Here is a 144,179-nt window from a genome sequence, read left to right on the forward strand (position 1 = left end):
TATCGCAAGGACAAAAGACCAAACACCACGTGTTGTCTCTCATAGGTGGGAATTGAACAATGAGAACACATGGACACAGGAAGGGGAACATCACACTCTGGGGACTGTTGTGGGGTGGGGGGAGGGGGGAGGGATAGCATTAGGAGATATACCTAATGCTAAATGACGAGTTAATGGGTGCAGCACACCAGCATGGCACATGTATACATATGTAACTAACCTGCACATTGTGCACACGTACCCTAAAACTTAAAGTATAATAATAATAAAATAATTAAAAAAAAAGAAAATACTAGTTATCGGCTGGGTGCGGTGGCTCATGCCTGTACTCCCAGCACTTTGGGAGTATGAGGCGGGCAGATCACCAGGTTAGGAGATAGAGACCATTCTGGCTAACATGGTGAAACCCCGTCTCTATTAAAAATACAAAAAAAAAAAAAAAAAAAAATTAGCCAGGCGTGGTGGCAGGCGCCTGTGGTCCCAGCTACTCAGGAGACTGAGACAGGAGAATGTCGTTAACCCGGGAGGCAGAGCTTACAGTGAGCCGAGATCGCACCACTGCACTCCAGCTTGGGTGACAGAGGGAGACGCCATGTCAAAAAAAAAAAAAAAAAAAGGAAAAGCAAAAACTAATTAGTGAGAGGGAAATTGTTTGTCAAATGGTTTGAGAATAGTAAATACAAATGTAACAATGAAACATTGTTATTGGTTATGATTATATTGTTCTAGAAGAAGTGGGGCTGTAGGTGCTTTCTACAGACAAAATGAATCCCAAATACATTTACCTAAGGCTTCTAGAAATAATACAAATGTGTCTTTAAAAGCTCAGATATGTAGAGTAGTAGAATCCAATTTGAAATTTGTCTTGACCAAAGCAGTCTGCTTTCTCTTCACTATAAATGAAACAAAATAATGGAGCTGTTAATAGAGATGAATACATAGAAACTAATTTTTTCTTTTGTACTCATAAAACTCCAGGAGGGAAATGATGAAAGCCAAAAGCAGAAAAAAAAAAAAAAAAGAAAGAAAATCCAAGGAAAGAAAGTGCATTTTTAGTTTTCTAAATCAGAGGCCACAGAACATTTTCTATAAAAGGCCAGATATTTTAGGTTTAGTGAGCATGCGGTTGGTCTCTGGCAACTGCTGGTGTAGTGAGAAAGCAGCCATACACAAGTACGTAAATGAATGGGTGTGACTATGTTCCAAGGAGACTTTGTTTACAGATGTTGAAATTTGCATTTCATGTAAGTTTCACACCATAAAATATTATTCTTTTAATTTTTCCCAACCATTTAAAAACATAAAAACCAATTTTACCCACCTTGTACTAGATCTGAGACAATTATCTCCTGACAAGTTAGTTCTGTTAGAAAGTCCTTGGTTGAAAAGTAACATGCTTTCGTTGTAAAGTTTTTTCGTTTTTGTTTTTGCGACAAAGTTTCACTCTTGTTGCCTAGGCTGCAGTTCCACCATCTCAGCTCACTGCAACATTTGCCTCCCAGATTCAAAAAAGTCTCCTGCCTCAGCTTCCTGAGTAGCTGGGATTACAGGCACCCACCAGCATGCCTGGCTAATTTTTGTATTTTTAGTAGAGATGGGGTTTCTCCATGTTGGCCAGGCTGGTCTCAAACTCCTGACCTCAGGTAATCTGCCTGCCTTGGCCTCCCAAAGTTCTGGGATTACAGGTGTGAGCCACCATGCCCAGGCCATTGTAAAGTTTTTATAAATTTATTATATGATGATGTTTTCCCCCATGGGTATTTCCTAGGCTTTTCTAGAATGTTCTGTGCTCTTGTAACGCTTTCTAACATCAATTGTTGTCATGCATTTATTAAGTGTTGACCATAAAGTGAAACGTTGGGGACAGACTGGAGAAAAAGAAATTATTTAACAAGAGAAAGAGAAAGAGGGACAGATGTTCCTGTATTTATGGAATTTCAACTTGCACACTTTCAGAGACACAAACGAGAGATACATATTCTGGAACAAAGCACCCTGGCGCTCTCTCCTCAGCAACCAAATGTGCATCAAAAGGTTCTGGGAGCTCTTTTGGTTTCTGCCCTTTTAAAAAAGAATTCCTCATTTTTCAATATATAGAATATTTGCTGTCTTCTGCAAGGTGTTGAGGAATTTTGACAGGAACCCCATCTCATGTGATAACCTCAGAGTACCTGAAAGAAGAAAGTGTTACCAAGAAGTAGCAGAAGTGAAGGAAATACAGAAACAATTTTTAAAAATTGAAATAGGTCAGAAAAACAGTTGTAAGCCCTTTGGCAGGAAGAATGATTTTGAGGACAAAGACACCATCATACGACCTGAAAGAAGTTCTGTACCTATGTAATAATAGCAAACATCGATGTAGAGCTTCTAAGTGTCCAACTGTGTTTTAAGTGGTTACTTAAAACACCGATGTTTTAAGTGGTTACTTAAAACATCGGTGTTTTAAGTGGTTACTTAAAACACCGGTGTTTTAAGTGGTTACTTAAAACACAGATGTTTGTGCATATGCACTAACTTAATCACTACCAAAAAAGTGTTAAAAAACTAATGAGCTCATGAGATGATTGATGAATCAGAGAAACTTGAAGTGTGTGTCTCCGGAATTAGCATCATAGGCCTATTTGTGTTAATTTAAGAGAAGGAAACAAATGTGGTAAGTGTACCCAGTCAGGGATAATAGTTTTGCAGCCTTTGGCATCTGCCCAAACTTAAAGTAAGAGGCAGAACTGCAATTCCATTTTGGGGTGCTATTATGAATACTAAACCTTCTAAGGAAGTCCCTGTGGTGCTTGCAGGCAGATTACCAATTTCAGAAGATTTTTAGTGTATGAAATAAAACAAGCTGAATGTAGGCAAAGATGCCAGCCAAAGCATGTATCAGTAAGGAGGACAATGAAAAGATTGACTCATAGCTCACCCCAGTGGAAATCTGGGGGTTGCAAGCTTGTTCGGGACTTCTGGACATAGGAATAAAATCATAAATAGCTTTTAGAGCTTAACATATATTCAACCAAAAAGTGTAGTGGACTCTGTTGGTGCTCTGTCTGGAATATCTCAGCTCTTTTACCAGTTCTGTGTGCCTGTCGTATTCACCAGCATCTGTGTAGTTTGCTTCTAATGACCAACATCTGTGAATGTCCTGTGGGGTTCTGGAGCAGTTGCCCTATACTCACAAACAGCAGGAAGTACCTGGGAGTTCACATCACCCTGGGGGCATCCCACAGTCCATGACTGGCACTTGCAAAAATATTAAAGCCCAAACTTTTTGGCAAACGTGAGACAAACTTTAGATGTAATTGATACCCCAGAGCTCCCCTTATGACCAGAGTGAGACTGGGACTTTGCTAGTAATCACACTGTTACTTGGATTTATTCCCTATCCTACCCTTATGCTTACTCCTTACCAGTTTTCCTGGGAACCTGTTCTTAATAAATCACTTGCACATCAGTCCTCCTTATCTTATTATCTGCTTCTGGGGAACTGTAAAGCAACAAACACATATATGATTAAGAGAGAGAAATAGTGCAAGGCTTTGCCTTAAGTTAGCAATTTAAGATTGAATGAAAGAATCGACTGAATGAATAGATAGAAGCCACTCTTTTTTTTTTCTTGAGATGGAGTCTTGCTCTGTTGCCCAGGCTGGAATGCAATGGTGCAATCTTGGCTCACTGCAACCTCTGCCTCCTGGGTTCAAGCGATTCTCCTGCCTCAGCCTCCCCAAGTAGCTGGGACTACGGGTTCCCACCACCACACTTGGCTAATTTTTCATATTTTTAGTAGAGACAGGTTTTCACTATGTTGGCCAGGATGGTCTCAAACTCCTGACCTGGTGATCTGCCTTGGTCTCCCATAGTGCTGAGATTACAGGCGTGAGCCACTGCGCTGGCCAGAAGCCACTCTTTAGCCTTGCAGTACTCATGTTGTAATTAGGGAAACAGGAAAAGGATAAAACATTGAAACAGTGACTATTACATTTTAGAGTTTGAAGGTTGTATAGTGAGACTGCCCACATAGTGCAGCGTCTCTGGCTGATGGTAATCTGGGCTCAGCTTGTATATGGCCATGGAAGGAGATATCACCACCTCCAGGGAAAGTTGCCTTCCTTCTAGATTTGTTATAAGTCTATTCCTTCCCTCCTTCCTTCCTTCCTTTTCTTTCCTTCCTTCCTTCTTCCTTTCTCCCTCCCTCACCCCCCCTTTCTTCCTTTTTTCTCTCCTTCCTTCTGTTTTGTAGAGGCAGAATTCACAGGCCATACAATTCATTCACTTAAAGTGAAAAATTCCACGATCTTTAATGTATTCAAAGTTGGGCAACTGCTATTACAATAAATTTTAGAACATTTTCCTTAGCCTGTAAAGAAACACTGTACTTTTTAGCTGTCATGTTCTCAACTCCTCAGTCCCCAGTCTCTGCAGTCCTAGGCAACCCTACATCTACTCTGTGGATTTGTTTACTCTTGACATTTCATATAAATGAAATAATATAATATATGGTCTTTTGTGACTTACTTCCTCCAATTAGCATACAGTTTTCAAGGTTCACTCATGTGAATCACATCTTGGTATTTCATTCCTTTTAATGGCCAAATAATGTTTTATTGTATGGATAGATCACATTTTGTTTACCCATCTATCAGTTGATGGAAATTTGGTTTGTTTCTACCTTTTGACCATTATGACTAATTCTATCAGAAACATTTGTCTACAAGTTTTTGTGGACATATGTTTTCATTTATGTTGGTTATTGCTTAGGAGTAGAATTGCTAGAATGGCTGCTAGAATTTCCTATATTACTATATTTACTAGGTGTACAAAACAAGTAGGCTTAGCTCTACTCTTCTGCTGTGCAGAACTTTTTCTTTGTTTGCTTGGGTGGTGCAAGACCTACTTTACTGAAGGAAAATATGTTGTTGGTGTGAGAGGCACTGCTAAGTGGAAATTATTAAAGGATGAATTCCTTATGTCTGTGAAAGATTTCTCCACCTTGGCACTCTAGACATTTGGGACCAGAACATTCTTTGTTGTGAAGGCTGTCCTGTGCAGCGCAGGATGTTTAGCAGCATCTCTGGTCTCCACCCACTGGATGCAAGTGACACCCTTCCCCTGCAGTTGTGGCAGCCAAAGATAGCTTCAGATATTGCCAAGTTTCTCCTCAGTGGCAAAATTTCTCCTGTTGAGAATCACTGGCCTAGGAGGTATGGATAGGACACCAGCAATCTAATGATCTAATGAAAGGGTCTGACTTGTCAAAAAGAGTCTCCACTTTCAAACATACTGAAATTGTGCGCAAAGAGATTGGGGTCTGACTACCATTCACATCTCAAATCTACTATTTACTAGGTGTACAAAACAAGTAAATTACTCTCATAAATAAAATGAAGATAATTGTACTTTCCCTGCCTGATTGTTCTGAGGATCCAGATGTTTGCAGAGCATCTAGTTGAGCCTGTGACATTGGTGCTTAATGAATAGTGGATTGTTATCATTTCAAACAGTAATTGTAGCACCTGCAGTGTTGGTGTTGCCATGGGAATTCTGCAGGCTTTAGACAACTGAGAAACACTGTTCAGAAGAAAGGAGATTATGATCAGAGGGATGAAGGCAATAGACTAACATTAGATCACTGTTCAGAAGAAAGGAGATTATGATCAGAGGGATGAAGGCAATAGACTAACATTAGATAACGGATATAAATGAAAAATCATTTATTGATTCCCAAGCCATTATTTGGAAAGTCATAGCTGGAGGGATTGTGGCCTCTTCTTTTTGCCTAATGATCAATCCTTGAATAGAATATTTATTTTAGAAATGTCTCTCTTTGGGTACCTTTAAAGGATATTCTCCTTGGTTCCCTGGCACTGAGTAATAATTCTTCAGTGAAAATATCTAAATGACAAGAACAAGGTAAACTAATGATACCAAATAGAACCTACTTTAATGGTCATTTTTTCCTCACCGTTCATCACTGGTTTTCCTTCCCTGAATTCTAAGATCATCATATTCTCGACTCCAGATTTTGCATAACTTTATGATATTTTCTTGTACTAGGATTTTAGGGTAAGGACAATGGTACTAGGCTGTGCCAGGGTGTTCTCCTCTCTCTTCTCCATCTCTCCTATGTGACCGCAACTCCAGGCACCATTTTTGGAACCACCAGGAATTCCTCCTTCACTGGTCTTCAGCCCAGCTGTCTTCAGACTGGGGGTCATCTCCCTAAACTTATCGGGGAAAAAGGAATGACACCCTTCATTCTTTGTTAGATTTCCCGTATCTCAATATCACTGGAAAGGTTAAGAGGGTGGGAAAAAATTATGACTGTAGAGCAAGATGACAGTTGTCATGCTGAGATTTTACCCCCAGTATGCTGAACTTCTGCCTAATTAGATGTCCTCCCTCAAAAGCATATTTGGTGTATCCATTGCTCCTGTCTGTACGTGTGGGTGAAGTCAGCCTTGGCACTGCCAATGCCAGGGACTCAGCAGAGCTAGGAGGTTCTTCAATTACAGGGGACACATGATTTCAGACAAGGAAATCCTTAAGCTACTACTCCCATTCTCCTTTCTGATCCTGGAGTTTGATTTCCTTAATTTTATTTTTGTAGTCCCATTAAAAAAACCTAAAACAAGAGAAAACTCTAAACTATGTATATAGTTTGAGAAAACTGTTGGGAATTGTTCAGCAAGCTTGAAGATATGCATGCCTATGAGCAATTATATTCCTGGGTATCCCATAAGTACACATGCACATATGCACAGATGATATATATAATGATGTTCAAGCAGTGTGGTTTTCAGTAGTCCAAAATTGATAAGGACATAAATGTCCATCAACAGTTAAAAAAATAAAGAGTAGTAAACACATGCAATGGAATACTACACAGCAATGGGAATGAACAAACAACATCTACATACGGCAATATAGATGAATCTTAGAAACAGAATGTTGAGGGGGGATCTGGCAAGACAGCCAATTAAGAACAGCTCTGGTCTGCTCCTAGTGAGACCAACAGAGAAGGCGGGTGATTTCTGCATTTCCAACTGAGGCATGCTGTTTACCCATTGGGATTGTTTAGGCAGTGGGTGCAGCCCACAGAGAGTGAGCAGAAGCAGAGTGGGGTGCTGCCTCACCTAGGAAGTGCAAGGAGTGGGGGGCCTCCCTTTCCCAGCCAGGGAAGCCATAAGCAACTGTGCTGTCCAGCATAGATACTATGCTTTTCTCATCGTTTTTGCAATCTGCAGACCAGGAGATTGCCTTGGGTACCTACATCACCAGGGCCCCAGGTTTTAAGCACAAAGCTGGGTGGCTGTTTGGGCAGACACTGATCTACCTGCAGGAGGTTTTTTTTTCATATCCCTGTGGCATCTGGAACCCCAGAGAGACAGAACCATTCACTCCCCTGGGCAGGGGGCTGAAGCCAGGGTGCCGAGTGGTCTTGCTCAGCAGGTCCCACTCCCATAGAGACCAGCAAGCTAAGAACCACTAGCTTGAAATTTTCACTGCCAGAGCAGCAGTCTGAAGTTGACCTGGAGCAATCAAGCTTGGGTGGGGGGAGGGGCATCTCCCATTGTGAGGCTTAAGTAGGTAGTTTTCCCAACTGTGTTAAGGAGGCCTGGAGGTTCAGACTGGGCAGAGTTCACCTGTGGCAAAGCAGCTGTGGCTAGCTTGCCTCTCTAGATTCCTCTTCACTGGGCAGGGCATCTCTGAAAGAAAGGAAGCAGCCCCAGTCAGGGGCTTATAGATAAAACTCCCTTCTCCCTGGGACAGAGCACCTAGGTGAAGGGGCAGCTGTGGGAACAGTTTCAGTGGACTTAAATATTCCTGCCTGCTGGCTCTGAAGAGAGCACTGGATCCTGACAAGCAGGGTTCTCCCAACACAGTGCTTGAGCTCTGCTAAGGGATAGACTGCCTTCTAAAGTGGGTCCCTGATCCCTATGTCTTCTGACTGGGAAAGACCTCCCAACAGGGGTTGACAGACACCTCATATAAGAGAGCTCCAGCTGGCATCAGGCTGATGTCCCTCTGGGACAGGCTGATCTCCCTCTGCTTCCAGAGGGAGGAGCAGGCTAAGCTTCCAAAGGGAGGAGCAGGCAGCCAGCTTTGCTGTTCCGCAGCCTCCACTTGTGATACCCAGGGAAATAGGATCAGAGTGGAACTCTGGCAAACTGTGGCAGAGCTGCAGAAGAGGCACCTGATTGTTAGAAGAAAAACTAACAAATAGAATGCAAGAACATCAACATTAACAAAAAGGACCCCCACACAAAACCCCATCCAAAGGTCAACAGCCTCAAAGATCAAAGGTAGATAAATACATGAAGATGAGAAAAAAACAGTGCAAAAATGCTGAAAATTCCAAAAACCAGAACGTCTCTTCTGCTCCAAATGATTGCAACTCCTCTCCAGCAAGGGCACGAAACTGGATGGAGAATGAGTTTGATAAACTAGACAGAAGTAGGCTTCAGAAGGTGGGTAATAACACACTCCTCTGTGCTAAAGGAGCATGTTCTAACCCAGTATAATGAAGCTAAGAACCTTGACAAAAGGTTACAGAAACTGCTAACTAGAATAACCACTTTAGAGAAGAACGTAAATTACCTGATGGAGCTGAAAAACACAGCACAAGAACTTCGTGAAGCATATACAACTATCAATAGCTGAATTGATCAGAAGAAAGGATATCAGGGATTGAAGATCAACTTACTGAAATAAGGCATGAAGACAAGATTAGAGAAAAAAGAGTGAAAAGGAACAAACAAAGCCTCTAAGAAATAAGGGACTAAGTGAAAAGACCAAACCTATGGTTGATTAGGGTCCTTGAAAGTGACAGGGAGAATGGAACCAAGTTGGAAAACACACTTCAGAATATTATCCAGGAGAAATCCCACAACCTAGCAAAACAGGCCAACATTCAAATTAAGGAAATAGAACACCACTAATATTCCTTGAGATGAGCAACACAAGACAAATAACCATCAGATTTTCCAAGGGTGAAACAAAGAAAAAAATGTTAAGTTCAGTAAGAGAGAAAGGTTAGGTGACCTACAAAGTGAAGCCCATCAGACTAACAGTGGATCTCTCTGCAGAAACCCTATAAGCCAAAAGACAGTGGGGACCAATATGCAACATTCTTAAAGAAAACAATTTTCAACCCAGAATTTCATATCTAGCGAAACTAAGCTTCATAGATGAAGGAGAAATAAAATCCTTTCCAGACAAGAAAATCCTGAGGGATTTTGTCATCACCAGGCCAGCCTGACAAGAACTCTTGAAGGAAGCAATAAATATGGAAAGGAATAACTGGTACCAGCTACTGTAAAAACACACTATAATATAAAAACCAACAACATTATGAATAAACCTTATCAGCTAATGTGCAAAATAACCAGCTAGCCTCATGATGACAGGATCAAATTCGCACATGAGAACATTAACCTTAAATATAAATGAGCGACATTTCCCAGTTAAAACACACAGACTGGCAAATTGGATAAAGAATTAAGACCCACTGGTGTGCTGTATTCAGGAGACTCACCTCACATGCAAAAACACACATCGGCTAAAAATAAAGTCATCGAGGAATATTTGTCAAGCAAATGGAAAGCAAAACAAAACAAAACAAACAAACAAACAAAAAAAACAGCAGGGACTGGAACTCTAGTCTCTGATAAAACAGACTTTAAACCAACAGATATTAAAAAAAAGACAAGAAGGGCATTACGTAATGGTAAAGGGATCAATTCAACAAGAAGAGCTAACTATACTAAATATATATGCACCCAATACAGGAGCACCCAGATTCATAAAGCAAGTTCTTAGAGACCTAAAAAGAGACTTAGACTCCCACACAATAATAGTGGGAGACTTTAACACCACACTGTCAATATTAGACAGATCAACGAGACAGAAAATTAACAAGGATATTAGGGACATAAACTCAGCTCTAGATGAAGTGGACCTAATAGACATCTACAGAACTCTCCACTCAAATCAACAGAATATACATTCTTCTCAGCACAACATAGCATTTTTTTCTAAAATCGACCACTTAATTGGAAGTAAAACACTCCTCAGCAAATGAAAAAATGAAAATCATAACAAACAATCTGTCAGACCACGGTGCAATCACATTGGAACTCAGGATTAAGAAACTCACTCAAAACCACACAAGTACATGGAAACTGAACAACCTGCTCCTGAATGACTATGGGGTGAATATCGAAATTAAGGCAGAAATCAAGAAGTTCTTTGAAACCAATGAGAACAAAGAGACAATGTGTCACAACCTCTGGGACATATTTAAAGCAGTGTTAAGGGGGAAATTTATAGCACTAAATGTCCACATCAGAAAGTGGGAAAGATCTAAAATTGACACCCTAACATCACAAAAGAACTAGAGAAGCAAGAAAAAACATATGCAAAAGCTAGCAGAGGACAAGCAATAAGTAAGATTAGAACTGAAGAAGACAGAGACATGAAAAACCCTACCAAAAAAAAAAAAAAATCAGTGAATCCAGGAGATGGATTTTGAAAAGATTAACAAAATAGATAGACCGCTAGCCATACTAATAAAGAAGGAAATAGAGAAGAATCAAATAGATGCAATAAAAAATGATACAAGGGATATCACCACTGATCCCACAGAAATAAAAACTACCATCAGAGAACACTATAAACACCTGTATGCAAATAAACTAGAAAATCTAGAAAAAAATGGATAAATTCCTAGACACATACACTGTCCCAAGACTAAACCAGGAAGAAGTTGAATCTCTGAATAGACCAAAAATATGTTGTGAAATTGAGGCATTAGTTAACAGCCTACCCACCAGAAAAAGCCCAGGACCACACGGATTCACAGCTGAATTCTACCAGAGGTACAAAGAGGAGCTAGTACCATTCCTTCTGAAACTATTTAAAACAATAGAAAAAGAGGGTCTCCTCTCTAACTCATTTTATGAGGCCAGCATTATCTTGATACCAAAACCTGGTAGAGACACAACAAAAAAAGAAAATTTCAGGCCAGTATCCCTGATGAACATTGATGGGAAAATCCTCAATAAAATAGTGGCAAACTGAATGCAGTGGCACATAAAACAGCTCATCCACCACGTTCAAGCTGGCCTCATCCCTGGGATTCAATGCTGGTTCAACATACACAAATGAGAAAATGTAATTCATCACATAAACAGAACCAATGACACAAAAAACGACATTATTATCTCAATAGATGCAGAAAAAGCCTTCAATAAAATTCAACACCATTCACACTAAAAACTCTCAATAAATGGTATTGATGGACCAAATCTCAAAAAAATAAGAGCTATTTATGACAAACCCATAACCAATATCATAACCAATATCATAACCAATATCATACTGAATGGTCAAAAGCTGGAAGCATTCCCTTTGAAAACTGGCAAAAGACAAGGATGCACTCTCTCACCACTCCTATTCAACATATTATTGGGAGGTCTGGCCAGAGCAACCAGGCAAGAAAAAGATATAAAAGATTTTCAAATAGGAAGAGAGGAAGTCAAGTTGTCTCTGTTTGCTGATAACATGATTTTATATTTAGAAAACACCATCATCTCAGCCCCAAAACTCCTTAAGCTGATAAGCAACTTCATCAAAGTCTCAGCATACAAAATCAGTGTGTAAAAATCACAAGCATTCCTATACACCAGTAATAGACAAGCAGAGAGCCAAATCATGAGTGAACAATTGCTACAAAGAGAGTAAAATACTTAGGAATCCAACTTACAAGGGATGGGAAGGACCTCTCCAAGGAAAACTACAAACCACTGCTCAAGGAAGTGAGAGAGGACACAAACAAATGGAAAAAAATTCCATGTTCATGGTTGGGAATAATCAATATCGTAAAAATGGCCATATTGCCCAAAGTAATTTATAGACTTAATGCTATTCCCATCAAGCTGTCATTGACTTTCTTCACAGAATTAGAAAAAAGACATTTTAATTTCATGTGTCAGGCCTCTGAGCCCAAGCTAAGCCATCATGTCCCCTGTGACCGACACGTATACATCCAAATGGCCTGAAGTAACTAAAGAATTACAAAAGAAGTGAAAATAGCCTGTTCCTGCCTTAACTGCTGACATTATCTTATGAAATTCCTTTTCCTGGCTCCCCCACTGAGTACCTTGTGACCCCACCCCTGCCTGCCAGAGAACAACCCCCTTTGACTGTAATTTTCCTTTACCTTCTCAAATCTTATAAAAGGGCCCCACCCCTATCTCCCTTTGCTGATTCTCTTTTCAGACTCAGCTCGATTGCACCCAGGCTTTTTTTTGAGCAAAAGAAAACGGCCTTTTTGCTCACACAAAGTCTGTTTGGTGGTCTCTTCACACAGATGGGAGTGAAAATATGGAACCAAAAAAGAGTCTGTGTAGCCAAGGCAATTCTAAGCAAAAAGAACAAAGCTAGGGTCATCATGCTACCTGATTTCAAACTATACTATGAGGCTACAGTAACAAAAACAGCATGGTACTGGTACCAAAACAGAGAGATAGACCAACAGAACAGAATAGAGGTCGTATAAATAACACCACAATCTACAACCCTCTGATCTTTGACAAACCTGACAAAAACAAGCAATGGGGAAGGGATTCACTGTTTAATAAATGGTGCTGGGAAAACTGGGTAGCCATATACAGAAAGCTGAAACTGGACCCCTTCCTTACACTTTATAGAAAAATTAACTCAAGATGGATTAAAGTTATTTCTCCTAATGCTATCCGTCCCCTTGCCTCCTACCCCCTGATAGGCCCTGGTGCATGGTGTTCCCCTCTCAGTATCCATGTATTCTCATTGTTCAATTCCACTTACAATTGAGAACATGCGGTGTTTGGTTTTCTGTTCCTGTGTTAGTTTCCTGAAAATGATGGTTTCCAGCTTTATCCAACTCCCTCTAAGGACATGAATTCCTTTTTATGTCTGCATAGTATTCCACGGTGTATTGTATATGTGCCACATTTCCTTTATCCAGTCTATTTGATGGGCATTTGGGTTGGTTCCAAGTCTTTGCTATTGTCAGTAGTGCTGCAATAAACATACGTGTGCATGTGTCTTTATGGTAGAAGAATTTATACTTCTTTGGGTATATAGTCAGTAGATGACAGTTTTAAGAGGTGATTTACTCAAGGGCAATGATCAAAAGGCTATGGTTGAGGTTTTAAAGACCCAGAGACCCATCTGGTATCGTTTAAATATATTAATAATTAAATGGTACTTTTAGGGAAGGGGATTTTTAGCTTCAGGGGCTTAACGGCAAACATGACGGTAAAAAAGTTCTAAGTCTGGGGTGCTTATCTTTGGGAACAGACCACAGTGAAGTAAAAGTCCCTAAACTGGACCTTGTCCAGGCCACTGATTTGTATCTGTATACACATGCCACCCCCCACCTCCCACAAGCTGCCCTGGCTGCAGTTCTTTGAAAGATGCCAGATGGTGATGCTTAAGTTGCTCCTCTGTCTTATTTCAAGGGTCTTTGATGACTTTGCAATAACAGTTGCTTTTAGCAGCAGAACGGAGTGAAAATAAAGAGGGAACTTTAGTGTGTCATTTTTCCAGCTCTGCCTGGACATGTCACAGAGCATGGAAGGCCTCCAAAGTGAAAGGGCATGCTCTTTTCTCCCACATTGCAGAAGAAAGGAGATTTGGGTAGGTCAGGCTGCAGGGAGAATGAGAAACTTGGGCAAATTGTTCAGTTGACTTTCTTGTAAGACAAGCAACACTCTGGAAGTTCTTGCTTTGGGCAGGGGTTTGATTTTAAATTCATTTTTATTTTTTATTGCAGTATAAAATACACATAGTGAAGGGTATAAAATAGACCAGTCTGAACTGCACTGCTCAGTGAATATTTATATATGAGTGTACTTCAGTAGCTGCCATTCAGATCAAGATACAGGCTATTTCCAATACCCTAGAAGATTCCCTTGTATCACCTGCCTAGTCAATACCACCTTCCCACTTTGGTAACCACTTTATGGCATCTATCACCATGAGTTCCACTTGCTTATTGCACTTAAGCATTTCAATTTCAGTTACAGAATAAGTGAAATCTTAATTTGTACTCTTGTGTCTGATTTCTCTCTCTCAACATGTTTGTGAGATTAATTCGTTCGTTCTGTGCATCAGTAGCATTTTCCTGTTTATTGCTGAGTAATATTCCATCATGTGTACGGACTACAGTTGGTTTGTCATGCAGCAGTCGATGTATATTTCCACTGCTTTTATTTGGGGCAATTATGCCTTAAGACAGTATGAACATTCTTGAATATGAGACTATTGTGCTCTGTATATCTAACAGTGGAATTTGCTGGATCAGAGGGTAGGTCTATGATTGACTTCAGCAAATATAACCATACAGTTTTCCCGGTGGATAAACCGTCATGGATCTATCTAATGGTAGATTGCTCAGGACACTTGCACCGCGGCTTCACATTCCCACTGCTAATTACAATTATGCTGCAAATTGTTTTAAAATATTACGTGCCAGTGGACAGTTCATTTAACTAATTGTAAGGGTTGTAACTCAGATAACACACCCCATTTTTCTGCTCCTTCCGCTTACACAGACTAGTTGGAGAGTTATTCAGCCAGTTCAGTAGAGTGGGACCCTAAGAAATTGGCATAAGCTACCCGCAAACACATCTTCCACTTTGTAGCCACTCTTCTGTGGCTTGCATAGTTCATGGGTATGGAGTCTCCACTCTATCCCTAGGCCCTGCCTTTGGGAAGTTGGACATAAATTACAACTGTGGAGGGAACTCGGTGATATTCTGCAAGGTGTTTTAAAATGCAGGTTTCCATGAGGGGATTTCGGAGTAGAGTCCAGTTTAAGAGTTATTCCGAACCTAGAGGGAACAGCATCCCGCCCAGCCTTGTCCCCTCAGTATTTCCCCTGGGCAGCATGACTTGATTCCTCTAGTCTTAACCTCTCCAAGAGCATGCCGGTGTTCCAATAAAACTTCTGTGAGACTCTCACAGAAGGCGGCTTTCTAGAAAGGGAAACTCTGCCCTCCCGGGAGAAGGCTCTGAATCTCTTCCAGTGTCGGGCCCACACCTCCCTCAAAGGTAGTGAAAGTCTCTTTCTTGGAAACCCAAGTTCGCCTTCTCGCCGGCATTGAAGGCTTTGGCAGTCGCCGCCTCAGCAGCCGGGGTCCCACGGGCCCGGGTAGTGTGACAGGAGGCAGGAGGGCCGGCTGGCGGAGCACCTGTAGTGGGCGCACGTCCAGCCTCGGCAGCCCTCAACAGCTGTCAGCTGCGGCGACCGCATGGACCAGCCAGGAGCGGAAGGAATTAAACGTCCGCCCATAGCATCAGAAAGGGCCGATTCCTCCCCCTCCCTCACTCCCCCTCCGCTTTCCCCTCCCTGGCCTCATTCCCCTCCTCCCCCTCCCCCTTCTCTTTCTCTACCCTCTTCTTCCTCCCCTTCCACCTTCGCGCTGCCGCCTTCTCCATGTCCCCAGCAGCTCCGCGGCCGAACAGACTCGGCTGCTCCTCCTCCCTATCCTGTCCCCCTCCCCCTCTTGCGAGCCTCCTCCCCCTCCTCCCCCTCCTTCCCTTCCCCTCTTCACGCTGCTGCCTTTTCCAGGTTCCCACCGGATCTGCGGTGGAACTCAGCCGACTAGGCAGGTCCTCTTCCTCCCCCTACCCCCTCTCCCCTTGCCCCTCTCCCTCTCTTGCCACCTCCTCCCCCTCTTGCCACCCCTCCCCCTCCTCCCCTTCCCACTTCACTCTGCCGCCTTCTCCAGGTCCCCACCACCTCTGCGGCTCGACGCAGCCGACTTGGCTGTTCCTCCTCCCCCTCCTCCTCTTGCCTTCCTTTCCTCTTCCCTTTCCTGCCTCCCCTGCCGACTCCTGCCCTCTCCCCCCTCCTCCCCCTCCTCCTCCTCCTTCCCTTCCTCTTTCACGCTGCGGCAGCCTTCAGGTCCCCACTGGCTTCGCGGCGGAACCGCAGCAGCCTTGGCCGCGCCAGGCGATCCCTTCCTCCTCCTCCCCCACCGCCTTCTCCACACTCAGTCGCTTCCGCGCCCTCCTCCTCCCACACCTCCAGCTTAGCGCTGCGGCCTTCTCCAGGTCCCCACGGGCTCCGCGGCGGGAAGCTGTACCAGGGTCGCTTTGCACAGCACTTGGCACGCACGGAGCAGGGCTCGCCCCCGGAGGTCTGCCCCGCTATGGCAGTGAAGTAGGGGGGACTCAGGTACACACTGTGTCCCCAGATTGCGCCCAAAGCGCGACACTCCTCCCGGCGGCGACGTGGGGCACCCACTGTACTGCGTGGAGAAGCCCCAGCTACACCACGCGGTGAGTATCCCGACGCGCAGAGGCCACACGGGGCGCCACTGGACCACTCCAGGAGGGGACGGCGGGGGACGATGGGAGTCGAGGTTCCCTACGGGTCCGCGGTAGAGGGGCTGGCATGTGGCCGGGTCCGTTACCCCGAAGTGCTACCTGCTTAGTAACTCAGCGGCGTCTCGAAATCCTTTAGAAGGTACAGGGGAGCCCCAACCCTGGAGTCGTGTTTCTTTGCCCCGGCGCCGTGGTCACTGTATCCGGGACCCGGGCTGGACTCCTCGCTGCCACCTCACTAAAAGGGCTGACAGATGGGGTTCCTGGGGTTGGGCTTAGGTTGCTCATCAAGTCTTCAGTGAGGTGTGTTGAAAGGGCGGGAATAAGACTGGTCATGATCCCACGACCAGTCTCATGTGTGGTGCTGAGATTGCTAGAGAAACGCTGCAGGGAGCATTAGGGTGCAGCCGCTTCCCTCCTTGGAAAGGGAGTGCATTTCCCTCCTACTTTGAGGTAGGACAGAATGTTGCACATTATCATTAATACTGCACATTAATGCAAGAGAATATCAGGGCTCTTCCATCACACCTTCCCCTTCCCTTATGGTGGCTTCTGTTCATCCCTGTTGACACACAGATTTACTAGGAACCTACTATGTGCCAGGGACAGTGCTAGGTGCTGCAGATACTGCAGGAAACACAGAAGACCCAAAGCTCATGGCATTTGCCCTCTTTGAAGAAGGAGTCAAGATTTCAAGGTTAACGACCAGCCAAATCCAGATACCAGATTGAGTATATTTTTTGAGAGATAGAAGAGAAACGAAAAAAGGAAAGTTGCTTCTGAGGAATGAGTACTACTTCTGAAGATTTTGAATGCCGCCTCCCAGAAAGGGGGACACAGAGAAGGTTTACCTTACTCGTCTTCAGACATTGATTCCACTTGTAAGATGTGTCGTTTTGAGAGGGGACATTGCAGTTGTTCTGTCATCTGCTAATTTACTGAGTCTTCCTTGAATTGATTTGAACTGTTGAAATTGGACATTCTGACTGCCAACTTTAAAAACTGGAGAAAAGCAGACAGAAAATTCACAAGAATCATCATTTGCAAGTTATTTTAAGTCTTTAATTATTACAAAATGAAAAGCTTTAAAAAGTATTGTCTCAAAGGTATCATCTCAAGCCAATGGCATTTCAACTGTTGGCCATTGCACAGTGGTTCAAGCATTCAGACATGGCAGTCAAATTAAGAGACAAGGATTTGAGTCCCAGCCTTGCTACATACTAGCTGTGTGGCCCTGAAACAGACATAAAGTCAGTGCTTTGGTTTCCTCATCTTTTAAACGGGTATGATAATAAGATCTCTCACAGGGTTGTTTTAAGGATTAGGTAAGATAATATATGTGGAATAAGCAGGGCTCATAGAAAATATTCAATAAATATTGGCTATTACTATTAATCTAAGTCAGACTAAATATTTCTGAGAACTTTAAATCAGTGATTAAACACTGAAGTGCATAATGAGCATCAGGCAAATGCTTTAAGTGACCAAGCATTTAGAGTCACACACAATATATTCCCTGATTCTGACCTTTACCCTTTTGGATTTTCTGATTCTGTTGTGAATAAGGTCTCCAAACAAGCAGAATGAATATTATGAAAGTAGGTGCACAGGAGCCTCAAGGAAGAACTAACTTAAGAATGAGGGCCTGGGGGGGCGGCACATTTTAATTTAAGGTACCTTTGGAAAGGAATGAAATATAGAACTCCTAGCATGCATACACATAAGCACACAGACACACAAAATAGTACTATAACTTTATAGCTGTGTTGTCTAAAATGTAGAAGTGTGTTTGTATCAGTTAGCTATTGCCATGCTAATGCTGTGTAACAAACTACTCTTGAAATTCAATGGATCTGTCACCGATCCTAGTGGATCTGTGGGTCAGCTAGGGTTGGCTTACCTAGATAGAGCTCAGCTGCTTGACCAGAGGTCAAAGTGTCATGGCTCTTCTATTAGTTCTGTCACATGTGTATCTATTCTAGGGCCCAGGCTGGCTGCATCTAACCAGGAAAGTTAAGCAATGGCAAAGGCACAAGATGGCAAGTGGAATTAACTGAAGACTCTTGAGACATAGGCAGGAATTTACACACTGTTGTCTCCACCCACCTGGCACTGGCCATGGCAAGTCACATGTCAAAAGCCTAACTTCAGTGTGTGGGGAAATGCACTCCTTCCATGATTGGGCTGTGGTAAGGATGTGAAGCAATATGGGATGAAGAGATGGGGAATTGATTCACTTTACCTTGGTATTGAATCAGATTCTCCTGAGAATACCGATATTTTTAAGAAGGTACAAATCTATCCTGATTTTCTTTTTCTATTTCTATTTCTGTTATGGATGTTGATATCTATTTCATCATGATCCAGTTAAATGACAAAGGCAGGGTTTCGAGGTTCTCTCACTGATATCAATTCCCATGAATCCACAGTGATTGGATGTAGGGCTGAGTAGACATAAAGCGAACATAGAAATAGACTGAATGATATTAGCATTTAAACAGAATTGCCACAGTCGTGTCCCCTGTTTCATTCTGTTTAGCAGCCCTCAAAAGGAAACCATCATCCAGAATCACCTCTCTTTAGAGTTTTTAAATTTACTTTTAAATTGACAATTAAATATTAAATATATTTATGATGTACAGTGTGATGTTTTGAAATATGTTTGCATTGTGGAATGGCTGAATTGAGCTAATCAATATATGCATTACTTCACATACTTATTTTTTGTGGTGAGAACACTTAAAATCTATTGTCTTAGCAGTTTTCAAGTATACAATACATTGTTATTATCTATAGTCACCATGTTGAACAAGGCATATGAATTTATTCCTGCTGTCTAACTAAAATTTTGTATCCTTGACCAGCATCTTCCTGGAGATTTTTTTATGTGCTTCTGTTTACTAGTGTCACTTTAAAAAGATTTCTGAATTTAGCTACTGTTTGAAAACCTAGAAGAAATTAAAGGCGATGTGATTTACGAAGGGAAGAGTAATATGTTAATCCACCAGAGGCAACATTTGGCAATTAGATTGTTAATTTGATCAATTTGACGTGTAAGTGAATAAGCTACATTAAAAGCAATGTACTTAATATGCAGACACAGAATCTCCTTTTTAAAGTTTGAACAGCTTCACTTGGTTGGACAGTTACCAAGTCCTGTTTTCTTTTTTCTTTTTTTTTCAGTTTGCTGTGTATGTGATCATATCTGGTAGACTGTCTGCTATATTACAGTAGCTCAGTTCTTAAACTAGGGGTCAGAAAACTATGGCCTACAGGCCTAATCCAGACCACTGCCTGTGTTTCCTGTGAACTAAGAATCAGTTTTACATTTTTAGATGGTTGAAAAAATACCAAAAGAATATTTCACAACCATGTGACTATTATATGAAATGCAGATTTTAGTGTTCATAAAATAAAGTTTTATTGGAACACAGGCATGCGCATTGACTGACATATTGTCTTTGGCTTCTTTCATGCTACAATAGCAGAGTTAAATGGTTGGTTGCAATGGACTGCATGACTTGCAAGCCTAAAATGTTTACTATGGCCCTTGACAGAAAAAGTTTTCCTATCTCCAGTCTAAAGCTATATCTCAAATTACCACAGACAATGTGGATAGGTCTATTGTTAAATCAGTATGAAGGCAAAAAAAAAAGGACACGTATTTTTGGTATGGAGGGGAATGCTGGGTATACTTTAGATAAGGACAAAATATCAGTGAGAGTATTCATGGATTCACCAGTATATGTGGAGAGCTGGGTATGTGTGTAGCACTAGGAAAAAATTTTAAAAAGGATAGCATCCAATTTTTACTGTAAGGCTTGCTCTTGAATAACAAGATGCATCTGCAAGTATAGTGTCTGAAACCTATTTAACTTGTCCACTCTCTACATCACTGGAAAATGCTTTAAAAATGTTAAGTTAAAAATAGCATCAGTTTCATGGTTTATTTGGCAATTATTCTAGGCAGAATAATTTTCATAAACATTGCTGTTGTTACTAGTACAAAGGGGAGTCTTAAACTCAGAAAAGTATCATTTAGTCATTGGTTTAAAATACCAGTTCTTCTTGTGGATGTATTTGAGATTTTTACATTACTGTGTCCAGAACTCCCTCAGAGGCAAGAATTTAAAGGGTCTCCAGGAATGACTCTAAATACACCTTTCTCCTATTCTTTAAATTCTGTGTAGCTCACTGAGCACTTAGCCATAAGAGCCAGGGGTTAGTGAGCTCTGGGTCCTGCCAATGCCGCCAGTGTTGTGCCCAAGAATGTAGCCCTATCTTACACTTTATGATGTTTCTTTTGACTGACTCTTCCACATTCTTGTGACCCTTTGAATGAAGACGTCTTAACAGCTTTAGCTCTACACCATGGTCTCCTGCTATCATTTCTTGCAGATCTTGCCTTAGATTTCAACAGCTTCCTGAGTAAATGTCACCTTGGTATCTTCTAAGAGGGTCTCACAGAGGCTTACAAAACCATGGCTCCCACTGGATTGAAAACATAATGTCCATGAGTCTTTGTTTCACTGAACTGTGCAGGAGGATGAATCTGAAATTTTCTTTGGTTTTGAAGCAAGGGTCTAGGTCCGGGCACTGAACAGAGAACCAGGAAAATGTTTCTGAGGGTGGGGATGGAATGATCCCAGAGGAAGAAATTCCAGTTGAAAATAGAAACTGGGTCACCATGCTTGTGAGAGCCACAGCATCCTAGACTTGGAAACTGGCAATCTGTAGCCTGTGAAGGCTGCTATCAGAAGTCGATGGACTGGCCTGAAAAAGGCTGTTGTGTTTTGTGGCAAACCCAAATTGAAACAGGGTTTATCTAGTTTCACAGATGTGCTCTGCTGGAGAATTATGTGGAAATGACTCAACATCATGTATTTGTCATGTTGACCAATGGTTATTTCTTTAGTAGAAAAAGACAATTTGGGAATAATATTTTCTTGAGAACTATAATATATGTATACAAGATGGAAGCAGTTTCCAAATTAGCATGATAAGAATTCTCTCCATTGGTGGTTAAGGGGAAAGCGTTATTTTGTTGCAGCTGTATATATCCCCTCATTAATTAAACAAAAATCTCTTAATTAATGATTATTCCTTAAATGACAAATCTATAATTAACTTGGAAATGGCCACAATATTATCATGTTGCTAAGAAAACTGGTGTTTTTTTAACTAGTCTAATGTAATTCCAGATTATATGTAAAGAGAACTTAATGTCTAGAAATGTTTCTGTTGCTCCAAAAAGCTGTGGAGTAGGATGTCATTTTGGGAAGTTGCCTTTGCTTGATTCAGCTTATGATCCAAATTTGAAGGAGACCAGGAGTTTTGTCTGCAAATAAAATAAACAATATGTGCTCTGAAGTGTTTTGTTTTGGTGGGAGGGTGGTTATTGGTGGAGCAAGGTAGGATTGATAGCTTTTGGCTTTAATCAGGAAAATGTTACATGATGTCTATGGGTTGGTTATTGCAAACTTTAAAATAGTATATTATGGTGGAGAAAGTTGTCATTTTGGGGACTGTTTTTCAGAGGTTTTGTGGTAACTTTTATTTATTACTTAAAAATTGTAAACATTACAGATACTGAAATTCTGGTATAGAGATAGGATTTTGTTAAAAGAGATATATATTTTTGATACATCTTTTGTATCTGTTTGTGAAAGTACAATGCCTTCCAGAAATCCGTAGAAACAAAATAGATTAGTGGTTTATTGGGGCTGTGGTTGGGAAAGGGGAGTGACTGTCATTGCACCCCATAGATGTTATTGAAGTGACAAAAATATTCTCAAACTGGATTATGATGATCGTTACCCAACTCAGTAAATTTACAGGTGAAATTTATAGAATGTAAATTACATCTCAATGAAGTTGTTTTACAGTATGCATTAATAAAAGGATCAAAACTTATTCGCAAATGAAGAATTAAAATTAATCTTATTCACTCAAACTTGAAAATATTAGTAATTATATATTTTTTTCTAGGCCACCTCTTAGAAAATTCAAAATGTAATAAATGAGGGGAAACACCGTTTTTTAAAAATGAGTAATTCAGGATTCAGCTATCTGACCACGCACCCATTTGTAGTTAACACAGAAACATCCCACTGAACTAGAATCCAGACTTCTAAGAAACTCAGATTTCTAAAATCAAAAGCAAAAACACATCTGAGCAGCCACCAGGATTGTTTACAGAATTTGGTAAAAATATTGCAAAACTGAATTAATGATGGCTACACAATTTGGTACATTTACTAAAATATCATTGAATTATACACATACAATTGGTAAATTTTGTGCTGTATAGATTATACTACAATAAAGTTATCTTTCTATAAATATATCATTACATATTTATGTTTATTATATATGCATATATACACATATATAATTATAATATATAAACATATATAAACATACATACATATATAAACATGTTTATAATATATACTTATATATAAGTATATATAGTTATATGTTTATATATTACTTATAATAATATATAAATTTTATATATAAGATACATAATATGTTTATATAATGAATGACCCAGGTCCAATAACTGTGTCCCACATAGGGAAGTCACAGCAACAGGGCTATGACCTTATCCTCCTCCTCTTATTTTAGAATTTTTGTGATATTTTGGCCTTAACTATGTGACACTGAAATTTGCTTGGGACTGTTGAAAGCATTCCCTTTGTTTAAAGAGGCTCTACTAAAAACAACTTTTCACCCATTTTTTTGCTTTGTTTTTCTTTGCCTTTTTTCTGTCACAGTGCTAACACCTTATTCCCATTTTAACTTCATTTCCTTTTTTTTTTTTAAATTTTCTAATTTCTGTTTATCATTTTCTTGTTCATCATGGTCATTCAGACACTGTGGTTCTGTTCATGTGAATTTTTAGTCTCATGGCAATCAGTAAGGCTGTCTCGTGAGAGCGAGAAATGTGTTCATTAACTTGAGAGGCCTTTCTACTACTAAATTGTCAACCATAGACACACAAAGCTATGTAGGAACATCTTGCTCTGTAAACCCAAAGTATAACATGATTTGTTGAAAGACCCTTTTGAAATATATAATTCACATATGTTACAATTCACCCATTTAAAGTATACAACTCAGTGGCTTTTAGTATATCCACAGAGTTGTACAACCTTCACAACTAGCTAATTTTAGAATATTTTTGGTGCCCCAAAACAAACTCCATGCCACTAGCAGTCACTCTTTTTTTAAAATCTCTTCCCCCAATGCTACTCTGATCTTCTGATAACCATTAATTTACTTTTTGTCTCTGAATTTGCCTGTTCTTGACATTTTACATAAATGGAATCACACAATACATGGTCCTTTGTGACTGTCTCCTTTCACTTAGTATGTTGTTAAGGTGTTAAGTTTCATCCATGTTATAGCATATATTAGTATTTCATTCCTTTTTATTGCCATATAATATTTTATTGTATGGAAACATCATACTTTGTTTATCTATACATCAGGTGATGGACATCTATGGTGTTTTCAATTTTTCTGCTTTTATGAATAATGCTGGCATGGACTTTTGTGTATGTTTTGTGTGGATGTATGCTTTCACTTCTCATGAGTATATATCTAGGAGTGGAATTGCTGGGTCATTATGGGAATTCTATGTTTAACTATTTGAGGAGCTGTGAGAGTGTTTTCCAAAGCTACTGCATCATTTTACATTCCCACAGTGGTGTCTGAGGGTTCCAGTTTCTCCACATCCTCACCAGTACTTGTTGTTGGTATTCTTGTTGGTAGTAGTATTTAGAGGCAGGGTCTTATTATGTTGCCCAGGCTGGTCTTGAACTCCTGGGTTTGAGGAATCCTCTCACCTCAACCTTTTGAGCAGCTGGGACTAGGGGTATGTGCCACCGCATCTAGCTTTCTCTATTTGATAATAGCCATCCTAGTCAGTGTGAAGTGTTTCATTTTAGTTCTAAGTTTTATTTGTATAATAAACAAAAGGGACATTAGATGGTGATCATTTGCTTCACAACACTATTTTTTATAGTCCTCATTTTAAAATTACAAAACCACTTATGAATTTAAAACCAGACCATTTTCTTTAAAAATTGTCCACTACATTCTGCCCATATTCCAGCAGTATCCATTATACAAAGTAAAGTGTGAACAAAAGTCTTCCTCCACCTCTCCTCCTTGAGAATCTGTGTCCCCCAAGTATGGATGCCTTGCTGTACCTTCACAGTATAATCTTGGAGGAAAACTCAGAGAGGCCAGAGAATGTGTGACCACAGACCCCTGCTTGTGCTCCTGAGTGAACACTTGACATAAATACCCAGTGAATCATGCAGTACAAGCCAGAGAACCGCCCACCCCCTTCCCTGCAGGCTGTAGATCGACCTGGCTGTAGCTCTAGTAATTATGTCTATTATGCTTGAGAAATGAAGCCTAGGTCAAGGTACATGCTGAAGACCATTCCATGGATGAACACAGGGAAAACACTACAGAAAAAAAGGAATAGTTTCTGCAAAGATGCTGAGGAACAAAGGGGCATGGCAGGTCCAAGCAAATGAGTGAAGAAAGTAGCAGAGAGAGTGAAGGAGTGAGGGGCAGAATAGCAGAACAGAACTTTGGAGAGATGGGTGGGTGGTCAAGAAAATTGTCGGGGACTTACAGGCATGGAGTAAGGATATTGGAGCAAGGGGAAGCTATAGAAATAGTTAAGCAGTGTGAGGGTTGGAGGGTGTGTGGGTGTGTGTGTGTGATGATCAGTTTCCTCAGTTATAAAAGACATGATGAAATTGTGTTACAGACTTTGGGACACTCAGATTAGGAGGTCCTTTACTGCCAGGACACCCATAGCATCAACAGCCTCAGAGACCTTGAACACTCTGGTAGGAAGAATTCATAGATGACTACCTTGTGGTCCTGCTACCTTTAAATCTGCTTCTGTCTGTTCCTGGCACCCACTGAACAGCAATTTCTACAACTCTGAATTTGGGCAGCAGCATTCATGCTGGGAAAATTCTACCATTATTCCTCCTCATAGACCCTATTGATTGGGTGACTGCTGCATCAGTCACCTCCTCTCCCCGGGCCTATTATAGGTATGGCTAAGGGTGCTTCTGTTGTATCGGGATAGAGTTTTATGCGTATGAGCTGCTCGTGGCTACTAACCAGAGCAAGAGACAACTGTGGGCATGGAAGGAACTTTGTTGCCCTTCTCTGGCAACAAAGTTGCCAGATCAGCAAACCACCACTGACAGCAATAATTTTAAAAACTTGGGCAAAGTTGTGGCAAGGATAACTGATATTATAGTTCACCCATGAGGCTTATACAGCACTTGCCATACTGTATTCATTGAGAAACTGGTTGTGATTTTTGTAATTATTTCATTCTGCTTCCCTTAATCTCTACACACATATACATACGTCACTTCAGTAAACTCTGCTAGACAGACCAGCCAGGCTAAGGTCTTAATCTGTGACCTAGGAGCCAATGATAACACCTTTGACCAATAGACAGAAGACGTATAGTTCTATCTTATTGTTTTTTTTTTTTAATTTATGGTGTTAAAATCATTTGTTGTGTTTAGTTATTAATCTTACTGCTTCCTTCAGCATTTTATGCTTTAATTTATGGTGTTAAAATCATTTGTTGTGTTTAGTTATTAATCTTACTGCTTCCTTCAGCATTTTGTTTTCATCATGCTTTGGTTAAGTGATTTATAGTTAACTCACAAATTCCAGGCTCAAGAGTCAAGCCACTCATAATTCCTTAGAACAGTCATTGTACCAGCAGAAAGAAAAAAGTACTGCACTCTAGCATATCATTCCTGTCCGATTACTGCATAATTCTGTTCAATTCTATTCCACACCTCCTCCCCATTCACCTCCAAATGGCCAATAATTACATGAAACATACATACAATTAGCCAATAAGTACATGAGATCATGTACTTAAAAATCTTTAGCAATCGGGGATACGCAAATATCAAAACCACAACGAAATACCACTCTACACCCACCAGGATAGTAATGATAAAGAATTCAGAGAATAACTTGTTGGTGAGGATGTGGAGAAATTAGGATGTGTGAATGTAAAATGCTGCAGCCACTTTGAGAAACAGCCTGTCAGTTCCTCAAAAAGTTAACCATAGAGTTACCATATGACTCAGCAATTCCACTCCTAGGTAACTACACAAGATAAATGAAACATGTGTACACAAAAACTTATACATGATGTATGTGCATTATTCATAAGAGCAAAAAAATGGAAACACCCCAAGCATCCATCAACTGATTAACAGATAAAATATCGTCAATCATACAAGAGTATATCATTCAGTAAGAAAAAGAATGAAGTACTGACATACGCTGCAACAGGGATGAAGCTTGAAAATATGGTGATAAGTCTCTCTTGAGCCAGATACAAGAGATCACATATTCTATGATTCCACTTATATGAAATATCCAGAATAGGAAAATCCATGGAGAGAAAATGTAGACTGGTGGATCCCTAGGGCTGGGGATGGGATATGCAGAGCAACTGCTAATAGGTATAGGGTTTCTTTTTGCGGTGATAAAAATTCTAAAATTGGTTGTGATAATGGTTCCACAACTCTGTGAATATACTAAAAACCATTGAATCAAACATCTTAAATGCATGAGTTGTAAAGTGTGTGAATTATATCTCACTAATGTAATTATAAAAAATGAAGCAAGAAAGCCAACCAATATTAGACTTGAATGTTCTATTCCACTGTAAGGTAGTAGTCTAGGCACATTTACTTATAAATCAGAAATCCCCCAGTTATCTATTTAGCTGTTGTTTTGTTACATATGTACTTAATCTTCTCAGTCTACTTGTAATTTGTAGGTGACAGTTTATTTTATGTTGTGGGAAACTGAAACAATGTCCCAGGACTATTTACGTGAACAGGGTCTGACCTTTAGCTGGAGACTAAGATATGGTATATTTCAAAACCCCCAATTCACATATCCCACATACATTAATCAGGGCCAGAATGCTGGGATCAACCACAACAGCCAGCCACAGGAAACTAGGATGCATTTTATATGGACATTTGTGAGCAATTGTATCACAATCTATTTAACTGGTTGACAGTTGTGGTGGCAGTGGCTTACATGTGTATGTTTACATTGTGTGTATGTGTGGGGGGTGTGTGTGTGTATCTGTGTAGTTTACAGCAAGATCTGTCAGAATGCTGTAAGCCAAACAGTACTGTGAAACTAAAAACAAAAAAAGATCATTATCTTTGAATATGTATTCTTACATGCTGTCAGTTATTTGAGGATTGCTTTTCCCAGCTGAAGGTCAGTTTAGCTGACTTTAGTCTGTTCCCAGAAGATCAGCAATAGGTAAGATCCCCACCCCTACCCCAGTACGCAGTCTGTCTCAACATTTTCCTCGATGATTTACATGAGTACATTGTAATTCTTACAACTCTCAGCTGGGCATGGTCGCTCATACCCATAATCCCAGCACTTTGGGAGGCAAATGCAGGAGGATCACTTGAGCCCAGGAGTTACAGACTAGCCTGGGCAACATGACAAGACCCTGTCTCTACAAAAAAATAAAATATTAGCTGGGCACACCAATACTTTCAGTTACTCAGGAGGCTGAGGTGGGAGGATTGCTTGAGCCAGTGAAGCTGTGGCTGCAATGAGCCGTGATCACATCACTGCACTCCAGCCTGGGCAACAGAGTGAGATCTTGTCTGAAAACAAAAATCCTGTCTGAAGAAAAAAAAAAGTCCTTACAACTCTCTAATGGGGGTTTCTTTATAATTATAGATGAGGAAACTGGGGCTTGCAGAGGCAAACTTTTCCAGAGTCACAATGATAAGCGGTAAAGTTGTGTTGTAAACTCAAGTCTGCTGATTGCAAAGACCACATTCAGGCTCCCTAAAGTTAAGATGTTTTACATCTTCCCAAGCAGAAATGACACGTTTTACTCTTTTGCTACTGACTTAATTATAATCATTATAAAACTGAAGCAGAAATTGATTATTTGACTAGAAATTTATTACACAGAAATTCAGTGTTTACACTAAGAACCGAGGATTTCCAATTTCTATCCTACATCTTGACATTAACATTTTTAAGTTGTCATTTATTTTCTTACGGATACGGTAAATCCTTGATTTTTAGGACGCCAACCTGCAGGAATGACCAGTACTTTTTTAAAAATGAAAGAAAAAAATTCTCCTTAAAATATAGAGTTGGGATCCAGAGGTGTTTTTACCTAGCAGTGACTTCCTTCATGGATTTGTCTTATAGAAGGAAAAAGACATTTCACTCCAATGGTGATAGGTGCATGAGAAGCTCATTTTGAGAACTAAGTGTGAAGAAGCAAAGAGGAGCAGAGTGGTAGAGATCACAGTGGCAGCAGCATTGGGGTCACATGGAACTTCAGGGCAGGCACCCATGGCCACGTATTGGTAGAAGTGAGAATCAACAGAGGGATAGCAGTTTGCTCTTCTTGTTGACGCTGGAAAAAGATAGCAGCAATGAAGAGGTAGAGTAAGGAGCTGCTCTAACCTTTGCTGGAGGGGCTGCCAACAGCCCCTCATAGGAGACTTATTGGGACACTGGGTGCCATATTGAAAGATAGAACAGTCATAATAGATTGTTGTAATGGATTGTTAGTGTGGATGCCTGGAGACATTTAGTTCATGTGGTAATATTGTTGCAGTAAAGCTCCAGCCAAGGAAGACAAAGAGACCTTTGGAGACCAAAGAGAACTTTAATTTGGGCACACTGGCGGACAGCGGCTGATGCCCAAAACGGCTGCCGACCCCGACAAAGAATGCAGGCTGCTTATATGCCGTTTGAGGCGGGAAAAACAAGGCAGGATACAGGTTTTAGACAAAGCCAGTAAGTTATGTAACCCGTGATAATTCTGATAAAACTTACAATTTAGCTATCTCCAGCAGTCAACCTTGAAGCTGGACAGAGCTGGAATAAGGGAAAACAGAAATATGCGGGGGTCTGGAGGCAGGCGATACCTTGGAAGATTGAGATAAGCTCGCAGCTGCAACTTGTTAGCAATGCTGGGATGGGCTGCTTAAATTTTATTTAGCCTATGTGTAATTTTTAAATAACCTATACTTAATGTTAACTATTATCTATGCTATGTTCATTATTTTAAACTTTAATATTACTTATTTTCCTTTCACAATATCATGACAGATTCATTCAGCTCTTTATTTGATTTGTATTTTCATCTATAATTATGCTTAAAAGAAAGACTTTTCAATGGCTTTAAAATGCATGGAATTATCTCCATTAGAGAAATAAAATCCTTTACAATAAGATGGTTATAATATTAACTCTGGACTATCCAGGATGTCTGCTTATCTAGAATGACTCATTCCCACATGATCCAGGGTCGCTGAGGATTTATCTTACTAGGCCTTAAGAGCTATGATCTATTCTTTGATTTTTAAGATATTTTTCTTTCTCGAGGTTACCCAGGAAGGGTATCTTTTGACCACATTTTTTTTTTGAGCTCTAGATTAGAAAAACTTCTACGACCATGTGTTAGATTGGAACGGAAATTAAAAGAAATTAAAGAATGTGTAATCAGAAACTCAGTTGTATGTAAGAAAACCAAATTTCCCCTGAGGAAGAGAAAGAGCTGGAGTCCTTTAAAAAATAACTGCCTGTTTTTCTGTGGCTAGTGAACCTTATCTCTTCTCCTTTCCGAGGCATTGTGGAGACCCTGGTTCTCTAGCTGTGCAGTTGCAAGGTCACTAGACAGATAAATTCATGTCGCAAAACAAGTTTTTCCTTGAAAAGTAAGAAATGATGTAAGGCATCTCTCAATTAATTGAATAACTACCATTGTTTCTCACTTCTGTAGTATGCTTGCCTGTGCACAGATCTCCCCCCACCCAACAAAATGCTTAAAAAATTAACTCTTTGTTCAGGGCTCAGTTCTTTGGATGTTAATCCAACTAGGCCGGTGCACTAAATAATAAATAGCCTCCTGAACCCCACTGGTCTCCTTAATTCCTTATCAGTCCTGCTACAAGATAAGCTTCCCTTTTTTAAACTGACAAGCTTTTGCTGAAGAGCTCTCCTCAGGCAACTGGTTGAGCTCTGCCATCTTGAAGGAGCCATGCCATATGTATTTGGAATTTTCTTTGTTTTAATATGGAATATTATAAAGTCAAAATATAAAAAATTGTTTTCAGATTTGGAATTTAAGACATAGCTGTAGAGGTGGTTTTAATTCCTTTAGATGACTCCTAAAATGAGACTTTTTATATGTTAATGTATAATAAAACTGAAACAAGATTATTTTCCATTTGAAATTTTTGTATAGTTTAAAAATACTTCTGTATCCTTTGTCGGTATTGTGTCACTGCAAAACTTTAGTGCAGAGTTTATATTTAGCTAAACTGTTGTGTTAATTAACGTGTAAATCTTCTATTAATATTTGTAATTATAAATAAATTGATCTATGAAAAATCTATAAATCTATGATTTATAGATCTATGATCTATAAAAAAAGAAAAGCATCTATAACCACTCACAAACACAAAACTTCTTAAGATGAGGATTTTGGAGCTAAAAAACTTACGAACTGAAAAAAAAAACTGGTTTCTGTTGGCAGACAGTGATACTTTCTTTGAGTTCTAAATTACATGAAAAAATTTTTAGATGAATTAAACAAATACTAACCAAAGGGATTATTTTAATGTTTTAATTGAAATGTTTCATTACAAAGACTGAGGATGGATTTGAATAGATTGGAAGACTACTTCATTATTAATGATTCTCATGCTTGTTTTTGGAATCTCTTGCTTGGCTGTTATGTAGAATCGGATTTTAAGGCTTTGATGCAAGGATGACCTGGCTTTTGGGCTGCTTGTTACCCTGGTAGGTTCTTGAGCCAAAAGTTGAAATGATTTGCAGTGGGACAAGACAGATTAGTAATAGAAGATGCAAACAGTGGCAAGGCTCATTAGAGATATGAGGAAGATTGCTTTGCCTCTGACCCATGTGTGAATCAGTTAGGTGGTGAAAGTGAAAATGAAGAGGAGATGCCAAAAAGCAAGAAGTATCAGGAAGGCATAGATGGTGAAACTTGGATATCTGTAACATACTTGCATTTAGAAATGCAATGTATTCTCTCCTGGCTTTTAAAGGCCTGCCCTTTCTCCATCTGTGCATCTTTTGGAAACGTTAGAGGATATTCAACATTAACACTTAATATTGAGCCCGTTTCAATGTTAGAGGCTGTTTTTATCTCTGCTTTAACATGGTTTAAGTATGTATGCAAAGGAATAAATTTTTTTAATCAATTAATTTTTTGAGACAGAGTTTCGCTTTTGTCACCCAGGCTGGAGTGCAATGGTGCCATCTTGGCTCACTGCAATCTGTGCCTCCTGGGTTCAAGCAGTTCTCCTGCCTTAGCCTCCCAAGTGCTGAGATTACAAGCATGCATCACCATGCCCAGCTAATTTTTGTATTTTTAGTAGTGACGGGTTTTCACCATGTTAGCTAGGCTGATCTTGAACTCCTGACCTTGTGATCCACCTGCCTCGGCCTCCCAAAGTGCTGGGATTACAGGCATGTGCCATCGTGCCTTTCCTTTTTTTTTTTTTTTTTTTTTTTTTGAGACAGAGTTTTGCTCTTCTTGCCCAGGCTGGAGTACAGTGGCACCATCTCGGCTCACTGCAGTCTCCACCTCTCAGGTTCAAGTGATTCTCCTGCCTCAGCCTCCCTAGTAGCTGGGATTACAGTCGTGCTCCACCACACCTGGCTAATTTTGTGTTTTTACTAGAGATGGGGTTTCTCCATGTTGGTCAGGCTGGTAAAGGAAGAAAATTTAGTGATGTTGTTAACCATCCTTTTTCATGCCTCAAAGAGTAGATTTGTTTATCTAACAAATTTTGCCAAGAAGGCAGTGAATGAAATTTCAGTTTTTAAGTATGTTTGAAGTTAACATTTTGAGATAGGGAGTCAACCTCATTCTAACAACACTTTCCTGTGGACATGCCTTGCTTTGAGCTCAGCGTAAATCATGTCTTAAAGTAACTTTCAGCCTGATTAGTGTTGTCTAATAGAAATGAAATCTAAGCCACATATGTAATTTTAAATTTTCTAATAGCCACATTATGATGTTTTAAAAATATGAAGAAACAATAATACATTTTATTTACCTGCTATAACTGAAATATTATCATTTTATATGGAAACAATAGAAACGTTACTAACAAGTTATATAAATTTTTTCATGCTGTCTTTGAAATATGATGTGTATTTTGCACTTACAGCACATTTTAATTTTGACTGGCCACATTTCCAGTACTCTATTCATTTGCAGCCAGTGGCTATCGTATTTGACACTAAAGCTTTAGAGAACTGAATTAGGAGCCAAAAGATGACAGATTTGATTCAGTTCCCTACTGGGAAGGTTTTTACATCAACTATCTCTAACTCTCCTTCATACCTACACTCACCCTTTAGCATCCCAATGTAGTAAAATTCAGCTGCTGTTCTTTGCCTGTATTCTCCTCGGCTTTGGATTTCAACCCCTTGGCTTTCTCATACTGAGCAGCCAGTGCAAACTGTTGTTTTCAATACCTGTTCCTTTCTAAAAAGATGAAGGCAGTATTCAGATTTGTGCTTAGTATAAGGAGTTCAAGTGAAATTACCTATTTGTTTTGATGATTCACCCTTCCAAATTGCTGGGGCATATTTTCATCTTGGATTTTATAAATAGGAATTGCCCACCTCATAAATAGAATGTGTGATAATGGAGATAACCTAGGCATCCTCCTACACCCTGCCACAATTGACACTCAGTTACTCCTCAGAACATCTAATGCTTTATGTAACAGGGCTTTGGGAAGAAAGAGCAGGCAAAATTAAATAGATATGTCAGACGTCACTCCTGTATGAAAATTTTAGATTTGGTATTTAGGTGGAAGTCTTCCTTTTCTTTCCTCTTACAGATTTGTTAAATGGCAAGCATGGCTTGGTGTTGCCAGGGCAGCGTTTTGGAGCTGATGCTCACAGAGAGACAGAGAGTGATTTGTAGGCTTCTCTATACAGGAATAGTTGTGGACAAAGCCATCCTAGAAGGGAGGTGACCCCTGTATGGTAAAGCCCAGGTTGTTGCAATGTATTTTACCTTGTGAAATGGAGTGAGCAATCTTCTACTTTGTTAATTAATCTGCTATATAAAGTCTTTGTTAAATTTCAGTAAAAGTCTGACTGATAGTCTTTTATGTCTTGAAAATGTTCAAAGAAGGTGGAAGCAAAATGGCTGGAAAGACAATGCATATTTGAGTTGTTTTCATTTGTTCATATTTTTAATTCTTTAAAATGGGACAAACTTAAGATGACCAAGAGTTTGAGAGTCAAATCCTAAATTTCAGTGCAATGTTATACTTTGGGTTTGTGTTTGGAATTGGGCATCGTTGCAGATCCCAATTCTGGTACCTACTAACTGGATGACTTTCAGCAAGTTTTTTGTGAGCCTTAGTATTATCATACGTAACTGAGTCAGCAAACCTATCTCTCAGGGCTGGAGTCAGAATTAAATAGAATGATGTATATGAAATTATTAGACAGTGATGGGACAAAGTAAAGATGGACTAAATAATAACACTACTCAGATTTAAAATTTAACATGTTATCAGATGTCTTTCAATTATTTATGTATATATAATGAAAACATATAATGTACTAGCCTTTTTACTGAATTATTTTTATTCTGAAACAATATGTACAATCATATGGTTTTATTTAAGTCAACAAACATTTGCTGCATTTGGGTAATGTCAAATAACTTACTGTTGGGTGATGAAGGTTATATTGTTGTCAAGTGTAAGTATCCTAATATCCTGTATCACAGCTTCCTTCTCATAACTGTTAATTTGTATTGCCTCTAGCCCTGTGGCTCTCAGCTGGGGATTAATTTTGCCTTTCCCCACCCCTGTTCCCCCCCAGGAGACATTTGGCAATGTCTGGAGATGTTTTTTATATTTTTGGCTGCCACATCTTGGGGAGGTGTGCTACTGGCGTCTAAGTGAGTAGAGGTCAGATATGCTGTTGAACATCCTAAAGGGTAAAGAACAGCCCCTACAACAAGGAATTAGCTAGTCCCAAATAGTGCCTAGGTTAAGAAACATGCGCTTGATATTGTGTATTTTTCCAGAGTTAATCATGTCTTCCATCATTTGTGACTTTGGCTGGGCTATGAGGACTGTCTAGATAAAAATTATCTAATCATGCTCTGGTTGGACATAAAGCTGTGACTGTTTGAAGTCAAGGCAATACTTACCTAATACCGTTGTCAGAGGGAATTTGTTCATTGGGTGGAGCTGGATTAGCTGCTTTTGGATGTTCTTCCAATCCCAAGATATTTTAAAGTGCTCCTGAGCTTGGAAGATGTCTTTTGAATTAGGGATTCTCAACATACCCTATGGTGATTTGAAATGTTTACGTTTTAACATCCCACTTACTCTCCTTTCTATTGGTAGCAACAAAACTTACAGTGAAGACTTACGCTTTTGCTGTAAAGAGTAAGAGTTGCACATCTCTGGTATGATAGTACTCCTAGAGGGTGATTCATAGGTTAAACAACTGGAACAGAAAAGAGGAAATATTTTGCTTGGCCATGTTCTCCTTTTTAAAAGCTAATATTACTATTTTTTTAACAGCTGTATCACTGGCATAGTTTTCCGTTGTTTTTATAATTGGTTGCTCTTTAGGCATACAATCTTTAACTGTGAAATTATTCACAGATAATTATTTTTGAAAGGAAAATGATGAGGGAAATAGTTATGTAGTCAATTTTTGATTATCCAAAATTATTTTGCCATTGGAATTGGTACCCTATTTTAGCAAATCGTAACAGTCACCTTCTCTCTTTGATAACCCTTGGAACAACATGTTTTATAAAGGAACAGAACTGAATTTTGTTTCTCCTCCTGTGCCCCAGGCCTGTCTTATATTTTCACTGCTAGTAGCACCTAATGTCTTCCCCATTTCAGCAGTATGCTGGAGATGGCTTGCACTGGCTAGAGAACTGATTGTGTGCATCTCTTCCTAACCACATGTCCTGTGTCCTCACCTTGGTACCTCACAATCTGCCACAGTGAGTATTTATACCATGGAAATTGACAAATGCTGCAAATCAGAGCTTTCTTCCAGAGAGCCAGTTGTTAAATATTTTATCAGCACCCGCCTGCCTCATTGAGTCTTTCCTTTTTCTGATGAATATTTTCTAAAATGTATCAGATGTTACTGTCTTTGGAAGCAGGTTGTAGTAGAAAAAGTTGTTCTTTCTTGGCCTCATTATTATAATTCACATAGTTGGGTTGGCTACTTAGTGTTTCTTCACTTTTCCCATTAGAAGAGGGCTTCTCCCTTTTGAAGTCTTCCACTTAATTCTTATCCATTGACTTTGATTGCCCGTAATCTATTAAATGAGATAACCAAGTCCATAAATGTGCATACAGAAGAAAATGATAGGGACTTCTGTTACAGAATAAAGCTGTTGAATAAAATGCATGGCCTTAGTCTAGAGCTTTTGTGGCAACTAGTTCGATTGCAGGGCCAGCTTTATGAGCAACCTACCTGTGTGGTCACACAGGGCCCCACGCTTAGAAGGATGGCATTGCTAATGCTCTGCTGTTACCATTTTAAAATTATTAATCTTCTGAGCAAGACGTCCTGCATTTCCATTTTGATCAGGGCCTCATAAATTAAATCATAAACCAGTCATGCAGACTATAAATTGTGTAGCCAATCCTGATAGTTGTTCAGATGGCTTTTTTGCTTCTGATTTTAGAAAGTTGAATTTCTGAGAAGTCTGGTGTGTAAATCAGTGGGCTGTTTCTCTATAAACCACAGATGGATGTTTGATGAGATCACTGTGAATCCTGAATAACTAGTAACAAAAAATGATGTTTATTCTCATTTGTTGTATTGTGATTTTTCTAAATGGGTGACCTAGGAAGGAAAATTATACATTGTAATGTTACTCATGTGTTTTGAGTGTGTAAGATTGATTTTAATCCTTCGCATGCAAGTAAGTACTTTCTGATTGTCTTATTGATGTATACTTTCAAAATAAGTTTATTGAAGTTGTGGTTTTACACCATAAAATTTACCCAGTTTAAGTGTAAAATTCAGCGGTTTTTAATAAATTTACACAGTTGTGAAACATTCCCACAGTCTATTTTAGAATATTGCCCTCATCCCAATGAAATTGCTCATGCCCATTTGCAGTCATTCCCTGTTCCCACCGCCACCCAAGTTACCCACTAATCTACTTTCCATTTGAAAAGATTTGCCTTCTATGAACATTTTGTATGAATGGGACCATACAATATGACATGTAGTCTTTTGTGATGTACTTCTTTCAGTATCATGTTTTTGAGGTTTGTCCATGTTGTGGCATGTAAATGCATACTTTTATGCAACAATTTATAGGATATATGAAGTTGGTATAGGATAAATAGTGATCATCTTACCCATTAGTGGACATTTGTTTTTGCTCAAATTTTCATTGAGAATTTTTTTTTTGAGATGGAGTCTCGCTCCATCGCCCAGGCTGGAGTGCAGTGGTGCAATCATGGCTCACTGCAAGCTCCGCCTCCCGGGTTCACACCGTTCTCCTGCCTCAGCCTCCCGAGTAGCTGGGACTACAGGCAACCGCCACCATGCCTGGCTAATTTTTTGTCCTTTTAGTAGAGACGGGGTTTCACCTTGTTAGCCAGGATGTTCTCGATCTCCTGACTTTGTGATCTGCCCACCTCAGCCTCCCAAAGTGCTGGGATTACAGGTGTGAGCCACCGCGCCTGGCCGACGGCCTATTACATTTTAGAAGAAGTCCATTTTCAGCATCTAATGCTTATCATTTTGGCACCTTCCAGACTAACTACTCACTCTACCTTCTGAGAAACTTTAAGCTATTTCTGAAGTTTTAAATAAACTTGATATTTGAGTTCAGTTACTACCAAGCACATTTCCTGGAATTACTACTAAATTGGAAATATATTCTGCCTGTTATAAAGAAGGCTTTTTTGAGTTAATGTTCAGTAATATTTAAAAAGTATTTTTCTCAGCATTAAAAGAAGTTATAAACACCATTGATAAAAATTCCAGCTCTGGACTTATGATATAGCCCTCAGTTGAAATCTTAGGTCTACCTCTCAAAGCCATGACCTAAAATAAGCTGTTAAATCTCTCAAAGACTTGATTTCCTAACTAGATTATTAAAATAATACTGGACCTTACCTCAGAGAATTGCTGACGGAATTAAATAAGTCAGGTAATGCATTGAACACAGTACCTAGTGCAACAAATGTTACTAAATGTAAATATTGCTGTGATTATGAGTGATGATTCTGTTACTTACAGATGTATACCACCATTTGCTAGGGTTCACAACAGAATAGAAGAGATCGTATAATATGATCAGAGTTATAGTAATAACAATGCATATATTTTGTTATACACATAGAAAACTTAAAAAAAATTAAAGCACAGTATGTGGCCTGTACTACACTTAGTAAATATTAGTTATATGATTATTATCATTATTATTTACAATGGCGTTCTTTAGGGGGGTGGAACTATAAGGAATTTCTTCTTTTTGCAGCATATTTCTGGTGTTTTTAGTTTTTGCTTTTGTTTGTTTTCTTAAAACAAGGATTACTTTTTTAAATAGGAAAAATTTAAGACTAAAATCCTTAAATTGTTCTTTTTAAATAGATTGGCAATCATTATCATATACTCTCTTATTCACCTTTTATGATCTTTGGAATAAATAATAATTAAAACTTCCATTTCCTTTAAATAAGAAAATAATACTGCTTTATAAATACTGAGCAATACAAACTAACTGACTACTTCCTGAATTTGACAGTCTCTTTTAGGATATCCTTAGCGCTTTTAATTCAGTAAATGGAAAGGGCACCCATTGAAAATCTCACGGAGAAAGAAGGGTGTAGTGTTGAGACAAACATACCAATGTGATTAGGCTTGTAGCTGTTATTTCCCATTTTAGATGCTGGAGGGTAAAATTTACTTAATGTCAAGTTCAAATGCATACATAGTCTTAGGACTTGGTCCTTGGTTCTTAAGAGTGTGTTGAAAACATGGAGAAGGCAGGTAGGAAAAGTTGAGGAATCTTAGACTTTAAATTCAGAAGCCTGCCTTCGATTCACCCTTCTATTACTTTTATGCTCTGTGGCGTCTCGAAAACTCAGTTTTCCTACATTGAGAATGGGGATAATCTCCACTTTATGAGTTTTTTTTCTGGGCATCAAATGAGACAGTCAATATGAAATTAAGCTATAAATGTAAAGACCCCTCCAAATGCCAGCAAGTGTAATTTTTAAATAAGATAATTTATTATTTTCCTTCATTTTAGGATTTTTTCCCCCAAGACCCTGTACACTGACCAATAGTCAGGCTTCATTCATGTCTCACCAGGGCATGGGAATGGTTGTGGGTTTCTTTGCACTCACTGGTTATTTGTTGTTATTGATTAACTAGTGAAAAACAGTTGAAAATCCCAGGATAAAGAAATGACAGTGATGGGGAAGGCTTGGGAGTGGTACCTAGGAGGAGGCCTGAATGATGAGTAGGAAACAGTCATGCAGAACTCTGCTGAAAGAGCCTTCCAGAAAAGGCAAAAGATAAAGCTGGGGCAAGTTACCTGTATTGATGTAAGATAACATCAAATAGGCTGCCCTTCCAGAGGAGTAATTGAGCTTGTTTTAGTCTACATTGGAATTTCTCCCCATTAGAATATCTGACCCTGTTTTTCTTGCAAAAGGGAAGCCAAAAATATGTGGATTGCATGACAGTGATTTAGGATGGATAAATTCCTTATTTGAGGAATGCTTCTTTTTCCATTTTACTTCTGTGCCCACATAGCACCCAACTTAAAACTAGGAGCTTAGTCACAGATGGTTCTCAAACTCAGTATTCCAAATGTGGTTCTTAGAACAGCACTAGTGATATGGCAAAATGGAGACTGTCAGGCACACTCCATATTCACTCATCAGAATCTGCATTTTACAAAGATTCCTAGGCAATCTACATGAACGGTAAAGTTTGAGATGTGCTGTGCAATAATGTTCCAAAGATCAAGTATCACACCTAGAGCTTCTAATTTATTTGGTCTGGAAAAAGCCTAGGCATCATTTAAAAAAAAAAAAACCTTTTTTAAGCTTTTTTTCAATTGTTTAAATTGCTTGTTTGAGAGTGCCAGTCATGTTTTAATGTTTTCTGGTTTAAAACGAATAACCTTAATTTGTCTTTCTCCAGAGTAGTCTTCTGGAGAAAGTTCCCATTTAACATTAGTGCACTTTGGGAGGCTGAGGCGGGTGGATCACAGTTCAAGAGCAGCCTGGCTAATATGGTAAAACCCCATCTCTACTAAAAATACAAAAAAATTAGACAGGCATGGTGGCGCATGCCTGTAATCCCAGCTACTCTGGAGGCTGAGGCAGGAGAATTGCTTGAACCCAGGAAGTAGAGGTTGCAGTGAGCCAAGATCACACCACTGCACTCCAGCCTGGGCCATAGAGCGAAACTCCATCTCAAAAACAAACAAACAAACAAACAAACAAACAAAAAACATTAGTGTTATCACAAATCAGAGGCTGGGATGAATGATTAGTTTTCCTTGTCTTTGTAAGCCAGGTAAGATTCTTCTTTCAGCTGTAACCACACTGACTTTCTTACGTTTGGGGGTAGTATTATTTCTCACTGTCTATTTGCATTGCAATTCTGAAAAGCATCTTCATATCCTACCTGTGTTTTGATTTCCATGAAGTAAGTAAATTTACCATGTGGTTTAGAAGAAATGAATATAACTGTGGCTTAAAAAACCTTTTTTTCCCTATAAATATATTATTTGGTGCAGATAAGTGTAATAGTCAACACAGATATTTTATTTTAAGCTTCATTTATTAAATGTTGGTGATATGCATGATCAGTCTTCATTTAGAGGACTCTGAATTTGTCTGAGTAAACTCAACTCCAGCAATCAAAATAACTTGAAATCAGGTTTTTGCCTTAGCAACTTCACTTGGCTGGCCAAGGTTCTAATTCTCTAGTCCTTGATGTCTCATTGTGGTAAACCCACTAGATAACTTTATTAGTGTTTTGATTTTTCTGCAAGAGGCCTTTTTTTTTTTTTTTTTTTTTTTTTTTAACTCAGCACGTTATTTGTGTATGTTGAAACTTATTCGTGTTTGGTTGAAAGGCAGTTATTAGAGTGTATCAATAGTGAGTTATTATAGAGAGTATTAGTTATTATTTGCAGAAATGTTTTGCTTACTATATAGAGCAGGATCTTTCTGCCTTGGCACATTGATATTTTGGAATGGATAATTCTGTATTTTAAAGGACTTCTTGTGCATCGTAGGGTGTTTAGCAATGTCCCTGATGGCTCTCCAGTGGATACCAATAACAAGCTGCTAATTGTGACAATCAAAAATGTCTGAGACATTGCCAAATGTCCCCTGAGGGGGCAAAACTGCCCCTAATTAAGAACCACTGATCAGTAGAGATGAAAATAGAAAAAGAATCTGTAGATACTTTGTGATCTAAATAAGACATTCTTATTTCAGTGTTGCTAGTTTTTTTATTTTGTGGCTAGGTGAATTGTTACTAGTGTGAAGACCAATGGTACGTTGGATTTCTATTTCAAGATGGTTCCAAATATGTAAAATAATTGGGATTTTACAAGCCATCCAAACATATTTCCCCACTTCCTTTTCTGAGTTTAGTTGAGAAAATTTTCTTCCTTCTGAATTTTAAAGCTCCTTAAGTCAAGTGAAAAATCTAGTCATTTACCTCTGAAATTCATATAAGGAAGTGACTTTGGCCTCAATTATTGGAATGCTTCAGGTGCAAGTGGCTGTTTAAGTCTGATAATTCAGAAATATGAGACCTAACATTTTCTCTCTGTGTATGCAAAGCAGTGGGTCTTAGCTCTGGTTGTACATTGGGATCACCTGAGAACTTTAGAAACTTCATACCCAATCCCCAAGCCCCAGAGATTACAGCTCAGTTGCTGAGCATGGGGGATAGGTGTTTTGTAGAGCTGTCCAGGTGATTCTGGACAGTGTAATCAGGGCGTAATCAGGGTTGACACCCACTGGTGTAGGTAGATAGGGCTTTGCTGCCTTTCTCCTTCATTGATCACTTTCCCACATTTCCCTGTAGCCTGCTTTCTTCCTGTCTGTAACATCCTGGTCGAACTCTTCTGTCTATCACGTGTTATTATTTTTAACCAAATGTTTTTTTCCAAGTGTTTTTCCTTTGTTCAGACCTAGACTTGCACAGAAACTGCTGGCTCAATCTAGTCTATTTAATCCATGACCTTCTTTCAACTGCTGCTTTCCTTTCAACTGTTTACCTCATTCCACCCTAAAAAAACCCAAATAACGAAAAACCTTTATTTTTAGCAAACCCTTTGCCAGCAAATCATTATCCGCAATTCCTATGTTTCCCACCACCGCTTGCCTCTATTTCTTTTTCCTTACTGCTATTTGTAGTTTAACTTCCTTTCTTTTGTTTGTGCTTTCTTACTCTTATTTCCATCCTTAGATGACATGCTCAGATTTTGTGAATTCTTAAGTGTGTTTTAAGATGCTGGGAGAGTAAGTTTTCTGTACTTTATAACTTCAGACCTGTGTATTTCGTTTGTGTCTTATTTAAAAATGTATGCCCTTATGGCCCTGTTTGCCCCACCTAAGTGTTTAAATGTGACACCTCATGTCTGCTGGGCTCCCAGGTTCCTATTATGGCCAGTGGATCTGGGCTAGGCAAACCATCCCAGGCATCAGGCATCTCATCATGTCTAGATTCATCTCACCCCTTCCCATAAGACAGGCTCAGCTGCCTTCCAGCCCTGTAGCCGCTGGCCTCTCCCTGAACTCCGTGGTCTCTAGCAATCTTTGGACTTCTAAGTAATATTGCAAAGATCTTTATTCTTGGCTTGCTTGAGAGTATTTCTGCTCAGCCCCACCAGCGACTTCCATTTTGTTTCTTCAGATACTTTTTTTCGTTTTTTTTTTTTTTTTTTTTTTAGATGGAGTTTTGCTCTTGTTGCCCAGGCTGGAGTGCAATGGCGATCTTGGTTTACTGCAACCTCTGCCCCCCAGGTTCAAGCGAGTCTCCTGACTCAGCCTCACAAGTAGCTGGGATTACAGGTATACGCCACCACAGCCGGCAAATTTTGTATTTTTAGTAGAGATGGGGTTTCGCCACATTGGTCAGGCTGGTGTCAAACTCCCAACCTCAGGTGATTCACCCACCTTGGCCTCCCAAAGTGCTGGGATTACAGGTGTGAGCCACTGCGCCTGGCTTCAGATAGTTTTTCCAAAATAAATCATAAATTGCCTGATTGCTAAAACTTATGTCACATTCTTTCCATTGTGTATCTGAGTCACTGCAAAAAGGCATCTCAGTTTCCTTCCAGAGATTTGGCAGGGGAGCTTCTCACAACACAGCAATGTGTTTGGCCCCTTTGGGCCTTTTCATTGAGACTTGAGGCTAGATTCGCTCTGGCTGCTGTATCTTTTCACTTCTTCTAATTTTCCTGGAATTGTCTTTGCTGTCTTCCTGTGTTCTCTTGAGATGACACTTCCACACCTGTTCCACAAACATCACAACACTTCTATTTTTTAAAGCCTTAGCTTTTGTTCATGGGTCCACTTGTACAAGAATATTAACATTGACTCTTGCTTTGTGTAATACTCAGTATATCAAGTTAGTCTTTTAAATGAAACACCTTTTTTTAAGCCTTTAAGCTCAATTGATACATCTAATTTGTGAGTTTATTATTTTTGCATTAATGTTTAAGACAAAACAACATCTTTCTTTTGATTTTTTAAATACTGGCAGTGACAATTTCAAATCTAATGCTTAAATTTTTAGTGAGCATCTAAATATTCCTTACAATATTTAAACTTTAGATTTAACTCATCAGATTTCCTCAAATATTTAAACAGATTACATATAACCTTAAATAATTAAATCCCAAGTATTTTAGTTTAAATCAGAAGTTCAGTATGTCAGATTCTCCAAAACAATCAAACACCTCAAAGAACAAATAAAACTTGCATATCCTAACATGTTGACTGCAGAAATTATTATTACAGCCAGGTCAATAGTATTAGTACCAAAGTTTCAATAATTTATTTGCTCCAAGTATTTTATCAGTATTACTACTAGTAACTGATTAGTATTAATACTGGTAGCAGCATTACATTAGTATTCATAATAGTGTTGATGCTAGAGCTACCATTATTATTAGTGCCAGCACCAGCACCAGTAATATTAGCAATATAATTAGCCTTAGTCTTATAATTATATTAGTATTAGTATACTTCTCAGAGTTGCAAGGTTACTGACTCCTCAAAAAGAAAACAGATTATGGATACAGAGTTATTGGTTGAGAATGTCACTTGAAATTTATAAATTTGGGGTTTTCAGTCAGACATTTTTGGACCAAGACACCAAGAATTAGGTTTTGCCATTCTGATCCCTTAACCTCACTGGGCCTTTATTGTGTTATAGTCATTTATACAGCAGTAAGAATTTCTAAGCTTTGACCTTTTCTGGCAGTCTGGTGAGTCATCATCATTTATGCTTGATCTTCTTACAGTGTTTTCTTATATAATTTCTTTGAAAACTTCTGTGACTACTTTTTTTTTTTTTTTTTGAGATGGAGTCTTGCTCTTTTGCTCAGGCCGGAGTGCAGTGGCGCTATCTCGGCTCACTGCAAGCTCTGCCTCCTGGGTTCAGGCCATTCTCCTGCCTCAACCTCCTGAGTAGCTGGGACTACAGGCGCCCGCCACCGCGCCCGGCTCATTTTTTGTATTTTTAGTAGAGACGGGGTTTCACTGTGTTAGCCAGGATGGTCTTGATCTCCTGACCTTGTGATCTGCTCGCCTCAGCCTCCCAAAATGCTGGGATTACAGGCGTGAGCGAGCCACCACGCCTGGCCTGTGACAACTTTTTATTGCCTGATTAGAAAGGGTGACCAATCACCTTTGTTTGTCCAGGAGGGTTTGCTGGGACATGGGACTTTTCAGCACTAAAACCAGGGAAGTCTCCAGGATGGCTGGTTATCCTAGATTCTAGGCCAGTGGTTCTCCACCTTCACTAGAATGGTCTAGGGAACTTTTAAAATATAGCAGCACCCAAACACCACCTCCAGAGATTCTGATTTAATTAGTCTATGGATATTGCCTAGTCATGGATATTTTTGAAATGTTCCCAAGTGATTTTCATGTGTAACCAATGTTGAGAACCATCATTCTGCATCCTCTACCCAATTTGACACACCCTATGCAACATTTTATTGCCCAATTTGACCTACTGGAATTTAGCAAAACTTTAATTTGACAAGGATGTGTTTGGGTTCATCAGTGTGAATCATTTCCAGTAAATATTCCAGGGTGAAGTCATGCACATCTTTCTTGAGCAAATCATGTTATTTGTTATTTTTGAGTATATTGTGTTCTCATGAGTTTTCACGGAGTTTTTTGTTGTTGCTTAAATTGTCATACTTTCACCAATGAGAAGTGTATTATGCTGACCTATTTGTCCAGTTAGCGCCATCCTTGAAGGTATTCAAGCTTCTTGGTGACAACAAAGTATTCCAGATTCATCCCAGCTCTTCCTGCCACAAGACATGGAATCAACTACTTTCCAAGGATCCCTGTGTCTTCATAGTGGTGAAAGTTTCAGAAACCAAAATCTTGGTTACCTGGGGCACATCAGGTTGTTTTACAAGAGTATTAGTAGTATGTAGACCTTGGACCCATTATCTTGCATAAAACTGAAATTCTTAATTCTCTCACATGGTTTTTATGCATCCCCATTGTCCATCCTATAGATACTTGTTTATCCTTATTCTTTTTTCTACAAACCAATATGATGTTCTTTTTGCTTTTCAAAGCATCAAAATTCCATCACCCCTTTATTTACTCTCCTTTCAAATTTCAACTGTGAATCAGGAAAATGGTATGAATAGACTTTACTTGTTTTCTAGTTTATGCTCAGAGGCAAGGCATACCTGTTGTCTTTTCCAAGTTCAAACTCTATTTCCATTTTTTTTTTTTTTTTTTGAGATGGAGTCTCACTCTGTTGCCCAGGCTGGAGTACAGTGGCACAATCTCAGCTCATTGCAAGCTCCACCTCCTGGGTTCATGCCATTCTGCCTCAGCCTCCCAAGTAGCTGGGACTACAGGTGTCTGCCACCATGCTCGGCTAATTTTTTTTTTCTTTTTTTTTTTGTATTTTTAGTAGAGATGGGGTTTTGCTGTGTTAGCCAGGATGGTCTTGATCTCCTGAACTTTTGATCCGCCCACCTTGGCCTCCCAAACTGCTGGATTACAGGAGTGAGCCACTGCCCCCCAGCCTCCATTTCCTTTTATAGTTTGATAGTTTATTCCTTCTTCAGTAGTCATATTTTCTGAAGAGTCATCATTCCTTAGCTTATCTCTTCATAAATTTATATATAAAGTGGAAAGTGGATTTTCCACTGGAATGAGAGGAAGTAGCTATTTTGTTGCCATTTGAAGAGAAGTGGAAATGTATGAGCAAACCACCCTCTCAGTCCTCATATGGGCTGACAATTTGTATCTGAGGTGACAGATTTAGGATATGGGGAAGAAATTGAGATCAGAGCAGTACAGACACTAATGACAGGGACCCCAAACCAAGGGTCAAAAATAAAACCCATGTAGATGTTATTTTAATGAGTTTTGCCCTCATCCTGAGTTGTTTTGCAGAGAAAGTGATGGGAGAGAGAAGGGGACATATCTTAAAAAGGCAGTTCCTTTTGCAGTAATTTTGACTTGATCTTAGACCCAACTCTTAATTTTAGAATTCACTCTGAGAAGATATTAGGCAAACTCTTACTATCAAAGATTTCCCTATTTGGGATCCTGAGTTTTGTCAAGTCACTTTAGATCAGCAATAAAAATCACCTTGAGAGTTTTCAGATTTTTCTCCGGAAGGAACTGTGAAACATGCTGTTTATTTATGGAACTCCCAGTCCTGGTTCTTCAGGACTCCTATATTTGCTGATCTAAAGATAACAAAAAAGGCTTTTAAAAATTAATTTCTTACTGGATTTGGGATGTTTTGGTAAATATCAGTCTGACTAATGTCATTTACATAGGGAAGGCTTTGCCTTAAGCCCCAAATTGATTTTAGCCAGGAAGAAATAGACTAAGTAGTCTATTTTTTTACTAAATAAATAAATTTATTTAGATAATTCTGAGTAGAACTTGATGTCAGTATAAGCTGCTTGGTCTCACTGTTTCTGACTTTCATTACAGATAAATTTTCACTTGTATTTTTGTTGTTGTTGTTGGTTTTCTTGGTACTTTGATTTGTTTGGGTGAAAACTCAGTGACTCTGTAGTGATTTAGGAAACAGTTTAATCAATACATGCACCCATGTTTCAGAGTCAAACATGCAGATCCTATTTATTCTGAGTATATTTGGGGGGCTGCACCTTTTGTTTGTTCTAAGATGACAAAGCTGAATTATTTTATATATAGCATGCATTCATTATAAAAAAAGGTTGCAACAATAGACAATTATAAAGAGTGGATTGTAATAAGAAAACATTCTGAGTACATGATGGAGTCCATATAGTATGTGTATAATTGCCTTATTTTATCTGGACATGAATGAAATCAATCGATCTGTTGATCACTGGCCTTGCCTTTTTCTTGTCTCTGAATTGCAGAACTTTCTCTTATGTAACATTAATTTTTACTTGTCTTGTTCCTCATCTTAAATGTAAAGAAAGCCGGAACATCTAGAGATAGTGGTTTGTCATCTCTTGACTGCCGATAAAAAATAGCTGTTGCTGCAGTGTGTGGAATAGAAAAGGTTAAAAAGACCATATGTACAGAAGTGGTTTGTACAGCCTTCTCTAGTGAATTCCTGCCAGCAGATATTTTTATCCTGGTAGGAAGTAACTAAAAGTTTTATTCAACCCTTGTCTGCTGGCCTCCATAATGCATGTCTAACAGATGTGTGTTTGTGAGACAGTTTGGTTCTCCCCCTGGTGGCAAAAGGAAAAACTAACGCCTAGTGCTCCTTATGGGAGGGTAGTGATAGGATATGAGATATGGTAAATACAGCTTTACGCTTTTTACCAGTTTTGTCTGAGATTTTTATCTCAGCCCCCTTGGTTACTTTTGTTCTTTGGACAACAACTGGTTTTTGTCTTCTGTGGTCAGTGAGATGAAACGGATTTAACAAAGTGACAAAGCATTTTGCTTCAAAAATAACTTGAAAAACACACCTATGTTTCAAATCAAGATTATTTCAGGATCATAACAGTATGCTCAGGATATTACTCATGGAACTAGATTTTAGCCTCATGATCATAGAGATAGATGTTGGCTTTATTTTATTGTTATTTTCTCTGGACTGAGAAAAGACTCTAGAATTCTAACTGTAATGCACACACTTGAACTCAGTAGACAGAAAGTTACCTTTCTATGATAAACAGAATTTGGAGAATATTGTGTCATAGAAATATTTTTTGATAACAATACTCAGGAAACTCTATGGACTGCTGCTTTGGGGCCAGGCCCCCTGCCACTCAATTAAATACATTCTTGTTTAACCTGTCGTTACAACACCTTTTTGAAGGAGGTGTACTCATACCCATGCTTTAGCCATGCAGACACTGCTCACTCTCTCTTCATGTGATAAACTGTTGGCCTATTTTCATTGATGTCCTGATAAAATAAGGCAATAATACACATACTATATGGATCGTATCATGTACTCAGAATGTTTTCTTACTGTAATCCATTCTTTATAATTTTGTCTAATGTTGCAACTTTTTTAAAATAATGAATGCATTCTATATATAAAATAATTCAGCTTTGTCATCTTAAAACAAACAAAAGGTGCAGCCCCCCAAATATATCCAGAATAAATAGGATCTGCATGTCTGACCCTGAAACATGGGTGCATGTATTGATTAAACTGTTTGCTAAATCACTGCGCCCCTGAATCACATGGTTAGGACAGATTTCAGCTCCAGGTCTCTTTCATTAAGAACCCATCCTTTAAGCCAGTAGTTCTCAATGTGGGTATCTGACTTCCAGATGAGACTTGGTAATGTCTGGAAACGTTTTGGGTTGTCACCTGGGCAGGTGCTACTCGTTAGTATAGGCCAAGGATGCCCCTCAACATCCTATAATGCACAGTGCAGCCCCCACAACAGAGAATTACCTGGCTCCACATGTCAGTAGTGCCAAGGCTCAGAAACCCTGTCCAAACCGGTGCTATTCAAAATGTGTTCCACACAACAGCGGCATCTGCAACACATGGGAACTTGTTAGATATCAGAATCATGAGCCCTCTCCCAGCATGAATTTTTGAACCAGAGACTCCATGGGTGGAGCCCAAAAATTCATGTTTCTACAGGCCCCCAAGTTCTTCTTGCACATTGAAAGGAGAGAAGCTCTGCTGTAAAACACCAGGTTATCCTGTGTTTATTGAGCTGGACACATATATGGTTTCCTCGCCACTTTCAGTGTTAAGTTGTCACATAGAAGTATCTCCTTTTCAATCTAAAAGGGGAAAGTCTGGTGTATACTAGGAACAAATGTGACTCATGAGAAAATCAGTGCTATTACAAATCCAGGAATCATGCCCAGCTGAAAATCTAGGAAGGTTCTTTTTCTCTTCTTTTCTCTGCTTAAGGAGGAAAGTCTTGGAGACTTTGTCCAGGTTCAAAAGATGTCGACATGTACACATGTTTGGTTTAGCGTTTGATTATTTAAAATTAAACTTAAATGAAGTAAAACCCCTTTTGGAGAACCACAGTTACGCTAAATTGCAAATTACATTGCTTTTGTATTTACTGGCAGCCCCCAAATAAATCATCTTCTCTATTTGTGCATTTTTCTAATCACAACTTATGTTCTGAGAGCCAGTGAAATAATTATTTTTGTATGCCTCTCTCTTTAATAATTGTTTATCACTTGGTATTTTATGTGTTTTTTGTGAGGCATACATTATAGACAAGGATGAATTGTAAAGGATAAAACATGTCCAAAACATCTCTGTTCAGGCAGTTTGTACTTTAATGCCACTCCATTCTCTAACTCACTTCTTTTTTTTTTTTCTGAATCTGTTGGAAATCTTTTTTTTTTTTTCTTTGAATTATACTTTAAGTTCTGGGGTACATGTGTAGAACGTGCAGGTTTGTTACATAGGTATACATGTGTCATGGTGGTTTGCTGCACCAGCAACCCATCATGTACATTAAGTATTTCTCCTAATGCTATCCCTCCCTTAGCCCCCCACCCAGTGACAGGCCCCGGTGTGTGATGTTCCCCTCCCTGGACACAGGAAGGGGGAATATAACTCATTTCTTAAACAATGCTGCTACAGCACTTACAAAAATATTTTGAAAACTTGAAAAAAAAATCCAATTTAAAGTCATAATATATTGACTCCTTTACTTCAAAAGGTTGAGCTTTTTATAAAACATAAAGTTTTCTAATTTAAATGTTTTCTTTACCATCATATTTTAATTAGAAAAAAATGAGTATTGTTTCAGATTATTCCACACAGGCTCAGCTGCATTAAAATCATCTGGGTGTAGACAAATTGCTTGATCTCCTTCTACTAGGATTTAGATTCAGTAGTTGGGACACTTGGAAAGGAAACCATATTTTAAAAAACATCCAAGTTTAGGAATAAGCATCAATCTCAATTTCTTAATGTGAAGGAATCAAACTGATGCACCTTAGTTATAGTTTCATTATTTTGATGGCAGAATATTTACTGAAAATATTTTACTCTGTTAAGTGATCAGAAGTCAATGGACCCACAGGCTAAAATGTGTAGAAATTTAACAAGAATTTAAACAATGGATTCATGGAGCCATTTGTATCACCTCTGTGCATGGTTGCTATGACTCTGCTAAGTGAAAAAATAAGAAGGGCCAAACCACGTTATAGGCTGAGAATTTGGGCGTGAAAGCACCACTGGTAAATTATTTAATTTAGAATGATCCTCTGTTGATTAGGCACTGCTGAAGAAGGTTGGGAAATGTATGCATGTGTTTTTCAGATAATTGAAGTTTTTACCCTTTAAGTATTGTCTCCCATTTTCCTCAAAACATAAAAGTATGTAAAGGGTCAATTTAAGAAGTATGAATTGCACATCCACCCTGTGTCCTGACCTGGGTACAGCCAGGGATAAGCCATACATTTCTAGCCTTTGAGAGGCCCCTGTTCTGGGGATGAGACTGACCTGTGAGCTATTATACATCACAGGCTAGCAGATTGCAAAACAGAGTTTGCCCTGGGTGGTGCAAAGATCAAGGAGGCTCAACAGGCTTCTCTAGCTTCTGAACTTGGAAGGTAGCGCTTCTTTTTGCAGTGCAGTTGAGTCTCCCCTGTAGATGTTAGCAAATTCTGCTGTGACCAGGAGGCCTCCAGAGAGCCTCAAGGTGTGCAGGTATGTTTGCCGACTTCTGAATGGCTCTAGACATTCCAGCTACTCTAATTGGTTTTCTTCCTTCCTTTCATTCATCACTGTCCTCCATTCCTTCTCACAGATTCCTACTGCTAGTCTACAACTAAGAGCAGAATTTAAGGCTGACACAGGAAACCAGATAACCAAGCTTATTAAGTAACTTGAGTTATAAACGGACTATGAGCCCATCGACTCTGGCCAAAGGGTGATCTCAAAGCTTCCCTATCTTGAGAAGAAAGTTCATGAGAAAGCTTTGGGGTTACTTCTGGGTTAAAGATTATTTTCTGGATAGTTCAAGCCCTAAACAACAGACATATGAATCAGTATAGACATTTCTGTCATACTTTTTAGGGCCTGAAGATATAAATATTGCTATTTGTTGATAAAGGATTTTGTTTGTTAAACCTGATGGCATATATATATATATATAATATACATATAATAATATATACATATAATATATATAATGTATGTATGTATTTTATATATGTGTATATGTATTTTATATAATATATAATGTGTATTATATATGTATTCTATATAACAGATATATATGCATTTTACATATAATATATTATATGTATATATAATACATATTATATATAATATATATTTTATATGTATTTTATGTATACATGTATATAATACACACACACACATACTTATTTATTTATTTTATGTGAGTTCAGAGGATTCCAGCTCTTCAAAAACCTAATTTGTTTACAGGTTCCTCATTGTTATCTTTAAGTGTTTCCAGTAGACTTCAGTTTCTGGAATAGTTTATTTTCTTATGCCAAATACAACAGGGACCAAGAAATCCCTCTGAAGGATTTGGGTGGTGTGGTAACATGTATGGATAGACCCAGTGTTCCACTCATCCATGTATACATACTCTTTAGGTAACACGGCAGTGCCCTCTAACTCTGACTCTGGAGTCAGCCTTTTGACTGGCTTTGGCCAGTAGGGACATGGAGAAGTGATGGCATATCTGTTGTGATCCTAGACCTAGATCAGGAGGTCTTAGTTGTTCCCACTTGCTCACATGTGGTTCTGTCATGGCCATGAGAAGGACATGTCTGAGCTGGAATGCTGGAGAGGGATGAGAGACACATGGAGTAGAGCTGCATAGCTAAGTGACATCACTCCAGCCCAGCCTAGAGCACAGTCCCCTGCAGATGCATGTGCTAGCCCATTCAGGATCAGCTACTATCCAGCTTCTGGGTAGGTTATTACACAGCAATAGCTGACTGATACACCATGAGTAGAGAAAAAAAGAATTTTCTAAGTAGAAATGATAGTATTGATAAAACCATGAAGAGAAAGATCCATCAGCATGTTGTATTATGAGAAAGTTGGCTTGAGTGAAGTAGAATATGCTTATTGAGAAGGGTTAGGAAAAAAACCTGGATAGAGAGTACTGACTCAAATTATAGAAGAGATTAAAGGCCAGACAGAAGAATCACAAAATTTTGTGAAAGTGCCCTAGAAATAATCTTGTGCCAGGTCTTCATCTAAGACAGAGTGAGTTAGTGGCCAAACAATCCTGGGACTCAAGTCTTAAGTGTTTGTATGTGATGCAATAGGCAAGAGATAATGGAATGATGGAACAGGGATTTTAAGAGTGTAAATACAACCATGTGTTAGAAGGAATGGTTTGGCTGTCCCTGGACATATTACCTGTGAGACTTTTGTAGTATTATGGGACTGGGATCAAGAAGCTCTGGAGCAGAGGATAGTCTTGGGGAATAGAAAGGGTGGTTATGGAAGAATTTTGGAGAAAGAAAAAATATTCATGGTGTCTATTGATGAAACCCATGTTTGTCTCATAGTCACACCTAGTATTTAGTAAGTTCTCATTAAAAGTAGCCATGCCTGTGAAGTATCTTATTAGGATGAAGAAAGTGTTCTAAAACTGGTTTATGGTGATGGTAGCACCACTTGGTAAGTTTACTAAAAGTCATTGAATTGCATGCTTGAAATTGGTGACTTCTGTGTTAGGTAAAAGATATCTCAATAAAGCTTTTTAAACAAACAAACAATGAAAATCCTTACCAGTTATGTTCCATAGTCCCAGGAGGGAGCTGTTTTCATTTGAATACCCAAATTTATCCTGCCAAGTTGATGTGGCATCCTCTCCTTTCTCTGATGACATTATACACAGTGAACCATTGGAGTGCTCACATGTGCCCCACAATCTAGAGCCTCTACTGTTCCCAAGCTGATACTCCACGCAGATACAGGGAGGAGCTCTTGTTCCTCATGCTGTCAGTGGAGAACAAGATGTACTGTGATTAACAGTGATGTACTGCATGTGTCCATCATGAAAACAGTCCCTTTCATCTTGGCCAGAAAACCTGTTTTCCTAGATCTGAGATTTATGTCCTATGTCTTGGCCAAGGGATCAAAAGGAGCTTGGCTCCTCTTCTCACCCTCCCTTCCATTTGCCATCCATTTTACTCTTTCTGTCCTGGACTGGTATCTCTCACTGTCATAAACCTCCAGCCTCTTTTGAATCTTAGCAACAAATGAGTGATAGCAAATGCTGCTACTGAAAACCTGCTCACAAGGGGAGTAATCAAAGATGACATTGAGATGAGTCTTCTGGATTTTAAGCATGATATGGAGCAAATGAGGAAACTGATATAATCTTGAAAAACTATATTTTAATAACGTTAGTGACCGGGCGCAGTGGCTGATGCCTGTAATCCCAACACTTTGGGAGGCCGAGGCGGGCGGATCACGATGTCAGGAGATTGAGACCCTCCTGGCTAACACAGTGGAACCCCGTCTCTACTAAAAATACAAAAAATTAGCTGGATGAGGTGGTGGGCGCCTGTAGTCCCAGCTACTGGGGAGGCTGAGGCAGGAGAATGGTGTGAACCCCGGGGGGCGGAGCCTGCAGTAAGCCGAGGTGGTGCCACTGCACTCCAGCCTGGGTGACAGCGAGACTCCATCTCAAAAAATTAAAAAAAAAAAAAAAAAACATTATTGAGGTATGATTCACCTGCCATACAATTAACCGATTTAAAGTGTACAACTCAATGGCTTTTAGTGCATTCTCCTAGTTGTGCAGCCATTACCAAAATCAATTTTAAAACATTTCTGTCACCCCAAAAGAAACTCTATACCCATTAGCAGTCACACCCTGTTTTCCCCATCACTCTCCAGCCCCTGCAAACACTATTCTGCTTTCTGCCTCTATAGATTTGCCTATTGTAGCCACTTCATAGAAATGAAACCATACAAGATGTGGTCACTTATGCCTGGCATCTTTCACTTAGCATCATGTTTCTGTGTTCTTGATTCAATTAAATTAAAACAAAACTTTGGCATTGTGCCAAGCACTGTTCTGGGCACTAGTTAGAAAAAGAGCTTACCTTTCTGGGAGAGCAGAACAACAAGAAACTAATGGATCCCATCCCATTTAGAAAAGGGTTGATCATTTGGAGTGTGCAAGTTAAAGCATGAGGCGTGGGACTCACACTGGAAGAATTTTCCTCTGCAGGCCATAGAAGTACCACAGTATTGAACCTGGCAAATTATTTTGATTGTGCTCTTGAGTTTCTTAGATGTGAATATCTTGTTGGTAATCGTGGTTTTACTACAGAAGCAAACTGGCATCTTGGAGAGCTCATTCTGTCCTTAGCGCTAACATTTAGTACTAAGACTTTGGACATGCCATGGTACCTCTCTAGGCCCCCCTTGTCTCATCAGAAGAGGTAGAACTGATGGTCTTTGCTTATATTCCACAGGTCTTAAAAGGATCAGACCGGACACTATATGGGAAAGGGCTTTGCATGCTGTACAATTACACCCAAGCATGATTTTAACAATTGTGCTGCACAAAATCAGCATTTTGTTGTAATAATTTGTGATGTCATATGTATTAGTTTTCTACTAATGCCTTAATAAATTGCCAGAAGCTTAGTGTCTTAAAATACTACAAATATATTGTCTTCCAGTTCTGTATATTAGAATTCTGACACAGATCTCACTGAGCTAAAGTCAAGGTGTCAGCAGGATTCCTTCAGGAGGCTCCAGGGAAGGGGCCTTGCCTTTTGGACTTCTATTAATGGAAGCTGCCCTCATTCATTGGCTCTTGGCCCCTGCCTCCATCTTGAAAGTCAACATGTTGCATCTCTCTGTGCCTTTGTGCTTTTCTTCTATCTCCCTTTGACAGAATCCAACTGGGAAAAAGTTTCACTTTTAAAGACTCATGGGATTAGATTGGTTTTACCTGGATAATTCAGGATAATCTCTCTGTTATAAAGTTGCGGTGTTGCAAAAGAAATAGCACTCAAATATAAATTTTGTTTTTTTTCTACTCAGCAAGGCAAGATACTTCTATAGAAGGGTGCACCCTCACAGATAGAGCGCACCTGGACAAGAGAGGGGAAGGGGTTCTTATTTCTGATGACTGTGGCCCCGGCTGCTATGTTGTTCCCTTACTGGCTAGGGTTAGACCACACAGGCTAAACTAATTCCAATTGGCTAATTTAAAGAGAGTGACACGGTAAGTGGTTAGGCGGGAAAAATGTTTATGGCAGAGCAGGAAATCTGAATGAGTCAGGGCGGAGCAGGTAACTGGAATGAATCTGGGCAGAGCAGGTAATTGGAATGAGTCTGGGTGGAGCAGGTCATTGGAATGAGTCAGGGTGGAGCAGGTAATCAGAATAAGTCAGGGCAGAGAATAAGTCAGGGTGGAGCAGGTAATCGGAATGCAACAAGATGCAGCAGGTAATCGGAATAAGGGTGGAGCAGGTGATCAAAAAAGGTTGGTTTACAATGAAGTTAACTTTAAAAGTAGAAGGCAAAAAATTGAACATACTGCCATATTGATTCTTTGAAAAATTTAAAACTCGTACCTAACAATTCCCTCCTCTTGCATTTTCCTTACAGCTCTTTCTCTTCAAACTTCTTTAACATGTCTTGGCTTCGTTGTTTTGCTTGATTTTCCAAAAGAAGCTTCTCTGCATAAGGTGGAGGATAGTTAAGGGAGGTTTTAGTAAGTGCTGCTTGTATGAGCCTCTGCAGCAATCCATGGATGCATGGTATGACACAGCACCTGACAAGAATAAGTATACCCATTACGGCTGCAAGGGAAGTAAGAATTGAGGCTATTATTCCTTTCTGTTTACTGAAGCATTTTTCTAGCCATCCTGTAAAGGGGTCATTTACCCCTGAGTTGCTGGCTAACTTATTGGACAGAGCAGTCAGACCTTGCATTGTCTTTGTTATACTTTCATTGGGGTGGTGGTGTTTGGGATGAAGGTACAACATTTTTAATTATGATGCAAACTCCTTTTTCTGCTAATATCATGTCTAAGGCTATCCTATTTTTCCCAAGCTATATGGCTAGTAGCCCCTAATTGCTCAGCTATTCCTTTAACAGCATCTCTAGTGTAGTTAATAGATCACTGTTGGTTGTAATAGATGTAGTTTATCCAATTTACATTTTATTAATTGTCACCCACCAAAATATTGTCTCAAATCTTGCAGCTATTTGATTTTAGGCCTTTAAATTGATCTGGTGTAGACAGAGTCACAGCTGAATTCTACCAGAGGTACAAGGATCATTCCTTCTGAAACTATTCCAATCAATAGAAAAAGAGGGAATCCTCCCTAACTCATTTCACAAGGCCAGCATCATCCTGATACCAAAGCCTGGCAGAGACACAACAAAAAAAGATAATTTTAGATGAACATCCCTGATGAACATCGATGCAAAAATCCTCAGTACAATACTGGCAAACTGAATCCAGCAGCACATCAAAAAGCTTATCCACCATGATCAAGTGGGCATCCCTGGGATGCCAGGCTGGTTCAACACACACAAATCAATAAATGTAATCCAGCATATAAACAGAATGAAAGACAAAAACCACATGTTTATCTCAATAGATGCAGAAAAGGCCTTTGACAAAATTCAGCAATGCTTCATGCCAAAAACTCTCAATAAATTAGGTATTGATGGGATGTATCTCAAAATAATAAGAGTTACTTATGACAAATCCACAGCCAATATCATACTGAATGGGCAAAAACTGGAAGCATTCCCTTTGAAAACTGGCACAAGACAGGGATGCCCTCTCTTACCACTCCTATTCAACGTAGTGTTGGAAGTTCTGGCCAGGGCAGTCAGGCAGGAGAAAGAAATAAAGGGTATTCAATTAGGAGAAGAGGAAGTCAAAGTGTCCCTGTTTGCAGATGACATGATTATATATTTAGAAAACCCCATCATCTCAGCCCAAAATCTCCTTAAGCTGATAAGCAACTTCAGCAAAGTCTCAGGATAAAAAATCAGTGTGCAAAAATCACAAGTATTCTTATACATGAATAACAGAGAGCCAAATTGTGAGTGAAATCCCATTCACAATTGCTTCAAAGAGAATAAAATACCTAGGAATCCAACTTACAAGGGACATGAAGGACCTCTTCAAGGAGAACTACAAACCACTGCTCAATGAAATGAAAGAGGATGCAAACAAATGGAAGAATATTCCATGCTCATGGATAGGAAGAATCAATATTGTGATAATGACCATACTGCCCAAGGTAGTTCATAGATTCAGTGCCATCCCCATCAAGCTGCCAATGACTTTCTTCACAGAATTGGAAAAAACTACTTTAAAATTCATATGGAAACAAAAAAGAGCCCATATTGCCAAGACAATCCTAAGCCAAAAGAACAAAGCTGCAGGCATCACGCTACCTGACTTCAAACGATATTACAAGGCTACAGTAACCAAAACAGCATGGTACTTGTACCAAAACAGAGATATAGACCAATGGAACAGAACTGAGCCCTCAGAAATAATACCACACATCTACAACCATCTGATCTTTGACAAACCTGACAAAAACAAGAAATGGGGAAAGGATTCCCTATTTAATAAATGGTGCTGGGAAAACTGGCTAGCCATATGTAGAAAGCTGAAACTGGATCCCTTCCTTACACCTTATACAAAAATTAACTCAAGATGGATTAAAGACTTAAATGTTAGACATAAAACCATAAAAACCCTAGAAGAAAATCTAGGCAATACCATTCAGGACATAGGCATGGGCAAGAACTTCATGTCTAAAACACCAAAAGCAATGTCAACAAAAGCCAAAATTGACAAATGGGTCTAATTAAACTAAAGAGCATCTGCACAGCAAGAGAAACTACCATCAGAGTGAACAGGCAACCTACAGAATGGGAGAAAATTTTTGCAATCTGCTCATCTGACAAAAGGCTAATATCCAGAATCTACAAAGAACTCAAACAAATTTACAAGAAAAAAAAAACCCCATCACAAAGTGAGTGAAGGATATGAACACACACTTCTCAAAAGAAGACATTTATGCAGCCAACAGACACATGAAAAAGTCCTCATCATCACTGGCCATCAGAGAAATGCAAATCAAAACCACAACGAGATACCATCTCACACCAGTTAGAATGGCAATCATTAAAAAGTCAGGAAACAACAGGTGCTGGAGAGGATGTGGAGAAATAGGAACACTTTTACCCTGTGGGTGGGACTATAAACTAGTTCCACCATTGTGGAAGACCGTGTGGTGATTCATCAAGTATCTAAAGCTAGAAATACCATTTGACTCAGTCATCCCATTACTGGGTATATACCCAAAGGATTATAAATCATGCTGCTATAAAGGCACATGCACGTGTATGTTTACTGTGGCACTATTCACAATAGCAAAGACTTGGAACCTGGCCTAAACCGAGTAGTTAAAAATCAACTCCTAACTTAGAAACGAATGTTATTCATAGATTCCAGACATCGTGTAGAAGAACATTGTGAAACTCCTTGCCCTGTTCTGTTTCTCTCTGACCACCAGTGCATGCAGCCCCTGTCACATACCCTCTGCTTGCTCAAATCAGTCATGACCCTTTCATGTGAAATCTTTAGTGTTTTGAGCCCTTAAAAGGGACAGAAATTGTGCACTCAGGGAGCTTGGATTTTAAGGCAGTAGCTTGTTGATGCTCCCAGCTGAATAAAGCCCTTCCTTCTACAACTTGGTGTCTGAGAGGTTTTGTCTGCATCTCATCCTGCTACATACACACAGAATTTCCTTTACAATTAATGTTTTAAAACTTGCTTAAGCCTTTAAAACAAAAATTTTTTAACGTTGTAATTAATGTAGGTAAAAAATCTACATTCTTATGCCTCCTTATAATCCTTTTACCCAGAGTAAAAGATCCTTATGCATCTTGCACATAAACTGTTTCTTTCACCCGCGTCCGTGTGAAGAGACCACCAAACAGGCTTCGTGTGAGCAACAAGGCTGTTTATTTCACCTTGGTGCAGGTGGGCTGAGCCTGAAAAGACAGTCAACGAAGGAAGATAGGGGTGGGGCCATTTTATAAGATTTGGGTAGGTAAAGAGGGTCACAAGTTGCACAGTAAGGGAGCTTTTGAGCCAAGATGAGCCAGGAGAAGGAATTTCACAAGGTAATGTCATCAGTTAAGGCAGGAACAGGCCATTTTCACTTCTTTTGTGGTGGAATGTCATCAGTTAAGGCAGGAACCGGCCATCTGGATGTGTACATGCAGGTTACGGGGGATATGATGGCTTAGCTTGGGCTCAGAGGCCTGACATTCCTGTCTTCTTATATTAATAAGAAAAATAAAATTAAATAGTGGTAAAGTGTTGGGACAGCAAAAATTTTTGGGGGTGGTTTGGAGAGATAATGGGCAATGTTTCTCAGGGCTGCTTCGAGCGAGATTAGGGACAGTGTGGGAACCTAGAGTGGGAGAGATTAAGCTGAAGGAAGATTTTGTGGTAAGGGGTGATATTGTGGGGTTGTCGGAAGAAACAATTGTCGTGTAGAATTATTGTTGATGGCCTGGATACAGTATTGTATGAATTGAAAAACTAAACAGAATAAGAGAAGGAGAAAAACAGGTATTAAAGGACTAAGAATTGGGAGGACCTAGGACATCTAATTAGAGAATGTTTAAGAGGGCTCAGCATAATTACTTGGTTAGCAAGTTTTTGGGCTCTGTCCTTGAGTTTTTTATGTTGTCATACACCAGGCCAGATTGATTTAGGTAAAAGCAACACTCTTCATTTATGAATATACAGAGTCCTCTTTCATGCGTGTCCATATGAAGAGACCACCAAACAGGCTTTGTGTGAGCAACATGGCTGTTTATTTCACCTGGGCGCAGGTGGGCTGAGTCTGAAAAGAGAGTCAGTGAAGGGAGATGGAGTGGGGCCATTTTATAGGATTTGGGTAGGTAAAGGAAAAAGGGGGGTTGTTCTCTGGCAGGTAGGAGTGGGGGTCACAAGGTGCTCAGTGGGGGAGCTTTTGAGCCAGGATGAGCCAGGAGAAGGAACCTCACAAGACAATGTCATCAGTTAAGGTGGGAACAGGCCATTTTCACTTCTTTTGTGGTGGAATGTCATCAGTTAAGGCAGGAACCAGCCATCTGGATGTGTACATGCAGGTCACAGGGGATATGATAGCTTAGCTTGGGCTCAGAGGCCTGACATTCCTGTCTTCTTATATTAATAAGAAAAATAAAATGAAATAGTGGTAAAGTGTTGGGATGGTGAAAATTCTTTGGGGGTAGTATGGAGAGAGAATGGGTGATGTTTCTCAGGGCTGCTTTGAGCAGGTTTAGGGGTGGTGTGGGAACCTAGAATGGGAGAGATTAAGCTGAAGGAAGATTTTGTGGTAAGGGGTGATATTGTGGGGTTGTTAGAAGGAACATTTGTCATTTAGAATTATTGTTGATGGCCTGGATACAGTTTTGTATGAATTGAAAAACTAAATGGAATAAGAGAAGGAGAAAAACAGGTATAAAATGTCTAAGAATTGGGACAACTCAGGACATCTGATTAGAGAGTGCCTAAGGAGATTCAGCATAGTCCTTCCAGCAAAGATTATTTATTTACTTCAAGAGTTAAGAGTGGCAGTTTGGGATAGCATGAGGAGATATTAGCTGTAATGGCTTGGAGAAACAGTGTAAACCGGCAGTGTAAACAAGAGCAGGGCATGTATGAGTAGTTGAGAATGGTGAATAGGAGTATGACTAGATAGAAGATAGTAGGGATGACAAGTTTTCTTGGGGCACAGTCTTAAGTTGTTCTGGTGTCTGGAATGAGAGTAGGGCCTAATAAAAAGGAGTGTCTATACAGGAGCTCACATGGGCTGTACCTTGTAGCATTCTGAGGACAGGCCTGAATTCTGAGAAGCAAAAGTGGTAAAAGTATTGTCTAGTCCTTTTTAAGTTGGTGGCTGAGCTTGGTGAGGTGTGTTTTTAAAAGACTTTTAGTCTGTTCTACTTTTCCTGAAGATGGAGGACCATAAGGGATATAAAGGTTTCACTGAATACTAAGAGCCTGAAAAACTGCTTGGCTGATTTGACTATAGAGGCTGGTTTGTTATCAGACCGTATAGAGGTGGGGAGGCTAAACTGAGGAATTATGTCTGACAGAAGGGAAGAAATGACTGTGGTGGCCTTCCCAGACCCTGTAGGAAAGGCCTTTACCTATCCAGTGAAAGTGTCTACCTAGTCTAAGAGGTATTTTAGTTATCTGACTTGGGGCATGTTGAGTAAAGCTAATTTGCCAGTCCTGGGTGGGGGCAAATCCTTGAGCTTGATGTGTAGGGAAGTGAGGGGGCTTGAATAATCCCTGAGTAGTAGTAGAATAGCAGATGGAACACTGAGAAGTTATTTCCTTGAGGATAGACTTCTACGATGGAAAGGAAATGAGAGGCTCTAAGAGGCGGGCTGGTGGCTTGTATTATAGCATAGCCTGTCTTTGCTGGTGTGTGGTGATTAGGCCTGGTGGAACTACCATCAATAAACCAAGTGTGATCAGAGTGAGGAACAGGAAAGAAGGAAATATGGGGAAATGGGGTGAATGTCAGGCGGATCAGAGAGATACAGTTGTGGGGGCCAGGTGTGGTATCTGGAATACTATGGGAGGCCGGAATGAAGTCTGGGCCAGGAACAGTGGTAATTGTGGGAGACTCAACAAAGAGTGAGTATAGCTGAAGGAGCCAGGGAGCAGAAAGTATGTGCATCAGGTGGGAGAAAGAAAATAGATTTTGGAAGTTATGAGAACTGTAGAGAGTGAGTTGAGCATAGTTTGTGATTTTTAGGGCTTCTAAAAGTATTAAAGCAGTGACAGCCACTGCATGCAGACATGAGGGCTAAGCTAAAACAGTAAGGTCAAGTTGTTTGGACAGAAAGGCCACAGGGTGCGGTCCCGGCTCTTGTGTAAGAATTCTGACCACACTAACTATGCATAGGAAGGAAAGGATTTGTTTTGTAGAAGGGATTGGGGTTTGGGAGATTAGCCAGACATGATCAGCAGGGAGAGTACATGTGTTTTTATGAGAATTACACCGAGATAGGTAACAGATGAGGAAGAAGTTTGAGCTTGACTGAAGTATTGGGGGCTGTCTGTGAAGCTTTGTGGCAATACAGCCCAGGTAATTTGCTGAGCCTGATGGGTGTCAGGGTCAGTCCAAGTGAAAGTGAAGAGAGGCTGGGATGAAGGGTGCAAAGGAATAGTAAAGAAAGCATATTTGAGATCCAAAACAGAATAACGGGTTGTGGAGGGAGGTATTCAGGTTAGGAGAGTATATGGATTTGGCACCATGGGGTGAATAGGCAAAAGAATTTGGTTGATAAGGCAAAGATCCTGAACTAACCTGTAAGGCTTGTCTGGTTTTAGGACAGGTAAAATGGGGGAATTGTAAGGAGAGTTTATAGGCTTTAAAAAGCCATGCTGTAGCAGGCGAGTGATAACAGGCTTTAATCTTTTTAAAGCATGCTGTGGGATGGGATATTGGTGTTGAGCGGGGTAAGAATGATTAGGTTTTAATGAGATGGTAAAGGGTGCATGATTGGTTGCCAGGGAGGGAGTAGAGGGGAGGATGTGGGCCACAGCCACTAGTCAGGGAAGCAGATAATTTAGTTAAAATATCTCGGCCTAATAAGGGAACTGGGCAGGTGGGGATAACTAAGAGGAGTGTTTAAAAGAGTATTGTCTATGTTCGCACCAGAGTTGGGGAGTTTTAAGAGGTTTAGAAGCCTGATCATCAATACCCACAACAGTTATGGAGACCAGGGAAACAGGTGCTTGAAAGGAAGGTAATGTGGAGTGGGTAGCCTCTGTATTGATTAAGAAGGGGATGGACTTACACTCCACTGTTAGAGTTACCCAAAGATCGGCATCCGTGATAGTCTTGGGGGCTTCTGAGGCAATCGGGCAGTGTCAGTCTTCAGCCGTGAAGCCAAGAAGATCTGGGAAGGAGTCAGTCAGAGAGCCTTGGGCCAGAGTTCCAGGGGCTCTGGGAGTGGCTGCCAGGTGAGTTGAACAGTCTGATTTTCCTTGGGGTCCTGCACAGATGGGACATGGCCTAGGAGGAATCCTAGGCTGTGGGCATTCCTTGGCCCAGTGGCCAGATTTCTGGCACTTGAAGCAAGATCCTGATGGAGGAAGTCTTGTAGGAATGCATAACTGCTGCAGCTTAGGCGTATGCAGCTTAGGCATTTTGAAGTTCTTGTGTGCTGGAGGTGTGGCTGGGTTTTGTCTCACAGCAGAGGCAAGTAATTGTAACTCAGAAATGTGTTGCCGTCTGGCTGCCTCCTCTCTATTATTGTACACCTTGAAGGTGAGGTTGATTAATTCTTGTTGTGGGGTTGGAGGGCCAGATTCTGATTTTTTAAGTTTTTTCCTAATGTCAGGAGTGGATTGAGTGATAAAATGCATATTAAGAATAAGGCGACCTGGCCCTTCTGGGTCTAGGGCAGTAAAGTGTCTAAGGGTTGCTGCTAAGTGGGCCGTGAACTGAGCTGGGTTTTCATCTTTACCTTAGGTAGTTTCTTTAAGCTTGTCATAATTAACAGCTTTGCAAGCTGCCTTTTTAAGCCCTTCAAAGTATGCAGGAAATCATGTAATCTCACTTAGCTATACCTGGGGAATCTGCCTGATAGTTCGATTGGGGATCCTCTCGGGGAACTGCTCTAATGCCTTCCTGGAGTTCTGGCTTGTGAAGCCAGCAGTTATCAGCATGAGATTGGGCTAGAGAAAAACTCTTTCCCATTCATCTGGTAAGAGGGTAGAAGTCAGGATGACATTTAAGTCACTCCAGGTTAAATTGTAGGACAGTTAGATATCAGAATTCCTGTATATATTTAATGGGGTCTGATGAGAAAGAGCCTAAATGCTGACTGATCTGAGAGAGGTCTGATAGAGAAAAAGGTACATATACCCTGACTATGCCTTCAGCTCCAGCCACTTTTCTAAGGGGAAATTGTTGGGCAGGTGGGGAAGAGCTAGTCACGGAACTAAACTGTAAGCTGGAACAGGTGTGAGGAGGGGAGGTGATAGAAGGATTATAGGGTGGAGGAGCAGAGACTGAGCAAGAATTGGGACTTAGCTCAGCCTGATGACGAGCCGCCTGGGGAGGAGGGGAGAGGTCAGATGGGTCTGTAGAAAAGGAAGACTGGAAAGACTCAGTGATGCTTGGGGTTGGGACTGTGAGGAGACAGGCTGGAGGGAAAGAAGGAGGATTTGGGAGAAATCACATTGGGAACAGAGACTAGGGAGGGAATGAAGTGTGAAAAATGCCTGGATGTAAGGCACCTCAGACCATGTGCCCATTTTTCAACAAAAATTATTTAGGCCTTTTAGGATGGAGAAATTGAAAGTGCCGTTTTCTGGCCACTTAGAGCCATTGTCAAGTTTGTACTGGGGCCAAGTGGTGTTGTAGAAGAAAATAAGGCATTTAGGTTTTAGGTCAGGTGTGAGTTGAAGAGGTTTTAAGTTTTTGAGAACACAGGCTAAGGGAGAAGAGAGAGGAATGGAGGGTGGCAGATTGCCCATAGTAAAGGAGGCAAGCCCAGAAAAAAGAGTAGAGACACAGAGAGAAGGGGTTGGGGGGTTCTTGCCCTCCAGGAAAACAGAGAAACAGCAAACATGGAGAGAAGTGGTTGAGGGGTTCTTGCTCTCCAGAAAAGCAGAAAAGGGGTAGAGACATGGAGAGAAGGGGTCAGGGGGTTCTTGCCCCCTAGAAAAGCAGTACTTGCTGCTAAGGGTGAAGGAGAAGGGGTTGGGGGGTTCTTGCCCCCCCAGAAAATTGGAGAAGCGGTAGAGAAATGGAGAGAAGGGGTTGGGGTTCTTGCCCCCCAGAAAAGTGGTACTTGCCGCTAAGGGTGAAGGACCAAGGCAGGCGTCCCCGCGTGTTAAGGCACCTCTGAAATGTGGGTGAATAATCAGGCAGGCATCTCTGTGTGATTAAACACCAAGGGAAGACTGTCCTCCGGAGTCCATGACTGGCGCCAGAGTTTTGAGTGCACAGATAAAACACATCTCCTTCATCTTTACCAGAAAAGGAAAAGAACTGAAATTAAGTGAAGGAAGAGATTGAAGTGTGGTGCCAAGATTGAAAGGAGAAAGAGGTTGAGGGATAGTGAGAGAGGTTGGAGAAGAGAGTAAAAAGAGGCCACTTACCCAATTTAAAATTGGTGAGATGTTCCTTGGGCTGGTTGGTCTGAGGACCAGAGGTTGTAGGTGGATCTTTTTCATGGAGCAAAGAGCAGGAGGACAGGAGATTGATCTCCCAAGGGAGGTCCCCGATCCAAGTCATGGCACCAAATTTCACTCACGTCCATGTGAAAAGACCACCAAACAGGCTTTGTGTGAGCAACAAGGCCATTTATTTCACCTGGGTGTGGGCGGGCTGAGTACAAAAAGAGAGTCAGCGAAGGGAGATAGGGGTAGGGCCATTTTATAAGATTTGGATAGGTAAAGGAAAATTACAGTCAAAGGGGGTTGTACTCTGGCGGGCAGGAGTGGGGGTCACTAGGTGCTCAGTAGGGGAACTTTTGAGCCAGGATGAGCCAGGAGAAGGAATTTCACAAGGTAATGTCATCAGTTAAGGCAGGAACAGGCCATTTTCACTTCTTTTGTGGTGGAGTGTCATCAGTTAAGGCAGAAACTGGCCATCTGAATGTGTATGTGCATGTCACAGGGAATATGATGGCTTAGCTTGGGCTCAGATGCTTGACAGTTTCTTAGTAGTTTTACATTCAGGAGGCCTAATTACTTTTAAATTCTACAACATTGCTTGCATAAATTCCCTTTTATAGCATTTTTCCTGACTTTCACAGATAATCTTCAACATGCCTCAATTTTCTGACTTGTAAACACCTCTTTCTTTAAACAACCAGTTAATTTATTTTAGGACAAGAATTTACCATATAACATCCTTTTTACATAAGTTCTCCTCCCCAACCTTTTTTGTTTTCCAATGATGATAACCATTCTTTTCCAAAGCCAACTTGCTTCATGTCTGTGGACTATACTGCCCAAGGCCACAAGATTAGAAGTTAGCGTAATACATTACACTGTTAACTTTTAGCAAACTTTACTTTTGTTGAAAACCTTGTAAGTTTGGGATTTCAATTATCCTTTTCTATTAATAAGACCTCATTCACTCCGAATTAACTTACAATTGGTATAGATGGTTCCTTACTGGTTCTGTAAGTACTTTAAGGCTTGGCTGAGTGCAAACGGTTTACACGTTTGAGCAGACCAATTATTAGGCAATTTTCCTAACTCTACTTCTACAAGGGTTTCCCTATCCTTACTGAATACCCATTGTTGTCCATTTCCCTCTGTTACCCAGGAGGAACCACCTATTATCCTCTGGTCAGACCTTTGTATGGTAATTAAGTAAGATTTAGATTCTTTGTTAGGAAACCTGCTGGATTAAGGGAATTATCAGTGGTTAATGTTAAATCATCTTTTTTCCTAAGAGAATTGCCCCATACTTTAAGATTTGTGAGTTAGTAAGCTACCTTTTTGGTTTTTTTGACTTAGGATAGTTCTGACCTGGTGACGTATGCTCACAATGAGATTTCCTCTAAAAGTTATTTTCTGCTTTCTTCTGTTAGGAAAGCAGTTGCCACTACAGATTGAATGCATTTGGGCCATCCACAGGTTACTGGGTTAGGGATTTTTGACTGGTAAGGCTGCGGGTTGTCAGTGGCCTCGGTGCTTTCGAGCTATGCCCTTGTTTACATTGACAACAAGGTGGTATGGCTGCTTATGGAGGATAAAGCTAAGGTTAAAACTAACACATGTTTTAACCTTTCCACCTGTTGGATTTTTGGTAATTGCCAAATGAGGGGGTTGGCCCATCTTATGTGAGACTTTATAGGAGGGTTTTTTTTTTAGGGCATAAGAGTCTACCTATAGATGACAGTGTCCATCCAACTAAACCTAAAATTTTCTTTTTTCTTTTTTCGTATTTTTAATACAACGTTTAATCATCTGGTTGATCAGGAAATGCAATGCTCAGTCTAGGAACAGCAGCAGAAATAGCAAGAGACACGGGACTTTTATATAAAAAAATTTGTTGCTTACAAACATATGCAAAAAAAGCTTAAAAAAACCCAGAGACCAAAGGCAGCATCCTTGCTAATTTCCATCTACATTAAGAAAAAAAACTTATAACTAATGTTCTTTTTATTTTCCTTAAAAAAAAAAATTTTGCTTAGGCACAATTTGCTGGTGGCTTTTGAAGAATAAGCCAGGTTTCCACAGCATCCCACTCGAGTGATATGTTTCCATTTCTCCACTTTTTATAGTTAAGGCATTTTTTTTTTCTTTTCTGACAAAGTGTATGTTTTGTTGCTTGCTCTCAGGTTTTGTTTACTTGGAAAAAAAAAGGCTCCTGTCAGCCCAGGCAACAGGGCCAAGACGCAGTTTCAGGATCCATGGGACAGGTCACAGGATGACACGGTGGCTGAGATTCGGGGACAGGGGGAGCGAGGCCAGTGAGTGGTAGGCCAGGGTCTCAGGGAGCTTCTGGACCCAGCGTCACCTTGGCCACCCCCATCACTCCAAACCTGGTCAGGTTGGTGTTGGCTCGATGCTGACAACAGGTGTGTGAGGTGTGGACGTGGATGAAGCCCAGGGTCTCCAGTGGCCGTTCTGGGCCCAGTGCACAGGGCTAAGAGCGGGTGGCTCGTCCCACGGAGGCATACCTTTCACATGTCCCCGGCAGGGTTGTGGGCTTCGCTCAGGCCTGGGTGGGCAGCTGAAAGCACCATTTGGGGGTCTTCGACCCCACCCGACACCTTTTCCTCTTATCGCCATTTCAAACAGGCTGCTTTGTGATTCAGGTTCAGTCCGCTCTTGCACTTGCTGCTCCAAGTTCAGGATGACGGAGACGGCCTGGTGCAGGATGAGCAGTTTGGTCTGGGGCTTCTAGCTGTTGAGGTGTAGTTGGCACATGCGCCCCAGCTCCTTAAAGGCCTCGTTGATGTCAGGGACCCGCAGCCGCTCCCGGGCGTTATTGGCCACCGGGCGCTCCTTCTCCTGCTGGGCCTTCTGCTCTGGGGGGAGAAGGTCGTCCTTATCCTCGTCTGGGCTGGTCCGGGCCCCCGGGGCCTTCAGCTCCTTCTTCTCCTCCTGTGAATGGTCAGGCGTGACCTGTTCTCCTCGTCCTCCTTTTCCTGCTTGATCTCGCCGTTGGCCGCCGTGGCACCTGCTCGCCCTAGCCCACTGTAGGAGTTGGGAGGCCGAGAGAGGTCAGGGAGGGCGCCCGGCTGGCTGGGAAGGGCAGCGTGGTTATGCATGAGACTGGTGCTGCCTACAAGGCCGTCCTCGGGATGGCCTGCTCCAACCAGGCCTGCGTGCCGCCCGCCCAGCGACATGGGGCCGGTGAAACCCGAGGCCAGTGCCCCGTGGCCAGGTAGCAGCGTGTGCATGTCGCTGACTGTGCCCACAGCGTGGCTGAGGGAGCACATGGATGGCCTTGTCCAGGTGGTCTTCTATGTTACTCTGCAGGCCGTGGAAACCCACGTCGTAGCTGGGCGATAAGGCACCGGGGGCTCGTACTCGAGGCCACTGCGACGTCCCTGCCAGGCCCTGGGGGGAGCCCACGGGGGAGCCCACGGGGGTGGAAGGGCTGGAGGAGAAGTTACTGATTGAGTGATCCGGGGAGTAGATCGAGGCCGAGGGCATCCCCGGAGCTGCCAGCTGTGGTCCCTTGGGAGCCCAGGAGGCTGTCGGCCCTCTGACTGGCGGCGTGTGGCTGGCGACGCCTCCGTACGTGGCTCCGGGGGCCAAGGAGGAGGAGGATGCATCTGGGAGCCCGTCGTTCACCTCTGCTCCGTGCAGCTGGCAGCCCATGCGCTCGTGCTGGTGCAGGCCACCAAACGTGCTGCTGCTTCCACTGCTGCCCACGGGGCCGCTGCCGAGGGAGGGGCAGCGGGGATGAGCCCCCACCCAGCATGGGCCCCAAGCGCGCCTGGCCCGGGGGACTCCAGAGCTCGGCTGAGGGGTGCAGGCTGCCATTTGCCATCTAGAAGGGGGCGGGATAGGCGCTGCTAGCGGTCTTGGCGGACAGGTAGGCGGCGGTATCCCTGCGTAGTCTTCACCTGAGCTGGGCTGGTACACCGAGGATGGAAGACCCAGGGGGACCTTCCGGACCTTCTTGGGCTGCGTGTCTAGGGGTAGTACCAGAGTAGGAGGGGTAGTACCGGGAGGTCCCCTTCATGCCCGAAGGGGACAGGGGCCCGGGACTGCTGAGGGCCAGCTCGCCTGACAGAAAGCCAGCCTGAGTCAGGTCGCCCACGCCTGCGTCTCTCTCAAAGCAGGCATAGGCGCCCGCTCACCGCTCTGGCCTGCGAGTCCTTGTCCCAAGAATGTGGATGAAGAGAGGCTGCTGTGCGACTCAGTGAAGTGGGTGCCCTCGCTGAAGATCCGGCTGGGGTCAAAGGAGGAGCTGTTCCGGTCGCCGCTTCCCCAGGAGCCTGAGCTGGGCGGGTCCTCAAGACCTGAACCTCCAAACTGCGCCCCGGCCAGTGAGGCAGGCCGGCCCTTCCCGTTGGTGACCGGCAGCGGGAACATCATGCTGAAGTCCAGGAAGTCACTGAGCTCCTTGTCTGTGCCCACAGGCGCCATCCTCTGCGGCTGGTTCATTCTCCTGGGGCCAGGTCGGGCATCTCAGGCCTGGAAACCCTGCTGGGTGCGGCCGGGCACGCGGCGCGTGGGGGGCGGTGGTGTGAAGCGGCACCCCCCTCCCTCGACAAAGGGGCCTTCGCGGCCGGGCCCCCGAGGGTCGCGCGTGGGCAGCGGCGAAGGCGCCGCGCGTGGCCCGGGCCCCTCCAACCCCCGCGCGGCCCGTCCCGCGGGGCCCGTGTGGGCGGCCGGCTGGGGCGCCCCTGGGGCAGCGACAAGCGCGGTGCCCGCGGTGCCCGCCGCCGCGTCGGTTCCAGCCAGCTACGTCCGCAGCGGCCCCCGCTGCCTCATCTTCCTGGGGCGGGAGACATGTTCAGCCCCCCGTCGGCGCCACCGCGAAGCTAAAATTTTCTAAGTTCTTATTTAGTCTCCAGCAGACGCAAGAATATGATGCCTTCAGTCCGTTCAAGCTCAATTTAACGTTTACCTTTGGTAATTAAATGCCTTGTTCGAATATTTGGCTAAATAAATTTGGAGACTCCCTAAACCTTTGGGGTAAGACTGTTTACTGCTATTACTATTTTCAACTCGAGTGAGGGTCTAATCTCTCAAAGGCACATAACTCCCGGCTGTCTTCTGTGAACAAACCCAGAAGTCATCTTTAAAGTCTATTGCCGTGAACAACAGGCTGCGTGGTTTGGAGTATCTGATTAATAGCGCTAAGGTCTTGCACTAACTGGTGTGACTCATCTGGGTTCTTTACAGGCAGTATTGGAGTGTTATAGGGTCAGAGAAAAGACCTTCAATTATCAATTATAGGTTTTAAATTTACCCTGGCTTTTAAAGGAATAGGGTGCACTGTTTTCTTTTTACTACTTCTATCTCCCTCTTTCCCTCTGTTTTTCTGACTCTGTCTTTCTCTTTATCTCTCTCTGACTTCCTCTCCCATTTTCTCTTTCTTCTCTGCTGGTCTTTCCCTGCCTCTGCCAGCCGCTTATGCTTCTGTTTTCCCCTCTCCTTCCCCTTCCCCTAGGGGAGAGGGACCAGTGGGAGTGGAGTTAATTTTTGTTCCCTCAAGAAGAAAGGAAAGTAGAGTTCTGAATATTTTTCTTACTAATGGGGGTTTATGTGAGGTTCAACCCCCTGAAATTTGTGAAGGCTCAACCCCTCAAACCAGAGGTGTCTCGCCTTGCCTTCTCCGGAAGCCTCAACCCCTCAAACCAGGGATGTCTTGCCTCACCTGCCCCAGAAGGCTGAACCCCTCAAACCAGGGGATCTTGCCTTGCTGCCCTGGAAAGTTGACCTGTTTCGTCCCTTTTCCTCTCTGAAGGTCTCGTGCATACTTCCCATTCGTGTTGTCCTCTCTTGCTGCTCCCCCAAGGGAGAATTAGGCCCCTCTTACTGTTGGTGTGCCCGCATAAATCCCATGGCAGGATCTGCCCTAAGCCATATGAAGTAGCTACGGAACCGTGGAGAGGCCCCACTCACTCCATCCAGCAGTAGCACTTGTCACCATCCACATGAACAACACTGCAAGGAGTGTTGTTTGTGATTATTCACACACACACACACACACACACACACACACATTTAGCCCCCCAGAATTTGACCACCAAGGAAGTACTTTACTGGCTCCTGCGGCATCTCCTTCCTTGTTTTATGCATAGAATTGTAGCTGCAGTGTGTATGGATCCTTCACCCTAGTTTGCCAGCCAGTTTCTTTCCGCATTGCTGAGAGCTCGGGTTATTCCTTGCATTCAGTGGATCCTGATTTCTCACCCCTGAGGCTGCCACAAGAGGGTGGAGTGTGCCTCCTTACGAAAGAGAACCAGATGCTGCCCCCAGTGGGGAACGTCATCACAGCAAGCCCCCAAATTGTTATAAATAAGTTTTGGTGCTGCAAAAGAAATAGCACTCAAATATAAAATTATCTTTTTTCTCTTTTCATTAAGGCAATTTACTTCTATGGAAGGGTGTGCCCTCACAGATGGAGCAATGGTGAGTGCACACCTGGACAAGGGAGGGGAATGTGTTCTTATTACTAATGCACGTGGCCACTGCTGCTGTGTCCTTGGTTCTCCTTATTGGCTAGGGTTAGTGTGCACAGGCTAAACTAATTCCGATTGGCTAATTTAAAGAGAATGACAGGGTGAGTAGTTTGGTGGGAAAAATGGTTATGGCAGAGCAGGAAATTGGAATGAGTCAGGGTGGAGCAGATAATCAAAAATGGTTGCTTTATGAGGAAGTTAAGTTTAAAAGTAGAAGGCAAATAATTGAACATACTGACATTGATTCTTTGAAGAGAAATTTAGAACTCGGCTAACATCTCCTTCTGAAGGACTATACACTTGATTTTATCTGCAATGTTTCTTTTACCATATCAGGCAAAATATTCATGTGTTCTAGGGATCATTGTGTGTACATCTTTGGGAGGCCGTTTTCCTGCCAATAGATGAGTTTCTGTTGTTTTCCTTCTCACTGCATCTCACTGTGTTTGTGTGTGCATATGATCATCTTGTTATTTTCTCTTTTCTGTATTATAGCCTTTTTTTAGTTTTCCTTTTCCATGCTGTGACACTGTTTATACGTTTTTACTGTCTGTTTTTCCCTTGCTACACATTTCTTTTTTTTCCTTTATTGTTTCTATTCTTTCCTCCTTCTTAGTATTTTCTTTGTGTTTCTTATTCGTTTGGCTATCTATGGATGTTTTGAATTTGCTTTTCTTCCTGGTTTTTCTCTCTAATTTTCTTATCACCTTCTTTTGAGCCCTCTTGGTCTCTATTTTTATGTAACATTGACTCAATCCCTTTTTCTCTCCTTAGCTTCTGCTTCTAACCCTTGCTGTCATGCAGAATTCTTATGTTCATGCACACACATTGTTTAACTTTGGTGGCTCCTTTATCCCTGACTTTGTGGTTTATATTTCGGCAAATGGGAGGTGGGAAAGCAGACATAGCAAGAAGCCACTGTACTGAGAATCACAACCAAGATCTGCAAAACAGTGCCCCGAGTTTTGCAGCCAAACTGGAACCTACTGGAGCCTCTGCTAAAACCTCTTAGTGAAATCTCAAAAACAAAAGACACATGATTATTGATTACACATGTGTAAATATATAAGTATGCTTAATAACAAAGGTCAATATAGAATTTGGAGTGATCTAAATTACCTAGCATAGATGAAGTTTGTTTTCATGTAAATTTTCTTACAATTACAGCAACAACAACAGCAACAAATCTTTCAGATAAAAACGTTTCATGTTATTTCTCTTTCAACTTATGTTTATTTTGTATAATTCTAATAAAGTAAGCATTTGATCAGTTGCAGAACTTTCATGTGTGGACATTGCAGAATGATGTTGCTGATTATGAAATGGCATTATGTGTACATAACTCAGGATTTTAGTCTTTTTAAGCCCTGGAAGTAATCTGTTCAGAATAAGATCTGAGCTGCACATTTGCTGTCCAGAGGAATGTACATGAGCAAAATTTTGCTTCCATTTTCTGGAGGTTCCATTCAAAAATTCATTCTCTAAGTATATACTAAGCATGTAGAAAGTAAACAAAACAGAGATACTGTTTTAGGCATTATTTATCAGTGAACAAAATACAATATTTTATTTTCAAGAGATTATGCTGTAGAACAGGGAGACTGACAAGACAATAATAAGCATTTAATATGCCAGGTGGTAATTCAGAAGACAACGGGATAGAAAGATGGAAGAGTGTCAGTAGGATGATTATGGCTTTCTCAAAAGGTGACACTTAATTAGAGATGTGACATAAAGGAGACCTGATATTTAAAGGATGAGTTAATCATTGTTAACAGCTTGCTATCACTTAGGTTCCTGTGTAGGAAGTCCATTTAGTCTGGAGTAAGCCCTTGTCAATAGAGGAAAATGATGAGACAAGTCTCAATCATTTGAGGATAATTTTTTGCTAAAGTTAAGGACGTGCCCAGGAGACAGATATATGCCTTTCTCTGTAGTAGATTTTGAGGGCCCTAAATTTAAAGAGGAAAGGGCAGGATAGTGAGAAGCACAGTTTTCATGTAAATAAATACGGGCAGAGGAAAAGTTTAAGGAATATTTTACATAAGATAACACAGACAAAATGGGGTAGGAAAACAATCAGATATGATTTGTGTCCGGCGGGCTGGGAGTGACTGCACCTGTAAAGACAAACTATCAATTTGCATTGCCATGGTGAAGTTTTAACAGCTCACCAGAAATTTTCCTGTAGGCAAAATATTGGCGAGGGGAGTAGCCTTTCGTATGGTAACCATCTTATTTAGGAACCAAAATGGGGAGGTGGGTTTGCATGATCCAGTTCCTAGTTTGACTTTTCCCTTTGACTAAATGAGTTTGTGGTCCTAAAATTTAATTTTCTTTCATGCCCTTTCTGTCTGTTAATGTGAAAAAGAGATTTTAGTTTAAGTTCTTATGTATAGCAGTGAGTAAGTAAAAATTAGCACATTCCAAAGACAACATACTGTTTCAGATTTATTTGGTTTTCCAATTTGACTAAGCAAATATGTGATTATTCATTGAAAGAATAGCTGCAAAGGTAGTATTAGATTGCACACTTCTGAGGAATTAAGAGAAGAATTTTATAGCACCCTAATATACAGCATTATCCAACAGAAATTTTTGTGATGCTGGAAATATTTAATAGCTGCCTTGTCCCAGTGAATAGTCTTCCTCAGAGGTTTTCTTTGTAGCCTCCTTGTCTCTGTTTTTTGAGATGTCCCAAGAACCATAAAGAATGAATCTCCACCCTGGAGCCTGCATGAGATGGATTTGACTACACAAGGTCTCTTCAAAAGTAAAACTGTGGCTCCTAAGTACTTGGCCAACTAAATAACAGTCCTCCAAGATCTAGTTTCAAATTTTAAAGCTGCTCTCTCTTGGGCCCACTCCATACTACCATCATGGAGAGGGTGGCTAGGCCACAGTGCTTTGTGAAGGAGGAAGAGCCCCTTCAAACTCCAGTCCTTCACCTCAAGAGGCTTAGCTACAAGGATGTCTCCTCATGCTTGTGTTTGTATCTTTAGATAATTTCCATGGGATATTGGTCTTGATTATTTTATTTTATGTTATGTAGTCAAAAAGCTGATAATTACTCAGTCTCAATAATAAGACATTGCCTTCTTTTTGAAATATTAATCAAAATGGTAGGCGGCTGCTATCTCCATAGAGTACCAATCGATTTAATCTCATTTGGATAAATTTTGAAAATGCAGGAAAAAATGTGGCTACAAACACCAGGTTTCACTTTTCAGCACCTATAATCCCACTCTAAAGGAAATAAATTTATCTCACTAACCTTACCAAACAAATCAGATTTACCCCCTAACTCCACCTGTGCCCACCCTGCCTAGGAGTTCACACTTATTCAATCATTCCAATCCATTGCAGCCCAAGTGAAAAAGGCTGGTTGAGCTTGAGGTGTGACCTTTGCTTAAATTTCATCCCCAAAGTGTGCCCTACAGAACATCAACATTCTTTTGGTAAATAGCCCTTTCAAAGTGAAGACACAATTATTTCGTGTTATTTATATGCTTGAAATGCAGACCTTGTATTTTCCAAACTCACAAAGGCAATAATTTAATTTTCAAAAGTTAAGAAGTCCTTGGGTCAAATTTTAGTCATTATGCTTCAGGATAAATATTGCTATTATTTGCTTTTTCTGTCTGTCTTTTTTTAAACAGTGTCTTTGTTATGAACTTGAGAGGACTGGTGATGATTGATGATTTTTTTTGTTTTGATTAATTTTTCCCAAAATAGAGAAAGCAAGACCTTCCGTTTTACAGTTTACTTTTTATTTTCATTAGCAAGCAGGAATTTGTTGGGCTGTTGTCTCATCTACTAACATCCATGTTTCCTGGGATTCACAGTTGGCAACAAAAAGCTCTTTAAAAGGCTGATACAGGTGGGCAGAGATTTAGCATCCAATTAAAAAAAAAAAGTATATATATATAGATATACAAACATATATGTGAAAAAATTAGGAAACAATCATATTTAAAAATTAAGAATTATTAGAATCTTTAGTTTCATGGTCAGAGATTTGTATGTATAATTTTTATTTCAGTATTTACATATGGCAAGGATTTCATAAATAATTTTTTTTGTACCTGATAGAAAAGAATAAAGCAATCTTAATTGTGCTGGCTTTTGAATTTCCAAAGTCTTTTCTTAATCTTTTAGCATAATTAGAATTGGAAATTATTGTCCAGTTAAGTTACCCATAATGTCTTAAATATTCTGTACCATGCATATAGAGTGAGGAATATGAGATCAATATCTCAAAGTGAATGTGGAGATTTGTAAAAATAAAATCATTCTTTATTAATACCCACTTGCTATATATTTAATCACTGACTCATTAATCAAAAAGTATTTGAGTGAGAAAAATGTTTAGTTTTACATACTGGTTTCATGTGGGAAGAATTGATAACATATAAACATGTAGTCAGTATATATTTCATTTACTAGGGAAACATAATTTTATTGAATTTCCCATCTGATTATAATTACACATCTAGATATTTTAATAATAAAACTACAGGAAATACTTAAGGGTCTTTGAAAGGAGAAAGGAGGTTCTATATTTGGAAAGTAGCTTGGTTGTAAATTGTAAAATTATTTCTATAGATGGGTTTGTTTCCCCTTTTGTTTTATCAAATGTAGGTATTTATGTCTTAAAATTAACTAAAGCAGTACACAGTAATAACCTCCATTTAAATATATGTATTTTTTATTTTGGCTCTAGGTGCTCAAATAATTATACATATATGTTGTTAAAAGCATGTAGTGAGATACACTAAATCTAGGTTAAGATGATAATATACTTTTACAGATACATTTTCTATAATATCACAGCAAAGTCTTGAATCAGCTCATCTATTCCAAATTATTATGTAAATACTTAGGATATGAGTATAAGTTCAAGTACTAGTATTTACTTTATGATATATTGGCAGAAATCAGAGATGTTGAATGTCTGTGTTTACTTGTTATCTCTTTTTTATTTAGATTCCAATATATAAAACTAGGAATTACCTTTCTCATAAATAATATTTGATCAATTTGTTAGTGATTAACAATATAGCAGAGGGATATTTGTATAGGAATTTTTATTCCAAACCTCTTCATGTAGCTTGTAATTACTTCTGTTAAGGATTATAGTAATTTTAAATAATTAAAGATGTCTATGAATTCTTCAAACTAAACCACTGAAATGTGAAGGCAAGCTTAATGTTGTTGTTGTTGTTTTTAAAGTAACAGGGTGTGTTAGTTAGTTAAGATGAGATAGTAAATATTTTAGCCTTTGCTGATGATAGGATCTCTATCACAACTCTGCCATTTGAGTACAAAAGCAGTCACAGGCAATACATAAATGAATATGCATGACTGGTTTCAATAAAACTTTGTTGACAATAACAGATGGTGTAGGATTTGGTCCATGGATTTTAGTTTGCTGACCCCTGTTAGAGGATAAATAGCTGTGTGCTTACTTGTAGCACCAATCTGGTGTGAGCAACACTTAAGGGACCATATTAATTTTAGTGCTGTATATATCTTGGCTGCTGTCCTCTAGCAAACCTCCATCCCTCCAGTTGGATAATGAAAATATACTGATGATTTCTCTCCCTGTCTGCATGGAAATCTTAAGGGATTTTGTTGTTTATCCATGAGTGAGATCTGTCAGTGTGCCCAGTGCAACCCTGGTAGAAAATTTAAATTAATTATCCCTCCTGTCTCTATAAGTTGGCCCTCTTTCCCAGTCATTGTGATACTTAGACTAATCTTTGTTAACAACATTTTTTTTGCTTGTTTGTTTTAATTGTAGGTATACCTTGAAAATGACCTGCCATCTAAGTGTCAAGAATAGTTAACTCAGGATGGAACCATGATTCACCTGTACAGTAGCGTGGGCCTCAGGAAGCATTCTCTGGTAGTTCTCTGAGTTCTCAGTAGGGAGAGACATTTTATTATGTTCTTCATACCATAGGTACTATGGTCTAAGCAAGTGTACAATGAATAAGTCAATGAATTAATCAATGGGAAGATTATAGTGAGCTTTGAATTGTAGGAGGTGAATCTATAGCACATTATCACTTCAAACCTAAGATACAGTTTTACAATAACTATTTCTTTTGATTGTAGTTCCTGCATGTACTGACAACTTGTCTGAAAATGGGGAAAATGGCTGGGAAGAGCTGAAGAGTGGATGCAGGAGGAAGTCAAATTTCCACTATTACCAGTTTTGAACACTTACAGGGAGGGAACATAGTACTGTTTTATATTTATTATTTCGTTTAATCCTCACATCATTCCTTTGAGATTATTTTTTGTGTCTCATATATAACAAAACTGGACATCAAAGAAATCAATACCTTGTGTAAGGTCACACAGGTAAAGTGATGAGGGTAAGGTTTGACCTCAACTCTGTGGCTTCCAAAGAGTATGCTGTTGAGTGCTCAGCAATGTTATGTCATAATAGCTGGGCTTTAAGTCATGGCTAACTAGGAAAACTTGGAGACCCTTTTTACTCAAAGTGCTGTCCTCAGCCCAACAGTATCAGTAGTTCCATTTCAGACCTGCTGAATAGAATCTTCATTTTCACAGAAGTCCCCAATGATACATTAAAGCACATTAAAATTTGAAAAGCATGGTCCTAGACTTTTTGCAGATACCACCTGTTCAGTAGTCTGAAGGTCCATAGTGACACTTTATTATCAGGAAGGGGATTAGACAACAAAACAAACAAAGTACCACAATGTCCTATATACAAGAAAGCTTTTTCTAGCTTCTGAAATGCACATGTACAATTTTATAGAGGGTCTCAAGGGAGCCTGAATAGTGGTTAGAGGGTCATTCAAATTGGCATACTTCTGAAAGGGAAAAGATCACTAGGAATAATTACCCTGGGACATTTGGCATGAACTGGAACTGCAGTAAGCAAACTGGGACACATGGTCACCTCAGTTATGGTGCCTAAGTCTTATTTGGTGAGAATCTACCAAAATATCAGGATTCTTTAGACTCCAAAATGTGAAAGCAGAGAGACGGGAAATTTAAAGTCTATGAGTTTAAAAGGGTGACAATTAGTTATTAAGTTATTTTATTCTACAAATATTTATTAAGCTCTTTCCTTCTTTGTCAGGTACTTTATAAGCTACAGAGGTATGAGATGGACAAGGCACAATACAAGTTAATAGAACTAGGTAATACCCTTTAAGCTTGACAGCAACAGTATTAGGAAACATAAGAATTAACCTCATGGAAGTCATAAATAGCAAGCATCCTGGTTCTATTTCTGTCCTATATCTTAAGAAGTGATATAATCTAACATTTTAATTAATGGGAGATGAATCCAAATGTGATAATTAAGGCAGATTGGGAAGTTAGAATTGGAGGAGGGATGAGAATGCTATTTTAGATGATAGCCAAAAAGCTGGCCTTCCCTAATATGTCACCTGAATCTTCTGACAGATACGAAACCAAATGAGCCATAATGAAAATTGGAACACATATAAGCTTTTGAGTTTATCATCTTTTGTGAGTTTTAGAAAGGAATATTTAACCTAAGGCTTTATTCATCCTTAGCTATACCTTGTAAATGAAAAGTACAGCATGTGCATCTTCCATACTGAATAATAAACAGCAACCTTGCCCTTTTGTAAACAGTAGTGCAATATGCTGTAGCAAGATTTACAGATGCATCCATTTAGATAAACAGCAAGAATCCTTATTAACAATTAGCCCTCATGCAAAACCCACGGTAATCTATGCTATGTGATCACCATACTTTCTCCCGTGCCTAGGACAGAGTCTAGTGCATAGTATAGATTAGTTAAAACTTGTGGGTTTAGTAAAGAAGTCTGATGGCATTTCAGGGGTGCTGAAAGAGGAGAACACTGTAGTCCTCTCTGCTTTAATTTTTTTTTTTTTTTCAGAGTGCAGAATTGGTTGAAGTTCTTTTGTAGGTAGTCCCAGGAAACTAGGAAGGAGAGGGCAAGGATGGACTTTGTGACTCTGCCAACTGAGTCTTCTATTCTGGTTTTGTTTCCTTCATCTGGAGAAGCAGGTATGCCTGCCTGACAGGATGGAAGCCCAGAAGCCCCACAATCTGGAGGTAACATTCTGGTCTCTCAAACTTTCCGGGTGATTTATTGGCCAGCCACAAGTACAAGATCTGCCACTTCCAGAAACTCAGCTTCATCAGTGTTTTTGTGATATGAGTGTAAGATCCAGAACAAACAACAATATTTGACAAATCTTAGAGTACCATACTATTTATACATAATACTTTGTGAGATTAAAACAAGCTCACTTAAAACTTTAAATATTCCTTTGTTATAGCTACTTCTACATGAAAGTATCGGGTCAATTTGTCCTTGTAGTCAAAATTAATCACAAACGAAATTCAAGTGTGGGCAGCATAGGCCCCATTTTCTCCCATCTCAGAGGCAGAGGCATCTGTCTTCCTGTCCAAATCCCATGCAGTTCTGCTTCATGAGGGTTGCACCAGATTGTATCATGTTACTTTCCCCCAGCTTCAACTTCTACACACTAAGTCTTCTCGTCATGTCAAAAGCGTTCCTTGAGCAAACATCTTCCAAAAGCCATCTCTCTTTTACACCTAAATCTCTCATAAGAATTGTTTACCCTCAAAGCTCGTTCACATATTCATGTATCTACTCCTGAACTCTGCCATCTGGCTTTCACCCAGCACTCTTTTGAGACATTTTACAAGGTTATAGGAGACGTTCTTCCAAATTCAGGAGAGTGAGTCCTTATTGCATGTTACCTTTGCAGCCTTTCAATCGAGCTGTGGGAAAACAGTCCAGTGCAAGACATGATACTGGGTGGAAAATGTTGCACTTTCATTCCCAACAATACTGACCCAGGTGGGACCATCACAAAAGCTTTATAAGGACTAACAACTTTAGCTAATTAACTGGCAGAAAATGCTGGAATTAATGACATTCTTACAGATTGGCTAGAAGGTTTGTTTGGAAAGTGGAGAGGCATGGTAGCTTCAATTTTTACATCTTATAATTGAGGCAGGAGTCTTAAAAGCAGTGGGATGTTGTATTATCCTTGTATGAAGGTACTAGCACAGAGATTAATTGAAACAGCTATTAAAAAACAAATGCCCATAACTTATGAACAAAATAACCCACTACTACTAGAAACCAAATTAAACTCACTCTCTTAGGAGGAGGAAAGTAAGTGACTTCTAGAGCAATTTAAGAACAAAAAGGGTTTGACTAAAAATAAGACCAAAAGAAGTAAATAGAAAAGAGGGAATTTGTGAAAAGACATTTTAAATGGTCCTTTTTCAAGGCATGATAAATCTGACTACTGGCCACCAGCCTGCAAGTGTAACAAACTGCATGGCTCATGCACCTAGAAGGTTATAATAAGCAAACATAATGTAGAGGAGGGATCAGGCCATAAAAGGGAAGAAAATTTTGTTATTAGGAAATCAAAACATAAGTGGGCAAGGGGACTGGGATATAACCTGACAAGGGGGGTAATAAAATTTACGCAACATCTGGGAAAATTTTAACCCAACCAGTGAGGAACTGGGGGAGGGACTTTTGTGCTAGGAGATAAATTACCTGTCATGACTGTCCCAGGTGTGCCTGCCCACCAGACACCCAGTCTTGCAAAATTATTATTAAAAAGTCTTATTTTTGCTGTTCTTTGTGCCTCTAGGTCCATTCTTTGGGTTTGGATGGATGAGTATGTTTCTCATAGAAAATAGAAGCAAGGATCACTTAGTGTAAACTGGCTGCCAAGCCTCTTAGATACTGAGCATCTCCTGGAGAAAATACAATCCTCTTTATTCCTGAAGGAAACATCACATGAGATACAGTTTCTTCAAAATTGTTTGGGATATTTAAATATCAAATATTAGTATCAAAGTTTTTTTCTTTTCAATGTGAAGACAAACTGATGGTCATAAATAGTCACCATTTTATCCACAAAATGGTAACTTGTGAGTGTGCCTACCAGCCATTCTATAGTTTGTCATAGTTCTCTTCGACTATGGGGATCTGGCGGAGGATTGCCGTTCATTTAATTTGTGTTTACTACTTTATCTATGGGCTGGACTCATGCATCTATTAATGGTAGTAGGCAGCATAGTACCCCAATTTATGTTGAATGGCATGGAGTGGAAAGACGTGTTCTGTATGCTAGCAAGTGTTGTTTTCCCATCTACCTTCCACAGTGAGAATGCCATGAACATTTTGGTCCCTGTTCTACATTTTTATCATCACCTAATTGATTGGAATGATATTGCTATATAATAATGACTTTGAACACATATAAGCATTCTCAGGAAACATGAACTGCAGTGGTTGTTCTACAGTTCAAGAGAAAGATGATTATGGTTGCCTTGGCAACCATAGCTCTGCACTGTCTATTTTTTTACTGTTTTCCTATTTGGGAATCCTTTTGAAGAAAAACAAAAGAAAGAATAGCAGTAAGTTCTCATTTTCAATTTATGAAGCTTCTGGGAATGATGCAGTCTTATGTAGCTACAAAAACATCTCCAGTTCCTAATATTTCCCCAAACATTGGAAAGTCCAGACATATGAAGTGAACTAAAAATAGGTTTTTACTTATGTCAAAACACAAACATCATCTTTATTCCCTATAGAGGTAATTATTTTGAAAGAACTGAAAGAAAAGTTTACTTTTCTATTTCTCTGTAGCATACAGCTGTGATTTCTGTTTTTCTAGAAAAAGGGAAAGGTTTTTGCCTATAAACTTCCATTAGTATTTTTACCTGTAATGGAGTTATTCAACTGCAAATAGGTATACAAATAAAATAGTCCTACTCTAGGAAATGGCTAGTTGAGAGACTGTCAAACAGTGATGTCGTAACAATATGTTGAATTATTAGTTGCCAACACATCCTCTTTGCCTTTCCTTTGTGAACAACTAGTTTTTTTTTTTTTTTTTTTTTTTTGAGATGGAGTCTAGCTCTATCGCCCAGGCTGGAGTGCAGTGGCACGATCTCAGCTCACTGCAGGCTCTGCTTCCTGGGTTCACACCATTCTCCTGCCTCAGCCTCCTGAGTAGCTGGGACTACAGGGGCCCGCCACCACGTCCGGCTATTTTTATTTTTTTTTATTTTTTATTTATTTTTAGTAGAGACGGAGTTTCACCTTGTTAGCCAGGATGGTCTGGATCTCCTGACCTCGTGATATGCCCGCCACGGCCTCCCAAAGTGCTGGGATTACAGGCGTGAGCCACTGCACCCGGCTGGACCACTAGTTTTTTTAAAAGAGAAAAGGTGATAATATTTGGGTCTTTATAATTGTTTTTCCGTATTAAAGCAAAAATGTAGTATAAATGTATACTACTGCATGACTAGAAAACTAGAAAAAGTCATTGAGAAACACTATATTTTATTTTCTCCCGTCACTTGTTACTCCTTCTTCTGCTCCCTCCCTCCTTCCCTCCTTTCCCCCTCCCTCCCTCTCTCTCTTTCTTTCTTCCTTCCTTCTTTCCTTCCTTCTTTCTTTCTTTTTTCTTTCCTTCCTTCCTTTTTTTCTTTCTCTCTTTCTTTTTCTTTCTTTCTTTTCTTTTCTTTCTTTCTTCTCTCCTTCCTCTCTCCCTCCCTCCCTTGCTTCCTCCTTCCCTCCATCCCTCTCTCCCTTCCTCCCTTCCTTTTTCTCATTTCCCTCCTTCCTTCCTTTCTTCCTGCCTCTCTCCCTGCCTCCCTTCTTTCATAACTTTTTTGTAGCCAGCCAGATGGTAAGCATTTCCAGCTTTTGTGGCTATCCAGATTTTGTCACAACTACTCACCTCTGATGTTATAAGAAAGAAGCCATAGATCACATGCAAATGAATGGACTGGGCTGTGTTAAATTAATACTTCATTTACAGAAGCAGCCAGTGGACCACATTTGGCCCACGGGCTATAGATTTCCAACTTGTACTCTAAGAGAAAAATTGTTTTGCTTACTTATCTTTCCACACCCCACATGGAAGTGTAGTGCTTCAGGCAAATGCTTCTTTTAAAATTTATGCCTAAACTACGCATGAAGTTGGCTTGCCTGTAATCCTAGCTACTTGAGAGGCTGAGGTGGGAGGATGACTTGCACCCTACAACTTTGCATCCAGCCTTGAGAAACCCTCATCTCTTAAAAAATGTGCCTGAAAGTCCAATCTCTCACACTGTCTTTTGTATAAAATATCCCTTTTGCTACCATATTGGTTCTATTAGAGAGAAAGGTGGGGGTTACACACTTTTGCAACTCATTAAAAAGGGCAGAAGCAGATATTGGCAATAGTTTCCTTAGTTTAAAAACTGTTAGAACATATGAAAAAACATCAACTACTAAGATTTCCTTACTCCCTGGCTGAGTTAGAATTTCTTTTGAATATCAGAAGCATAATGGGCTCTCCCTGCATAAGCTGGCAATACAAACTGAGGTAGACACTGTGGGAATGGAGTCCACGGGCCGCCAGCTGGCCTCCCCATCCCCGTAGGGTCTCCACAGTCACCTGGCACCAAGAAGAACATGCTCTCGTCTTTATTTTCCATTAAGGTGTTTTGCAGTGCTTTGTTTAAACTGATTTTAACATCCTCTTTAAGTTTTAATCAGATACTTTGAAGAAAAATATAGAAAACCTGAAACAGAAATCTATGTGTTTATTACTCAGATTTAATAACTGTTAACATTTATTATTACTTCAGAGATTTTTATCTTTTTTAAAAATAAAGAATACAGCTGGGCATGGTGGCTCACGCCTGTAATCCTAGCACTTTGGGAGGCTGAGGTGGGTGGATCACCTGAGGTCAGGAATTTGAGACCAGTCTGACCAACATGGTGAAACCGCATTTCTACTAAAAATACAAAATTAGCTGGACATGGTGGTGGGCGCCTATAATCCCAGCTACTCGAGAGGCTGAGGCAGGAGAATTGCTTGAACCTGGAAGGCGGAGTTTGCAGTGAGCCAAGATGATGCCATTGCACTCTAGCCTGGGCAACAAGACTGAAGCTCTGTCTAAAAATAAATAAACAAATAAAAATAAGGAACAGTTACAGACCTAACTGAAACCCAAAATTTTTCCTCATTCTAACAATTTCTAAAGAGGCTATTTCAAAATAATGTGAATTATTTCCTGCTTATTAAAATTGGTTATTGAGAGGCAGAAGAATAGAAAACATACTGATTTTATAGTATATGTTCAGAGCATCACTGTATGACTGATTTGATCCAATGTGTACAGGTTTTCTGCCCATTAAAGACTGAATAATATGTTGACTCTACTCCCAAGAGAGACTTAGATAATGCATTACATCTCTTTTCTATTGGGAATGGTGTGTGCATCTAATAGAAAATAAATATAAATCATTATAATTCGTAATAAAGAGCTAAATATAGTTTTCAATTTCAGTGGCAACTTTGAAAAGTGCATTATTTTTTCTCTGCTACCTCTAACAGAGTTATTATCTTGTGGTGCAAATGCTTTCATAAATGCTCTCTCATCTCATCCTGTATAGTGGTTAGAAAAGACGGTGTTACAGCCCTCTCCAAGGTAAGGGCATCAATGCACTGGGACATTGTATAGTGCTTGGCAGTCATGGCGGGACTTTAATACCACCTGCCAAACTTTGCAAAGGTGTGAATCCTCATCCTATCCACAGAGATTTAATCCAACTAGGTCAGGAAAGTCTTCCCTGAGCATTAAAGAATGAGAATGTGGGAGAGGATATCAGGTTAAGGAAAGAACATGGATAAAAGGCAGTGTGGTAGGAGACCAGAGATTTTGGTTCTCAGATGCACTGTGATTCCAATTTAGAAGTCTATGTGGGCATCCCAGTGGCATCTCAAGCACTTTAGGCAATTCACATTCCTTCAGCAAATATTTGTGGAGAACCTGGAGTGTGCCTGAGATTCTTTCAGGTATTGAGAATTCAGCAATTAATGTGCAAATGTTCTTTCTCTCCTGAAGCTTGTTTCTGGTAGGGCTGATTCAGGAAGTTCACACATTTCAGGCACATCTTGAGAAGGACTGAGTAAGAGATTTGGCCTGGAGCAGAGCCATGAGGAGTGCCTGCATTTACAGCTCTAAAGGGGCAGAAGCAGTAGCAAAGAACCTAGAGCAAGTGGCTAATGAAGGAAAAAGAGGAAAGGGGTGCATATAGCAAAAGCTAGGGCAGGGAAACTGATTCCAGATGGCAAAGTGAATGAGTGGCAGGGTATAGTGGTGCAAGGGGTCAGGTAGAATAAAAACGGAACAATCCCCCTTCAGCTTTACAACATGGTGCATTTGGAATTTTTACCAAACCAGTTTTATATGAATAGTGGAAGTAGAAATCAGATTGAGTTGCTTTAAAGAGTGTCTGGGAAGTGAAAAATGGGAATGTGAGAAGATGCTGGCAATTAGGAAATGAGAAATTGTTGATGACTCTGGAGAAATTTGCCCTCAGTTCGGGACTTCATTATTGCCCTGCAGGAAAGAGTCTTCTGGTAGTGGTGAGATTAATTAACTTATTTTTGCTTAACTTGTCCATCTAAAAGGAGAAAAGCAGTAATACATTTTAAGCTTGCTGAGGATGAAATTGGGATAGTTTTTGCATGCAGTGGATACTCACTGAAAATAAGGGCTTGCTCTTCTAGTGTTTTAAGTTTACCAGTCTCACTCCACCTGACATAATATTTTCAGTAATGATCTTACTAATATCAAGTAAGATTAGAAATTTATTATTAATTGATATACAAGGCAGGAAATAGGCAGCAAACTGCCCTAATCATGTTGCTCATAAGTCATGGCCCTAGAGAATTTGAATGCATATTTGCTATGGTTTGGCCATGGTTTGTTTGTCCTCATCAAATCTCACATTAACATTTGATACTTAGCATGGCGGTGTTGGAGATGTGGCATAGTGAGAGGTTTTGGGGACAGATCCTTCATAAATGACTTGCTACCTTTCTTATGACAATGAGGGCATTATTGGTCTCCTGAGACTAGATTGTTTCCGTTGAATTGATTAATTCCTGCAAGAGTCGGTTGCTAGAACAGGACCCCCCTGGGTTTGGTCCCTGTTTGTACGTGTTTGCTTCTTCTTTGTCTTCTAACCGTATTTTAATGCAGCACAAAAGCCCTTGCTGGAAACTGAGCAGATGCTAGTGCCCTGCATCTTTAAAGCCAGCAGAACTTTGAGCCAAAATAAACCTGATATTTATAAACTACCCAACCTTAGCTATTCCTTTATAGCAACACAGAGTGGACTAAGACAACATCTTTTAACTTGGTTTTACGCCGTTTGCTCCACTTGATCTTGGAATTTTATTCCCCTATAAGAATTGTACCTGCTTAAGTAGAGACTGAGTATTCATCTACTTTGTATCCCCTTACCACTATTGTATTTGGCCCAGCTCCTGGCACAGGCAGTTTTCAATTGTGAGTAGCACTGAAATGAAATTTCTTAGCCCTTGGCCCAACATTCTTGGACTGCTTTTGTTTCTGAAGCCCCAGTTTACATTCAGGAGAAATGCTTTGGACTTAAGACCCCAAACCAATTTATGTACACATATCGTCTGTGGAGAAAGTGGGACATAGTAAAAGGTGGAGACAGATCTTGAACATGACAGTAGAAATGATATGTTAGTGGAAAATTAATATGTGTATATTTTATTTTACTGAAGAATAAATAATCTAACATAAGGAAGTGAATAAAACTGATCATTGGTAGGTATCTTTATATATACATATAATATATAATGTGATATACCAGTAAAAATGCATATAAATGTTGTATATAATGTAATTGTACATTATATTGAATATGATATTTAATATACATCTGTATATCTATAGATACCCACTCTAGTGCACTTTTTTCCTCCAAAATAAAATACTTGTAACATCAGAGAGTACTAAGTAGGAATATTCCCAAGAGGGTCAGAGATTGGGATGCAATCTCAGAACCCATTAAGGATCCTGGAGACAGTTGGGCTGTAGGAGTCCTGTGGAAAACTTGAAAGCTGTCCCTTATCTCTTGAAAGAAAGGGGTGTGAGGGCTGAAGTAGACTGACTCACTGTACATCTCCCTGGGATCTTATTTATTGACTCTTAGGAATTACCTAGGACAAGCATATACGGAATGTCCCAGAATCATGTTTGGTTGCATTATTTCCCTTCAGTGGCAAAAGTGGCCTACAGAAGCTGTACATTCAGGGTCATTGCTAGAACCCAAATGAGTGTTGCTTGGGACCTGGAGAAGAAAAACGGAAACAGAGCACTCCCAAGTTCTTTCCCCAGTCTCTTGGGTTGAAACATCTTAAATTGTCGTTTTCATATGTCCAAGATGGTCAAATATTAACCATTTCATGCAGCTCAATCAAAAAGTATGATCCAGCTACTACAGACATGTGGACATTAATAGGCCTTCTTGTTAAAGCTTGGTAAATTGGTGGATGCTTGGGTTTGCATATTAAGACCTCTTGATTTTGTGAGCCAGAGTGAAGGCATTCTTTTTCCTGCCTCTATTTTAATAGCATCTTGGGTGAGAGAGTGCCAGCATCATCTGTTTATCATGCTTTGTGCTCAGTGACTTTGTGAAAAGAATGAAAAAGACCTTTAAAGTAGGGGTGATTGTCTAGACAGTTCTAAAATAACTGCTTTAGGTGAAAAGAAGCCATCAAATGCAGACAAACCATGAAGCTCCTTTGGCAAGATACAGGGTTTGAATTCTCATAGGTTCTCTGTAAATTATGAAGTAGAAAATAATCAGGAGACTAAATTCCAGTAATTATGATTATTAGTTATTTTAAATTACCACCACTTGCTTCACACAGAGGCATTCTCAGTGTGATAAATTATATTTAAAATATTGTTTAAATAATTATTTGGATAATTCGAGCTGAAATAGTCCAGGCTGAACTATTTAGCTGGCTGAAACACCTGTGCATGCTTTAATTTAAAATATACAGGAAATTGACTTCATTATTCACTCCACTGGGGAGGTCTTGTAATACAAAGCAAGGAGAAGACCTTCAGCAGGAAGATCCCATGCCCCCTGGGATCCCGTGAGAGCCCTCTTTCCTGGTATTGTCCTGTGCTGCCTGACTCATGATATGAGATGATGACTGCACAATGATATTAAATGAAGGGCAGAGGTCCAGCTGGGCAGAGGCAACACAATCATTGAAGAGGATGCTCAAATTAAGTGCTGTTACTGTCTACACTATTCTTTGCTGGTAAAGGGGAGGCTGAAAATTATGTTCTTTATTCTTAAATAAATCCAAGTAGGATGCAGTTTGATATGGTTTGGCTGTGTCCCTACCCAAATCTCATCTTGAACTGTAATTCCCATAACCCCCACGTGTCATGAGGGACTCAGTGGGAGGTAGTTGAATTATAGGGACAGTTACCCTCATGCTGTTCTCATGATAGTGGGTGAATTCTCATGAGATCTGATGGTTTTAAAAGGGACTTTCCCCCCTTTTGCTCAGCACTTCTCCTTGTTGCTGCCATGTGAAGGACATGTTTACTTCCCCTTCCACAATGATTGTGTTTCTGAGGCTTCCCTAGCCATGTTGAACTGTGAGTCAATTAAACCTCTTTCTTTATAAATTACCCAGTTTTGGATATGTCTTTGTTACCATCATGAGACCCTACTAATACAGGGTAGATGGTCAATTCAGCATAGAATGGGATGAAAATCTAGGTTAGTTAAAAATCTTTGTGCATAAGGAAAAGAACAGCATGAAAGGGAAAAGAGAGAGCTTTCCCATTTTCTTGAATAAGACAGGAAACAGCACCTTTTATTTTCCTTCCTGCAGTGGCAGCATTTCAAAAATACCACAGCAGAATACTCTTCTGCATGCTTGGGACCCTCATGCAGAACAGTGGAATGAAACAGCAACAGTGGCAAAGAAAATGTATCTCTGCATTCTTTGATATGGCCTACCAAGGCTTTGCCAGTGGTGAAGATAACAAGGATGCCTGCGCTGTTTGCTACTTCATTGAATAGAGCATTGATGTTTGTCTCTGCCAATCATATGCCAGGCACATGGGCTTTCTGTGGTCAGCATGTGGAAGCCTTCACTGTGATCTGCAAAGACAGTGGATGAACTCAAAAGGGTAGAGTCACAGTTGAAGATCCTCATGCATTGTATATATTCCAACTCTACTCTCAATGGTCCCTGGATTGTCTCTACCATTCTGAACACCCTGGGTTTGTGAAAACAATGGTTGCAAGAAGTGAAAATTGCAGCTGACTGCATTATTAGCATGTGGACTCAGCTAGTCTGCAACCTGAATAAGGAAGATTCCTTACACATCTGGCGACAGATGACTGACCAAATTGGTATGCTTTGTTTCATAAGGCTAAAGCCTGAACAGGTGAAGAGGCTAACCACAGAGTTCTCCATCTATATGACAAAGGATGGCCACATATCTGTGACAGGATCCCCTCCAGCTACGTGAGTTATCTTGGCTATGCCATTTATCAGGTCACCAAGTAATATTTTTGGTGTGAGGGAACAGATACAACTTTTCTGCTTTCAGCTGCTGCTAGTGTGGGTTTCACATGGAAGCTGAGGGATGGTAGATAGCGGTGAGTGGATCATTCCTTTCAACCACAGTGCATAACACCGAGTGATTAAATATGTTTCTCAGAAAAGAACATGGAGTGACATTGGGCAGAGGTATCTGTGGCTGGTGTCTGGAAGTTTGTAGCCATAAAGCAAACTCTCCCCTCGCCTTTTATCTCCAGTTTTTCTGAAAGGGCATACATGTTCAAGAAACTCATGGCACCAAAAAAAAAAGTGTCAGTTATGCCATTGCAATATTTCAGAAGCTTTAACTGAAGCATCTTGTGGTATCAGAGGTTTCTCATGAGAAATAGCACACATTAGAGGCTTTGAGTGAGGACCTAGTTATTTCATTAACAGTTGGCCTCATGTTTGTTCTTCCATGATGGAGCAATCTTATCAACAGATCATATTGGAGAAATTGTGTTGTATGAAAACCAACGAGTCTAGGCTTTGTGTGCTGCTGGCTGAGCTCAGGCTTCACTCTTTGGCGAGATAACCACCATATGCTCTAATCATATAGCCTTATTGCAGCCTGGATTCTCTGTTACAGTAGAATTACTCTAAGCAATATGCTCCATTTTGTTACTTGTTTATGCATAGCTTCCCAGTTAAAGTAAGCTTAGCTGGTTATGGCTGTGATTTATCTGTAGTCATTTTTGCCCAGGAAAGCCCAATCAACAAATAGGTTTCAGTCATCTTACCTATGACAATATTGCAGATGTAATATGCCAATAATAGACCATAAGAGCCTCTTTGTGATTGTCTCAGACCTCCAAAACCAATAAAGAATAACACACAGTAAATCAGTAACAGATCCATAATGTTTGAATTCCCATAGAAGATTTGATTAGTGGGCCTAATTAAATGCCTTCACTTTGCCGCTCACAGTCCTATCTATGTTTATTCTGCCTATCTTAAGTGTGGTTTTACTCACTTAGTAGGAGCAGTTGGCTCATTTTTTATTAACTCTAGGGGAGTCAAGGAGAAAGTTCCCCTTTGACTTTTATGAAGGGTCCCTGAAAAACCACTGACATGACACAGATTGATTAACAGGAGAAAAGGCATACACATTTATTTAGATAGCGTACACTTCAAAATGAAGACCTAACATACAGGGGAAATTGTCCATTTTTATGCTTAAGTTCAACAATGTATGGACAGCTGTGTAGTAATGTGATTGGAACAAAAAGGTCTGATTTAAATGCTAACGAACTGCTGGGGAAGGCCCCAGCAAGGCCCATCTGTCTAGATTCTTCTTGGCCTCTCTGAGAAACATTACTTCCTTCTAGGTGTGAAAGAGGACCCTGTCAGGAACAGGAGTCTTAGGATCTACAGTCAAGCAAGATGGATCAGCTCATTTCTTCATGGCCAGTTTTTATGTAGAATATTTTTAGGTTTTATGACTGACTTTTGGGAAAAAATGTTCTGATTTGTATGACCCATCTTGGGGAAAAGAGATTCTAGTTTCTATTTCTAGCCTCAGGGCAAAATAGAGAGACAGCTGACACACAGGAGGACGGGAGAAGATCAGAGAGAAACTTTTGTTTCTAAAACTACTCAGCAGTATGTCTTCATTTTGAGGTAACTTTTTCTGAGTCCCAACAAAACTCTACCATGCTGAACATGAACCAGGCATTATTCTAACTCCAAGAGAACAGAGAGGAAGAAGAGAGGGATCCTGCAGTTTTCCTGTTGGGTGTCAAGATGGCGACACTATTTACTGAATGACTCCAAGTGATGAGCTAAATCTATTCTCTTCATTTTGCCTCTGGTGCTTTCTTGCTGTGGGTCTATGAGCAAGTTTATTCACCCTTCTATTAACTCTCTGTAAAGTGGGAACAGTGTTGGTGTTGTGATGATTAGATGAGTAAACACATTTGGAGCATAGAGCTCTGTGCCTGACACACAGGATGCCATAAGTTAATATTTGTGAGAATGTGTGAAAGATTGTGTTTAACTGGTTTTCAATGTAAGTCCTTCCTCTTCAGAGATGCCAAGGAGACAGTTGTGCTTTCTGGAGTTCTAAGACCTGTATGCATCTTGTTAACCCTTGAGAAATCTAGTAGGCTCTCAAAATTTTAAAAATTATGTATTGAAAAATTTTAATTGTGTTTATTCAGTAAAAAGTGATGGTATGATTTTTAAATACAATGTGTAATGATTAAATTGAGGTGATTAACATATCCATCATCCCAAATATTTAACCTTTTTTGTGATGAGAACATTTGAAATTTACTCTCAGTAATTATGAAATGTACAATACTCAGTTATTAGCTATATTCACCATGCTGTGCAGTAGGTCTCCAAACAACAACAGCAACAAGAAAACAAAAAACCAAAAAACCAAAAAACCAAAAAACAAATGTCTTCCTCCTTTCTGAAGCTTTGCACCTTTTGACCCCATTGCTGACAACCCCCAGCCTCACTCACTTGATGAAACACCAGAGATGTGCTTACAAAAGTGGCTGGCATGTAGTCAGTGCTAAAAAATTGTTAGCTTTTGGTGTTGTTCATGTGGTTGTTGTTGTTATTGAAAAATGGTAGGTGGAATCTGCTTGTGAATATGCAGTCATGTGCCAAATAAGGATGTTTCTGTCAAAAATGAACCACACAGACAACAGTGGTCTCATAAGATTATAATACCATATTGGTACTGTACCTTTTCTGTGTTTAGATGTGTTTAGATACACAAATTCTTACCATTATGTTACAGTTACCTGTAGTATTCAGTACAGTAACATGCTGTATGGGTCTGCATTCTAGGAGCAATAGGCTGTACCATCTAGCCTAGGTGTGTAGTAGGTTTGTGTAAGTATATCTACCGTGTTCACTTCCTAGTGTATTACATCATTGGGAAGCCTTCCTGTACCTTTTTTTATATATCTTTCTGTGTATCTCCCACACGGAATGATAATGCTTAGGTGTTTGTGTAAATACACTCTATGATGTTCAAAACAAAATCATCTCATGATGCTTTTCTCAGAATGTATCCCTATCATTAAGTGAAACATGACTACAACAGAGACGGCAATTCTTGAATGACTTGTTAGAAGGAGAACAGAAATAATGGTGGCCTCTTGAATTACTCAATTACTAAATTAATCAATTCATTAAAACAGCTGTTGTTAATTACCTAAACTCAGGCCGGTGAGGAAAACAATTGCTTCATATTTTCTAATTTATCACTCTTACTTGTTGCCACTGGCTAAGCAAACTGTGGTCACTGCTGCAGCTAAAAGTGTCAAATTGTTGAATACCCAAGCCAGGCTTGTGAAATATTGAAAAATGACTTCTTCCATGTTGAACCATAAAATCTTTACCATCTTACAGAGAACTGATGAATCATCTCTCTAGCACCAGGTTCAAGAACTTCCCATAATAATCTCATAACTCTGGTGCCAACATTGCCCAAGCTTGTTAGCCTTCATGAACTACATTATTAAAGTTTGATATTTGTTCTTGTGTCATGTAATAGGATTAGTTGAATTGCAAAGATGACGGAGCTGCCATTAAAAACTTCTTTCTAACACTTGCCTCTTCTTTTTTAAATTTTGATTATTTATTTTTATTATACTTTAAGTTCTGGGGTACATGTGCAGAATGTGTAGGTTTGCTACATAGGTATGCATGTACCATGGTGGTTTGCTGCACCCATCAACCTGTCATCTATATTAGGTACTTCTCCTAATGCTCTCCCTGCCCTACCCCCTCAACCCCCCGAGAGGGTCCAGTGTGTGATGTTTCCCTCCCTGTGTTCATGTGTTCTCTTTGTTCAACAACCACCTATGAGTGAGAAAATGTGGTGTTTGGTTTTCTGTCCTTGTGATAGTTTGCTTAGAATGATGGTTTCCAGCTTCATCCATGTCCCTGCAAAGGACATGAACTCATTCTTTTTTATGGCTGCATAGTATTCCATGGGTATATGTGCCACAGTTTCTTATTCCAGTCTATCATTGATGGACATTTGGGTTGGTTCCAAGTCTTCGCTATTGTGAACAGTGCTGCAATAAACATACATGTGCATGTTTGTTTATAGTATAATTATTTATAATCCTTTGGGTATATATTCAGTAATGGGATTGCTGGGCCAAATGTTATTTCTAGTTCTAGATCCTTGAGGAATCGCCACCTATCTTCCACAATAGCTGAACTAATTTGCACTCCCAACAACTGTATAAAAGTGTTTCTATTTCTCCACATCCTCTCCAGCATCTGTTGTTTCCTGACTTCTTAATGATCACCATTCTAACTGGCATGAGACAGTATATCACTATGGCTTTGGTTTGCATTTCTCTAATGACCAGTGATGATCTTTTTTTCATATGTTTATTGGCTGCAAAACTGTCTTCTTTTGAGAAGTGCCTTTCATATCCTTCACCCACTTTTTGATGGAGTTGTTTTTGTCTTGTAAATTTGTTTAAGTTCTTTATAGATTCTGGATATTAGCCCTTTGTCAATGGAAAGACTGCAAAAATTGTTCCCATTCTATAGGTTGCCTGTTCACTCTGGTGAGAGTTTCTTTTGATGTGTAGAAACTCTTTAGTTTAATTAGATCCCATTTGTCAATTTTGGCTTTTGTTGCAATTGCTTTTGGTGTTTGTTATGAAGTATTTGCCCATGACTATGTCCTGAATGCCTAGGTTTTCTCCTAGGGTTTTTATGGTTTTAGGTCTTACATATAAGTCTTTAATCCATCTTGAGTTAATTTTTGTATAAGATGTAAGGAAGGGGTTCAGTTTTAGTTTTCTGCATATGGCTAGCCAGCTTTTCCAACACTATTTATTGAATAGGCAATCCTTTCCCCATTGCTTGTTTTTGTCAGGTTTGTCAAAGATCAGATGGTTGTAGATATGTTGTATTATTTCTGAGGCCACTGTTCTGTTCCAGTTGTCTACATATCTGTTTTGGTACCAGTACCATGCTGTTTTGGTACCAGTACCATGCTGTTTTGGTTTCCATAGCCTTGTAGTATAGTTTGAAGTCAGGTAGTGTGATGCCTCCAGCTTTGTTCTTTTTGCTTAGGATTGTCTTGGCTATGCGGGCTATTTTTTGGTTCTATATGAAACTTAAAGTAGTTTTTCTAATTCTATGAAGAAAGTTATTGGTAGCTTGATGGGGATAGCATTGAATCTATAAATTACTTGGAGCAGTATGGCCATTTTCACGATATTGATTCTTCCTATCCATGAGCATGGAAATTTTTCCATTTGTTTGTGTCCTCTCTTATTTCCTTGAGCAGTTGTTTGTAGTTCTCCTTGAAGAGGTCCTTTACATCTTTTATAAGTTGTATTCCTAGGTATTTTATTCTCTTTGTAGCAATGATGAATGTGAGTTTACTCATGATTTGGCTCTGTTTCTTTATTATTGGTGTATAGGAATGCTTGTGATTTTTGCACATTGATGTTGTATCCTGAGACTTTGCTGAAGTTGCTTATCAGCTTACCGATATTTTGGGCAGGCAATGGGGTTTTCTAAATATACAGCCATGTCATCTGCAAACGGAGACAGTTTGAATTCCCTTTATTTAAATACCCTTTATTTCTTGGTCTTGCCTGATTGCCCTGGCCAGAACCTCCAATACTGTGTTGAAGTAGAGTGGTGACAGAGGGCATACTTGTCTTGTGCCAGTTTTCAAAGGAAATGATTCCAGCTTTTGCCCATTCAGTATCATATTGGCTGTGGGTTTGTCATAAATAGCCCTTATAATTTTGAGATACATTCCATCAATACCTAGTTTATTGAGAGTTTTTAGAATGAATTCATGTTAAATTTTATGGAAGTTCTTTTCTCTATGTACTGAGGTGATCACGTGTTTTTTGTCATTTATTCTGTTTATCAGATGGATTACATTTATTGATTTCTGTATGTTGAACCAGCCTTGCAACCCAGGAATGAAGCCAACTTGATCATGGTGGATAAGCTTTTTAATAAGTTGCTGGACTTGTTTTGCCAGTATTTGGGATTTTCATGTAAATGTTCATCAGGGATATTGGCCTGAAATTTTATTTTCCTTTATTGTGTCTTTGCCAGGTTTTGTTATCAGGATGTTGCTGGTCTCATAAAATGAGTCAGGGAGAAGTCCCTCTTTTTCTGATGTTTGGAATAGTTTCAGAAAGAATGGTACCAGTTCCTTTTTGTACATCCAGTAGAATTCCACTATGAATCTGTCAGGTCTTGGGCATTTTTTAGTTGGTAGGCTATTAATTGCTTTCTCAATTTCAGAACTTGTTATTTTTCTCTTCAGGGATTGGACTTCTTCCTGGTTTAGTCTTGGGAGGGTGCATGTGTCTAGGAATTTATCAATTTTTTCTAGATTTTCTAGTTTATTTGCGTAGAGGTGTCTATAGTATTCTCTGATGGTGGTTTGTATTTCTGTGGGACTGGTGGTGATATCCCCCTTATCATTTTTTATTGTGTCTGTATGATTCTTCTCTCTTTTGTTCCTTATTAGTCTGGCTAACGGCCCATCTATTTTGTTAATCTTTTCAAAAAACCAGCTCCTGGATTCATTGATTTTTTTGAAGGATTTTTCATGTCTCTATCTCCTTCAATTCAGCTATCATCTTAGTTATTTATTGTGTTCTTCTAGCTTTTGAATTTTTTTGCTATTGCTTCTTTTGTTCTTTAATTGTGATGTTAGGGTGTCGATTTTGGACCTTTTCCACTTTCTCATGTGGGCATTTAGTGCTATAAATTTCCCTCTTAGTAGTGCATTAGCTGTGTCCCAGAGATTCTGGTATGTGTCCCAAAGATTCATCTCTGTTCTCATTGGTTTCAAAGAACTTATTTATCTGCCTTACTTTCATAATTTACCCAGTAGTCATTCAGGAGCACAGGTTTTTCAGTTTCCATGTAGTTGAGTGGTTTGAGTGAATTTCTTAATCCTGATTTCTAATTTGATTGCACTTTGTCCACTTTGTCCAGCGCTGAGTTCAAGTCCTGAATATATCCTTGTTACTTTTCTGTCTCTTTGATCTGTGTAATATTGACAGTGGAGTGTTACATTCTCCTATTATTGTGTGGGAGTCTCTGTTTCATTGTAGGACTCTAAGAACTTGTTTCATGAATCTGGGTGCTCCTGTATTGGGTGCATATATGTATTTATGATAGCGCTTCTCGTTGAAATAATCTGTTTACCATTATGTAATGCTCTTCTTTGTCTTTTTTTATCTTTGTTGGTTTAAAGGCTGTTTCATCAGTCTGGGATTGTAACCCCTGCTTTTTTTTTTTTTCTTTCCATTTACTTTGTACATTTTCCTCCATCCCTTTATTTTGAGCCTATGGGTGTGTTTGCACATGAGATGAGTCTCCTGAATACAGCACACCAATGGGTCTTAACTGTTTATCCAGTTTGCTAGTCTGTGTCTTTTAACTGGGGCATTTAGCCCGTTTACATTTAAGTTTAATATTGTTATACATGAATTTGATCTTGTCTTCCTGATGCCAGCTGGTCATTTTGCACATTAGTTGATGCAGTTTCTTCATAGTGTCATTGGTCTTTACATTTTGGAATGTTTTTGCAATGGCTGGTACTGGTTTTTCCTTTTCATATTTAGTGCTTCCTTTGGGAGCTCTTGTAAGGCACACCTGGTGGTGACAAAATCCCTCAGCATTTGCTTCTCTGGAAAGGATTTTATTTCTCCTTCACATACGAAGCTTAGTTTGGCAGGATATGAAATTCTGGGTTGAAAATTCTGTCTTTAAGAATGTTGTCTATTGGCCCCTACTCTCTTTTGGCTTGTAGAGTTGCTGCAGAGAGATCCACTGTTAGTTTGATGGGCTTCCCTTTGTAGGTCACCTCCCTTTCTCTGTGGCTGCCCTAAACATTTTTTCCTTCATTTCACCCTTGGAGAATCTGATGATTATGTGTCTTGGGGTTGTTCTTCTCGATGAGTATCTTAGTGCGTTCTCTGTATTTTCTGAATTTGAATGTTGGCCTGTCTTGCTAGATTGGGGAAGTTTTCCTGGTTCCATTCTCCCCCTCACTTTCAGGTACACCAGTCAATCATAGGTTTGGTCTTTTCACATAGTCCCATATATCTTGGAGGTTTTGTTCATTCCTTTTCATTCTTTTTTCTCTAATTTTGTCTTCACACTTTATTTCATTAAGTTGATCTTCAATCTCTGATATCCTTTCTTCTGCCTGATCAATTCAGCTGTTGATACTTATGAATTCTTCATGTAGTTCTCGTACTGTGATTTTCAGCTCCATCAGGTCATTTATGTTCTTCTCCAACAGATTATTCTAGTTAACAATTCCTGTAACTTTTTTTTCAAGGTTGTTATCTTCCTTGCTTTGGGTTAGAACATTGTCCTTTAGCTCAGAAGAGTTTGCTATTACCCACCTCTGAACTATACTTCTGCCAGTTTGTCAAACTCATTCTCCATCCAGTTTTTGTCCTTGCTGGAGAGGAGTTGCAATCATTTGGAGGAGAAGCGGCATTCTGGTTTTTGGAATTTTTAGCATTTTTGTGCTTTTTCTCATCTTCCTGGATTTATCTACCTTTGATCTTTGATGCTGATGACCTTTGGATGGAGTTTTTGCGTGGGTGTCCTTTTTGTTGATGTTGATATTATTGCTTTCTGTTTGTTAGTTTTCCTTCTAACAGTCTGGCCTGTCATCTGCAGGTCTGCTGGAATTTGGTGGGGGTCCACTCCAGAGCTTGTTTGCCTGGGTATTACCAGCAGAAGTTGTAGAACAGCAAACATTGCTGCCTGCTCCTTCCTCCGGAAGCTTCATCCTAGAGGGACATCAGCCTGATGCCAACTGGAGCTCTCTTTTATGAAGTGTCTGTGGACCCCTGGTGGGAGGTATCTCCCAGTTAGCAGGCACAGGGGACAGGGACCCACTTGAGGAGGCAGTCTGTCTCTTAGCAGAGCTCAAGTACTGTGCTGGGAGACCTGCTGTCTTCAGAGCCAGATGACAGGAACATTTAAATTGGCTTAAGCTGCGCCTACAGCTGACCCTTCCCCCAGGTGCTCTGTCCCAGGGAGATGGGAGTTTTATTTGTAAGCCCTTGACGGGGGCTGCTGCCATTCTTTCAGAGATGCCCTGCCCAGTGAGGAGGAATCCAGATAGGCCATCTGGCCACAGCCACTTTGCTGCACACTGCAGTGAGTTAAGCGTAGTCCAAACTTCCTGGCAGAACTTAACACTGTGAGGGGAAAACCACCTACTCAAGCCTCAGTAATGGTGGACACCCCTCCCCCCACCAGGCTCGATCGTCCCAGTTCGACTTCAGACTGCTGTGCTGGTAGTGAGCATTTTAAGCCAGGGGTGCTTAGCTTTCTGGGCTCCGTGGGAGTGGTACCCACTGAGCAAGACCAGTTGGCTCCCTGGCTTCAGCCCCCTTTCCAGGGGAGTGAGCGGTTCTGTCTCACTGTAGTTCCAGGTGTCACTGGGTATGAAAAAAACCTGCCGTAGATAGCTGAGTGTCCCAATTTTGTGCTTGAAACCCAAGGCCCTGATTGTGTAGGCACATGTGGTAATCTCTTGGTCTGCAGGTTGTCAAAACCATGGGAAAAACATAATATCTGGGCTGGATAGCTCAGTCCCTCAAGGGTTCTCTTGGCTAGGGGAAAGAGGTCCCCAGTCCCTTACACTTTCTGGGTGAGGTGACATCCCACCCTGCTCCTGCTTGCTCTCCATGGGCAGCACTCACTGTTTAACTAGTCCCAATGAGATGAACTGGGGATCTCAGTTTGAAATGAAGAAATCACCTGCCATCTGCGTTGGTCTTGCTGGGAGCTGCAGAACGGAGCTGTTCCTATTTGGCCATCTTCAGATTTGTTTCTTATTTTTAATTAGTTTGTCTTTTACTATTAAATTGTAAGAGTTCTTTATATTCTGGATAGAAGTCTCTCATCAGATTCGTGAGTGAGCATTTTATTCAAATGATTTGTTCCCTCCAGCATTCATATTTCTACCGTCTACTGTAACTGGCATATGTCTGTCTCTTTTACCTCAACTTTCTAAGTTTTACATTTTTCTCCCTAGTGAGTGCTTAGGGGCTCTCAGCCTTCTGTGCCTAAGGAGGAATTTCAGAACTGAGAGATCCCTAAGTTGTCTGACTCAGAAAGTCACAGTGACCCAAGGCTCTCTCCATCCCAAGGCCTTTAGTTGTGCATTCCAGACAGGAAGCCTGCCCGGCCAGCTCCTCTAGCACTTTAAGCAGTGTCCCCTCCCTGCCTCCCATCTTGTTCTTTGTTCCCATACTGCACAGGGGCTCTGCGTGGTGAGCATGGGAGCTCACTACTGCCTGGAGCTGCTGCTATTGCTGAGGTGTAAGAACCCTGGAGAGGTAAGAAGATAGGGTGTGTGTATTTCAGGCTCTGTGTTTCGTGCCTACTGCTAGAAGCAAGGTAGGACCCAAGCCAGGAAGACATGAAAGATTCCATGGGGTAATAATCCCAGAGCAGCACCTGGGAAAGGTGAACATAAGCAGGAAAGGAGAGAAACAATAGCATTAGAGGGACTCACTCAGTGTGCTCTGGCACTTGAGTCTCTTTTAACCTCAAAGTTCAGGTGGTTCAAATTACAGTCCCACTGTGTCTGCCTGTTGGTTTAGGAGAAAATTCAGTCTTCTCACTGTGTCTGCCTGTTGGTTTAGGAGAAAATTCAATCTTCAAATCTGGCTCATGGGAATATTACATATGCCAAGACATTTAAATATTTGTTGAAAGCTCAGAACAAATTATAGTAAGGACCCACCGTTTCTTCTACACCATTCCTTTTGCCTATTTTTTCAGAATTTGAAAATCAATGGAATTTGACTCTAACATGCACATTAGCTTATAATGTTACTGCTGCATGGGTCTTAGTGATATTCCTGTCCAGTATTTTCCTGCTAGAGGTTCACAATAGATCAGACATTGGCAGTGTCACCAGGCTAATCCAGGACAGAACTGAGCTGAAACATCCTTGCTAAAGAGCCTCTCTTTGGGTCTCAATCATTGAGTACTGTATAATGACTGACAATTGGTGACAAAGGCATATGTTGCCCTTTTCCTTAGTATGATGAAGGATCAAGATTCTACAACATCTATAAGCAATTAGGGTACTGATGTGGAGCCATAAAATGTGATCCAACTTTGTCCTGTGGCCACTCCATTCAGCAAAGACAGATGACTGGTTCAGAAAACTTTGGTTTTGTTGTGTGCATGCAATAAAGGCAGACTTTGGTGCAAACCTTACTTTTTTAATGATTCCAGGGTTTTTTTTAATGGTTTCGTAGAAAGAACCTCAAAAATCATCTTTTCATATTATTAATTTTGAATGTTACCAAACTGTTTATAGAGCATAATAAGATACTTGCTGGTATCTTATATCACTGGTATCTTATATCACTACAAGTAAAATCTGCTTTGAATCCTTCCTAAAGTAAGATTGGTTTATTTGGTGAGTTGTTTTTAATACCAAGAAAGTGAAATCACTAGCTTTTCAACAGATTGTTGATTTATTACCTTAAACAGTGTGATCAGGCTACTCCAATTCACTTGCAGATTTCTTCCTCTTCTATCTTGTACACATGTCATGATAAATATAAAGTAATTTAAATATATAAATTATTTAATTTATTAAAAGCCAAGTTGCTTTTGAAGAAAATTTGATGTTCTTAGATTATAATTATTTACAGTTCTTTGAATGATTCCGTTTTGTAGGCATAGACTTTTTATTGTGATTCTGATTATTTACAGTAATAGCAACTATCAATTCAACTAATGTTGTGGTAATTGCAGATTTTTGGATACCTATTACTGTCACTGGGAACATTTTTTCCCAGTGTCAGTGTGGAAAAAAAGCCACAAAACAGTAAATCCCTTTGCTTTCCAAGTGTCTTTGTAAATTCTGCTGATAAGAACTGCACACTTTAGCAATGTTTAGTAAGTACTTTGAAAATTGACAACTGTCTTTTAAAATAAGTAGATTTTGAATCTGCTTTGTGTACCTACTTCCAAATTAAGAAAAAGCATTTGTAGAAACCAAATTGATTTCAAGTTTCTAATCACAGGGAGAAAATGGGATTTTGTAAACCTGCAGAGCCTGAATTTATTATTGCATCCAGCTGCACAAATTTGTAAACATGTTCCTCTCTAGTCAGGTCCCTTTAGAAGGAGTCAGTTTGGACTGATGCCTTGATAGGTAACATTTGTAGAGGCTACAGTGCAGGAAGCTATTGGGATATCTGAACTTTGTCATCTATTTTAATCTGGGCTTTAGATGCCAGGTAGAGTATGCAAGCCAATCAGTTCTGCTTCAATGTCATGGTAGGGATTTATCAGCAGCCATATTTTTCTGGTCATTCTCAGTGAATTTCAGAATGCTGCTTGAAATGGGCTTTCTGTATGTGTTGAGTGTGTTTTCAGAGGAGTGTTTGGGAAGCAAGATTAGGGGAGGGCCAAGGCCTGGGTCTCCTAAAACACATTATTATTTCATTGAACTAATCAGTGAGAGAAAGACAGGGCCTCATGGTTTCTACGAGCACTGGACTTGTGTTTATTTGTTTTCATTCCATCCTTTGGAATAAGAGAAGGTCTGAGAACCATCCATGCACAGGTTCACTCTCAAAGCTGGGATAGATGGTCTTCCTCCAGTTGCCATAGCAATGCTGGCATGGGGATACTTGCCCATATCTGTAGAGATGTCCTCCCCATCTTTGGCAGCTTAGCACAAAAGAAAGCTCCCTTATGCAACTACAAAGCAGTTATTGGGTTAGGGATTCTTCATTTTAAGTTATAGTTAGCTCTCTAGTATATATTTGGGAGGGCAAATGGTCAGGAAAAATTAAGTTGCAGAAGGAGAGTTCTGTGAATTGTAAGATAATTATCAGCAGTCCTGGCATTCACCCAGGAGATACTGAGAGCACCCCTCCAACTGCCACCCCACTCTGCCCAATCCCTTGTTGTGACTCCAGACATTGTCCAAGGTCCCCTATGATACAAACTGTCCCTGGTTAAGAACCACTCATTTAAAGGAAATTGGCTAGGTAAAGAAATCCTTATAAAGCAGAATTAGCTGAACTGTGCCAATCCCAGCTTGACAAGGAAATGGTCTGAGTTGAGAGGCACTGTACGCAAAGGCCCAATCCTAGAAAGAAAGTGAAAGGAAGACATGCAGAGAGAGGTGTTCTCAAGGTTTAGCCTCCACCAAGCCTTCTGCCCCCATGACGCCACTCACCTGGTGGATTTGCTCTCCTGTTACCCTCAGAGTGCTGAACTGAGAATGAAGGCTTGTCTTTGAGGCAGCAAAGAACAGTGTCTGGGGATATCAGGTAGAAGAAGACAAAGATCATTCATGGTCAAAATCAGTAAGGGTGGCTACATAGAAGTGATGCATTGATAAATGGCACACATTATCTACTTCAATGCCTTTGGCATCAAAAACTTCCATTTTATGTCAAACTTTGTATCACTCCTGCTTCCAACTATGTAGTATATCCTTTGAGGGTCTACAGAGGCAGGACAAAGCCCTTTCTGAATATAAGAACTGTAGTCAACATGTATTGAGTTTGGGATTCATTAACATGAAAGAACTCAGAGGATGATATTAGTGCATTTTATGGATGGGTATACTCACAATAGTGCATTTTATGGATGAGGTGTAGAGAGGCCAAAAACTTTGTCCAAGTTTCCACAGCACATAGGCAATGGTCATGACTGTGAATGAGATGCTTTGGTAATGGAGGCTGCACATCCTACTACCACGTTGAAAAGTTATCTTTGTGCTTCTGTGGATGCTTAACTGACCCCCAGGGCCTCTACATTCCATGGCCAAATATGAAGCATGGAAAATTATTTGGAGAGGCAAACAAAATTTGGCTGTTTGGAGGAATTGAGATATTTTAATATTGCTCATTTTTAAAATTAATAATAAAGTGAATTCTGGGTCCTATGGTGTTTTTATTGACCACAGAGCAAGGATATTTGTAAATGGCCTTTATTGATTGAGATTTAAAAAAAGAAAAAAAAATAGAGGATTTAAGTGTGATTTGTCAGGCAAATGTTTTGAACCCAAATAACTACTCCTTTCTTTTCTCTTTAACTCCTTATCACTCCCAGCCCAATCTTATTCCTCAATAATTATCATCTAGAAGAGTCAGGTGTTTCACATGATGCCAGCATGGACTTTTCCCAAAAGGGGTGTATTTTTGAATATGTAAATGTCAGCCAATGACCCTTGCTGATAATGCTTCAGATCAAATGGGGGCAAAAGGAATTGGAAGCTACGTAGTAAAAATAAGTAAAAACTCCAGCTAATAAGAGTTTTACAACAGACATAAGCTGATTGCTATTTTATTAAAGCAATGTGGAGTACTACTAAATGCCACTAATCTTCTGGAAATGTAGGAAACTGAAGTCATTTTTCTCTTGTGAGTCCTGTGTTAAACTGCTCATAGTAGGATCTCAGTTATTTTGTCTAATTAATACAGTCTTCTACTATTTTGTACTCTTTTAAAAAGTCTTGGCCTTAAACTCATTCTTGGTATTTTCTGCTATTCTTTACTACCAAGGGAAACACTTCATATTTAGCGCAAAAGTCTTATTTTTATTTTGTGTGGAGTTGAGAAAGGAGGTGGTAAGCTTGACATTGCTTGCAAATAAAATGCACAATTTCATCATTTTTTTCTTGATATAATTTTTGTATTGGAAGAAGTGTAATGTGTTGTGGCAGTGATATTGAGTACCATAAACATATAATCATTCTCTAAATGATTTGAATGGAGAGAAGTTTCATTTAAAATTTCAAGTTACTCAAATGGCACATGTCTCCACATTGGTGTTTGGTTTTCTGTTCCTGTGTTAGTTTGCTGAGGGTGCTGGCTTCTAGCTCTATCCATGGCCCTTCAAAGGACATGATCTGATTTCCTTTTATGGCTGCATAGTATTCTATCGAGTATATGTACCACATTTTTTTTTATCCAGTCTATCACTGATGGGCATTTGGGTTGGTTCATGTCTTTGCTATTGAAAATAGTGCTGCAATACACATATGTGTGCATGGGTCTTTATAATAGAATGATTTATATTTCTTTGGGTGTATACACTGTAATGGGATTGCTGGGTCAAATCGTATTTCTGGTACTAGATACTTGAGGAATTGCCACACTGTCTTCCACAATGGTCAAACTAATTTACATTCCCACCAGGAGTGTAAAAGCGTTCCTGTTTCTCCACAGCCTCACCAGCATCTGTATTTTCTTGACTTTTTAATAATTGCCTTTCTGACTGGCATAAGATGGTATCTCATTGTGGTTTTGATTTGTGTTTCTCTGATGATTAGTGATGTTGACCTTTTTTCAATGTTTGTTGGCTGCATAAATGCCTTTCTTGAGAAGTGTCTGTTCATATCCTTTGCTTACTTTTTTGATGGGGTTGTTTGTTTTTGTCTTGTAAATTTGTTTAAGTTCCTCGTGGATTCTGCATGTTAGCCCTTTGTCAGATGGATAGATTGCAAAGATTTTCTCCCATTCTGTAGGCTGCCTGTTCATTCACATGATAGGTTCTTTTGATATGCAGAAGCTCTTTAGTTTAATTAAATCCCATTTGTCAATTTTGGCTTTTGTTGCAATTGCTTTTGGTGTTTAATTCATGAATTATTTTCTCATGCCTATGTCCTGAATGGTATTGCTTAGGTTTTCTCCTAGGGTTTTTATGGTTTTAGGTCTTACGTTTAAGTCTTTAATCTATCTTGAGTTAATTTTTGTATAAGGCGTAAGGAAGGGATCCAGTTTTAGTTTTCTGCGTATGGCTAGCCAGTTTTCCTAACACCATTTATTAAATAGAGAATCCTTTCCCCATTGCTTCTTTTTGTCATGTTTGTCAAAGATCAGATGGTTGTAGATGTGTGGTATTATTTCTGAGATCTCTGTTTTGTTCCATTTGTCTACGTATCTGTTTTGGTACCAGTACCAAATTTTGGTTACTCTAGCTTTGCAGTATAGAAGTCAGGTAGTGTGATGCCTCCAGCTTTGTTCTTTTTGCTTAGGGTTGTCTTGGCTGTACAAGGTGTTCTTTCATTCCATATGGAATTTAAAGTAGTTTTTTTTTTTTTATTCTGTGAAAAATATCAATGGTACTTTGATGGGAATAGCACTGAATCTATAAATTGCCTTGGGCAGTATGGCCATTTTTATAATGATGATTCTTCCTATCCATGAGGATGGAATGTTTTTCCATTTGTTTATGTGCTCTCTTATTTCCCTGAGCATTGGTTTGTAGTTCTCCTTGAATAGGTCGTTCACATCCCTTGTTAACTGTATTCCTAGGTATTTTATTCTCTTTGCAGCAATTGTGAATGGGAGTTCATTCAAGATTTGGCTCTCTGCTTGTGTATTGCTCATGTAAAGGAATGCTTGGGATTTGGGCACATTGATTTTTGTATCCTGAGACTTTGCTGAAGTTGCTTATCAGCTAAAGGAGTTTTTGGGCTGACATGATGGAGTTTTCTAAATCTAGACCTATGTCATCTGTAAACAGAGACAATTTGACTTCCTCTCTTCCTGTTTAAATCTCTGGCCTGATTGCCTTCGCCAGAACTTCCAATATCATGTTGAGTAGGACTGCTAAGAGAGAGCATCCTTGTTTGTACCAGGTTCTAAACCGAATGCTTCCAGCTTTTGCCCATTCAGTATCATACTGGCTGCAGGTTTGTCATAAATAGCTCTTATTATTTTGAGATATGTTCCATCAATACCTAGTTTACTGAGAGTTTTTAACATGAAAGGATGTTGAATTTTATTGAAGGCCTCTTCTGCATCTATTGCTATAATCATGTGGTTTTGCTTTGGTTCTGTTTATGTGATGGATTATGTTTATTGATTTACATATGTTGAACCAGGCTTGCATCTCAGGGATTAAGCTGACTTGATCATGGTGGATGGATAAGTTTTTTGATGTTCTGCTGGATTTGGTTTGCCAGTACTTTATTGAGGATTTTCACGTCAATGTTCTCACAGATATTGGTCTGAGGTTTTCTTTTTTTGTTGTGTCTTTGCCAAGTTTTGGTATCAGGATGATGCTGGACTCATAACATGAAGTTAGGGAAGAGTACCTCGTTTTTAATTATTTGGAATAGATTCAGAAAGAATGGTACCAGGTCCTCTTTGTACCTCTGGTAAAATTCAGCTGTGAATGTGTCTGGCCCTGGGGCTTTTCTGGGGTTGGTAAGCTATTAATTATTGCCTCAATTTCAGAACTTGTTATTGGTCTATTTAGGGATTTGACTTCCTCTTGGTTTAGTCTTGGGGAGGTGTAGGTGTCCAAGAATTTACCCATTTCTTCTAAATTTTGTAGTTTATTTTTGTAGAGGTGTTTATAGTATTCTCTGATGGTAGTTTCTATTTCTGTGGGGTCAGTGGCAATATCCCCTTTATCATTTTTTATTGTATCTATTTCATTCTTCTCTCTTTTGTTTATTGGTCTAGCTAGCAGTCTATTTTGTTAGTTTTTTCAGAAAAACAGCCCCTGCATTCATTGATTTTTGGACTGTTTTTTGTGTCTCTTTCTCCTTCAGTTCTGCTCTGATCTTAGTTATTTCTTGTCTCATGCTGGCTTTTGGATTAGTTTGCTCTTGCTTCTCTAGCTCTTTTAAATGTGATGTTAATTTCATTTGTGTCACTCCTGTCTGTGTGAAGAGACCACCAAACAGTCTTTGTGTGAGCAACAAGGCTGTTTATTTCACCTGGGTGCAGGCAAGAGAGTCAGCGAAGTAAGATAGGGATGGGGCCATTTTATAGGATTTGGGTAGGTAAAGAAAAATTAGTCAAAGGGGATTGTTTTCTGGCGGGCAGGGGTGGGGGTCACAAGGTGCTCAGCAGGGGAGCTTTTGAGCCAGGTTGAGCCAGGAGAAGGAATTTCATAAGGTAATGTCATCAGTTAAGGCAGGAACAGACCATTTTCACGTCTTTTGTGGTGGAATGTCATCAGTTAAGGCAGGAACAGGCCATCTGGATGTGTAGGTGCAGGTCACAGGGGATATGATGGCTTAGCTTGGGCTCAGAGGTCTGACAGTTAGGGTTTCAATTTCAGATTTTTCTGGCCTTCTGATGTAGCATTTAGTGCCATAAATTTCCCTTTTGACACTGCTTTAGCTGTGTCCCAGAGATTCTGGTATGTTGTCTCTTTCTTCTCATTGGTTTCAGAGAACTCCTTGATTTCTTCCTTAATTTACACGGGAGTCATTCAGGAGCAGATTGTTCAACTTTTATGTAATTAGGCAGTTTTTATTGAGTTTCTTAATCCTGAGTTTTAATTTGATTGTACTGTGATCTGAGGGACTGTTTGTTATGATTTTACTTCTTTTGCATTTGCTGAGGAGTGTCTTACTTACAACTACATAGTCAATTTAAGAAATAGTGCTATGTGGCACTGAGAAGAATGTATATTCTATTGATTTAGGGTGGAGCATTCCATAGATATTTATTAGGTCCACTAGATAATCAGAGCTGAGTTCAAGTTCAAGCTGATTATCCTCGTTAATTTTCTGTCTCATGGATCTGTCTAATGTTGACAGTGGGATGTTAAAGTCTCCCATTATTATTGTATGGAAGTTTATGTCTCTTTGTAGGTCTATAAGAACTTGTTTTATGAATCTGAGTGCTCCTGTATTGGGTGCATATATATTTAGGATAGTTAGCTCTTCTTGTTGAATTGATCCTTTTACTATTATGTCTCCTTTGTCTTTTTTGATCTCTGTTGGTTCAAAGTGTTTTTTTCAGAGGCTAGGATTGCAACCCCTGCTCTTTTTTTGCTTTCCATTTGTTCATTTGCTTGGTACATTTTCCTCCATTACTTTATTTTGAGCCTATGTGTTTCTTTGCATATGAGATGGTCTTCTAAATAAAGCATACTGATGGGTCTTGACTCTTTATCCAATTTGCCAGTCTGTGTCTTTTAATTGGGATATTTAGCCCATTTACATTTAGGGTTAATAATGTTATGTGTGAATTCGGTCCAGTCATCATGATGCTAACTGGTTATTTTGCACACTGGTTGATGCAGTTTCTTCATAGTGTCATTGGTCTTTATATTTCAGTGTGTTTTTGCAGTTGGTGTTCTGGTTTTCCTTTCCATATTTAGTGCTTCTTTAAGGAGCTCTTGCAAGGGCAGGCCTGGTGGTGATGAAACCCCTCAGCATTTGCTTCTCTGGAAAGGATTTTATTTCTCCTTCACTTATCAACCTTAGTTTGGCTGGATATGAAATTCTTAGTTGAAATTTTTTTCTTTAAGAATGTTAAATATTAGCCCCTAATCTCTTCTGCTTTGCAGGGTTTCTGCTGATATGTCTGCTGTTACTCTTATGGGCTTTCCTTTTTTAGGTGACCTGGCCTGTCTCTCTGGCTTCCCTTAACATTTTTTCCTTCACTTAAACCTTGGAGAATCTGATGATTATATGTCTTGAGGTTGATCTTCTTGTGGAGTATCTTAGTGTTGTTCTTTATATTTCCTTAATATCCACGTTGGCCTGTCTTGCTAGGTTGGGAGATTTCTGCTGGATAATGTCTGAAGTGAGTTTTCCAGTTTGGTTCCATTCTCCCCACTTCCTTCAGGTTCTCAAATCAATCGTAGGTTCAGTCTCTTTACATAATCCCATATTTCTTGAAGGCTTTGCTTGTTCCTTTTCACTCTTCTTTCTCTAATCTTGTCTGCACACCTTATTTGAGCAAGGTGGCCTTCAAACTCATATCCTTTCTTCTGCGTAGTTGATTTGGCTATGATACTTGTGTATGCTTCACAAAATTCTCATGCTGTGTTTTTCAGCTCCATCATGTCACTTACGTAACTCTCTAAATTTGATATTCTAGTTAGCAGCTCTAACCCTTTATCAAGGCTCTTAACTTCTTTGCATTGGGTTAGAACATGCTCCTTTAGCTCAGTGGACTTTCTTATTACCCACCTTCTGAAACCTACTTATATCATTTTATCCATCTCATCCTCCATCCAATTCTGTGTCCTTGCTGGAGAGGCATTCCAATCATATGGAGGAAAAGCACTCTGGCCTTCTGGGTTTTCAGCATTTTTTTCATTGATTCTTTCTCTTGTTTATGGGTTTGTCTCGTTTCACACTTTGAGGCTGCTGAGCCTGAATGGGGTTTTCGTGGGGACTTTTTCTTGTCGTTGATGCTGTTGTTAGTGGTTTCTGTTTGTTTTTCTTTCAATGGTTGGATCCCTCTTCTGTAGGGCTGCTGTGATATGCTAGGGGTTCGTTTCAGGCCCTATTCATCTGGTATGCTCCCATGCCTGGAGATGTTACTCAAAGAGGTGGGGAAACAGGAAAGATGGGTGCTTGCTCCTTCTTCTGGGATCTCTGGCTTCTTGGGGCACCAACCTGATGCCAGTAGGATAGCTCCTCTATAGGGATCTGAAAACCGCTGTTGGTGGATCTTATTCAGTTGAGTAGCACAGGGAACAGGACCCACTTAATGAAGCACTTTGACTATCTCTTGGTGTAGGGTGTATGCTTTGCTGGAGGGAAATCACTCATCTGGGCTGCCTGGATTCTTCAGATCTGCCAGGAGGAAAGGCTAAGTTTGCTTGTCCCCAGAGACTGTGACCACCCACCTGGGGGCTCAGAGCCAGGGAGATGAGGGTTCTGATATCTCCAACAACTGAACCTCTGGCTGGAGTTGCTGGATTCCTCCAGGGAGGCCCACTCATTGAGGAAGGATGGGTCGACCAGGCCTGAAGAGGTCCCCTGTCTGCAGTTGGCCACAGCTGGCTTGTGTGGGACACCTCTTGGGACCAAGCTGTCCAGCTGTTCAGCCTCCCTGGCTCCAGTAGGGGAAAAGCATAGCCTGGAGCATAGGGATGGATGCCACCCTTCCCCCACTTGCAGAGCTTAGAGTGTTATGCAGCCATCAGTCTCAGTGCTTGCTGCTGCCCCTCCCTCATGGAGTACAAACTGCTTAAGCAGTAGGCAGCTGCTGCTGTGGTGCTGGTCAGCCATCCCCCCAGGAACTCAACAGGCTTAAGCAGATTCTAGCTGAGAGGATTTTGAGAATCTTCATGGCTCCAGAATTGGGACCCTAGGCCCCAGTGGCATGAGTTCATGAATGGCATTTTTCAATCTGTGGATTGCACTGTTCTGTGGAACATGATTTCCCAGGCTGGATATCAAGCTTACTCACCACCTCCCTTGGCTGTGGGGTGGGGGCTCCCCTGGGGTAGCAAGGGAGCTCCTCACTCCTGAGCTCATGGAAGGCTGAGTGCTGGGATTGATTCCAGTCCTGCCAGCAAGGAAGGATTGCTGAGAAAAGCTGTTGGACAGCTAGCCAAGGATATTTGCCATATTTGCCAGAGCATTTTGACTATACTTCTGTCACAGTATTAATACTATGACAGAAAAGGCCATTTGGCCTTTTTAGTTGTTATTTGTGGGCTTCTTTTATCCCTTTGGTAATTTCTAGATTCTTTAAGGATGTGGACCTAACTATTTTCAACAGCACATAGAGTAGTGCCCTGCCCTAGACTGTGCTTATATAGACTCAATTGACTAGAATTGGTCCAGGCCAATTGATTAAAAGTTTTTCTACCTTTAAAAAATTTCTACCTTTAAAAAATTGAATCTAAATTCTTTAAAATGAAGTTATTTGCTTGAATATTGACACCCTTCCAGTACAGTTATGTTTATCCATTCCAGAAAATGATTAAGGGGTCTTAATCATAAAGGTACTGAAATAAAGTTAGCATGGGTGCATGTAATATAAACCCTGCAAAGACTGTTTACAATTCCATGTGGGTGTAGGAAGAAAAAAGGGATTCAAATGTAAATATGAGTGGAACAGAAAACTTGTTTGGGGTCCATTTTATGCATCTGTTAACATTTTGAAGACTGTGCAATACAATTTATCATCTTAAAGTTTATGAAGTGAAATAAATGACTTGTATATAACATAACTTCAATGGTCTATTTGAAGTTCCATTAATAACATCTCTCTTGAGAAAACAAATTACTTAAATAATTTTCAATTCAGTACATTATTATGCATATCAAATAATTTTATTTAAAAATCATTTTCTATAGAATGAGATCAAAAAACGAGATTTTGATTGCCAATGTGGTGTGAAGTATACAACCAGTATTCCACATCCTAATTTGTTTTGTAATACAGTCCTCAAATGTTTATCTTTTTTAATGTAAAGAAATTTTCATATAAACTTCTCTTTATTTGGTTCAGGTTTCAGTGATTGTATATGTTCACACATTGTATATGTTCACACATTTTTATTTTATCAAGTTTAACTGATGTGTAAACTTCATTTTTTAAAAAGATTTGACATAGTATAATTTCAATTTTCTCTAAAAAGAAATATAGTCCCTATTTGCTTGCCAAATAGTGAATTTGTATGAGTAAATGAGCAGTTCTTACCTTATTCAAGAGTACTCATTCATAATATGTTGTCTCAAATGATAGGAAAATTTGTTTCATTTAACACAAAGACATGAATGATTTTTAAAACATTTAACACAAAGACATGAATGATTTTTAAAACATTTTATTGTCTACTATTGGTACATTTTTAGTTACAGAATTTGCTAAGTTAAGTGATTGTAAGCAAAAATCATTGTGTGTTTGTGTCATCCCTGAAAGCAACTAAAGTGTTTACTTCAGTTCCCCTCTCATATTCTGGTCTTTTAATCCTGAAAAAAATAGCAAAAGGAACAATTAAATAATTTAATTGTTTCTAGTGAGTACCATTTACCATTTACAATACATTTATGCCTTCGGTTTTGTCAAAACAATGTACAACCACTTAAGTTGAACTCTATAATTTCCAAAGTTTCTTTGTTCTTTCATTGTCATTAGATATTAGGTGTCCATGAAGCCTTCTTCTACCTTCAGAACACTTAAAGCCTATTATTTTATAACAAAATAACAATTGCTACCTTTCTTTTGAGTAATTCTTGCATGCCAGGTTCCAAGCTCATCATGCTATTTTATTTTTCGTAAAACAACTCTAAGAACTATCATTATTTATACTCAAATTTTACACAAAAAGAAACTGAGTTTTAAAGAGTTCAAACTATCTGCCCAAAGTCACCTTTCCATAAATAGCTTTGTCAAGGTGTGAACACATTATAACTCCATGGTGTTAATTCTTAATAAGGAGAAATATAAATGCATTTTCTATGCACAGAGAGAACATGTGCTTTAGACTAGAATAGCCAATGATAAACATCAGATTACTTGGGATTCAATCAATTTCCTTTCTTTTTTTTTGAGGCGGAGTTTCACTCTTGTTACCCAGGCTATAGCGCAATGGCATGATCTTGGCTCACTGCAACCTCCACTTCCTGGATTCAAACAATTCTCCTGCCTCAGCCTCCCTAGTAATTGGAATTACAGGCATCTGCCTCCACTCCCAACTAATTTTTTTTTTTCCCTGTCATATTTTTAGTAGAGATATGGTTTCACCATGTTGACCAGGCTGGTCTCAAACTCCTGACCTCAGGTGATCCACCTGCCTGGGCTTCTCAAAGTGCTGAGATTACAAGTGTGAGCCACCCCACCCAGCTTCAATCAATTTTCAAAAATTCTGCCCCATATTCTCTGTAAACATGCTCACAATTTTTAAGCCGTTTATGACATATATTATGATTTTTTAATTCAGAAGTTATCACATTTATACCTGGACAGAGGCTTGAAAATGATCTGATTTTGTCATTTTCCCCCATTTAAAAGAAAAGAAAATACTCATATATTTGAAGTAATTTTTACAATAGTGCCTCCTTTTTGAGGGCAAAGCCAGAACTTGAACCTAGCTGTCCTGGCTGTCTCTCCTGGTCATTTCCACCTCACTTTTCTCTGCTTCTCAGTAGTATATCATCAATAGCTTGTATAAATTGGAATTACAGTTGGATACATATAAGTGATAGATCACATAATCTTATATACATAGAAATAAGACTTTATGGATGTGGATAAAGTTTGTTTTATTGATTATTCCCATTCATTTGTAAATGCTTCTTGTAATGGAAGATTCAGTCCTAAATTGAGGTAACTTCTTGTTAAAAGCTTAATCATCTATAGAATCTCAGTACTAAAAAGGACTCTAACAGCATGTTTAGTTTAGCTTCCTCCAGCCTCCTCCAAGTTAGACTGAAAACTACTGAAAACAGGAAACCTTCCTATAGGTTTTTTTAAAGAGATATTCCCATCTACCTTTCATAGCTCATTCAAATATTTGCACTCTAAAAATTACCCACCCCATCTTATCCTAAGCCTTCACTGCAATTCTAGCCTCTTCTTGCTAGTCAAATCTTTGAATGAAAGAACTGATATTCCCTTATGCTGTTGCCCTTAAAATTAAGAGGGTTTAATAATACATTTTTCTATTAATGGGTTTTCATAATATATAGTCTGGTAGAAATTCAATAATAATAAAATTTAATCCTATCATAAAAACTGTGGTCTTAATTACCAAGCCATTTAGATAAATTTGTTTATAATGTAAAGATACAACATATTACTTGGACTAATAGAATCATAGATCTGTAACTACTATAACTCTAGACCCTGAGTTGTTGGACCCCTTAGAACTCTGGGGCCAACTTTGCTGCACCATTTTCACAGGATTTGCATTGTAGTGGCTTCAAGTGTACTCACCACTTCCTCCTGCTTGGTCTTGTCTGTTGCTGGCCAAGCTTCCAGATGCAGATCAGGAAGTATGCGGGGCAGGGGCTGCATGGGGAACATTGGAGGCAGAGGTGGCTGTGGCAGCAGGGGCTGCATGGGGTGCACAGGTGGCTGGGGCTGCATGGGCTGGTGAGGCTGTGGCTGAACAGGCTGGGGCTGGAAGGGCTGCTGGGCAGGCAGAGGGAGGTTTGGCTGATGGTGTTGGGTTGGAGTCATGGATTGCTGGCCAGGAACAGGCATCAGTGGTTGTTGTGGGACCCCGGGCTGCTGAGCTGGCACCACTCGGATGTGGTGATGAGGCTGCAGGGTGTGAGTCAGGGGGTGCTGTTGGGACACCATGGGGATGATTTGGTGGTGCAGCCATCCACCCATGGGCTCGTAACCATAGGAAGAGTACTGGTGAGAAACAGAGAGGCAGGTTTACTATTGGCTCAGGTGAGTCCATCCAGAGAAGCGGCAGTGTTTTCTTTGCCATTGTGGCCACAGGAATATTTTATTTATTTTTCCTTTGCAAAAATTTTGTAAGTGTGTACACAGATATGATTTTTTACAAACTAAATTTCCCATTAGTGTCTGTATGTGGAGTACACATGGTATTTTCTTAAAATAGGAATTTAAATGCATGCCTAATATTTTCAGGGAATAAAGAACAAAATGTCTACATACTGGTGGTCTTATCATGCTCTGGTACCACTTCAAAGGGGTGAGCACCTTAAGAGAAAGATATATTAGAATCCATTTGATTTAATTTACTTTCATCCCATGCAGAAATTCACTGATGCAGTAGGTAATATAGACTCACTAAAGCAATCCTGTCAACATTGATAGCATGAGAATATGAGTTCTACAAGAGAAAGAAGAAGGTAAAACATTTGTTGGGTACTTCCTGTGTGTCAGGCACTGTGTTTACATCCATCGCACACATTCTTCATCTTTTCTCATATGCTAGGAGGCGAGTATTGTTACTCTCACTTTTTAGATAAGGTCATGGGAAGTTAAAGAGATTCATTAACTTGACTGAAGTTACAAAGGGAGTAAATCTGTTTATTTCCATAGCTCCTGCTCTTCATTGTAAGAGCAAAGCAAACATAAAATTATGCCATAATAATGTGACATAATGCTAATTTCATCTTTCAGTGTAAACACTGTCCCTCATCCTAAAAACACAGATTTACTGATCAAATTTGTCAATCTTTCAGGTTTAACAGAAAACCTCGCCCCAGATTCTTACTAACATTTGTTAGCAGCTTGTGTAAGTAAATAAACTCACAGATTGTTACCTGAACTTGTGAGAGAAGTAAGAATTTTATTCCTTTCTGAACAGTATATACACTTGGTTAACCTTAGGTTTGGGGATTCTTTATATAGTAATACAGCAGGTAGTCAAAAAAAAAATTAGTTACGTTGCTCATATTATACTTGACAAAGCAGTTTTTATAATTATTAACTATATTACTCTCCAATATTTTGAAATGTGAATATTGCAGTAATTTCCCTTGTCCAAATGAGAAAACCAGGGTTCCAAAGAGAGGAAATTATTTGCCCAAAGTTAGTAATTTTACCTAATCTTTACATTTTACCAGATGGGATAGAACCGAGCTGGTCATTCAGAGTTGACTTTTTGCTCTTTCATGGAACCTTCCTGAGCAGTGGTTCATGAATGAATCAGCTTACAGCCATATTTAGGAGGAAAGAGTCAATCCGAATGGTCAGGCAGGAGGGTGCTGGAACAACACAGGCTTGAGGCCAGCCATCAGAGCTTAAACTGGGAAGCTAATGGTAGAAACTGTAAAATTGGGACCACTTGAGAAACCACTTCATTTAGGATGAATAATCAACTCACTGTTCTTTACAGAGCTTAGGGACTGTTAATGCAAACAGTGATCAAAATTAGTAAAGAGAAAAATTACCTCATAGCTGAAGTTGATATAACCAGGGTGCCCAGGATGAGGTGGTAGCTTTTACAGGGAGGAGGGGAGGAGAAGAGAAAGAGAGAGGAAGGGAGAGTGTGAAGGAAGGGAAGAGAAAGAGATTAAGTCAGTATGCAATTGTTAACATTGAGAGGCTAAAATTACTTTTAGAAAACCTATATAGTACAGAATACATTTGAGGTCTGTTTTTCGTTAAAACAAATGTGCTATGTAGGAGAGGAGACCTCTTATTTTAAAGAGGTCTAGAATAGCTAAATGATTGTCCCTGGGGTTATAGTCTTAAAGTTGGAGACCTGGAAGCAGAAACCAGGACACATTTATTTTCCATTGATCAAACAACATCCTTCTCCCACCCCAGTGCTGTCAATGAATTCTGCCTTATCCTTTCTAACAGTTTACTTGCTGATAAAACTCACCCCATTTTGGGGAGTGAAGTATGTTTCTTTTACATGGTAAAGAAGTATCAACAAGCAGAGAATTGTCTCACAAATGTTCCCTTGTAGATCAAGAGGTGGTCAAGTACTTTAAGCATCTAAGGGATTTCTCATAATTGACATGCAAAGTAAACAACACCTCCATACAACAAAAGAAGCCACAAAAGAAACCACAAGGTGGAAATTAATGAATGCCAGAACAAGATGGGGGGAGAAAGTAGAAACATTATAAATCTCATGGAAAAATGTGAAAGAGTTTATTTAGACCTATCTTTTTTATTATTCTCCCAGTGTTTTTATGGCAGAAAAAAAATGTTTAAGTTTAAAATAAAAGGCCACGTGAATGATGATCTGAATCAGTTCTGTCTGTCCTCTCAAAAGTGGGGTCCAAGTGTTTGGCGCCTGCCTTGTGGAACTCTGGTTGTGCCCGAGGTCCACGTGAAGGAGAAGAGAGACAATCATGAAGAAAATCTCCCTCAGACATTGACCTCGTTTAGGACTGGCTATATTAAATTATTTTAAAATTCTTGCATTTCACAGGAGGGGTTTATTCAGTCTCATCTGGATGTGAATGGTTTTATTCAGGTCCTATACCGTTTTGATCGATACCATCTTAGAGAGCAGGAAAAGGGCTGAATTTGTAATGCTGGAACTCCTGAGAAGACTAGGGATTGCCACAGGGCAGGATTTCAGGAAGGGAGAGCAAAGAAACTTGGCTTTGTGGGTGAGAGAGGAAGAGAGGAGGTAGGTGTGGAAGCTTGCTGGCTTCTGGTTGTATCAACTGCTCTTTATGCCACCAAAAAGTAGACGCAGGCTGCTTGGCATGCATATGATCTAAGTTCTCTGCCTTTATGCACCTGTGTCCAGACAGAGTGGGTGTGACACCCTGGTGTTTAATACATTTGAATATAAACTACATCACTATATATTGGGTGTAGGTGGGATCCTGGACAACCTCAAGAAAGCCACATACTTATCAGACGCACCCAAAGGGGTGGGACTTCTGAGAATAGTTAAGATGGTTCTAGAAGTGGATTCCTAACACAGAAATCTTACCCTTTGAGTGGTGACAGCAGTAATATGTGGAGGGCAAGAAGATATCTGGAAACTTGAGAGGAATTGGGTTTTAGACCAAATGGGCATTTTGGTAATATTTTTATAAGGCTTATTAAGCACTTTCTCTGGAGACTTTTCAAGAGCTTTCAAAAGCTTCCTCCATGCCAGGCACCATGGCTCACGCCTGTAATCTCAGCACTTTAGGAGGCTGAGGTGGGCAGATCATGAGGTCAGGAGATCGAGACCCTCCTGGCTAACATGGTGAAACTCCGTCTCTACTAAAAATACCAAAAATTAGCGCGGCATGCTGGCACATGCCTGTATTCCCAGTTACTCAGGAGGCTGAGGCAGGAGAATTGCTTGAACCTGGGAGGTAGAGGTTGCAGTGAGCTGAGATCATGCCACTGCACTCCAGCCTGGGTGACAGAGCGAGACTCCATCTCAATAACAACAACAACAACAACAAAAAAAACACAGAAAAAACAAAAGCTTCCTCCATCTAGCAATGGGTGGTGATATTTACAAGCTAATGGTATCAACTGAATCTCCTGGGGTGCTTGTAAAAATACAGAGTCCTGGGCCCAACCCCAGCTGTACCAAATCAGAACCTCTAGTGGAAGCATCTCAGAGTCTATTTTATTTATTTAATTAATTGATTTATTTTTAAATTTTTGTGGGTACATAAATAGTTATATATATTCATGGTGTACAATATGATGTTTTGACATATATTTACAGTGTGGGAAGATTAAATGAGGCTAATCAATGGAACACTATTCAGCCTTAAAAAGGAATAAAATCCTGACATTTACAAAGATGTGAATGAGCATGAAAGACGTTATACTGAGCAAAATAAGCTAGGAAGAGATAATCTATTTTTTCACTCCTCAAAGTGTTTCTTCAACACAGATGTTTTGGGGCCTCTCAGCTTAAATTGTTTTAAACCTTAGTTTCCCAGCTAGGGGACAGATTCTTATTTCCATGTTTGTAAATTGGACACAACTTATGCAAAGAATGTTTTACTCACAGGCATGGCAAAAGCTGCTCCGACAAGGCAGGCAAACAAAATCCAGGTCCCCATTTCTTGATGGTTCTGAAATGAAAATCAACAAGTGCTTTTCTCATCTCTTCTCAAACATGTGCATCATAAAATGGCTTAAAAAACATAATCTGCTTTTGTCTGTGGGTAGCAAGTAGGATACTCTTTGCAAGGTTAGTTTTTCATATTTGATTTCAAGTTCTCAGTCCATTTTATTGTTTTGGAGTCACAGTAGTTAGAATAAAATCATTTTTCATTTATGTTGGAAACTGAACAAGTTGAGGAAAATAAATCATGTTGTTATGTAATTTGGAATGCCATATACCTGTCTATCTGTATGGTCCTGTAAAGCCATACAAGCTAAGTAAAATTTTTAATTAATAATCGAAGGAACAAATTTGGCTCTTAAGGTTCAAGAGCCCATCAAGGTAGGTATTTACCCATTACTACATAGCATTTTATCATTTTAAAATGAGGAGCTGAGAAATATTTCTTGTATTATCCATCTAGTTATTGATACTGTTAAAAACAAAGACTGATGATTTGAGGGAAAAAATCCAAGTTATTTGCCAAAACAGATTAAGAAATGACAGGGATTTCCAGCCTTATAGAACTTCAGGCAAGTAAAATGTCTGAGCTCAGGGGGTCTGCACAGCAAAAGATGAGGTTAAACAGAAAGGCAAATAAAACAATAATCTGTGAATTTATTGATTCTTCAGTAAGTTTTGGATAATTTATATCTGAAAGATTCTATTTTTATTTCATGGTATCTTCCTTTTGATATATGTTCTAACTTAATTACTCTACAAATTAGAGATGTGAGATATGAATTAAAACTTGTTCAGTTAAACATATGCACAATGTTTTGTGGCTCAAATTATTGACTAACTTTAAAAATCTTTAAGTAAAAAGACATTAATTTTGGTAAAGACAGTGAGTATAATATGTAGTAATGCTGATATGAGTACTACATTGATGTTCTATCCTAAATGTGTGTTATTAAACTTGAAATCATTTTTTAAAAGAGATAAAGTTTTAGATGATGGTTTTAGTATGAAATAATGTATTATTTGATGTATTTAACAAAAAAATGTGTTAAAAGTAATAAAGACAGCCTTAAAGTATTATTTCAATTTAATTTACAAGTGAGTTTGGCCCCCAGGAACTCCTTTTGGGTTCTAAAATTAAAATTTAAATACACATATAGACAAATACTTTGATGCATTATAAAGTAAAAAAAAAAAATTAATGACAGTCAAATTTAATTATAATCCAACAGAAGTAATGGATTCTTAACAGCATAAAGTATTAGAAACATGGAATTTATTTGCATCTATTAAATGTGAATTACAGAAAAGAAGCAGAATAAAAAGGACACAAAATAATGTGTAAAATCCACATACCTTTAAATATATTCAAAGAAACTTTCTTTGTGCAACACAGGGAGGCTTGGTCCTTTAGATTTTCTTTAACTATGAGCTCAATTTATATCCTTCAAGGTATCTACAACAACCAATCAGATTTGTGAAGAAAAAAATGTGTTGAATATGACTAAAAATTCCTGTATCATCATAATTTTTTTGCAACCATGGCTAAATATAAGGTAGTATATTGTGATTAGTCCATATAGTCCTTCATTATAGTCAACAATATGTTTAACAAGCAAAAGGAGCTTCATTGCACTGTTTTTAAGTCAGCAAATTTGTAGCTTGTACATGCCAAAACATTCAGACTTATGTTTAAGAGGATCTTATGTCATTGCCTGTGATCGATTAAAATTTTAAAATCACTACAGCTGTATTTTTTGCTTTCCTTAAAGGTATGTCCTTTGTTCCCTGTTACTACTTGTTTGTCACCACTCTGTTGTTCAGAAAAGGGCCAAAAGTCTCTCTGGTGTGATCTGCAACTATTTATTATCTAAATAAATTCAAGGTTATCATAGTAGCAAAACTTTTATGCATGATCTAAAAGGCAAGACAAAGAGGGATTTTACACATTGGTCAGCACACATAAAAATATATTTAAATACTTAGGAACACCTATCATAAGGCATATTGCCCTGGCTACTTCATCCTATATAGCATATCAGCCTTTCTAAGTATGATGACCTTCTTTGCCCATGTACTTCTAGCCCCTTTCTGCTTTCTTTCATGCATGAAACAGATTTTCTTTTTCTTTAGTGTCTCTTTAGTTGCATTGTTTTCATATTTTTAGTAAGCTCTACTTTGCCTAAGCAACAACAACAAAAGTCTGTCCTTCTCTGAGGACTGTGATCGATTAAAAGCATGCTTTTTTATAACCCTTTCATCTTAGTGAACCACAAAAATTTATGATTTTATTTTATATCTGATCAATTAAAAATCTAGCATCAAGAGATAATTAATGATATATCTATCAATATTAAATTAATAAAGGAAATAGTAATACCCAGATACAACTAATATTATAGCTGAACCTCTTTGAATAATTAGCTAATATTTATAAACTTTTTGCATATGAATATTATACCATATAGATGAGACAAATTTGAAGAATTAAATTCAAGGACAAAATATGTATGAAAAGCACATGTATAGTAGTTAATGCTATGATATAAATGCATGTGGGTTCACCTTACCCAAGTTTCACCAAGGGGCAACCTTCAAGTTATTTAGCTTGTCTGAGCCACAGTTTCTTCATATATAAACTGGGAACAGTAATAAAAGCTTTTTAATAGAATTAGCATGAACATTAGAGAGAGACATCCTTAGTAAATGGAAAGTTATTTATTACCTGTCCTAATTCACCACATGGCACTTAGAAATTTTTTAAAGATGAAAATAAGATTCTAGGATGATGTGGGGATACTAGTAAGAAATGAATACTTTTTATGAAGAAAGGTAAATCTTTCAAGCTAAAAGGAAGAAAGGTAAACCTATTACCTTCTACTTCTTGCTATCAAGAAGTAGAAAGATGTAGAAAGAAGTAGAAAGAAGTAGAAAGATGTAGAAGATTATAAAGGGCAACACAGATGAGTTAAAGTGAACACAGAATATAGTTCTAAATGCCAGCTGTATCCAGGATAGAATATAGTTCTAAATGCCAGCAGTACCCACGGTGTATATGTATTTATGAATATATTTATTGGTGAATTGTATATTGAAGGTAAGAATACTCTTTGAAGGAAATTGTAAAACTAAGTTTTAAGAAAACAGGCTTTAGCATATTTGTAGAGAAGAGGTGAGAGAGTGAGGGAGTAAAAGAAAATAGAAGGGAAGTATAATACATATTCTCCTTCAATTTATTTTATCTTATTTTATTTTTATTTCATTTTATTTACATTTATTGAAGTTCCTAAAAGGATTTAAGAAATTTTTCTACAAAATTATGGGTGATCTCTACTAAAGAAATGATTGAAAACAAAAAGTAGAGGTCTTGTGGCTTTAACAATTTTTTTTATGTTGTCTCATATTTTTGAATGATAAGAAACTATATATTTGTTCAATGTAAACAACAGAATGCTTGCTTCTGATTCACTGTGGGGAATTATCCAGAGTTTGATGACCAGTATCACAAAAACAATATGATTCTGTTTGTTTTTCCCAACTGAATATCCTAATTCATACAGTCTTAACATATGGATAACTCTGCTTGAAATCTCTCCATTTAGGTCTCCCTTAAACATTTAAAAATTATCAGCTGTTTTGGAAGACAGAATAAAATTTCAGCAGAAAACTTTTTTATATAAACAAAAATTTAATTTATGAATAAGTTGAATTTTAAAAAGAAAATATATTATTGTATTGACTACTTTCTGAGGAAGAGGATCAAAATAGCTGATTAGATGTTGCTAATATGTACTGCTTCCATGGAGAGAAACCTGAATAGCAAGTGGTATTCACACTTTAAACACATTGTCTAAGAGAGAATCCTAGGGTTGAACAGACAAGTGATAAGAATAACTGAAAGCACATAAAAAAAGGGCTTAAGGTAGCTTGCCCAGCCAGGGATTAAGAGAAGCTCCTAAATATGGAAAAAGAGTAAAAGAGAAACCCCCAGGGTTCCACCCTTCTGTAACAGGCTTTTCTGTTATTGCCTATGGGAGATACCCTTGATCCATGTAAGCCTCAGGCCTAACATAGGGAGAGACCTAGACATTGCACAGAGACATTGTTCCAGAAAAGGAACACACCTAGAAGCCCACAGACATGAGCCCAGAGCAGCTACAGCTTGGCACGATTCCAAGAACCTACATGCTGGTATCTACTCCTGCCCAGAGGCCAGAACTGAAATGGCTGCTGCCACTGGGCCAAAAAGGGAGAGGAGAGAAGGGACACTCCCACAAACCACTAGGACAATCCTTACCATATTGCTACAGCATACTGTAGGACCAGGGTGTGATAAGTCAGCAGTCCTCACAACTTCTTACTCGTGCAACTCACCAGAGAGAAACCCTGCCCTTCCTGGTCATGGGTTCATGGCACCATCTTGAGAATTTAAGGTTGGGATGTGCTCCACACTGGGGCTGAGTCCAAACAGACATGGCTGCAGCTACCACGTGACCAAGAAAGGACAGGTGAGACCAGACTGTTAGACAAACATAAGACAATTCCCACCACTCTGCTGTGGGCTACTGTGAGACTAGGGCATGAAGAGTCTTAACTCCCCACAGCTTCTATAGCTTCTTACCCATGCTGTTCCACCTGAGAGGCCCCCCTCCCTGGTGGTAGGCTCACAATGCACCAACGATATCATCCCACACTACAGCATTCCTCCAGTAATGCCTGCCTGTCACAGCCAGTGTGTGAAGACACTGCCAGGGCCCTGAGGAGAAGCCCCAGACTCAGGGCTCTAGTATGTTATCCAGGAGCCCAGAAATATCCTGGCCCAGCGCATCACCAATCGCATTTGATCACTTCTGCCAGGGTTTGAAGTCCGACTGACCCAATCTATTGATATTGCCACAGATGACACCCATCCATTCATGCCACCAGCAAGCTAGAGAACTATCCTACCCAATACATCACAGCTACTAGCAACACCAACATGGGCTTCTGGTTCCCAATGTGTTCCTCCACCACTGCTACTGCTATAACACATATCATACCAGCTGGACAGGGGCCTGAGAATCCACCTAGTCACCCAGACCACTGCTCTCACTACCAGTGTCTAAGCAAGCTGTCTAGTGGTCCAATAATTGACTTTCCAGGACCCAGTAACATTGGTGCCTATTTAAGCTGCATTGATGGCTACGAACAGGGATGCTTGATGTACCACTGCCACTGGGGGCATTAACCCACCTGGTATCACAGTCCCCAGAAAAACTTCACCATAACCTCAACTAATAACCATACCCTAAGCCACTGAGCAAATCAGAGACACCACTGAACTTGCTTAGTACTGAAGAAATCATACGGAGATTACACAACTGCAGTTACCCAAAATCAAAGCCAAATGTCTCAAACAATTGTGTGTGTGTGTGTGTGTGTGTGTGTGTGTGTGTGTACCTTCAGGAGAAAATTCTCCCGTATCAGAGCAATTTCAAAAACTTGTAAGAAGCAACTGTTATGGCAGATGTGCAGATCCTAACATAAGGACACCGAAACAAGAAAAAGTAAGAAAATATGACATCACCAAAGGACCACAATAATTATCCAGCAAGAAGTCCTCTTTTCCCCTTTCAAGGATTTCCACAGGGACTTTTTACTGAGGATAAGATCATGACACGGTGCCAGGTTTCCCACGTACAACCCTCATTTTGGGTGAGCATTCCTGCCATACTTAGCTCAGGGGATCCTTTCCAGTACAGCTCTATAACCCTTTGTCTGCTTGTTTATGATCCCACAATAATAGTATATCACCTTCCCTGAAGCTGATTTCTGGCACCTAGAGTTAGAATAAATTTACCTTCTTTGTTTGCTGATACTTTCAGGTGGCGGTGCTGGGTCTCTAGGGAAGTAACATGACTTCCCAAAAAGAGAGGTGGATTATCTAGTCTGGGATCCTATCTGAGTTGCCAGTTCTGTTACTGTTAAAGCCTGTCCCCTAAAAGATGGGTCTTTCCCTGTTCTTGTCATGAAGCCAATACAAGAAATCAAAAATGAGTGTCAGGTATTTCAGGCTTTATAGCCAGGAAATTGAGAAGTGACAGCATGGTTCACAAATGAAATTCTCCACTAGTGAACAGAAGAGGGTTAAAATATATTATTTCTCTAATGAAAGGACTGACATTAAAAGTAAGGAGAAGAACATCATGTCTTTTTAGAAAGTGGGCTTTAAACTTCTCAGAACTGTAGTTTTGCCTTACTTGTGGTTCATTCTAGTCATTGCATTGGTGATTAGTCACCTGTTGTATCACTGGTAGAAATGTCAGTTTGCATTAAAATGAGATTATGATGAGGCTTGAGGTCTTTTTGAAGTTACTTGCTCAGCCATCTTGGTTTTAACCAGACTCACCTGGTCTAGCTACAAAGGGAATTCATCACAGGCATCTTCCTTCTTAAAAAAAAAAAAAGCAAGTTAGAGCAGGGTTTAAGTTCAACTATGTTACACTGGTATTTCACTAGGTAACATATGCTGAGAAATGAACATTCTCTTCAATAAATGGTGCTGGGAAAATTGGATAGTCATATGTGACCTAAATGTGAGACCTGAAATTTATGAGAATACTGAAAGATCACTTACATAAAGCTCTTCTCAACATTGTTCTAGGCAAAGATTTCATGACTAAGACCTTAAAAGCACATGCAACGAAAAAGCAAGAATAGCTAAAAGGTTCTTGCTACAAAAATCTTTGCTTCTGCAGGGGCATAATTAAAAGAGTGCACACACAATCTGCAGAATGGGATGAAGTATTTTAAGCTGTACATTCAAAGAGATAATAATGTCAAAAATTTATAAGAAATTCAAGCAACTCAGTAAGACAAATAATTCTATTAAAAAGTGGGCAAAATCATTTCTTGACCTGTTAGTTAAGATCAAGTGTACTATTAGCTTAAAATGGCGAAAAACATTATTTATTAATGTTTTAAGAAATAAGAGAAGACATATATTATTTAAGAAATGAGAGAAGACATATTATTGGTCAATAGGCATATGATAAAATGTTTAGTATCACTAATCATCACAGAAATGCATACTAAAACCACTATCAGATATAATTTTACACCAGTCTGAGCGGCTGTTGTTAACAGCACAAAAAGTAACAGATGATGGCAAGGATGTGGAGGAAAAGGAATTGTTATACACAGTTGGTGGAACGTAAATTAGTACAACCTGTAAAGATTTCTCAAAGAACTAAAAATAGTACTACCACTTGATTCGGTAGTCTCACTATTTGACATCTACCCAAAGGAAAACAAATTATTGACCAGGCACGGTGGCTCATGCATGTAATCCCAGCACTTTGGGAGTCTGAGGCAGGTAGATTGCCTGAGGGCAGGAGTTCAAGACCAGTGTGGCCAACATGGCAAAACCCTGTCTCTACTAAAATACAAAAATTAGCTGGGTATGGTGGCACTTGCCTGTAATCCCAGATACTCAGGAGGCTGAGGCAGGAGAATCACTTGAATCCAGGAGGCAGAGGTTGCAGTGAGCCAAGATTGCCCCTCTGCACTCCCATTTTGGTGATAGATCAAAACTCCATCTCAAAAAAGAAAAAATATGCAATAAGTGTCAATCAACAGATACTTAAAGAAAATGTGGTGTGTATACACAATGAAATGTCATTCAGCCATAAAAAGGAATAAAGTCATTTTATTTGCAAAAACATAGATGGAAATGGAGGACATGACCCTAAGTGGAACAAGACAAACACTGAAAGACAAATATTGCATATCCTTATTTATAAATAGGAGATAATAATGCATACACATGGCCAAAGAGTGTGGAATGATAGATAATGGAGACTCCAAAGGGTGAGAGAATATGAGAAAGTGGATGATAAGAAATTAAATTACTCTTGTACCCTATAAATTTACAAAAATTTTAGAAAGAGACTTTTTTTCTCACTCATTATGAAGCCAAAACTAGACAAGGATGCAGTTACCAACCTTACAGGTCAGTATCCCTGATGAACATAGCCACAAAAATACTTGAAAAATAATAGCAAAGCAAATCCAGCAAGATATCAAGAATATAATATACCATGATCAGGTGGAATTTATTCGAGTAATGTGAGGATTATTGAAATATGCAAAGCAATAAATGTAATAAGTTACATCAACAGAATGAAGAACAAGTAAACATATAATCATCTCAATGCAGAAAAAATATTTTTTAAAAATTCAATATTCTTTTATTATTAAAAAAATTAGCAATTTAGGCATGGAAGGAACATAATTTTCCTAGTTCTTGATGCTCATGCTTCCATTTGGAAGGAAAGTCTTTTTTTTTTTTTTTTTTTTTTACCACCAATGGATCTTCTATAAAATGTCATCAGCAAATTAACAGGTTATTATCCTCAGTTTTCCTTCCATAAGAAATAGCAGTGACGCATTGTAGATGACATCAAAAGGGAACAGATGAGGTAGGTTAAGGAAACAGATTAGTTGATCAAGATATCAACACTCTTCAAATCCCTCTAATCTGGGAAGGCTCCATAAGAGAAATTAAGCCTCAGTACTGCTCTACAGAAATAGAATGGGCCACTTCTCAAGGGTATATATTTTAGCCTTCAGGATGGCTACAGTCAAGATGGCAAACTCCACTTGCCAGCCTCCTGCCAATGGAAAGTCTTCAAAGTCCTTCACCAAGCTTTTCACCTAGGAAAAAATAAAACTTATCAATGTGCCCAGAGATTGTTTTCACGAGAGAACTTACTAAAAACAGTCAAGCAAGTTGTTAATGCTTGTGAAGTCTGTCTTAAAAATAATACCCTGAAGGTGACTCCTTCCTCCTCAAATGCAAAGAATAGGGGAAGATTCTCAAATAGACTTCATCCACATGCCAAAGGTAAAGGGCATATCTGCTGGTATGGGTAGATACCTTTGCTAACTTGGTAGAGGTATTTCCGTACTACACAGAAAAAGCCTCTGAGGTAATAAAAGTGTTAGTTAATGAAATAACTCCTTGCTTTGTCTATCTAAGTATCTTCAGAGTGACAATGGGCTCTTATTCAAGGCAGTTGTCACACAAGGGCTCTTAAAAGTACTATATGTTTAAAAAAAAAAAAAGTACTAGGTGTAGAATATCATCTGCATTGTGCTCGGAGATCCCAATTCTCAGAAAGGGTAGAGAAAACTAATGATATTATCAAGAGACACCTCAGGAAATTATCCTAAAAACTCACTTTTCTTGGGTCACTCTTCTTCCCATAAGAATAAGTAATAACCCTTTCAAAATTAAGTCTGAACCCTTTTGAGATTCTGTATGGACAGCCTTCCCTTACCAATGATTTTCTATTAGATCAGGAAACATTGGCGCTAGTTAAGCATGTAACTTCTCTGGCTCACTTCCAAAAGAAATAGCACAATTGACAAAGGTGCATCCCCAAGAAACAGGGCCACCTCTGTTTAACCCAGGAGATTTAGTATTGGTAAAGGCTCTCTGTTCTCTGTCTCCCTCCCTGAGCCCAAGCTGGGAAGGGCCTTACACTGTTCTTTCAACCCTATCAGCAATAAAAGTTACAGGAATTGACTCCTGGATACATCACATATGAGTCAAAGCCTGGAGGGCTGTGGGAGCAACCCCTGACAGTCCAGAGCAATGTCCTGAATTGTCGGAGTGTGTGAAGAAGTCGTGAAGAAGTCGGAGAGCTTAAGCTGAAAATCACAAAAGATAGTAGCTGAGTGAGAGCTACTCATCTTATTCAGTCTCGCCCGTAACTCTCCAAATACTTTTTGTTGTTTCTACTTCTTCCTTTAAGCCAAATATTAGAACTTCTTTTCGATAGAAATTATTTATTATGCCACCCTTGCAGGAATTGCTATATTCACTCTACTATTTGCTGTAGAACTATATATTGTAGCACCAGTGTGGAATATCAGACAGAGAATCTCAATTACTGTAGCATTTTGGTTAATTATTCTCATAGCAGGAATAATGGTCACCAACAGGAGGTAAATGTGAGTGTTTCACTATCACTAAGTCTGTTAGGACTTTTTATTAGACTTAGTAATACGGCACGCCTTTTAGCACCTACGGTATTTGCCATGGCCCATTTATACAAGACTAACTAACTGTTGGGTCTGTTCTAAGTAGTTCATTCAGTTCAATGACACTGAGAACTCTACAATGATCTGGAACTCACCCATGTTAGGATTTCCTTTGTTGGCTTTACATTTATCTGTTAAAGACTTATCAAGCATAAGCGGGACATGGTTTGGGAGAACTTTCAACTGGGTGACTAACTCCTCTCAGAAGAACACTCTGCCCCCAATGCCTAAGAACACTCTCCCCAAAGAAATAGTAGAGTACAATCAGCTGAAGAAAGAATTTCAGAGCTCAAAGACCAGGATGTTGAGTCAATTCAGACAAAAATGAAGAAAAAAAATTTTTAACGAACAAAACCTATAAAAAATCATGAGATTATGAATGAGACGAAATCTATTACTCCCTGGCATTACTGACAGAAAAGGAGAGTGAGTAAGCAATTTAGAAAACATATTTGAGGATACAGTCCATAAAAACTTCCCCAATCTTACTGCCTCAATGGGCATGCTAATTCAAGAAATACAGAGAACCCCTGAAAGATACTATACAAGATGACTATCCTTAAGGCACATAGTCATTAGATTAATAAAGTCGATACAAAAAAAAATTGTGAAAGCAGGTGAAAAGAAAGATCAAGTCACTTACTAAAGGAACCCTTTTAGACTACCAGAAGACCTGTCAGCAGAAATCTTACAATCCCAAACAGATTGGGGCCTGTTTTCAGCATCCTCAAAAGAAAAAAAAAATCAACTAAAAATTTCATATCCTGCCAAACTGAGCTTCATAAGTGAAGAAAGAAAATCCTTATGAAATGAGGAAACACTAAGGAAATTTTTTACCACCAGACTACACTTACAAGAGGTATTTAGGGGAATGTTAAACATGGAAACAAAATATTAGTATCTGCTACTACACAAGTAAAATGGAAAGAGTTCCCTTGTTGCCCCTCACCGAACATGAAACTGGGGTGTGGCTTGCTTCTTCATTGCTCCCCTGGTCAAACCCATAGTGGGAGCATGCAGGCAGGCAGTTTGTGGGAAGCATTTTTGCCTTCTGACCCCATGGCAGCAGGTAGTGTTGACTGTTTACAGCTCCTGAAACCCAAGTGGGCATGTGTGGCAACTTCTGTTAATCAGATCAGTTAGACCCTCTGCCTTATCACAAGGACAGAGAGCTTTCTATATCCTAGGTTCTTGCCCTAGTGTACCAGAAAAGTTGGATCACATGTGGGGTTGGAGGATGTGTGCAAGGCTTTATTGAGTGGAAGTAGCTCTCAGTGAGGTAATGGGGAGGCCAGAAGGGGGGTGGAGTGGAAAGATGGTCTTTCCCTGGAGTTGGGTGATTCAGCAATCAGACTCTTCTCCCATAACCCCCAACCAAATTCCATGCCTTCCTGCCATTGATAGCCTGTTGGCATCTGCTGGTGCCTGTCGGTGTGCTCTTTCAGTCCTCTGCTTTTCCCAACACCCAGCCACTTGTGTGTTAGAGTCTAGGGTTTTTTGTTTGTTTATAATTTTTTTAGATGGAGACTCACCCTGTCACCCAGGCTAAATCTTGGCTCACTGCAACCTCCTGGGTTCAAGTGATTCTCCTGCTTCGGCCTCTTGAGTAGCTGGGATTACAGGCATACACCGCCATGCCCAGGTAATTTTTTTTTTTTTTTTTTTTTGAGACGGAGTCTGGCTCTGTCCCCTAGGCTGGAGTGCAGTGGCGCCATCTCGGCTCACTGCAAACTCCCCTCCCAGGTTCACACCATTCTCTTGCCTCAGCCTCCCGAGTAGCTGGGACTACAGGCGCCTGCCACCAAGCCTGTCTAATTTTTTGTATTTTCAGTACAGATGGGGTTTCACCATGTTAGCCAGGATGGTCTTGATCTCCTGACCTTGTGATCCGCCCGCCTCTGCCTCCCAAAGTGCTGGGATTACAGGTGTGAACAAGTGCACCCGGCCCAGGTAATTTTTTTGTATCTTTAGTAGAGACAGGGTTTCACCATGTTGGCCAGGCTGGTCTTGAATTCCTGGTATTGTGATCTGCCTGCCTCAGCCTCCCAAAGTGCTGGGATTACAGACGTGAGCCACCATGCCGGGCCAGTCTAGGGGTTTTTATGGACACAGGATGGGAGGTGTGGCAGGCCAGAGTGGTTTTGGAAAAGCAACATTTGAGTGTGAAAACAGGAGTGCCTATCCTCACTTAGGTCCATGTTTACAGGCCCAAGAGTGGAGCCCTCACTAGTGACCCTGCCCCTCCCTCCCTTCTTTCCTTCCTTCCTTCTTCCGTTCTCTCTTTCTTTCCTTCCTTCCTTTTCTTTTCTTTTTTCTTTATCTTTTTTTTTTTTTTGAGACGGAGTCTAGGAGTCTAGCTCTGTCGCCCAGGCTGGAGTGCAGTGGCGTGAACTCGGCTTACTGCAAGCTCCGCCTTACAGGTTCACGCCATTCTCCTGCCTCAGCCCCCGGGTAGCTGGGACCACAGGCGCCGCCACCACGCCCGGCTAAATTTTTTGCATTTTTAGTAGAGACGGGGTTTCACCATGTTAGCCAGGATAGTCTCGATCTCCTGACCTCATGATCGCCCTCCTCGGCCTCCAAAGTGCTGGGATTACAGACGTGAGCCAGCGCGCCCTGCCATGACCCTGCCCTTTTCTAACCAACACTTCTCTACACTCCTCCCATATCAAAGTTAAAATCGAAATCAATACCATGAAGATCTCTCAAAACTATGTGAAAACACGAAAATTAAGTAACTTACTCCTAAATAACTCTTGGGAGAAAAATGAAATTATAGCAGGAATGAAAACGTTCTTTAAAATTAATAAAAAGAGACAAAAATTACCTCAATTTTGGGATACAGTGAAAACAATGTTGACAAGAAACTTTATAGTGCCAAATACCTTCATCAAGAAGTTAGAAAGATCTGGAATTAAGGATATATCACACCTAGAAGAACTAGGGGAAAATAATAAACCAATCCCAAATCTAGCAGAAGAAAAGAAATAACTGAAATCAGGGAAGAACTGAATGAAAATAAAATGAAAAGCCCATACAAAAGATTAATGAAGCTGGGTTGTTATTTCAAAGGAATAAAAAAGATTGATTTACCACTAGTTAGATTAGCAACAACAAAAAGATTCCCAATAAGTATAATCATGTGACAAAGATGTCATTACAACTAATTCTGTAGAAAAACAAAAGCTCTTCAAAGACTTAGAAATACCTTGATGCAAACAATTTAGAAAATCTAGAGAAAATTGATAAATTTCTGGAAACACACACTTCCAGGAAATAAGTAAAAACTTGAACTTTTTACTAAAAAGTTCAAAATTTAAATCAGTAATAAAAGACCTGCCAGGCAAAGCAAATTCCCTGGACCAGATGTATTTGAACCTGAAGTCTATCAGAGGTAATTTTTTTTTTTTTTTAAGGCCGGTCACAGTGTCTCACACCTGTAATCCCAACACTTCAGTAGGCCAAGGTGGGCAGATCTCTTGAGGTCAGTTGTTTGAGACCAGCCTGGCCAACATAGTGAAACCCCATCTCTACTAAAACTACAAAAATTAGCTGGGTGTGCTGGTGGGTGCCTGTAATGCCAGTTACTCAGGAGGCTGAGGCGTGAGAATCACTTAAACCTGAGTGAGGGAGGTTGCAGTGAGGAGAGATCACACCACTCTACTTCAGCCTGGGCAACAGAGTGACTTTATCTCAAAAAAGGAAAAAAAAAGTAACAATTCGACTGAAAGTATTCCAAAAATTGAGGAAGAGTGGCTCTTTCCTAACTTACTCTATGAAGCCAGCATCATCCTTATACCAAAATTGAGCAAAGATACAAGAAAAATGAACTTTTTACTTTTATATTCCTGTTGAATATAGACATAAATACCCTCAACCAAATAGTAGCAAACCAAATCTGCATTACATCAAAAAGTTAATTCTTCATGATCAAATAAACTTTATTCCTTGCATGCAGAGTTGGTTCAGCATACCCACATCAATAAGTATAATTCACCACATAAACATTATAAAAAAAAATTATATAATTTAATAAAAGCCATATATGGCCAGATGTGGTGGCTTACACCTTTAATTGCAGTGCTTTGGGAGGCCGAGACAGGCAAATCACTTGAGGTTGGAAGTTTGAGATGAACCTGGTCAACATGGTGAAACTTTGTCACTTCTAAAAATATGAAAATTAGCTGGGTATGGTGGTGGGTGCCTGCAGTCCCATCTACTCGAGAGGCTGAGGTAGGAGAATTGCTTGAACCTGAAAGGTGGCAGTGAGCTAAGATCACACCACTGCACTCCAGCCTGGGTGACAGAGCAAGACATTGTCTCAAAAAAAAAAAAAAAAAAAAAGCCATGTTTGACAGACCCACATCTTTTATCATACTGAATGGGGAAAAGCTGAAAGCCTTTTAACTGAGATCTAGAACATGATAAGGATTCTTACTTTCACCACTGATATTAAACATTATATTGGGGGTCTTAGCTAGAGCAATTAGACAGGTGGGAGAAATAAAGTGAAGGGACAACCCATAGAATAAGAAAAATGTGTAAATTACTTATCTGACAGGGGATAAAAACTGGAATATGTAAGACGTTTAAAGAACTCTCTAAGAAAACATCTAATAATCTGATTTAAAAATGGACAAAATATTTGAATAGACAGTTACGAAAAGAAGACATACAAATAGCAAACAGGCATATGAAAATGTGCTCAATATTATTGACATCAGATTAATTCAATCAAAATTACAATGATATGTCATCATTTGTTATTGCCTATCTTTCATCCAAAAGATGGACAATAACAAATGCTGGTAAGGATATGAAGAACACGGAACCCTTGCACACTGCTAATGGGAATGTAAGTTAGCACCATCACTATAGAGAATAGTTTGGAAGTTTATCAAAAAACTAAGAATAGAGCTACTACATACAATCCCACAATCTCATTGTTATTTATATACTTCCAAAATGCAAAATTAGTATATGAAAAAGATATATGCACTCTTATGTTTGTTGCAGCACTGTTTAAAAGAGCCAAAATTTAGAAGCAACCTAGGTGTTCAATAGCCAAAATGTGTTACACATGATGGAGCACTATTCAGCCATGAAAAATGAGATCTTGTTATTTGCAACAATATGAAGGGAACTGGAGCTCATTATGTTATGTGAAATAAGCCAGGCACAGAAAGACAAACATCACATGCTCTCACATTTTTTGTGGAATATGAAAACCAAAACAAGTGAATATGTGAAGATAGAGAGTAGAATGGTTACCAGAGGTTGGGAAAGGTATTAATGGAGTGGGGAGGAGGTGGAGATGATTAATGGGTACAAAAAAAAATAGTATAAAAGAATGAATAATACCTAGTATCTGATAGCACAGCAGGGTGACTATAGTCAAAATAATTTAACTGTACATTTAAAAATAACTAAAATAGTATAACTGGGTTGTTTGTAATACAAAGGATAAATGCTTTAGAGGATAGATACCTTATTATCTATGATGTGATTACTATGCATTGTATGTCTGCATACCAATACCCCATGACTCCATAATTATATGCACCTATTATATACCCATAAAATTAAACATTAAAAAATTAACATTTTGATAAATGCTGAAAAAGCTTTTGATAAAATCCAACATTCCTTTATAATAAAACTCCTCAATAGACTAAGCATCTGTCTAAAGGAACATACCTCAAAATAATGAAAGCCATCTGAATCAGCAACAGCAGAAAGCATTCTCCTTGAGAACTGGAACAAGACAAGGATGCCCTCTCTCACTCTTCCTCCTAAACATAGTACTGGAATTCCTAGCCAGAGAAACCATGCAAGAGAAAGAAATAAAAAGCATTCAAATAATAAAATAAGTCAAACTGCCTCTCTTTGTTGATGATGTAATTCTGTACTTAGAAAACCGCATCCAAGCGTCAACAGCCTCAAACATCGAAACTACACAAACTCAAAAACATGGAAAAAAAAATCAGTGAAACATCCTGTAAACCCCAAAGGCCGGAGTGCCTCTTCTACTCCAAATGATCACAATGCCTCAAGGGCACAGAACTGGATGGAGGATCAGATAGATGAATTGACAGAAAATGGGTAATAAAATGGGTAATAAATGGGTAATAAAATGGGAATAAAAAATGATGCTGAGGTAAAGGAGCATGTTCTAACCCATTGTAAAGAAGCTAAGAACTTTAATATAAGGTTAGAGGAATTGCTAAATAGAATAACCACTAGAGAGAGGAAAATAAATGACCTGATGGAGCTGACAAACACAGCACAAGATCTTCATGAAGCACACACAAATATCGGTAAATAGACCAAATGGAAGAATGGATATCAGAGTTTGAAGATCACCTTGGTGAAATAAGACATGCAGACAAGACTAGAGAAATAAGAATGAAAAGGAATAAACAAAGACTGCAAGACAGATGGAACTTCATAAAAAGACTGAACCTACAATTGATTGGAAAAGGAGATGGGGAGAATGAAAATAGGCTGGAAAACACACTTCAGGATATTATCTAGGAGAACTTCCACAATCTAGCAAGACAGGCCAACATGCAAATTCAAGAAATACAGAGAAAACCACTATGATACGCCGTGAGAAGATGAACCCCAAGTCACATAGTCATCAGATTCTCCAAGGTGGAAATGAAGGAAGAACTGTGAAGGGCAGACAAAGAGAAAGACCAGGTCACCTACAAAGGAAGTCCATCAGACTAAAAGCAGACCTCTCAGCAGAAAACTTACAAGCCAAAACACACTGGGGGCCAATATTCAACATTCTTAAGGAAAAGAATTTTTCAACCCAGAAGAATTTCATATCCAGCTAAACTAAACTTCATAAGCCAAGGAGAAATAAAATTCTTTCCAGGCAAGCAAATGTAGAGGGATTTTATTACCACCAGGCCTGCTTTGCAGGAGCTACTAAAAGAAGCACTAAATACGGAAAGGAAAAGCTAGTACCAGCCACTTGAAAAACAAACAAAATATAGAGACCAATGACACAGTGAAAAAACTGCATCAACTAGTGTGCAAAATAACCAGTTAGCTTCATGATGACAAGATCAAATTCACACATAACAATACTAACCCTAAATGTAAATGGGCTAAATGTTCCCATTAAAAGATACAGATTGGCAAATTGGATAAAGAGTCAAGACCCATTCTTGTACTGTATTCAGGAGACTCATCTCCTGTGCAAAGACACACATAGGCTTAAAATAAAGGAATGTAGGAAAATTTACCAAGAAAAAGGAAAGCAAAAAAAGCAGGGGTTACAATTCCATTCTCTGACAAAACGTATTTTAAACCAACAGAAAAGAGAAGGGCACTACATAACGGTAAATGGAACAATTCAACAAGAAGAGCTATTTTAAATACATATGCACTCAATACAGGAGCACCCAGATTCATAAAACAAGTTTGGCAGACCTACAAAGAGACTTAGATTCCCATACAATAATAGTGGGAGATTTTAAAATCCCACTGTAAGTATTAGATCTATGAAAAGAAAATTAACAAGGATATTCAGGACTTGTACTCAGCTCTGGATCAAGTGGACATAGTAGATGTCCACAGAACTCTTTACCCCAAATCAACAGAATATATATTCTTCTCAGTGCCACATGGCACTTATTCTGAAATTGACCACATAATTGAAAGTAAAACACTCCTCAGTAAATGCAAAAAATGTAAATAATGACTGTCTCTCAGACCACAGTGCAATCAAATTAGAATTCAGGATTAAGAAATTTACTCAGAACCACACGATTACATGGAAATTGGACGACAGCCAGCTCCTGAATGACTCCTGGGTAAATAATGAACTTAAGAAATAAATCAAAAAGTTATTTGAAACCAATGAGATGAAAGAAACAACATATTAGAATCTCTGAGAAAGCTAAAGCAGTGTTAGAGGGAGATTTATAGCACTAAATGCCCATATCAGAAAGCTTGAAAGATCTCAAATTGATACGCTAGCATCGTAATTAAAAAAGAGAGGCAAGAACAAACTAATCCACAAGCTAGCAGAAGACAAGAAATAACTAAGATCAAAACAAGATTGAAGGATATGTAGACACAAAAAACCCTCCAAAAATCAGTAAATGCAGGACGTAGTTTTTTTAAAAACACTTAACAAAAAAGGTACACCATTACCTATACTAATAAAGAAGAAAAGAAAAAGGAATCGAATAACCACAATAAAAAAAGACAAAGAGGGTATCACCACTGACCCCACAGAAGTAGAAACTAGCATCAGATAATACTATAAACACTGCTATGCAAACAAACTAGAAAATCTAGAAGAAATGGATAAATTCCTGGACACATACACCCTCACAAGACTAAACCAGAAAGAAGTCAAATCTCTGAAGAGACCAATAATAGGTTCTGAAATTTAGACAGTAATTAACAGCCTAACAAAAAAAGAAGCACTTCAGACCCATAACCCTGATGAACACCAATGAGAAAATCTTCAATAAAATACTGACAAACTGAATCCAGCAGCACATCAAATAACTAATCCACCATGAACAAGTCAGCTTCAACCCTGGGATTCAAGGCTTGTTCAATCATATGCAAATCAATAAACATAATCCATCACATATGATTATTTTTATAGAAGCAGAATATGCCTTTGATAAAGTTCAACATCCCTTCATATTAAAAACTCTTAATAAACTATATATTGATAGAACATATCTCAAAATAATAAGAGCTATTTATGACAAACACATAGCCAATATCTTATTAAATGGGAAAAAGCTGAACACGTTCCCTTGAAACCTAGAACAAGACAAGGATGTTTTTTCTCAGCACTCCTGTTCAACATAGTATTGGAAGTTCTGGCCAAGGCAATCAGACAAGAGAAAGAAGTAAAGGATATTCAAATAGGAAGAGAGGCAGTCAAATATTTGCAGATGACATGATTTAGTAGTTAGAAAACCCCATCATCTCAGCCCCAAAACTCCTTAAACTAATAACCAACTTCCGCAAAGTCTCAGGATACAAAATTGATGTGCCAAAATCAGAAGTATTAGTTTACACCAGCAAGAGACAAGTGGAGAGCCAAATCATGAATGAACTCTCACAGTTGCTACAAAGAGAAGAAAATACCTAAGAATACAGTTAATGAGGGATATGAAGGACCTCTTCAAGGAGAACTACAAACCACAGCTTAAGGGAATAAGAGAGGGCACAAACAAATGGGAAAATCATTCCATCCTCAAGAACAGGAAAAATCAATATCATGAAAATTGCCATACTGCCCAAAGTAATTTTGAGATTCAATGCTATTCATGTCAAACTACCACTGATATTTTTAACATAGTTAAAAAAAAAAGTACTTTAAATTTAATATGGAATCAAAGAAGACCTGGTATACCGAAGACAATCCTAAGCAAAGTAACAAAGCTGGAAGCATCCTGTTACCTGACTTCAAACTATACTACAAGGCCACGGTAACCATAACAGCATGTTACTGGTACCAATACAGACATGTAGAGCAATGGGGTAGAACAAAGACCTCAGAAATAAAACCACACATTTACAACCATCTGATCTTTGACAAACCTGACAAAAACAAGCAATGGAGAAAGGATCTTCTATTTAATAAATGGCGTTGGGAATACTGGCCATCCATATGTAGAAAAGTGAAACTGGACACCTTTCTTATACCTTATACAAAAAATAACTCAAGATGGATTAAGGACTTAAATTTAAAACTTAAAACCATAAAAACCAAGAGAACCTAAGCAATACCATTCAGGACAAAGGCATGGGCAAAGACTTCATGATGGAAACACCAAAAACAACTGCAACAATAGCCAAAACTGACAAATGGGATCTAATTAAGGAGCTTCTGCACAGCAAAAAATCTATCATCAGAATGAACAGGCAACATACAGAATGGGAGAAAATATTTGCAAGCTACTCGTCTGACAAACTTTTAATGTCCAGAATCTACAAGGAACTTAAACGAATTTACAAGAAACAACCCCACCAAAAAGTGGGCAAAGGACATGAACAGACACTTGTCAAAAGAAGACATTTATGTGGCTGATATATATGAAAAGAAAAGCTTGACATTACTGATTATTAGAGAAATGCAAATCAAAACTACAATGAAATACCACCTAATGCCAGTTAGAATGGTGATAATTAAAAAGTCAGGACACAGGCCTGGTGCAGTGCCTCACGCCTGTAATCCCAGAACTTTGGGAGGCCAAGCAGGGCAGATCATGCAGTCAGGAGATTGAGACCATCCTGGCCAACACAGTGAAACCCATCTCTACTAAAAATACAAAAATTAGCTGGGTGTGGTGACACGTGCCTGTAATCCCAGCTACTCAGGAGGCAGAGACAGGAAAGTCACTTGAACCCAGGAGCCGAAAATTGCAGTGAGCTGAGATCATGCCATTGCACTCCAGCCTGGCGACAGAGCAGACTCCATCTCAAAAAAAAAAAAAAAAAAAAAAAAGAAACAACAGATGCAGATGAGTCTGTGGAGAAATAGGAATGCTTTTACACTGTTGGAGGGAATGTACATTAGTTCAACTATTGTGGAAAACAGTGTGGTGATTCCTCAGTTATCTAAAACCAGAAATACCATTTGACCCAGCAAATCCATTACTCGGTATATATGCAAAGGAATATAAATTATTCTGCTATAAAGATGCATGCACACCTATGTCTATTGCAGCACTATTTACAATAGCAAAGACATGGAACTAATCAAAACGCTCATCATAGACAGACTGGATAAACAAAATGTGGTACATACACAATATGGAATTCTGTGCTGCCAGAAAAAGAAATGAGATAATGTTCTTTGCAGGGACATGGATGAAGCTGGAGCCATCATCCTTAGTAAACAAGCACAGAAAGAAAATTAAATACTGCGTATTCTTACTCATAAAAGGGAGTTGAACAATGAGAACACATGAACATAGAAAGGGGAATAACACACACCAGGGCCTTTTGGGGGTTAGTGGGGTGAGGGGAGGGAACTTAGAGGATGGGTTTATAGATGCAGCAAGCCAACATGGCACATGTATACCTGTGTAGCAAACCTGCATGTTCTGCACATGTATCCCATATTTTTAGAAGAAATTAAAAAAATGGACAAAAGACATGAACAGACACCTCTCAAAAGAAGATACACACACAGCCAAAAAACATAAAAAATGCTGAATTTCATCAGTCATTAGAGAAATGAAAATGAAATGAAATGAAAACCCAATGAAATGCCATCTTACACCAGTCAGAATGGTAGTTATTTATAAAATCAAATATAACAGATCCTGGTGAGACTGCTGAGAAAAAAAGAATGCTTATACACTGTGTGAATGCAAATTAGTTCAGCCATGTGGAAAGCAGTTTTGAGATTTCTCAAAGAACTCAAAACAGAGCTTTCATTAGACCCAGCAATCCCATTACTATATATCTGAAGGAAAAGAAATCCTCCTGCCAAAAAGACACATGCACTCATATGTTCATTACAGCACTATTCACAGAAGAAAGACATGGAATCACACTAGATGCCCATAAATGGTGGATTGGATAAAGAGAATATGGTAAACATATACCATGGAATAATACTTAGCCATAGAAAAGAATAAAATCATGTCCTTGCAACAACATGGATGCAGCTAGAGGCCATTATCTTAAGTGAATTAACAAAGAAACAGAAAACCAAATACTGCATGTTGTCCCTTGTAAGTGAAAGTTGAACATAGGACATACAGGGACAAAAAGATGAAAACAGTAGATACTGGGGACCACTAGAGGGCAGAGAGAGGGAGTGGGGAGCATGCACTGAAAAAGTACCTATTGGGCACTATGATGACTATCTGGGTGATGGCACTGTCTGTACTTCAAACCTCACTCTTATGTATTAAACTTATGTTAAAAAAAACCTGCAATTGTATCTTCATTATGTTTTAAAAACTGTAAAATATACTTAGGTATATATTAACAAAAATGGCATTGCACAAATTAAAAATAAAAGGGAGTAGAATTAAGTGTGCATATTGAATATATTGTGATTTTGTTTTGCTTCTAAAACTTCAGAGAGAAGTTAATAATACTTGTAGCCCCATGAAGATCCTAGGAATGTTCATCTCAGTTTCACAATGCTTACTCTTTTACTCATATGAGACTCTTGCCTTTATAATTTTATTGGGCTGACTTTTTTTCTTTACAAATTTTTTTCGTATTTCTTCTGGAAAAGCTGTTCTGAATACCTCTTTTCAACACAAATTCCTACAGCTTGGCCAATGGTTCTCACAGTTGACTACCCTGTGGATTTATAATTATTAGTTCCTCAGGCATATGAAATTGGCAGATGTACAATTCTGAAATGTATTTTAGCAATGATGAATTGTGGTATTTTATAATGATATTCCAGGATTGAGTTGTACTGTTCACTAAAAAGAGTCATATCTGTATTATTTAGGTAGTTGCCAGACATATATGTACATTTGTCACAAGTACCTGATGCTAAAAAATATTTATGCCTTGCTTATTATAATGAAAAATTGGAAACCACTCAAATGTCCAACAGTGCAGGAATAAGTAATTAAATCATGTTACAGCCATGTTAGGGGATCCTATCCTGTCTCTAAAAGGAAAGTAGATATGAGTTTATAAGCATGTGTCAGGCTCCTTGTTAAACATTTGATATATATTGTTTTATTTAATTCTCAAAACAATCTTATGAAATTCCCATTTGTAGATGAAGACACAGACTTACTCAAGTTTATACAGTTAACATAAATCATTAGACCTGCGTTTTAATGGAGCTTCTGGCCAAATTATGCACCACATAGTGATGTTTTTTCTGTCAATGATAAGACAACATATATGACACTGACACCATAAGGTTATAATACTATATTTTTACTGCACCCATCCTTTGTGTAGTTATGTTTAGATGTACAAATGTCATTGTGTCACAGTTCCCTAAAATATCTAGCAAAGCAGCATAGTATACAGATATGTATCCTAAGAGCTATGCCATACAGCCTAGGTGTGCATATACTGTAAGTTCACTCTATGATGTTCACACAATTATAAAGTTGCCTAACGATGAAATTTTTAGAATGTATCTGCAATGTTAAATGATTCATGACTGTACAGTAGTTAAATTTCTGCTTACATGAAATGAAAAGGAAAGGATTCTCAGACAGAAAAGTAGGAAGCAACAAATTTGTTTCCCCATTTAGACAATAGTTGCACAGGCAGAATCTCTCAGATGTAACTATTTTGAGGTTCTGGAGTTTAATGAACACCAACCCTGTAGGCTGAGCATCTGAGAAGCCACATCATGATCCAGCAGGCAGCAGAAGGATACAGAGAGTGAGGAGGAGTGAAGCTGGGAACCAGCCTGTCAGGGCTCAGCATGGAGCCAGGAGAATCTCTCCAGCACAAGAAAGGTTGAGTGCATGGCAGCCCAGTGTTATCCGTGCTCTCCACAGGGATCTGTGCCTTTCCTCACACCTCCCCCACTGTGCCACTAGACCAAAGCCAAGAGCACTGCAGATGTTTTACAGGTGCAACTCTCAAATCCAAGGGGATCTGTACAAGCCTTGGGCCCTGGATCAGACCAGCAACAATGCCATAGCCCCAGTAAAGGCCACAGTTGCAGTGTCTGGGGGCGATAACATTGCTCTACTCTCACTTGCTAGTTGGAACTCATGGCTTATGACCCAGTGGTCTCACTTTGCCCTGAACTCAGCTGATCACTCCACCCATTCCCTCCACTGGTAGCCAGGCAGGAAACACTTGCTAGAGCTTCTAGCCCAGTGGCCCCACTACTGTGTAAACTCAGCCAGAGGATGCATCTTGGAAATCACCCAGATGGCAGGGCATGTGACCCCATTGACCACCATTGGTAGCCAGGCAGGCAAGGCATACTAGGGTTTCTAGCTCTGCAGTTCTAATTTGGTATAAATTAGCTGGAAAGTTCAGCCTTCTGTTACTCTTAGACACCTAGACAGCATGGCATGCAACATTATCCAAACCCACTGCTGATAGCCAGGCAGGCAACACTTCCTAAATCTTCCAGCTCATAGGCCCTGCTTTTATGGGAACTCAGCTGCCAGGTGTAGCCTTCTGATATCCTAGGAAGCACCTAGATGTCAGGATGAGCATTTTCACACACCCTTACCACTGACAGCCAGATGAGCCACACCTACTAGAACTTCTAGCCAAGCAGTCGTACTTCTGCCTGAATATGCCAAAGAGGGCAGCTTTCTGTTGCCCTGAAAACACCCAGACAGAAAGATGGTCAACTTCACCCACCCCCTAACTCCCTTAGCCAGACAGGCCACACCCACTACAGCTGCCAACCAAGCAATCCTGCTTCTACCTGAACTTTGTGAGCAGGTGCAGCCCCATGTTTCCCTGGGAAGCACACAGACAGCAGATCAGGGTTGACTGGGCAAAAACAAGGCTTCTCACCAACTCCAGCCCCTGCCTTGGGGAACACTGTAGAACAGACTGCCCAACA

At 39.5% G+C, this 144,179-nt stretch overlaps 2 protein-coding genes and 1 pseudogene across 2 annotated transcripts; 1 reads left to right on the plus strand and 2 right to left on the minus strand.

Annotated features, from left to right (window-relative positions):
* The first annotated feature begins 15,475 nt into the window (after positions 1–15,475).
* On the plus strand, positions 15,476–92,573 carry LOC134739069 (uncharacterized). The gene is made up of 3 exons (XM_063660929.1): positions 15,476–16,323; positions 90,218–90,313; positions 91,717–92,573. Exons 1-3 carry the CDS (start codon positions 15,476–15,478, stop codon positions 91,751–91,753), a joined length of 981 nt encoding a protein of 326 aa, XP_063516999.1. The 3' UTR covers positions 91,754–92,573.
* Positions 67,905–69,928, minus strand: LOC129025667 (transcription factor E2-alpha-like; annotated as a pseudogene).
* Positions 92,574–112,905: 20,332 nt separating the features above from the next.
* AMELY (amelogenin Y-linked) lies at positions 112,906–119,564 on the minus strand. Its single transcript, XM_063660992.1, has 5 exons — positions 119,511–119,564; positions 116,973–117,020; positions 115,729–115,773; positions 115,033–115,458; positions 112,906–113,066 (listed from the first exon to the last, which is right to left on the minus strand). The coding sequence occupies exons 1-5, from the start codon at positions 119,562–119,564 to the stop codon at positions 113,061–113,063; spliced, it is 579 nt and encodes a 192-aa protein (XP_063517062.1). The 3' UTR covers positions 112,906–113,060.
* Positions 119,565–144,179: the final 24,615 nt, after the last annotated feature.

Source organism: Pongo pygmaeus, chromosome Y (genome assembly GCF_028885625.2).
Source record: "Pongo pygmaeus isolate AG05252 chromosome Y, NHGRI_mPonPyg2-v2.0_pri, whole genome shotgun sequence".
NCBI lineage: Eukaryota > Metazoa > Chordata > Mammalia > Primates > Hominidae > Pongo > Pongo pygmaeus.

Excerpts from the sequence above, each read along its gene's own strand:
- LOC134739069 (XM_063660929.1), top strand. The coding sequence starts at position 15,476 with ATGTCCCCAGCAGCTCCGCGGCCGAACAGACTCGGCTGCTCCTCCTCC. Across the intron at positions 16,324-90,217 it reads AGCCCCAGCTACACCACGCG|GCTAAAGCCTGAACAGGTGA; the intron begins GTGAGTATCCCG and ends TTGTTTCATAAG. Across the intron at positions 90,314-91,716 it reads ACAGGATCCCCTCCAGCTAC|GTGTGAAAGAGGACCCTGTC; the intron begins GTGAGTTATCTT and ends ACTTCCTTCTAG.
- AMELY (XM_063660992.1), bottom strand. The coding sequence starts at position 119,564 with ATGGGGACCTGGATTTTGTTTGCCTGCCTTGTCGGAGCAGCTTTTGCC. Across the intron at positions 117,021-119,510 it reads GAGCAGCTTTTGCCATGCCT|CTACCACCTCATCCTGGGCA; the intron begins GTGAGTAAAACA and ends TCCCTGTAAAAG. Across the intron at positions 115,459-115,728 it reads AGAGCATGATAAGACCACCA|TACTCTTCCTATGGTTACGA; the intron begins GTATGTAGACAT and ends GTTTCTCACCAG.